Genomic DNA, 136,855 nt, shown 5'->3' with positions numbered 1-136,855 from the left:
GATAACCTAAACGAGGAATGCTTTATTTTAATTTCTCGGAAGTACTATAAAATGTATTTAGGTCATGTATTTCAATTGTAACATCTTGCTGGTGGTGATAATGGCCGGTTTGGCAAAGCTTAAAGACACTGCATTGTCGTCGTTTTTAATGAATGAATTAATCTGGTATGGTATCTCTTTTATGACATCTCCTACTTTTTCGTTACTTTCGCTGAGTATTTAAACTGTCTGCAAAATCTAGTCTATCTATGTTGGTCTCATATAATATGTTTTATGGGAGCAAAGCTGCCTACCATTGCATGAAAATTTCGGTTTATATTCTGACTATCTTCATATTTCAATTTCAAAGTCATAAGAAAAATATAGAAATTAGAACGTTGCTTTCTCTATAAGTTATTTACTGAAAGCGTTAAAGCCAGCGTTATCGATAATGATAAAGGATTTTGAAGTTTTCTGGTCAAAATAGACCGTCAGGGATGTAGAGAGAAAATTCGTGGTGGTGTGAAAATTATTCGGGTGTGGGATAATAATTATGCCGGGCCCTTATTATCCCCTCTTTTCGTTGAAATATGTAGTTTGCGCCCCAATAAAAATCAGGGCCCGGGAGAATCCCCACTTTTCCACGCCCACACGTAAGTTTTGTAGACCCTTGGTATTTCTTATCTAAAATGAAATAAAGTTATTTGCCTTTTGCTATGTCTCAAACTGACACCAGCGCCGCTTGGTAGTATCGGATAATAGAGTATCAATAGTCCTGGGATCAAGCAGTGTGCTGCAGTATAGACTGACGCGGAATATAGCTTCTTGGGACCAACTTATCTCTCTCTAAGGGTGAGCTGTCTCTCCCCTAGGGTGATATGGGGCTTGGCAGGGGCAAGCCTCACGTCTACCAAAACCGTTAGTGAGTGATGATAGCCACACCCTGCACGAGGTGAGCCTACTATTAGCAAAACCCTATGGATCTAAACTGGCAAGTTAAAAAACACCTCGCTCAATCCAGGGTGTCATCCGAACCGTGCCAATTGGATAGTTTGTAGTCGGGGATAATTGACTGCATTTGAACGGAGCCTCACTGATATCTGGTCGCCTCAGTGGAGATGCTAGATCTTACAGTGCTACGGTGGGCTATGGCACGGCGGACTTCCTAACCCCCATACTCGTAGAAATCAGTGAGAACCAGTAATAAAAAATAAAAAAAACTGCAACCAATAAAACGGGACCCCGTACTTCACACAAACTGGTTAACCAGGCGGAGGCGCATGTCCGAAATACTGAGAGCCAGGTGAGTACACCCAAGAAGGGGGAAGTTTGGACGTCAAGCAGTGGATCCAAGGTCAACATTGGTATACTGCGATAGCAATAACCAACAAACGCCACTGCTCAAAAAGCAGGGACTAGCAAAAGCACGTCTCAGATAAATATATCAGACGTCAGGAAGAAGACAGGTCTCAGTGGCGCAGGTGCTAAATGGTATCTGCGCTACTTGAAGGAAAGCCTGAAACCAAAAGAGGCTCTTAAGAAGGCTCAGGATAGACCTAAGCCATCTTTACCAAAGCCGAGGAAGGACAGCAGGGATAGCAGAGATTAGCCCGCATCCAAACGTGAACCCAAGAGGGAAGAAAACCCCGACAGATCAGGGGTGAAGGCAGGAATCAGTCCGCCATTAGCTATGCTAGTTCGATCAAGGGCATTCGACTAGCCATACTGCCAAAAATGTTTCCTGAGCAAATACTCATTCGTGGGGAGCAGGTTTCCTGCGACCTTGTCATTAGGCAGGTGTGCAAGGAATGCACTGCGAAACTTGTGTTCCCCGGGATACCCCTTCGATTAGGTCATATGTATACTGGTGGACTGCGCGACGGAAGACACTGCAGAATGGCTTTGGACCATAGTTCTTCAATTGCCAGGCTGGGAAGGAGCGGAACTGTCAACAAGTGCTGGGGATAATATACCAGGAGTTTGGTGACAGTTTTTCTCCCAAAAGCCGCAACAATAGAGACGGAAGATCTCATGGGCCTCCTAATCGCTCAGAATGAGGATCTCCATACGCGACAATGGAAAGTCTTCAGAAGAAAGGTGGAGGGAAAGGGTAAACTCCTCACGATCGGGGTAGACGACCGATCTCTTGAGGTAATCAAACGTCGGAGCTGCCATATCGATTATCGATCTGGTAACATGCCTGAGCACGTGCACAAGGAAAAGTCGAGGAAAGGCACCTCGGAGGAGACACCGAATGAAAAGCATGCCGAGGTCCCCGAAGAAGTCTCGAAAGCCATAGAGGCGGAAAGGACTGGATTAGCTAGGGAAGTGGAGCTGTTGCTCAGTGAAGAGCAGAAGTTGGACGATCTAGACCTAGGATTTCTAGGGCACAAGGTGGACAGCGATGGGCAGGAAAGCGCCATGTCGTAGGAGGAGGGCGATACTCCGAGAGTAGAGAAGAGTTCTAAACAATAACGGAATCAATGGCCAGCACTAAGATAGCCCAGATAAACATCCGATGCATCCGCTGTAATTGCAGGAGGAAGTTTGAAAGAGAAGATTGGAATTGTGCTGGCTCGGTAGCCCTGGGTCTACCAGGGGCAGATTCGCGGTCTGCAAGGGGCAAGCATGCAGATAATTTGGGACTCCTCTTGTGAAAAACCAAAAGCTTGCCTAATTCTTAAAAGTAATTTGAAATATATATGTCTTTCAGAATTCCTAACCGGGGAACTTGCGGCTATCTAAGTCTCATTGTAAATGTAACTCCGAAATAAAAAGAATAATAAGAAATCCCAGAATAACGGAATGGGAATCCTATGAAACGCACTTGAGCAACAACATGGTCCACCTTTAAGGAGACAGTGACATCAGGAGCGAACTGGAACTAGAAACAGTGGTGGAAAACCTCAACACAGTCGTCATTGAAGCTTATGAGACCAACTGTCCGGCTAAGACAGTTAAGTCATCAAGGGATGTACCATGGTGGAACAGGAACCTGGCCAGAATGAGAACAGAGGTACGATAGCTCTTCAACCGGGCAAACAAACCGGGGGGTGGCAGACGTGCAAAAATGCATTGACTGCGTATAGCACCGCGATCAGAGAAGCAAAACGCAACAGCTTCAGGGCATTCTGTGAAGGAATCGAACAGATCACAGAAGCAATCAGGCTTTGCAAGCTGTAGCCAAAAACGGGGCCATATCTACTGTCTGTTTGAAGAAGGAAGATGGGACATTTACCGAGAATAAAGAAGACAGGTTACACCTGCTACTCAGAACTCATTTCCCGGAGTTCTACCTCACGGCGGCAGGCGACAACATTCTTCCTGGCACCCCAACAACGTATAAAAGAGGAAGAAAGGAGAACTGAAAACTAGCAAAAGGGGTATGCTCAGAAGCTGGGGGGGGGGGACTTTTAAACTACTGAAATCACCTGGCATTTTCCCTGCACTAATCCAGAGAGGTCTAGGAATCATCTTAGAGTCTCTTCTGAGAGTGGTAAGGGGAAGCATAGTACTGGAATGTATACCAAGGACATGGAGACGAGCAAAAGTGGAATTAGGACTGTGTGCGTTTTTCAATATCGAAGGAGCATTCGACAACCCATTGCACACAGAGATACAATATGTCCTGAGTCGCTAGGGAGTGGGAAAGACTCTGGCTTTCTGGATGGGCAGAATGCAATAAAGTAGGCAAATAGAAGTACCGATAGATACAAATTCTATTATCCTGAATACTACTCAAGGTTGTCCACAGGGCTGTGTACTATCGCCGCTTATGTCCAGTATTGTAGTGAACGAACTCCTGGACGTGCTAACAAATACTAGAATACAGGTCCAGGGTTACGCGGATGACATTCTTTTAATCTGTAGGGGTAAGTATAAAGATACCCTATGTGATAGAATCCAAACAGGACTAAGAGTTACTAGTGCCTGGTGCAGGAAGGTGGACCTGCGGATGAATCCAGCAAAAACCATCATAGTACCATTCACTAGGAGACGTAAGCTCGATCATTTGAGAGCCATAAATTTACATGATATGGAAACGAAAAACAGAGGTCAACTATTTGGGAATTACGCTAGACCAAAAATTACTCTGGAAGACATAAGTCGGAAACACTTGTCGGAAAGCCACAAGGGCTCTGATGACTTGTAGGTCCATAGCAGGAAAAAGTTGGGTTGCAACCCGAAGATACTAATTTGGATATGTACTGCAATAGTAACGCCAACGATTACCTATGGAGCGGTAATCTGGGCAGAAATAACCGAAGTCAGCACACAAGCCAGGGAATTAAAAACACTCCAAAGACTGGCTTGCGCATATATCAGTCGGGCAATGAGGACATGCCCTACGGTATACATAGAGGTCCTTCTGGGATAAACCCCTCTCTATCTGCACATACAGATGCAGGCAAGGAGGGCAATATTCAGGATTGCCAGTAGTTTGAGTGAGGCGGGGAGCTCCATAAATCAGTGGAAGATTGATATTCTTTCTAGGCGGTATCCCGAATTACTGATACCGAGGGACAACATGACAACGAGGTTTCACTTTGATTAGAAGTTTGAAGCACGTTGGTGTAACAAGGCAAACTGGGAGAGCGTGGCTGGGACATACGGCCTAAACCAGCAACTGATTACTTTGCACCCTGACGGATCCCTCACAGCAAAGGGAGCGGGTGCCGATGTCCATGGCCCAATGGAAATGTACTTGGAGCCAATGGATAGGTACACCAGCATATTTCAGGCGGAAATATATGCCATAGGTAGATGTACCTCCTTTAATCTACAAATGAACTACAGGGGGCAGAACATTTCTATTCTCACCGACAGCCAAGCAGCGATCAAGGCATTTAGGTCTAACCAGGTGAACTCTAAACTGATATGGGAATGCCTTTAGTGACTGCATGCGCTCAGCTCGTCTAACAAGGTTTGGATACTCTGGGTTCAAGGCCATGTTGGGTTGGAAGGCAGTAAGGCAGCGGACGAAGTAGCCAAGAACGGAGCAAGGACCCTTTTACACGAGCCAGAACCCTTATATGGACTCGGAAACGGTTTCATGGCTATGACACCAGAAAAATAAGAGGAACGGCTGAGGGAATGTACTTGGCGGGCCTACCAGGTATGGAACACTCCAAGGTGCTTATCGAGGGATACGAACCCAAGCACACAAAAGATTGCTTAAACCTCACCTCTGAATCATAGTGGGAATCCTCACTGGTCACTGTCGGCTAAAGTATTACCTAGGGAAGCTAGGGATATCTATGGACACTGCCTGCCAGTTTTGTGCGGAGTGGGATGAAACCTCTATACACGTCCTGGGATAGTGTCCGGTACTTGTGCAAAGTAGGTCGAAGCATCTGGGAGAACACTTAATACCAGATGCAAAGTTGAAAGATCTGGCAGTAGGGAATATACTAAAGTTCCTGACGGTTATAGGCTTGCTTGAGATATTATGATTAATAGGTACACTATGTACACTATGTACAGTATCCGAATAGCTCAGTGGTTAGAGCACTGGGTTGTCATACGAAAGGCCGCGGTTCAAATCTCGCTGGTGGCAGTGGGAATGTTAGTTAGCTCACTTAAACTAGCTCTCCTTTCTTTTGTCCGTGGCTTTCGTAACCGCTCCATCCTGACCTCTTCTGCTTTCTACGATTCACCATGGATTATTGCGATCAAATGGCACCTTACTTTTCAACGTAAAATATTTTCCGTTGGCATCATTTTCATTAGAGTTTTCATTAAGTTCCTTCTTTCTCCAACGAAGTCCAGACATTGGAAAAATACGTGATATTCGCCTTCCGGGACTCGATTGCGGCCCGGATAACCATGTGAGGTGTTAAATTGAATCCTCTGATTGAATCTCAAATACTCACAATGGCTGATAAAGAACTGCGTATAATTGATCTCCTGATACTTTCTCTCCCAGGGGGGGAGAGCAGCGGAGACAGCACATTCGTGGGGTCCATCATCGGTCTCGTACAGAACGTCCGTCCTCTCATGTAGCCATAGACAATAGAGACCAAATTGGTATGAACCCCAAATCCTGTCTGTCAGTCACACGTACTTTTCGCAGAAAAGACTGTACTGATCTTCACAAATTTAGATAGGAAGGTGGCTGCTGTGAACGCCTATATATGAATGAGTTACTGCACCACAAAAACACTAAATATCAATATCATATTAAAGTGAGTAATCTAACATGCTACATGCATATACATTACGGACTACGTACCAATGAAGTAGTTCTGCACACAAATATATTTACACAAGAAATATACAAAACCATAGCTGAATCGTGGAACTTCTAGTTTGACCAATATTCTGGTTGCTGAAACTCACTTGGAGATTAAGTGACTACAAAATTTGTATAATTGCTCGTGTAGCAAAAATTGAAGTTTAGAATCAAAATGCGGACATAAATACTCTTCGATTAATCGTAAATAGTCAATAGAAAGCAATTCTTCCCTACACGTCACATTTGCGAAATTAAAGCAAGTATTTAACACAAATCCATGAAACAATATGCTAGACGCTGACAGTAAGAAGAATTCCAAAGAAATAATGTGCCAACTTCAGGCACTCTACAAGAATGCGGATTCAGCTGCAACTATTTTCACTTGAAATTGGGCTCCAGGCAAAGATATTCCCTCCTCGAACAATCCCCATTGCAAATATCATCATCATCAACGACGCAACAACCGGCATTCGGTCTATCCCTGCCTCAGTAAGAAACAATTCCAACAATTTAACACCTCTAAAAGCTGTCTGCAGACCTCATCTACCCCATCGCTTCATCTCAGGCAAGGTCTGCCACATCTTTTTTTCAACATAGGTATTATAGACTATCTGGGTTGGATTATTCCCACTTATACGGATTAAGTGACCAGCAAACCGGAACCTATTCACCCGAACTTTATCCACAACCAGATGGTCGTGGAATCGCTTATAAATTTTGTTATAATATAGGCTGCGGAGTCCCACCTTCTTGACAGGGGCCAAGAATTCTTGGGAGAAAGAAGTGGGAAATGGCAAGCTGATTCTTCATGTCATACCAGTCCTGCTGTGAAGTAGGAGCATTCACAGAAATAGCCTTAAACACTATTCGTAAGTCCAACTTGCTTGAAGGAAACTAGAGGAAGCAAAAAAAAGCATTGATTTGGTTGAAGGTAGATTCTGCATCTAGGGCTGTTCTTCCCGGAATATCAATACGAATACGATCTGTATTCTGGTTCTCTTTACGAACAAACTCAACCGCTAGGCCACGTACGAAAAGAAATCCACTGCAGGTAATAATCTTTTATGCACTCCTTTATTACTTATTACTACTAAGTAATTAAAAATAAAGATAACAAGGTGAAGAGTAAATTTTTAACACGCGCCTGTCTGCTGTCAAAACTGGAGGCAGAAGAGACCGATTCGTCTCCATGCGATTCTTTCTGCCCCCAACCAACGGCACATTCTCACCGCTAGCTCTCCACCTCCGTGGCGAGTTCTAAAGGCGTGGAGAGTTCCGTGCGCCATCCTGCTGCGCCACATTGTCAACATAGGTTAGTAGTTATCTTGGACCGCTCTTGATGGTGATCTCGTGAGTAATCCTGTTGATTTTATCTGGCTTGCACCTTATGCCTAGGGACGAATGTAATAGTAGGCAAAGGTCATAGTGGGCAGTATAGGTTAGTGCAGGGTTTGGTGCATAATAAGCGCCTATTTGCTGGCGAAGCTACCTGTATGCTGAGAACACCACCTGCAAGTATATACCTACAGCCCTGCTACCAAACCCTGTATTAGAACTCCACAAAGTATCCGCTAGGAGCTCTCACAAACTGCAAATGAATTAAAATAAAAATTAGAACCTTTTCCTTTAGCTTTACTAAGGTCTTTTATTTTTTTGCAGATACACGTATTTCGGCTACTTTTTTCTTCCTTAGTGCTTAGGTTCGAATGACGAAAGGAGTCTAAAATGGTTTTATTATTTGTTTAAGAACCGAGAGATTCCTAAGTCCGCCACACACTTAAAGGCGGACCGGACCAGCAGGAAAGCAACGTACTTTCTCGGTTGTGGTCCACGGAGCCCTGATCCTTGGGCAAGCAGCCAAGTTGCAAAATATATGACTTGCGTTTTCGTCCGGGGCAGATGCCGGTCCGCCGTTAAGTGGATGGCGGACTTAGGAATCCCTCGATTCTTAAAAAAATTTTAGTTTACCCTCGGCCGGCTTAGACTTAAATTTTACAAGGCAATTTTGTCTTCATTATAATTCATACAAATGTCGTGTTTTTGAGTTAATGTAAGGGAGCAAATGCCAACTTGCAACCATTTCGGCCATGCTACTCCCAGGGTAGAGGTGAGGCAGCGTCTGATGAATTGCCTCCGTCCTCGATGAAACCGCAAGTCATATATTTGTTTATTAAATTTCTTGGGTTATGCATGGGGTAGGTATTATAATCCTCAATCCTCATTCACTCCTTGATTCTCGTGGGTGTTCCGGATATCAAAATTATCCTCATGGCCAATTTGTAATATCCTTTACCTTGGTCACTGTTGAGAAGTTCGTTTCTCGGGTTCCTGAAAATTCTATCAAAAGTCTGTCGCTCCCTCCATAGTGTGTTCTCTGAGCCATGCCCCCACATTTCTTCTTGTCTAACCGATGTATATCCCGGAGTTGGCTATTGGGCGATTGAGTTATTGATTGACCCCAAAAGAGTTTTGAGCTGGACTTTCCTGTTGCTGCAGGCAGCGTTCAGACCAGAAACAGAAATATTACACCTATTAGACAAGACGCAGACGACGAATATCATATAGAAAATGTGGACAGCTTGCTTTGCTTGCGTACATATGTGACGAGAAACTTTAACAAGCATGACGAGCTAAGGAGAATAAAGGCGTAGGAGTAAAGGAGACAACATATCCTATCCAACTACATGTCAATAGCTCCAGCCGTTCCTGAATGAATTGCATGTGACAGACAGACAGACACATTTATATGTATACCAGTTATTTCCAGAATTAAGTGGATGTCTTCATTAACTTTTTTTAGATAAATATTGGAATCTTCAAGGTTTTCAGATTTTTCTATTCCAACTTCTATATTGGGTGTATGTCAACCTAAGTAAAACTGAACTGTGCTATAAATACTTCATATATATATGACGGTTTACCATAGGTGCCCGATGTATGTATCTATTTAAAAGAAAATTCAAATGAGAATTCTCTGTAAGAAAAAAATGAAGACGAAAAAACTTGTGCATCTTGCGGGAGGCCAACATTTGACCTGGTTTACAGCATCGAGTAGAAAAAGGTTTTCCTCTTCACCTTAATTATTCCTAAAAAAATACGTAGCCCGATCTGCTGCTCCAATATCAAAATTCACAGCATATTGATTATTTCCTCAAACTGCAGTAGAAATTTATATAAAAAGTGATATACATGCATACATGTGTATCTTTTTCGCGCGATATAGTACTTCCAACCATTCTGGCAACAAACTATGTTAATGTACGTGTGATTTCCGTGGGAAACTTATTGTGATACATTTTTATTATCTTGGGAAAAATCTATGAATTTTATTGCATGTATTGTATGCATTTTTCACTTGCAGATTTTGCAATGCAAAAGATTAGTTGAAGAAAGATGAAGATGGATTGAATGAAAAATTTATTGCGTATCCATTCATACTCGTAGATAGTTTTCAAGCTTATTCAGGTTTAGTGAAAATTGGAATATCTATTTTGGAAAGGTATTTGAGTGTAACTTTCAAATATATATGCATTTTTAATTAATTCGATCATTGAATTGCATCCCAACCTTCTTGGAAAGCTAGCACTTACTGCCCAAGATTCACCTAAAGTCCCCCTAGTTTTCTTCTCTTGTTCCCGAATCTTAGTGAAAGTATATTTGTTCTGGGTTCAATAGGACTTCATTGCAATTTAGATAATCATGTGAAGTGCGCAATTTCTATCGATATCCAAGTCGAGTAGGAAACTGATCTCTCCATGCTTTCTTTTCATCAACTCCTTAATCGCAGTTTGTATCCCCGGCCATCTCTTTGCCGAACGCTCTCAACGCTTTGCTATCTGCCTCTCGCTTTTCGGATTCTATGTTTGCAATAATAAAGAAAAAGACTTGACCCTATAATATCTTCGTCATCTCTTCTGCCACGATCATCAAGCATCATGTATCATCTGAAACGATCCTGAAGGCAAAGGCTGTTTTTCTACAGACCCTACTCAGTTTACGGACGTAATATACGACATGCAGCCCCTGCTCCGCAACTTTGGACTGCAAACATCAAGATGGAATTCCACTCCCTGGCTTTAAGTAACCTAAAGGAATATCGAAGCTTTTTAAAATTTAGTATCATTCTTAGTCAAACCATACTCGCGCTCTGATTATGATTCTTAATCTAACTTGTATCCTGATAAAGAGAACTGTTTCAGTTTTACCTTTGAGAGCGTCAATTCAGCGCTTCCTAACCAAGCCTTAATAACACTGATTGCTTGGAAATGTAACGTACATCATACCCACCAAGAAAACATACTCTGCTTGGTCTCCCCTGGATACGACATTGTAGTCGCCTAAATGCTACCTTTAAACTCAGAATGGATTTTTCCAACGTAAATTGCTCCTTCAAGTCCCGGTTATGATGGTACAAATTTTAACGGTGAATAAATCACTTATTTGAGGAAAATTAGTCCATGGAATGAAAACTTCTGTCTTTTACCGTTACAGAGTTTTTCGTGAATAGTGTCAAAAACTTGACCTTCCCAGTAAAATCACAATTTTCCACTCCCTCAGTCATTTAATCCCAAATTTGATACCATTTTCGGAAACTACATAAAATTTCTTATAAATGGAGATTTTTTCAATTGCAAAGATGCAATTTTAAAGAAATTTCAAAATCGATTTCTATTCTAAATTGCAATATGCATTATTGTAACGGTACTTTAAGCTTACAAACCTGCAAAATTGATAAAAGTTGACTCATTATGTTAGCGTTCAAATGACATGTAAAAATGATGAGACTAATTATGGAACATTTGGGGATATTACGTATTAAATCCGAGAAAACGTGGTCTTAATATGGAGCAGAGATAGATAGCTTCATTCTGAATGGATGTACGCCACCGCATCGTCTCAGGGAGTAGATGTAGAAAGTACAGGAACTTTGTAGTCTTGCAGATGACTCACTGAGGAAGCTATCACCACAGCTGGGAGTAAGGTATAAAATACAAATCCAAAAATTAGGAGAGGGAGAAATTTGAGTTCCGGTATCGATAGCCAGCGGGAGCCATCTGACTTGGTGACTGGGTCAGTCTTCCGGAATGGACACCATGGCATCGAAACCACTAATCGCGAGGCATTTCGACGTCTAGGTGCTACGATCACTAGGACCATAGCTCCGCCCGCTGCAGCTGTTTAGATTTGAGGTAGGATTTTTAACACTGAATTGTTTGCTTAGACCAGACATTCTCAGACTTTATGCATCTACAGCAACTCCGGGAATTCTATCTCAAATCAATAATGAGATTGCATTTCGACTGTATGCTGATATGTCGCTGCTACCACTACAATAACTTGTGCATTTTGATGAAGTTGCGGCGCGGCAGGATTCGCGGCGTTCCAAATTTATTTCGGATGCTGCGAATACCAGCGGACAGATGACGTCACCGGCGCTCTCCACTCAGTTTAGACCTCGCTACAGGAGTGAAGAGCAGAGTGTCATGACTTGACGGTATCCCTTAGTTCGTTACAATTAAAGGAATTTTGTTGAAAACCCAGGTATCCGAGGAATGCATGAGGACTGGTACGATCATAGTCTTGTACAGTAAGTGTTTTGACCCTATGGTTAGACGAAACAGTTTTTGTAGTTTTTGTAAGCTGTTGGCTGCCAACCACCCTTGGGGAGTTTCATCATCATAGCTGTTGTCGGTTGTGATTTTCGATCCTTGATAGGAGAAATTCTCATCGATTTCAAAGTTGTGGTCTTTATTGTTTTCGTTTGACCTGTGGGATTCGATGTTGTTGGTTTTTTGTTCATTGGCGCTAATGATGCCACCTTGCTTTGTCACCTTGTCTTGCCTTCATTAATGTGTAGCCCAAGATCTCGCGCCGAATGCCGCCTGCTCGATCTAGATGAACGTAGACATTTTAACTTGTTATTCCTATAATGTCAATATCGTCAGCGTAGGGCAGTATTTGGGTGGACTTAAAGAGGATGGTGACTGTGTAATCCACATCTAAATCGTGAATCACCTTCTCCAGGGCCAGGTTAAACAGGACCGTTTTTGATGTTGAATTTTCTCGAGAGTGATGGTGCGGCTTTTATCTTGTCTCGCACATTGGTAAGGGTTAGCCAAGTCAGCGTTGTTAATTTCGTCGGGATACCAAGTTCTCTCATGGCCGTGTACAGTTTTACCCTGGCTATGCTGTCATAGGCGGCTTTGAAGTCGAAGAAGATGGTGCAACTGATGTCCATATTTAAACAGTTTTACCATCGCTTGCCGCAGAGAGAATCTGATCTGCTGCTGATTTGCCTGGAGTGAAGCCTGTTTGGTATCAGCTATTGATGTTCTGGGCATATGGGTCCATTTGGCCTAGCAAGATAGCGGAGAATATCTTATAGATGGTACTCAGCAACGTGATACCTCTATAATTGCTGCACTGTGTGATATCTCCCTTTTTATGTATGAGGCAGATGATGTCTCTTTGCCAGTTGTCAGGCCTTGATTCGCTGTCCCATACCTTGAGCACAAATCGATGAACCACTTGGTTTAATTGCTCGCCTCCATATTTAACCAATTCGGCTGTAATTCCATCGGCTCCTGCGACTTATGACTTTTAAGCCAATGAATTGCACGGAATGTTTCTTCTATACTTGGAGGTGGCAGTATTTATCCGTCGTTTTCAGTGGGCGGGACTTCCAACTCGTCGATGTTCTGGTTGTTCAGTAGTTCATCACAATACTCAATCTATCGCTCCAATATGTCCATTTTGTCGGAAATCAGATTTCCTTCTTTGTCTCGGCAGGATGAACATCAAGGTGTGTAAGGCTTCATCCTGCTGACTTGTTGGTAAAACTTCTTCTCGAGTTCACAGACCTGTTGGTTCTCCCAGGCTTCCGCTTTCCGTCGTTATCATTGGTATCCCTATGTAAGCTATAGATGCCGCCGTATCATCTGAATACGGGGTCAACTCTACTTAACCGTTAAAATCTGCAGGTATTATTTTGATATCATACTTGGGACAGACTTCGAGGGTCTGCTCAACTGGCGTGTAGAAGGTATGCTTTTCCGACACTGCAATCTCCTCTGTGGGGGTATTAACCTTAATGAGGCTCATATTTCTAAATTTCGCCGCAAACGCCGAGTGCATAGCCTTTCGCTTATATTTTCAAAGCCGATAAAAGCGGTTTCATTTTTTGGCTCACGAAGAAACCTACTCCGAACACATGGTTTGTATGGTCGCTATAACATATCGTATAGTATCTCTTCTCCAGGAAACGGGTCCCTATCTCTTGCAACGCTGTTATATCAGCCTTATATTGGGAGAGGGTATCGGTTAGCTGTTGAGCAGCATTCGATGAGGAATTTCGCAAATCCTTATTTCGTTTTCGATGCCGGGTTTGTTATTGTAAAATCTATCCTGTCCGAGGCTCCTTTCTTGACTTCGTAACTTGGGTTTTCCGTGTAGGGTATTAGCCCTACCCAACCTCCAACTCAGAGGACCAGTTGGTACATTTTGTCTTCGTCTGCTGTTTTTCATTAAGAGAGAACTTCCAGCGATTAAAACGTGGCGGTTCAGATAGGGTTTGCTAGTAGAACTATTGGTGTTGGTTCAGCAGGCGTTTCATAGTTTTATGCTCTACGGTAGGTACTAATCCACGTTTTGACCGCCCTTAACTGCTTAGCTAATGAAATCAAATTACCAAAAATGCTAAGTCTAAGAACAACAGTTTGCATCCTTTGCTCAATGTACTATAAATACAAAACAGTAGATCAGAGCCAGTCTAGTCTATCAGTTCCGTCTATCATTCTCTCAGATTAAAGCTAAAGATTAGTCTACTAATCCATTTAAGTTCATTCTAGTTAGTAGTTTGTAGTTTGAAAGTTTCATTCAAATAAAATCAAAACAAAAAGTGTTTTTTTTTTGTTCCATCGAGGAACAACACACAATTTTTTTTTTTTTGAAAATTTACTAAAGGATAAATTTACCTCATGCCATTGAGCCGGTATTTTTCTCTCAGCTTCACACGATACCCTATTTTATATTTCAAATTTTTGTTAATGGCATGTGAAGGACTCAAGTGTCCAAGGTTATCAGCTATTTTCACCTCCCAATCAATTTTGTAATGCTTATACATTTCACATCGAACATTATATAATATTAATTTAATGGAATGAAAAAAATGAAATTTCATGTAAAAACAATTGATCAACAATGTCGTGAAGGCTCAACTCTCATTCATTGTTTTTAATGTCAATAATAATTGGTGACATTTGAAATTAATCATTCTCGGCATGAGTCAATCTCTTCAGTCAACAAGCCGAAGAGAGATATGTGTTATACAAGCATATACCAGAATGTCACGAGAACAGATTCATTAGAAATTCTTATATAATGTTTCCCTAGCATGATCAAAGAGATTTTCCTAATAATTTCATTACGTTTTCTTTTTAAGTCATTCTTTTTGATTTTAAGCGATTTTTTGGACCAAAAAGTCGTTATTTTGTAGCTAACATGAAACTATGAGTTTTCGAGTTTAAGTAAGCATCCGAAGAAGGTAATCTATTCCTGGATCAGAAAAAAAACACCCCTTTCAGACGAAACTTTATTTAAATTATAGATTAACACTTTAATGAAATGTTTTCGCAAAAATAAAATAAAAGGGAAACTCCTAAGTGAAATATAGTTCTTTTCACGTTCAGGTATGTAGCACATAGGGCGCATCAGGTGCCTTTATGTCTCCTTTTTATTTCGTTTACCAATATTAATGTTAGAGTGCTGGCTACCGCCTTTCTCTGTTTCTGATTTTCGGATGACAAAAAAGTGCCAAATTCTGTAATCTTTTAATAGATTAAGTTTTAAATACGCAATTTCTTATCAAGGAACGCTTGCAGCCATTGGCATCCTAATAAAAACATAATCCTAATAAAAACAAAAATATATGATTCTCCCTGGAAGCTTCAGGTATAAAAGGTCTTGTGTATTTTTTATATAAGAATATTTGATTGGGCTTGTGTCCCTTCAGTTCAGTGTTATACTGGCATTCAAACTCTTAGATTGCAATAAATTTACTCAAGATTCACAGCTTTTAGCTATTATAACTTTGTTAGTAAAAGTGCGATTTCTTCAGTATCATAACCTTTGATAATGCATGATGATTCCAGGGTCAAATTAAGGGCTGTTTCCAATCAATTTCTAAAAAATATAGTGAATATACTACTGTCAATATTATTTTCGGAGATATGGAAAGAGGGTATTGCGCAGTCCAGACATCACATTTTAGCACCTTCGTTTTTAGATTTTTTGATTGGGTAATTTCTGAGAATAAGTCCACGAAAAAGATACTTCACTTTCCAGTCGCCCGCACTCCCCCCTTTTGCATCAAATTTTAAAACTGATAACAGCTTTGGGAGAGCTATCCCAAAACCTAAAAGAAAACGGGTAAGTTGACCGTGAAGACTAAAGCTCCATCAAAACGCTCGGTCGACATGTCCTTGCACACCTCTGTGCTCTGTGCTGCCGGGCTCGGGAACTAGGACGATCCTTTGCGCATTTCAATCCCTCACGTGTCATTCAGGTGTCTATACCCATGCATGGGTCCGCACCGGAACTTGCAAATATTGAAAAAAACAAAGGGGATTCGCGTAAGTCTATCAAAATAAACCAAAACGCAAGCTAAACTTTGAAAAATAAAAAAACACGACTGCTTGACTGCACCCTTAGAGCCGTAAATCTCCGGACCCGAATGCCGCGATCGAGGGGGGAGGGGGATCTGCGACGGATCACAGCCTCGATCCCCCGGCTTCCGAAGTCCTCCCCCCCCCTTCCTTGACATCCTTATATTCTCGAGGATATCCGTTTGCTAAAGTTTTGCGGGGTTCAGGAAGAGAAGAAAAGAGGGATGCTCTCAAACTGAGGAGAGTTAATTCGTTATATTAAGTATATTCATGCAAAATCAAAATCAAGTCGAACTAAAAAAACGTCGAACCGCCGCTTATTTCCCTTTTACAATTCAATCTTATGAGTTTTATGAGTTATAGATCGGGAATCACAACTTACTTCCATAGCTAAATGATTTGTGTGATACTTTAATTATCGATCTTTTCAGGTGTCTTTTTCATTTATACTGAAACTTGTTATTTTTGTCCGCGATTTGAACCTATTCTCTCATTTTTTCCGTTTTAAATTCACATGAGTCATGAATTCGTCATACAACACAGACTTGGGAACTGTCAGACATTATACTAATAACCGATTCCGTGCGAAAAACTATTCCTTTTCCCACAAGGACGGAAAATCAACCTTCACCAGTAGTTACTCTTGTGCATATATGTTGATATGCCTTCACCGAGCCACCATTACCATTGAAACTGGATTATTGGGGAGATGTCATTTGACCCTCGCTCTTATTAATTCTCAGTCTGGGCACACAAAAAAAGTACCGTCCACCAGAGATGGCGCTCTTATCTGCTAAACGTCCGCTTCACGCTCCAGGCCGGTAGCAGTGAACCAACAGCACATTTTCCATATTCGAAACTGCAATCCTCACGTTGCTATTGTTCCGCTTTCGTCAGACCGGTTGCTATTGTTCCTTTGTTTTTCGAAGACTGTTCCTCATCTGAACTTTCACAACTTATACAAAAACCAGCTGGAGCCTCTCACCACTGGCTTGCCTCATGTCGTTGCTTGCGGGCACTTTTTGACTCCTTCTCTGTTTACTCGTTTATAGCTGAAAAGAACTTATTCTATAATCTGGAAGGCGGACTGAAAAAAGAACTCCTATACGCACACGATTCTTTGACTACTCGAATACAAAACACTCCGCGCCAGCCTGGCGTATTGCCTAAATCCTTCTCTCAACAACGGACATTAACTTAACACCAGAGTTCAGAAGTTCCTCAGCTGTTCCAAATCGACTTCCCGCCCGTGAAGTTGACAGTTCATCGGCCGTTAAACAGCTGTCCACCATGAACAGGTCCCGATGACGCTACGGTCGGCCTTGAACTTCTAGAGTTCATGTTGACAGCAACCAGGTCGGGCAGATCATTTCCCTCTGTCGAGATCAATTCGCTTGAATGTATTCAATAATGTGCAATATGCGGCGAAATTTAAGGTAATAGCACAAGGAGAGAATTGTTTATATTAAAAGGGGAAGAAATTTAATTTAGAAACATGTATATTTAGGTGTAGGAAAGGACGGAGGGATAGATGGGGCGAATTAAAGGGGTAAAGAAAAACTTTAGGCTAAAGGGATTATTTCACATTGTAGAATTATTTGAGCAAATCAATCCCGACAAAAACGAATGAAATTCCGCTCCCGACGCGAAGCCGCGGCCACAAATCATATCATCACTTCCAAACCGACCATGACAGTAATGATAGCCGGGAAGACGTCATCGCTTGACTTTTTTGAAAAGTTTGTGTGCAAACCCTAAGCGAGGGGTCCGTGGACCAGGAAAGAGGGAGTAAGTTGCTCCCCATTTGTTCCGGTCCAGCATTAAGTTAATGCGGACTTAGGACCCCATCATTCTCAAAATGAATATTATGTATCTTGTTTGACCTTGCATTGAAATGCGTGATCTGGGCTCAGGAGTGAAAATAAGAGGTAGTATCTTGCAGAATCCATCACAATCTTTCCACTGAAAATATTTCACTGTAGTAACTTTACTGTAGAAGACCACAATCTTTTCAGTTGTCATCTCTTTGGAAAGTTGAATTATAAGTCAACGAAATCGCGAACTGTTGAACATGTTTGAGATGAAGGTTCTCCTGAGAATCTTTGGAGCCCTTAAATAAGGACGGCAGATCAAATGTCGGTATAAAAACGAAATCTTTGAGAGAAACCGTCACAGTATAATTGATAAAATCAGCTTGAATAGGCTCTATTGGTAGGTCACTTGATCTCAATTGATGCCCAAGAAGCCTACAAAGGCAATATATATAATGAGGAACAATGACGTATGCCCTGCTCCTGGTGGGTAGACGGCGTAAGCCAGGACGCCAAAGATATGTAAAATGAGTCCTGTCTCCCTTTAAATGTGAATATTTTGACTCCCTACTCGCGCATTTTACGAAATTTAAGTCGAAACTACCATCAGCTTGATTTAATACCCTACATAACTATATTCGGTGGAAAAAAAATGTTGCGTCCCCCCTTTGCATATATGGGGAACCCCCCTTTAAACTGAACGTGAGTTTATCTATGTCATAATTCCCATATGTCTACCAAATTCGTTTGGATCGATCTAGCCGTTTTGGAGGGAAGTGCGTGTGACAGACAGACAGAATTGATTTTAATAAGGTTTTGTTTTACACAGAACCAAAAAAAGGCGACAACTTGACGTGCCATATTTACAAGGGTAGCCTCTTCCTCAGGAAAAGTCATCAGAAAGTACAAGGGCAGTTTTAGGGATGGTCTCCCCAAAATTGTAGATCAGTTCTTCATCTTAGAAACCGTTCGTTGGTTGCCGTGGCCGACGATTCCGTGAGAAGAAGGAATGATCCCACTTACGCGATTTTCAACTAAGACACGATCCACAAAGCGGCCAATGCAACCCACGGGGTCACCAAGCCAGGTAAGCGGTTCATCAACCGAGATACCTGGCTTTTGAATGAGGATGTTCAAATGTGGGTCCGCGAAAAGAAACGCCTCAACCACAAGTTTCTCAATGATAAAGCTCTGGGTAGTTGGCAAATTTGCAAGAATGCCAATCGGGAAGCAAAAAAAGCGATCGCTATCACCCGAACCGTCCATTACAAAGATCTTTAAGATAAACTGGACACTCCGAACGGCGAAACGACTTGTCCATAGCCAACACGAACGCACATATGACATCGAACATTTATGTTGCGTTAATGACAAAAACGGTACCTTGCTTACCGACCGACGAGCCGTGATGTATAGATGGCGAGAATATTTCGAGCCGATTTCAAAAGTATTTTATCATCCTGCACTTGCACAATTATTACCGACATTTTGAGCCACTCTATCTGTCAGCGCAAGAAAAGTGAAGGAAGCAATAAAACGCAGTACTGGAAACGAAGAGTTGGGACCCAACACTATAGCTCAGTGAATCCTTCAATCGGATAATTGAGGAAGGTAGAACACCATCTGACTGTAAAGTACAGTTCCAATATAGAAAAAGAAAGGAAGTCCAGCAGATTGTTCAAATTACTATCCAATCCGGTTCCTGACATGACAATTTTTGAACGCATTCTTGACAACCGTATCCGCGAAACCGTTCAAATAAATGTAAATCAAACCAGGTTTGTCAAGAACTTCGGAATTACTGACGCAATGCACGCTGAGCGGTTATCCATCGAAAAACACTGAGAGAAACATCACCTTCTTTACATTTCATTTCTGTATTTAGAGAAAGCTTTTGATTGTGCGCCACATGAACACAGAAAACCTCGTCCGCTGATATAGATTGACCTGCTACGTTCTCGAAAGTAAAGTTCAAAGTGTGGTGGGTATATCAAAACCGCTTCGTGTTTCTGTTGGTTTTCATCAAGAAAGCACACTCCTCTTTGTTCTTATTATGGACACTGTCACACGGGACATCCAATGTCGAATGCTCTATACACTACTTAATGCAGATGATGTTACCTGGCATCTCAAAGCAAAAATGATTTCGAGCAACTTGCCCAAAAATGGAATGATCACATCATGCAACACGATCTCAAATTGAATCTGAATAAAACTGAATTTCTGCTGATCCTTATGAAGCAGGCACAACCACTGTCAATGGCAGTGACCTGCCTAGAACAGAGCGATTTAAATATCTCGGATCAATGCTATCAGCCAATGGAGAACTGCGTGGTGAATTTGCTTCATGCATTAGTATACCCTGCATGAATTGGCGTTCCACATGTAGTGTTCTTTGTGATCGACGTATCAACGAACATCTCAAATCTAAAATTTAGCGCATTGTCGTCCGTCCTATGTGGTTCTGAGTGTTGGCTGACTATATCCTTTTGCGTATATGAGGACTTACGGAGCAAAAAACCAAGTTTATAGCGCAAATAAGAACAGATTCCTACTAGATAAAATATCAAAGTTGCTGAATACGATTTGGAGAACGTTGATAACTTTATGTATTTGGGAGTAAAACATTGAAGGACGCATAGGGAACACACACACATCAAAATGATGACAAAATTTTCAAATGAATTCAGTCCTTTCAATTGTAATTAAAAGAATTAGATAAAAGAATTATTACAATGAGAAATTCGGACTTCAATTCAGGCTTGTGAAAAATTACTCCAGTCTTTTAAAAGGGAGGTGTGAAAAAACAGAAATAACAGGAAGAAGCAGAGGCAATGGATTCAGAAAGTTAAGACTCGAAACGAATTATAGCAGTACGAAGAAGATTATCACCCTCTTTATAACTATTTAGCTAACTTGACAAATTTTTTTTCAGGGAAAATCTTTGAGTGACAGGAATTTTAGAGGAAAAAGAACAGAAATAACCAGCCAATTCCAGAAATCCTAAAATATTAAGTTACAGTTTCAGTGTCTCCTTGAAAATTTTCCCTAAAAATATAATTCTTGTATTGGAACCAGTATAGTAGTGATGGATATATTAGTATAATAGAACAGAAACAGTAACATTTGTTTAGATTAACCTTTATTTACAAAACAATTTTCCCTCCTAATTTCAGTTCAAATGTTTGGTTTTATACAGTGTTTGTCCCAATTTATTTATAATACAACGAATCATGAATAATTTTATGAAAACTCTTATAACATATTATTAATTTTTAAAAAATAGAATTCTCTAGTTATAGTCAACGTAATTACTTTACACTCTTACTGATAAATTGAATTGGTAACGGAACAAAAATATGTATATTTTTAGTTTATTGGAAAATCGTTGCGCGCAAACATTTCCTTATGAATTATAATTTAGTTTATAATTTATTTATTTTTTTGTGGATTTTATATTTCTGTACATGCTGAAACATTATTAATATGTAGGAGTTTATGTTAGAATAATTAAGGAAAATAAATACATTTTTTATATAAATTATGAAATTATCATTAGACGTAAAATACAATTTCACAGAAATGTATTTTCTTTTCTTAATGCTCTTTGTTGTAGCTTTAGTATTGCTTCCATTCGCTTTATTTGTTGCATTTCGTTGAAAATTTTATGGTTATGCTCATAGATCTTCCCTTTTTCTTTCATCTTCTCAGGACATATCACAAGTTTTTGTTTTCGACTCTGAAATGAAATAAGAATTTTGGTATTTTAAAATGTGGTATGAAGTCCTTCTTGTGGGTTGTGTGGCTATGTACAAATTTGTTCTCAATAGATGTGTCCTTTTGTAAGAATCAAAGTTTAGCTTTCGTTAAATGTTAGAGAATAAGTTAAGAAGTTGTAAAAAGTTGTTGAAAAAACCGACTCATATTCAGTTTAATATGAAACAAAAATTCGAGAACTGAAAAGAAAGGTCCTAGTAGTAAGGATAGAATAAACATCAGCTATTGAGAAAAGTAAAAGAAAAACAAATCTTTCTCACAAAGTTAATAGTTAAAGAAAATGAACTGCTACAACGGTGGTCTTGAATCGGAAAGGCCTAAATAAATTTTAATGCTATAAAATACATGCTTCAGTAACACACAAAAGAAATGTAAACGGAAAACTCAAACGATCTAAGAGAATCTATCTACTCTTATATACAGTAAGTATCTGAAAATGAAAATTTTCTCTTTTTCCGCTCAAATGAAGTGATTTGTGAAAACGGTCGGATGCCAATTATAATACAATAGAAAAAGGCTAAGTTCGAATATTTGATAGAACAGTGGAAACTGAAATCTTTGTTATTTTTAATACGTAGTCTATCATGCAATAATCATTCTCGTGTTTTACCCACTACAGCAATATCTATACATGACTAGCTGCATCCTGAAACAACTTAATACGTTTTATGTTTACGAATGTGTAGAAGGATGTGACTTTTTTCAAATGAGTGCAATGTTACAAACTAAACTAACATGACAATATTCAATTACGAAGTTGAGTTGAGGACATATGATATCCAATCCACGGTGTACGGCACCCGGTGATAGATACCCGGCTGACCTCGGGTGGCACATGAGTATCCTGCCGAAACAACACCTGTTCGAAATACAATAAAGTATATTTAGCTTCCCTCTTTATTCGTTCACAACGGTCGAGTTTAGTATGACATACCTATCAAATACCAACGTCCATTCTTCTCGTGCATTAATGGTCCTCCAGAGTCACCTTGACACGAATCCTTACCACCATTCCTGTATCCTGCACACAACATTTCGGGATATATGACGACATTTATTCCATTGGATCGATGCCATCGTTCGCATACCCTGGAAATTGAAAAATGTGTATTTCAAGGTTATTGAATTGGACTATATGTGCGCAAGTGTTAATTTAACAAAATCAATAAAGTAAAAAGTTTGATTTTGTCAATTATATTCAAATATCTTGTCCTTGGTGCTTTTTTCCTTTGTTTCGTAGATATTATCAATTTTGATACTGTTCAACTCGACGATGGATATGTTCTTATTCAAAACGATAATTGAATATATAATAAAGTAGTTCCTTTTAAGATTTCACGGGAAACAAAAGCTTATTTAAATTGGTTTACTGTCTGTCCGTTCGTTCATCGTTCAATGCGGAATCATATTCGAGCAAAATTCAGTAGAAACGTTGAAACGATGAACTCCCAAAAATGCAATAAATGGCACTGGTCTTAAATGGAAGTGGGCGTAGGTTCCTTTTACTGAATATACCCATTTGTGTTACCAAATGAGTATTTCGACGCTGGTCTTAGTTTCGACGTTGGTGATAGAAAGGGGTGGGCAGGCGGAGTATGAGTTTAAATTGGGACACTTATTTTAAGAATTTATTCTTAGAAACTAATCAATCGAAAAATCAGAAAGAGAATCACAATTGTAAAGTAAATCTAGTCACTCGTCTAGGTCTGTTTCCGCAAGAGCACAATACTGGAAAGTTTAATGGAAATCCTGTTGTTGTTAACAAAATTATTGTAAGTCAAAGCTGACTTACTCCCGCATATTCACTGCGGTCTAAAATATCGAATTCCAGTATCGTATCAGAACGCTGGCAAATTAATATTTAACATGCTGCATTTCTTGCAAATGTACCATTCTAATATTCTTTTTTCGTTATGTAGTATAGAAGTCACATGTTCAACCAATGCGTACCATTGAAAAATTTCTCATTTCCGGTTTTCATTTGTTTTGTGAAAAATAATAGCGGCATGGGCTCTCTCTCTCGCCTGGCATTTTACTTAGCACACCATGTGAACATTTTGCCGAATGTGAAAGTTTTAAGTGTTTTGTTTTTATTAAAAGTTAGAAAAACATAATTTTAAGTGAAAAAACATACAAAATAATGAAAACGGTACGCAAGAAAAGTTCCACGAAGGATGAAAGGCGAATAATATGGAACATCTACACATTGTGCCAATTTAAGACGTTGTGGGCTAAGAAACACCACAGAAAGCGAATACTCTCTAATTCTTCGACTATCATTGTACGACCCTTGCGCTACTTTCACGGAAATAAGAGTCGCAATGCAAGAAGTTATGGTGTAAATATTTTTGGCAGAACTATCAGACAGCGACTTTTGAAGAACAGCCTCGGAGGATGTCGAGGACTGTAAAAACCAAAAGTTACACATGGCAACCGAAATAAACGGTTAGCTTTTGTTAGGAGCCATATTGATTCTCCTCTTTCCTTTCGGGATTCAGTTATTTGCAATGACAAACCAAAGTTCAACTTATGCGGTCCTGATGGTGGGTGACGTCCTCCTAATAAGGGAGTTGTATCTTAAGTACATCAAGAAGTCGGTGAAATTTGATGACGTTAGTTTTATGATATGGAGTTGTTTCAGTAAACATAGAACCGGGCTTATTGTCAACATCAAGGGGAAACTTAAAGGTTTAGCCTACCGGAATTCGCCGGCAGATCAAATTCTATCATTCCTGAAAAACCTCGCGTTGTCAGCTTATTCAAAGGCAACTTTCCAGCAAGACAACACACCATATCATAAGTCACGATTCGTACAGCAAAAATTCATGGATGAGTTTAAATCCAACAGAAAATTTATGGGCGATAATTAAACGGGGAGTTATGACATTAAATTCAACTACTGTCTAACAATTTTGGGCCGTTATCGAGTAGGTTAAGAATGAATGCGAAAAATGTGTGGTCTCTATATAATGACGATGTTTTGTGTTAATTTGACAAAAAAGATATCCCACCAAATATCATGTAAATAAACAACTTACATTTTCATTTATTTCCATGATTTTTTAAAATTTATTTAAAATTTTTCTCTTTTTCTTTCAGGTGTGTTGATAGCTTGATGCAGTTTTTTCTGCCTTTGCTTTTATAAAGAATATTTCCAAGAATATATTTTCCAAAATGAAGTTAGAATATCGAAAGAAATTTTTTTCAAATTTTCAATAAAATCAATAAATATTGTTTTGTATGTTTTTGACTTGTTGCAATAATTTTAATATTTTTCCGATAATACTGAGTCTTGCCAGTATTCGATAATTAACTACCAATTACAGTTGGACTTTCTGAACAATTTTCAAGGCTACACTAAACTGAAACTATTTTCAGTTGGGTTAGCATACGGTAACTAAAATGAATTATACTGATCCCATTTTTAAGGTTTTGTGTAAACACAAAACCTTATTAAAATCGGTTTACTGTCTGTTTGTCTGTCTGTCTGTCCGTCACACGCATTTTTCTCGGAGACGCTTATAACGATTGACACCAAATTTGGTAGAAAGGTGGGAACTGTGAACACTCACGCATACAGTGAATTACATCCTTTTACGTCGAATTTAAGGGGGGGTCCCCATACATGCAAAAGGGGGGTGTAAATTTTTTTTTCCTCAAATATAGTCATGTGGGGTATCAAATTAAAGGTCTCGATTAGTACTTTTCAAAGCCGATCTTAGTTTTGACATTCGTTGAAAGAGTGGGGAGCGCGGGGGGTTGAAAGTGATCACGTCTTTAAGAGGGCCATTCTCAGAAACTACCAAACCGAAAAATCTGAAAAACATCAAGACGCTGCCACTATATGGTGCCTGGGCTCCGAAATACCTTCCATGCCTATATCTGTTTAAATAAAGTTAATAATAGTATATTACTACAATTTTTTGTAATTGGTTAGAAACCCCCCTTAGGTTCATCCTAGTACCATGCAATTTTGCAGTGATATAGGCTATAATATGGAGCATGATTTTGTTGCTTCTTTGAAAATTGAAGACTATGAATATCAATATCACCCGAAAGTGGATACTCTCACATAATATATGGATATATTACGTACTACATACTAAGAAATACACAAAACCTTTCGTACCTGAAGCGTCCAGCTTCCGATTTCCCGACTTGTTTTTAAATGTACACAGTGTTGGCTCCGAATCCTGCAGGAATATTCTCTTTTTTTCTCCATATGCTTTGCCAAACCAAATTTATATAATTGCTGATGTAGAAGTCGGGAAACCAGCATTTGGATGGTTCAGATATTCAAGGCTTTTTGCTTTTTTAAGATTTGGATAAAACAAATCCTTATTAAGACAGGTTTGCTGTCTGTCTATCACACGTATTTTCCTTCGAAATGGTTTTACCGATTGACACCGAATTTGGTGGGACGATGAGAACTGGTGGGACGATGAGAAGAGCATACCAACCGAATTTCGTGTCAATTGCTGCAACCATTTCTGAATGAACTAGAACATAGACACAGACAGATAGATAATGGTGCCCAGACAGTGACTATCGTTTGGCCCATTATGTGGAATGAATAAGTTGCTCGCAATTGGTAGAACTAGGACTGGACCGGTTGCTATCAGGAAGCCCTTTTGCTATTGGCATTAAGTGCCGAGAATATGGTTGCATGGCTGGATTTCTCACAAGTAATAATAATACACCCGATCCATGCAACTCCGCCGAAGCCGGTCCCAAGCCCGGTTGTGAAAGGAGGAGGGATGGATAGCTTCAGTCTGAATGGCTGTACGCCACCGCAGCGTCTCAGGGGCTAGGTGAGGAAAGTGCAGGAACTTTGCAGTCTTGCAGATTACTCGCTAAGGAAGCTATCTACACACCTGGCAGCTAGGGATAAAATGCACTACCAAAAATGAGAAGAAGGAGAAATTTAAGGTCCGGTACGGATAACCGGCGGGAGTCGTCTGACTTGGTGACTGGGTCGGGCTCTCGTAATGGACAGCACGGCGTCGAAACCGCTAGTCGTGGGGCGGTTCGACGTCTAGGCGCCACGACGACCAGGAGCACAGCTCCGCCTGCTGCAGCTGTTTCGCCACAACCTGTGGCGACCACTTCAGCAGGTTCGCGTAGGAAGCGGATGAAATGGACTGAAGAAATGAACCTCTTCATCATCCGCTCCTACTACGAAATAACGGCGGGGGCGGGTACAACATCTTACCGCCCCTTGTTGCACCAGAGATTCGTCGAGCGTTTCCCGCAATTCGCGCACGTGACTGTGCAGCGAGTCGCAGACCAGTACCGCTTTATTACTCGCAGCGACACAATCCCGGCCACCATCAGGGAACGTGTTCGACTTGAAGTCATCGGGGAAACTGGTGACCGAGAGTCGATGGGGGCAGAGGCGGCGGCATCAACAACATCACGCCGCACTGCAGGCAACAGGTTCAGTACTCGCCGAAGCACTCTTCTCCACCGTCCAGCTGAGGTTTCCGCTGAGGTTCGGGACGAATTCCAAAGAGCGTGTATAGAATTCTCGGATATGGATCCTTTGCATAGACCAGGCATTCCCAGGCTCTATGCATCTCCAGCAACTCCGGGAATTCTATCTTAAATCAATGATGAGATTGCATTTCGACTGTGTGCTGATATGTCGCTGCTGCAACTACAATCACTTGTATATTGTGGTGCAGTTGCGGCTATCAGATTGCACGGTCAGAAGATTCGCTTTCGTGTTATTGGTTTGAGTGACAAAAGAGATCCACCATGGAAAATTCGTCTGGAACGTCGGCGGGACTCACTAAGGCAGGACATTGCTAGACTGATTCAGATCAGCACTGGCAATGCCAGCCGACGGGTGAGAAACAAAGTGCAGAGGGTTTACCGGAACTATGCCATCCCCTGTGAGACACCCGTTGTTGAAATTCTGGACACACTAAAACAGAAACTTTCTGTCATATGCAGTCGGTTACGGCGGTATGGCGAAAGTTATTCCAGACGTGTCCAGAATGCAACATACGCGAGGAACCAGCGGAGCTTTTTCAGATCTCTCAACGAATCCCAACAGAGCGCCCAGACAATACAGTTCTCGGTGACGGAAGCGAAAGAGTATTGGGGTGGACTTTGGGGGTTACCTACCCAGCATGCTGAGCATGCTGAGTGGATCACCGCCGAAGGCACCCGCCATGTCAATACACCTGGCATGAATTTCGCGGATGTTACCGAAGAGGAAGTTCGACGAGCCATAAACAGCTCGAAGAACTGGAGGGGCCCAGGTCTGGATCGGGTGCAGAATTTCTGGTATAAGAAATTTACCAGCGTACACAGTCGGTTGGCACGCAGTATAAATGAGGTCATGAGTCGGCCGGAGGAATTTCCACCTTTCCTCACTGCGGGGATTACCTACCTTATCCCTAAGAAGGACACGGTGCAGGACCCCGCAGACACAAGACCGATCACTTGCTTACCAACCCTCTACAAATTCATCACGTCCATTATTATCAGTCCGTACATCTGAGGGTGCTAATACCTCAGAGCCCATCCGTATACGGAGGGGCATCTTCCAGGGGGATTCATTGAGTCCTCTTTGGTTTTGTATGGTACTGAACCCCCTTTCATGGCTACTGAATGATACTAGACGTCATGGTTTTGCAATAAAATATGGCCTACGTGCTAAGTGCGAACTGACACACTTGATGTACCTAGATGACATCAAGCTGTATGCTGGTACTGACAACCATCTTAGAAGTCTGTTGAGAATAATAGACATGTTCAGCCGTGATATTCGGATGGAGTTTGGATTAGACAAATGTCGAATCCAAGCCATTCGCAAAGGTCATCACGAGCCGCATGCCGGACATAGCATTGGTGACCTCCACATCGAAGCTATGACCGAGACAGACTTCTACAAGTACCTAGGAATTCTGCAAGGAACCCATGCTCGAGTTGGTGATCTGAAGGAAGCTCTGCTGTCCGAATTCCTGCGACGTGTAAAGCTGGTGCTGAAATCGCATCTCTCGGGGAAGAATAAAATAAGCGCGTTGAATGTATTCGCTATCCCTTCACTGGCTTATGCATTCGGAATATTGCCGTGGACGAAGACCGACCTGGAAAACGTCCAGCGGCGGATACGGACAACTATGTCCAAATTCCGAATGCATCACCCAAAGTCTGCCGTGGAGCGGATGAACCTGCCTCGTGACATCGGAGGTAGGGGCGTGGTTGACGTGGCGGCACAACATCATCGCCAAGTCGACTCGCTGCGCCCTTATTTTTACAGCAAAGAGCAGGCGAGTCCCTTGCATGCGGCTGTCTGTAAGGTAGACTGTGGACTGACTCCACTTAACTTGAAGGATCGATCTTTCAATCCTCTGAGTGGGATGAAGTCGGACCAAGAGCGGATCGAGGAATGGAAGTCGAAGGCAATGCACGGTAAACACGTGAATTGTCTTTGGCAGCCATTTGTCGATTTGCATCTGTCGAACAGATGGCTGTGTGCGGGGGAGCTCTTTGCTGAGACGGAGGGGTTCATGTGTGCCATTCAGGATGGCGTGGTCGCCACCCGAGCTTATAAAAAGCTCATCATGAAAGAACGGGTGGAGAACGACCAGTGCAGAATGTGTGGTTCGGCGTTAGAGACGTTGGACCATCTCATTTCTGGCTGTACTGTTATGGCACCGGTGCAGTACATCACCAGGCATAATGCTGTATGTAAGGTTATCCATCAAAACCTTGCATACAAGCATGGGCTGATCACGGGGACATGTCCGGTTTACCGATACGAGCCGCAAGCAGTACTTGATAGTTCTGCTTACAGCATGTATTGGGACCGGCAAGTTCTGACTGATCGCCATACCGCACACAACAAGCCTGACGTACTGTTAGTTGACAAGACAGGTCGCTCCGCGTATATTATTGATCTTGCTATCCCCCATAATAGCAACATTGAACGGAAATACGTGGAGAAGAAGGTGAACTATGAGCCACTGGCTCGTGAAATCAAAGAAATTTGGCGTCTCGAGCGGGTGGTTGTAGTTCCCATAATATTGTCAGCTACAGGTATTGTACCTAAATCCCTCACGGCTTCCCTTGATGTCCTGGGACTTTCGCACAGTCTGGTTCAAACCATGCAGAAGTACACCATTCTGCATACGTGCTCGATGTTGCGGGGAGTACTGGACGGATTCTCCCACTGACCTACCACCGGCCACCACCACCAGTGCCCCTTTAGTTTTTAAGTAGGTAGGATCGTCCGAGCCTAAATGCTTGGCACTTAGTGCTAGTATTAGGTAAAATCCGGCATCTGCCGAGATTGTGATAACTCGGATAATAATAATCGTTGGCGCAACAATCCGTATTGGATCTAGGCCTTGAAGTGTGTTAGAGCACTTCATTCAAGACCGTAACGGTACACTAGGAGGCAATGTGGTCAGCATTGCGCTCGCCCGAGATTATTACCCTGATTTGACTCAGGTACTCATTCACAGGTGAGTCGACTGGTATCCGACGTCAAATCACGATACAAATTCCACTGTCACCAGTGAGATTTGAACCGCGACCTTCCGCACGACAGCCTTGTGCTCTAACCACTCAGCTATCCGGACACCGGATCCATGCAAGTGAAGCCTAAAAAGTGAACACATGGTAAGGGGTTACGAGGAGGACGCTGATTGTATTGTGCGAAGTAACTGTCTTGGGCAAGATGTAGATACACGCTATTTAAAATTGACTTGCGAACTAGAAGAACTTCTAAGCGAATGAAGTCGCTGACGAACTTCTGAATTAGTCTACCCAGGAACTGGATGTGGATGTAGTCAATATGAGCAAGCCATATAGGAGGAGTGGGATACCAGTCGATTCAGCTGTGAATGAGTGCCTGAGTCAAATTAGGGTAATAATCTCGGGCGACCGCAATGCTGACCACATTGCCTCGTACAAGGTACTGTAATCCTGTAGTCTACCGTTACGGTCTTGCTCTAACACACGTCAAGGCCCTGATCCAATTGGATTGTTGCGCCAGCGATTATTATTATTATATAGGAGGAGAAATAGCACGGTATAAGCCATCGAAAACTGTGTGTAACTTAGATATTTGGAAGATACCCGTAGACATAACTCCTATCGGAAAACTTCTTAGCACAAAAATTGCGAACTCTCGGTCGCGTTCGAGAGAAGAATCCTTCGAAGAATTTTTGGCACCCTACATGAGGATGGACGATTCCGTAGCCTACATAACGACGAAATCTATGAGCAATACCATGACCGTCAAGTTGTGGATAAATTCCGGCTCAATTGGTTACGGTGGGCGGGTCACTTAATCCATATGGATGAGGATGAATCCACCCGGAAAGTATATGAGGGCAATATCTATGGTAGAAAAAGAAGACGAGGCAGACCCTGCCTAAGATGGAGCGATGGCGTATGCCAGAACACCAGACAGCTTTTATGGATATCGAATTTTGGACGTCGGCGCAAAACCGGGATGTCTGGAGTTCCTTATTAAGGCAAGCCTAGACCGGATACCGGTTGATGATGATGATCTTAACTACGCGAGCGGCAAATAGGTAGAGCTGGTAAAAGAAGCCGGTGTATATTAACCAGTATATTGCTACTACATATAAGAGCGCAAAGATTAGAAGTTTGTAGTAACCGTGACTTCGTGACGGGAGCAGAATGTCATTCGTCTCTTTCTGAATTAATTTGCTCAAATAATGCATTTCATAATAAGCAATCACCCAAATGTTCGCCGCAGATTAAATATTATTGAATGCATTCGGGCGAATGAATCTTGACAGAGGGGAATGATTTGCCGCATCCGTAGGCGCACGCGCATGTTGCTGCAAAGTGAACTCAAGAGAGTTCAAGGCGAGAGTAGCGGCATGAGGAGCGGTTCTCGGAAGGAACAGCTGAACGGTGGCGAGAAAGATCAGCTGCACTGACGGAGGTCGAGATGAAAGAGTGTTTTTGGACGATGAGAGAAAGGAGAGAGAAGGGCAAATCATTCGGGCCTTGGAAGAAAGCGGAGTTGGAGGAGGAAACAAAGACGGGAGCAGCGCGCAGTGGGAATTAGTACGATTTCTCGAGTGCTACTCTCGAGTGAAATACTTCCACCAACTGTGAAAAAATTCGCGGTAAATATTGATTTGATTTTGGCTACTTGTCGCCAAATCCGCCAGTGTCACTTTCCCGCAGTGCCTAACTTTCTAAGAATTAGCGTGAGCCCGTCGCGTTAGCGGATAACTGTATCTTGGAGTTGATAGTGCGCAGTCCTGTGGCCAGTTAAAAGGTGCTGTCGGCGGTTACATAATTCCAGAAATAAATATTCCGAGCCCAGCCACCTTAAAAAAACACCAGTTACCCGCGATTCAGAAAGTTCGTGGGTCGATTTACGGTCGTTGCGGTTTTTCTTGAATTCTTCGAAAGTGGATGCGGTTTTCAGAGGTGATAAAAAGGGAAGTTGCTCAACGACATAACATCTCCTGAAAATCCTTTTTTCCTGGATGTCTTCCGTGAAACAAAGTGGGCGATTCGAACAAAAAACGATTGCTAAAGCTTTTTTTTTTTGGAAGTTATTATTCTCGCTCAGAAGTCGGTGTTAATTGAAATCCCAAACCGTCGATTGGTACTAATTCTGCTTTTCGGACAATAAATACAAAGCTAATGAAAGTCATTCGTTATTGTTTTTAATGGATTTATTCATATTTTATGCCTTCGGAGCTACTCATAGTCTTGACTTCTTTCATTATGGAAAATTGTTCAAAGACTTCATTCGTGGTTATTACAAATATTCTGAACCGGTGTGTATCAATTGGGACAGACGTTCTAAATTCCTAAAGAAAGGACTATCCTCGTCGTCTCTCCAGTCTTTCAATTATGGATATTGTCGTTGCTCGAAAATTAATTTCAGATCCATATTAAGTTGATATGAAGACCTTTGTTATTCCGATGATATCACAATGCAAACCGAAAGTGTCGTTTTCCCAACCGCGAACTCAAAAAGAATTTTTTTTTGTTATTGAAAAAGGAAAACTGAGTATTTAGATTGTAAATTTTTGCAATTTCTATAGTAATGTTGGAAAAATTTTCTTTTAGCCTCTAACCAAAATCAGCAACATCAAATCCACAGGACACGCCGAGCTCGAAGGGATTCAATTGTGTTGATTTGAGAACTTCCTCCCTCTCTCTTCCTTCTTGATCTCGCAAAACCTTTATTAGGGACATCCTCTGAAATAATGGCCTGAGGATGTCAAGGAAGGGAGGGAACCTCAGGGGCCGCGCCTCAATCACGATCTGAGGCAGAAGAAACTATGATCGGGATTGTGATCCGTCGTGGATCCTCCCTCTTGATCGCGGCACTCCGGTCCGGAGACTTACGGCTCTACGCGCGCGGTCGAGCCGTTTTTTTTTCAATGTTAGCTCGCGTTCTGGTTTTTATTTGTTAGGCCGCCGCGAATTCCTTCGTTTATTGTCTTTTTAAATCCGGTGCGGACCCACGCATCAGAAAAGGCACATTAATTTTGTAATAATGGCACGTGAGGGATCAAAGCACTCAAAGGACCCCCCACATTCCCGAGCCTGGCTAGCACAGAGGCCCCACTTTCATGGAGCGTCAATCTTTGCGGGCAGACCTTCGCGGTTAATTTCGTCAACTTTTCAGGTTTCTGGAATAGCTCTGCCCTCTAGGTCGTTTTCGGCCACTTAGGATGATCGTCTGATCCTCCTATTTCCTTATGCTCATTACAAGTTTCAGGAGCTATAGGTAACGAGCTGGGTATAGCCGTCAGGATAAAGAGAACAAAGTGAGGATGAATCATTAACGAGGGAATAGCACAGCTTTTAATCGACTGAGAAACTATTGTGTCTCTATTTGAAATAATAAAAAACTTGTTCTCCTATTCGCTAGCGTTAATTTTTGTTTTGCAAATACCGATATTTCGGGAACCACTTGTTCCCTTCATCAGTGCTAACAAGTGTGCGGGCGAACCTTCCCGGTCAATTTCGCCATCTTTTTAGGTTTTTGGCTTAGCTTTCCCCTCTTGGTCGTCTCCGGCCACTTAGGATGGACGTTTGACCACCGCAATCACATTAAGTCATTACAATGTTAGGGGTAATTCAAATTTATATAATTTGCTAATTAAATATGATTATGCTCAGTTTCAGCCAACTATCTAGTAGATAGAATGCCTAGCCCCCTGCATAGTAACTACAGATATATTAGCGTCCATAAATTAAAAACAGATCCAAAGTTATGAAGAACTGTTAATGTTTAAATATCAGCTTTTTACTTACCTATTTTCTACAACGGGGACGTCAACCGCCTGCAGTGTTTTTGGGCGTAATCTCGATCCCGGATTTAAGGCCCCCCAACCAGCAGCCCATCCAAATTTACCTAGGAAGTCTTCATTTTTTTCGGGAAGACAGATTGGAGCTTAAATCATGAAATAAATTGACCGATTAATAGCGAGAAAAACAGTTAATTACAAATGAGTGGAAATTAAAAAATACCAATATGTGGCATGAAGTGGACTGGTCGCTCCAAAGTTAACACTGAAATATCAAATCGATCTGCTTGTGGTGTGAATTTGAAAAAGGGATGAACATCGATTCGTCGCACTCCGAACGTATATGCTGGCAGCGGTTCAACCGCGGAGTTAATCACATAATCACCCAGAGTTACATGCACCTGTCGCGGGTTAGCCCGTGCCACACAATGTCCGGCCGTAACGACATGGCGCCTTGACACTAGTGATCCGCCACATCTGAAAGTTGCATAGAAACATGTTATTTTATCGCATTATTTGTTAGTGGTTACTTAAATGTGCCATAATTCAACATTAAATAGTGGAAACTGCCAAATTAAACATATATGAGCTCGCATTCACTTTAAACTTAATAGAAATTTCATAAGAAAGCTGTCGCAATCCATCACAAGTATCGATGAAAAGTAGCCAACGTGCCGTATGGGTTACCTGCAAAATACCGACCCCTACTTTGACAGGTTCGATTAAATTAAAAAAGCTAATTATTTTCTCCCAACTAAGATATATTCAAACGAAAGTTCAACAAAACGAACGAGAAGGTATCGAACTTAAAAACTTGGTGCTTGCATCGACTCATCCCTAAGTGGAAGCAGGCGAATGTTTATGACAAAACTGCGGTAATGATTAATCAACTTGGAGCCACCTCTGGCGTTCGATACAATAAAAATGTCACTTTCACGTTTCAAACTTATCTATGTACTTCCCCGGCTGAACAAATGATGAATTTACGGTGTAAGTCGCAGCCACGGGTGAGCGTCGTAGCATGAAGTAACTATTATTTGGTAGTAAAAGTTATTACTGAGGAAAACGTTCTTTATTAAATATGAAAAGTTCATTAAATTATTACAGTAATGGATGGAGCTAATACCTGTATGCCTCATGATCTTGAAGTGTAAAATTACTTTCCACTGTTACACTTGAGCCATGAATGGTTTATGGGTATAATATATTATTATACATACATATGTGCTATTATTTGGAGTTTATTTCAAGATAACGAATGTAGTTAGGTTTTATTGCCACTTTCTTCTTCGCCGCAGGGACTATCAATAGGAAGCATTCATAAACTTACATACGTGTATATTCTTTTGCAATTGTAGGTCGCATTGGATAGTCGGCCTGTCCTTTCACTAGCAGTTTTAAAAATGGTCTATTATCACTAAACATCATCGTCTTAGGTATACGAAGGCAATAACCTAATGAGATCTATGAAGGGTTCGCCACCTACTTCCCTCAAGTAATAAAGCACTTTTAGCGTGGATGGAGTCCCTCTTGTAAACTCGTATGCATCTACTGAAGGGAACCAGATAGCAGCAGCTTTTACTGAAAGGTTTTTTCGAGTAGTTAACACTTACACTAGTTGACTACATATCTAAAGCTTGCAGATTTTACGCGTAAAAAATTAGTTCTTCTAGAATCTGGCATTGCAACGGGCAGGGTATTAGTCAACATAAAATAACGTCATAAACATTTCTCGACAGTGGGGTCGACATCCCCCTATACGAGAAACTCATCTTATCAAGAAATATGATTTTATAACACCCAACTACAGATTCTACTATACTCTGCACCCAGGTAGCAAAGTGCTGAGGTCGAGATGGTTGCGCATCAACTTTTCGATCTCATTGCCCCGGGTTCGAATCCCGGTCGTCTAGGATGTTTGTGTTTGTATTCGTGTCCCGCTGCTCTAGGCTTATCACTTACCCAGCATTAAGTGTTATAATAATGAAGCTGAAGCACAGTCTCATTGGAACCTAAGACTTCACAAAGGAATGACCAGTAGAAAGTTCCGGGATTCTGGCTAAAAATCGCATACAGCACTATGTATGTCATGGACTATATGCGAACTACATCCATATCTGCACTTACAAACAAATGTGTCCTTGAAATCAAATCTCGAACTCGTATTTCTTCGAACTATATTTCTTCACGGAATATTTGCTGCTCCTAAAGTCTAAAGTCTTAAAGTCGAACTTTAAATTCTCCAAAGTGTTCGAGAGGAAGCAACGAGCTTATAGGAATGAATTGAGAACTGAGGCGCGACCGAATTCGTGAAAAATCTAGCAGCAGCTGGAGAAAGCCTCAAAAAGCAATTAAAAAGAGGAAACGTTATGAGCTAGAATCATTCCCTCTGGAGGACGGAAAAAAATTCAATTGGTTGATGCTCTCAGGCGACAACTAGCCGGGAAATAACCACATATGGTTCAATTTTTGTTCAAAACTTTTCAACCCAACCCATTTGTAACGGAGGGAAAACTGCCACTCTGGATTTCTGCGGATGCACTTTTAACGATTGCTTTCAAAATTCACTAAGTCGCAAGACCTTATCACCTTAAAAAAACTCTTGATGTCGACCTTGTTACAGGTGAAGTGACTCAAGAACTGCCACCATCCAACTGACAGACTTATTGAATAGTGCCTTGATCGTTGCATCCTATAAACCGATAAGCCTCTTCCCTAGCTATCAAAGCGAAACTGCTACTATTCAAGCGACAACTTCGATGAAAATGAATTATTCCTTCTAACCAATTCGAATTCAGGAGAGAACTCGGAATTGTTGCGCAAATTTATCGGTTAACCTCAAATAAACTGAACCTTGAGAAACAAAAAGTACTACTCGCTCATACTGTTTGACGTTGAATAAAAGACCATCTAAGCAAAGCCGCGAAAATCGACCGCGGTTATGATACTCAGCCCGCATGATCATTTTGGCTATCCAAAACGCATGTGCTCGTTGCAAGTGGCGGTCTATATTAGTTATCCTGGGTACAAATTGCGTTTATAGCTTGCCGGATAGAAATGACATCAATCAAGAGGGGGGGGGGGGGCATCCCGCCTAGGCTTAATACACACTTGACTTCGTCTTTTAGTTTCGGTATACACACATTTTACCTTTGAAGAAGGTGTTCATTTGCCCCATTCAAATTCAACCGGGTGAAGTAGAGTTTTCTCCCCTCTCCTCCATCTGCCTCCGCATTCCTGTCATTGTCCTGAAGCATACACAGCACGCGTGGTAGCCTTCTAGAAGTCTCTGAAAATACGAGCTTATAGCAGATGACTTTCCTTATCATTTGTGGATATCGATTCTGTCGTTTCAAATTAATTCATTCTTTCTCATTGTCAGGAAGACGAGGTGATTACATTTGAACTATTGGAGAAACTACATAGACTGCCGCTGCATTTTTTTCGTTCCCATTCCATTATTTTTGTCAACTTTTCTAATTTCAAGCAAGGCAAGTTGTTTTCTTGCGATTCCCTTTCATTGATCTTTTCTATCTTATATTTGGTGACGAGGGTAACTCATCATATTCTTCTTTCTCTTCGACAGGCAGATATTCAGTTGTCCTATATTGTTACTGTCACTTCATGAAAGTTAGAACACCACCATTGGTTGGACAAATCTTCAGAAAAAGTCTTACCCAACAAGAGACAGAATCGTTTGAACTCAACAGCCTCCGTGAGAAATGAAGCAGCACGGAAACCCTCAAAAAATCTTGCGCAGGATATTGAAGCCGGCTTTGTTTTCGGTTGTAACTATTATTCTCAGTACTCAGGTACATCAAAATGAGGGTCGACAATATTGCCGCCACCAAGGTATCAAATTCTTTCCCGCACGTCAACGACTTTTCAAACTGAACATTAAACCTCCCATGACAATGAATTTCGTCCAGGATACTCCCGGAACGCTGCTTCAACATGGGCGCCGATGACAGGAATGCTTGGAAAAGCGAAGTACTTGCTGCTCAGCTGTGGCGCTGTCAATATCTTTAAGCTACAGTGCATAAAGTTGTTGAACTCCAAAAATGAAATGGAGAGAAGTTATCACCCTCCCCGCCACCTTACCAATCCGATTTGGACTCACCTTTTTGGCTATTGAGCCACTTCGATATCCCTGATTAACACAGATGGCATCACGATAGAGATATATAACCAGGCCGCATTCAACCCTAGCCTCAAAGGGGCATTTCTCCTTTCCACTGGAAGGTGGTGAGGCTTGCTGAATAGCAAAGAGAAAAAAGACCCTGAACCGACGTATGGATATCCATCATTCTGTATCCTTGATGTGACTGAAAAGTACCCGGAGTAGACTCGCTGAACCGATAGTGATGCAGTAGGCGAATGCTCCAAAGGCCTAATTAGGGCGATCAGACCCGAGTCTGCACGGGAACTCATCTAAAGTGACAAATTGGTCAAGAAACCTTACCATACCCCTGGTACCATGAGAACCGGGATACCCGCTGGACTCTCATACTTCGGGTGAACTCCGGTTGTATTTGAGTTCAGCTCGGTTGTTTGCGGTTGGCCCCCCTAGTGGGAGTTTCATGGTGGTTGTGCTCAAGCGAGAGGAGACCTTCGGACCTAGGCGTGGTGTTGCGTTTCAACACGGGTGCCGTACTCCTTAGTTCGCTAGAGATTTAGGTAATTATTGAATCCACCAGTATGAATGCTAAGCCATGCACTTAGTATAGACTGGTACCGTTGTTGCTTGTCTGAGCGGGGCTCTGACTGCGGTCACAAAATCAATCCGTGTCTGAAGAGGACCGTAGGATTAAGTCTCCACGACAGGTACCTACGTAAAACACTCATGGGGTTAACTGCCCTCCTTGGTAAGGAATATAAAGACGTTTACAACCGCAACTCTCTTGGGAAAACCAGCCAAGTGGAAGATGGACTGCGCGGCTCATCGGCAACTTAAGATTGTAGGTGAAGTTAAAGCAAGTTAAGATTGACTATAATTCTGGATAACACTGACAGATGGTGGCGTATTTTGCGTTACTTTGAAACGAATGGCGGAAACAACACGATGAAACAGCTTTCAACATCACAACACCATATTCAACGAATGTTTAGTCAGCATCAGGAAATTGAGAATGTTAACCAAAAAGGGGTTCTGTCGAAATCCACAAAGCAGCTGCGAAGAAAACTATCGGGTAGCAACCCCAGCGTAGAACGCCGGAAGATGAACGAGTGGTTTGGTGGCGAGTGTCAATAACCATTGAAAAGGGAAAAACTCTGAATATAAATATTTCCAAGAATGACCAACAGGACCCATTGCCAAATCTGTAGATGAAAATAATACAACTATTAAATCAACACGGGATAAAAGTTTTTTTCTAATGAGCAGTAGTTTTTTTACTCTTCCCGTAAAAGTTACGTAAGTTTTAATCAGGGTTGCGGTCAAGACATACCTGTTTTGAAACTGAGTTGTTGCGTCGAATCTTTGCGATTTTCAGAGCTCATTGTAATTTTATTATTTTTTATTTTTAAAGAAATGAATAAGTACGACCAGTGCAAGCAAGCCGTCTCTAATGAATATCCAACAAACAGTTATCAAATTCATTTTATGATAAATTATATGTTTCAAAATATTCCTTGTAATTCCTTGTAATATTCCTTGTAATATTCCTTGTAATTACAGACAAATTTATGTGTAGGGTGATGTCACGTTTGGAGATTTGCCACCAACATCAGTTTCTGCCGCTTCAACTTTGGGTACAAAGTAGAAGAGTAATCGATCAAACAATAATAATAATCGTTGGCGCAACCATCCATATTGGATCAGGACCTTGAAGTGTGTTAGAGCACTTCATTCAAAACCATAACGGTATACTACAGGGTAGCATGTAGGAGGCAATGTGGTCAGCATTGCGCTCGCCTGAGATTATTACCCTGATTTGACTCAGGTACTCATTCACAGCTCAGTCAACTGGTATCCGACATCCAGTCACAATAACAAATCCCTCTGCCACCAGTGAGATTTTAACCGCTACCTTCTACTAGGACAGCCCAGCACTCTAACGACACATGGATCAAATAATCTTTTGAATATGCGTAACAAAAGCGGTGTTAACATTGTGTTGGTGAGGGAAACACAGGCTACCGCGGGGGCTTTGCTATCCCAAATAACGAGCTTCGCATAATGCCGTAAAACTTTTGATTTTCCTATGAAAGACTTTGAGCAGTTGAAATGAAAAAAGAAGCACTTCACCACGATTCTCAGTCCTTTACGGGCTGCTCCTCGAGAAACTTTTCAATATTCCAGAGAAACTAGTATGCTGGTCAAATGATAGTGATGATTACTGGGTGACTCTGTAATCTGGTACACGGCTAGTACAAATCCTGTGAAACATCTCCTGTATTTTAACGTTGACAGGCCTGCTATCGAAAAGCTTCTCATGAAAGTATCCCGTAACAACATTAGCAACCTCGCGCTAAAAGAAACGCAACAGCTCGGGAGCGAAGTAAATGATTACGGAAATTACACATTATTTACCAGCGGCAAATATCGCCGATTGGACAAAATTTTTGACGAATTGCCCTCCAATGACACTGATGAATTATTGGGAGAATAAAAGGCTCCTAAAATCGATGTGGAAAAGTTGAAAGACGACACGGCCAAAGTGGCTTACATGTCCAAAATCAATGCACATGTGGACGCACTACAACGCTGGTCCTGAGGAAAGTAGTGTTGAAATGTGGCGGAAAATAGGAATGGTATCCAGAGTGCAGCCAAAAACACTCGCAGGCAGGTAGAACGGAGGAACGGTAACGAATGGTTCAACGAGGCCTACCCAGCTGCGATTAACAAGAAAAACCAAGCCTGCTAGCTACTAATCGAAAGACGAACCTGAGCCAGAGAACACAAGTATCATGAACTAAGATGATACGCTAAGAATCAGCAGATGAGCACAACGAAACGACACCTATTCTTCTCGGTATCGGTAATGTTACCGTTTTTGTCTAAAATCTGGTTGCTCTCTGGTGATCCGCTCCAATATTCTCTTTTGAAGTTTCAAAACTAGCCAAGCGTCATCAACGCTTCGGATGGGGACTGATTTCATATCAAAGTTTGACTATCGAAACCGAACTATGGTAAGAATTCCACCGATATAAGCTGGACTATTATGGACCCCAACGAAGTAAGATAGACAGCACTGCACTCCCTCTTGCCATGATTGGCGATGTGCCTTTGCAGCAGACGCAAACCCAGTCTCGAGTTTTTATCTGACGGCTCTCGCATGGTGTGCTCTCTTGCGCGCCCTTTTGACAGACTTCTGACTGCAAAATTCCGCTCCACGTTAAGGAGCAGCATAACTGTACAACGTTATGCACCAACGGAAGCTTCCCACCTAGTGGAGGCAGTTCAGGAGAGGTTTCTTAAGGGCGACGTTTTGATCGTGGTGGGTGATCAGAATGCCATGATTTCTGGTTCGTGGATTTCTGGATCTACAGTGTTCGAGCACAGAACTTGCGATAGGGTCAAATGGGTTTGAACTGGTCGACACTGTGCGAGCAATCAGATCGATAAGTGCGCGACCAACAGTAGATTAAGGCGTTGTCTTCTGGATGTTCATAACAAGAGGCGCGCTGACATCGCTTCACTTGCGTCCACTACTTCTCGCAGGGTTAAAGAGATACGACCACCCACGTTCAACATCAACCGCTTGTATGATCCAACTGTTGTGGGAGAACTTCAGAAGTGAATACCGCATAACGAAGCAACTTGGTTGTGGTCGCAAATGGCAGGAGGGTATCTGCGTATGACAATTTGAAATAAAGCTAGAATAATCCTCGATAACATTAAAGAACATTTAGAGAGCTTCGTCAACGGAAAGCAGGCTAGTTTTTGTCCCTATCAAACGTTGTCCTTTTTTCTGTATTAAATCACAAATTGAAGTTTCTAAAACGTTTTAATTCAATGCATAGTTGTTACCGCACTTGATGATGTGTTTTTGACAATGTTCTTTCAAGGCGTTTATCAGACTAGGCACAGCAATGCGGTTTACTATTCAATGGCTCGGGAAAATGCGTAAAGTCCAAGAGCGCAAAGTTTAATTGGTTGTCAGATTATTCATTCCTAAATTGGGTAAAGAAATATCTTTCCTGATTAAATTACTATAACTCTTGACCATTGAAATTCCAATAAATCGAATTATCGCCAGTAGATCTTTTGTTTGCTGGAACCACGTCGAGAATTATGAAATGTAGTTTACTCGTAACTACTATAAATCGTCGCGTCATCTTGCAAATCATAACTTGTGTAAGAATTTGTGTTTACTGCAAGTAAGTTCATGCAGATAATAAAATTACGTATGTTTGTTACATCCAAATATTGGATGAATGTAAATCCACTTTCCTCTAACTTTCGACACCATTCTCTATGTACTTTTTATTATGATCTATTAGAGCCTTATTCATGTTTTCTTGCGGTCCCGGCTGCATATAAGCACAAGTGCACATGTAATTGGAGAATTGAAAAATGAGGAAGTTCAGCGATAATTGTGGTAATTATATGGGAAAATTTATACGATATTTGTGCAATAAATAATCATTAACATATCTGTTTTTATTGGCATCTTCATTTTATAGTTTGTATAGGAGAAATAAGATTGGAATGTCAAGAAGTGGGAAAAGATGAATTCAAACCGTTTATAAACTCATGTAAAACATTTGGCGAGCATGTTATAGTTATGATAGAATGGTTAAGAATGTGACCTCCTTTCTCGATAAATATTACTCACCTCGACGAACCAATTCGGATATATGCTTGCCACGGAAAAGATCCGAATCCAGCGTCATCTCCTCCGACAATACGTCTTTGGGCGGTTTGCTTGTGCAAAGAAATTCCACAGCCTGGAAAAATAGGCAGGAGCGTACAGTTAGTTATAAATAATACAAAATGTTTGTATGGAAGACTATTCTATATCAAGCTTTAATCTACAATTTATTCACTTTAAATTAGGCAATTGAGGGTAATATAAGCGCAACTCCCCTTCACAAAGCCAGAACTTCAAACAGATCTTCCAATCCACACCAAACTTAGAGTATTAATGGATATTATTGCAACAACAACAAATCACATGCAAAAACATCATAAAATTTATTAATTAAAATGAAAGATACAAAGTAATATCATAAATATTTGAAAATAATTTGGAATCAAGCTTGGAACTGCATGCAATTTCAATTATTAAAGAATTTCAAAATTCTACTTTAATTTCTAACAACCAGATGAATAAAAGATGCCAATCGTTTAGTTTTCTGTCCATGTTTCGTAACTGTAACTTTTTGTCATTTTGTGGAAATTAATTCAATTTTTATATGATATTTATTTATGGTATTGGTTAAACTTTTAAATTTCAAAATTAGTTCACCAATTTACGATTTTCTTACCGAAATGTATCTCTTTCAATTTATTCAAAATGACTCGACAAAAAGGGTAAACGGATGGCGTCTTTGCCACCCCAAACTATGAGCGGAAAATTCTAGATAATATAGCAATTGTGATGTCACATGTATCCCTGCGTCATATCAGTTTTGAAGCCGTTTATTACAAGTACATTTCAATTTTCAATGGGAAACATTCTTTCTAGTGTAATTTATATTATTAAACAAATGAACTCGTAACAGATTCTAAGAATTTATTGCGTTTGGCTTCAAAACGGATGTGGCGGGCTGTTTGTCACTCACTAGGGTCGTTTATTACTGGTCCGTAGTCTTTATTTGGAAGATCTGTTAAGTCAATGGCATTGGTGAAGTCAGATGTGCCAAGGTTTGCTGATTTTGCTGTACGATGACAGCATCCTCGCAAAAGTCCACCACAGGTTCCGTGAAGGAGACCATTCGACATCCAACATATAAGGAAGAACTCACAGGTTCCACCTTGATGCTGACACTGTATATCACTCGTCACTTGGTCGCCTGTTTATTACAAAAGTTCAAAACCTTTCAATTGTTTGAAATTAATAGTAAAATTTTAGATAAATTGATCAGAAATGAAAAATGCAACTGCCAAAACAATAATTGGCATTTTGAAGTACCGAAGTCAGCTATTGAAAGTACAGTATATCCCAGTACAATATAATTATTTTAATGGATCTTTCATCTACATAGGGAACGAACATTTATTTCGATTTAGGTTTGCTTAGCCGTTTGCAGCTATTATGCATGCATGAACTATTTATACTTTGCTGCTTTCCGTACCGCTACATCTTTATTATTATAATGATTTTCAACCTTTTCTCAGCCAATCATAGTCTAATTTCGAATCATTTGTGATCATCCATTCTAGTGTTGTTCAACGCTACCTTCTTTTCGAAGTGGATACCCTGTGATAAGGCTTGAATTCATATTTTGGCATGTATTCAATGCGGTTTCCATAGCGAAGGACGTAACTCAATTCAAATATCACTACAACAAACTCAACAAGCGGAAATCTTGTTGAAAAATGGGATAGTACGTTTCGCCCCGTTGGAAGTAACCTCCGAAATACTCGCCTACCCAAGGATAGAGATGATTGCTCTCAACTAGTATTATAATATTCACTCTATAGGACATGAAACTGTACTAGATTGGATTTCCGCTTACAATCGAGATTGATAATTTTCCATCATCAACCAACCAAGGAAGAAATGATACCTTGATAATTGAATTTCAAGGATGAAAAATGCCATATTTAAAATATAAGGCTATATCTGTTCAAACAAAATGGTAAAATGTAACAATTTCTAATCGAACCTAAACCTTTGATTAATTTATTAATTTGTACTGTTGGAGGGTTCTTGGGTGAGGTCCCCAGTAACTTCTCAAAATTAATATTATTATATTTGAAACAATATCGGCATAGGGTGTGTTTTATGGGGATTTTCAGAGAATGAAGCCTACTACAGTTTGGCTCCCTATTTTTTAACCTTCATTTCCGCACTTTGAAACAATCGTTATAAGTGGGACCTATTTCTTAATAAGCCAAACTTTTCATACCCTGCATAGTTATAAGTCGGAAAGACATTTACACCCTCCTGTGGGTGTGTGGAGAGCCTGCTGGAAGAATATTTGGGTACATGATAGTTCGATTTATATATATCTTGTCTCAACTCAACTCGATATTCATAAAAGCTGTCTAATGTCCTGGCCTAGGTTATCGCTTCTTGCCCTTATAGACCTTCTGGGCTGAATCATCCTCACTCATATGGATTAAGTGACTTGCACACCACATTTTATCCACAACTAGACACTCATGGTATCGTTTATAACTTTTATCGTTATAGAAGCTATGGAAACGTCCATCTTCATGTAGGGGGCCAACAATTCTTCAGGGGATTCTTCTATTGAACGCAGCCAAGAATTTGTACTTTTTCTTTTTAAGAAGAAGGAAAACATAAAGACAGTAAGAGCTTGGACCCTAAGGTGAGGTGTTTCATCGTCACAGCTGTTATCATTTCCTACATAAGAGAAATTATCAACAGTGTCAAATTTATTAGCACCCATTTTTATTGTTCTCGTTTGACTAGAGCCATTTGAGGCTGTTGGTTCTTTCGCTTTTAGAGATAATTCGTTTCGCCTTCATTAATATACAGCCCCCTGCTCGATCTGAATGAAGGCACTTTGCACATCTCGGGGCGTCTTTTCGATAATGTCAATATCGTTAGCATAGGCCAGTAGTTGGGTGGACTTGAAGAGGAAGGTGCATCCCGCATTAATATCTACATAACGGATCATTTCCTCCTGGTCCAGGTTAAAGAGGACGCATGCTAGCGCGTCCACTTGTCTTAGACCGTTGTTGATGTTGAGTGTTCTCTAGAGTGATCCTGCTGATTTGATTTGGCCTTGCCCATTGGTCAGGGTCAGCCTAGTCAGTCTTATCAATTTTGTCGAGATACCGATTCCTCTCATGGCCGCGTACAATTTTACCCTTGGCTAGGCGATGACGAGGATGACCTACTATAACTTTACTAATAATAGTAGGACTTCCACCAAACTTTAAAGTCTGATGCTTCGTATTCAATCCTGTCGGAAGCGGTATTACGATGCTGAAAGGTGTGCTAGAAAGGTATTAAACAGTACTTTTATATGATCATACTTAGGTTCAACCAAAAACGAAAAAGGCTAGGCAAAGAAAATGAAGATAACCGACTTCAAAAAAAATATTGACACAAAAGAAAAAATTAAGTGATTTTAATTGAAAACCAATCAAATTCGAACTTATATTTTAATGTTATGTACGCAATTACAACTGGAAGACAATGCATCGAATTGGAGGGATATTGGATCACATCAAACCGCGTCGTGTATTGACTTGAACCTATCGGGGTATAACCATTCTCGTATCGAGAAGAAAGTGTACTTGAAGTTGTTCTCCTATTGGAAGATCCCTATACCTAGGGTAGCATTTGCGTAAAAGAAGTTGGACCCGTATTAAAATCGGGAATTAATCATCACTTCTGTCAGATACTTGAAAGTAACGATAGATGCAGAGCTGAATTTTAACCAGGATGTAGAGTATACTTGTGAAAAAGCACTCACCGCGGGTATGGCTCTAACAAGAATGATGCCGAATGTAGGAGTCCGCGGCGTACTTGCTTATAACCATCTCAATGTACGCACTCCCAGTTTGGGAAACAATGCTACATATTTTAGGTAACGCATACAAACTAAGTCTACAGAAGCACAGCGCTAAGGGTTTGTTCTGCTTTCAAAACGGTCTCAGATGATGTGGCGTTCATCATCTCAAGTATGGTGCCGATTGACATCTTGACAGACAAGATGATGAACATATATGACGTCAGGTCCATCTTCCCGCCGAAAGAAAGTTCCATAAATAGATGGCAACAGCAATGGGAATAGGCAGAAAAGAATAGTTGGACTTACAGATTGATCGTTGGCGCAAATCAATTATATCATCCAGTTTCTCACGGGTCACGAACGATACCATCAATACCTTTACGAATTCTTCCAATGTCTTCCAATGTCTAAGGAGAAACTTAGAGGAAACTCTAAGTGCTATTACCGGAAAATATTGTCCGGAGAATGTTAGCATGTCAGGGGGTCTGGGATGCGATCGACTCCATGATCGTAGGAATTCAGGTAAACTGTGAAAAGCAGAAGTTGGGAAGGCACAGTTACGAATACAGCGGATGGAAGAAAGGAGACCTAGATAAAGTGAGCTAATTCTCAGTCTTTTGAAAATTTCCACCTGCTTGAAAACAAAAAAAAAACCGAAAAGATTAAACCGCTGGAAGGATGCGAGCAGGGAGTAAATGATGAAAAACATAAATACGCGAAGCATCTTCGTTTCAGGTGCAATTTTTTTTATCCTCGATAATGCAAGGCAAAAGCACTAGGGATCTTTTAGCAGTGTGGGGTCATTACTTTACAGCTTTTAATATTGACGTTAAATTTACTCTAATGTTTCAAGGTAGAAACATCATATCCGACCACCTTGATATATTATTGATTGCTATTAGGCATTAGATTTAGCTGGAAGTAAAATTATTACAAATCTAGAAGAATCCAAAGGGAAGAAAAGAGTTGCAGTTACTCCCGTTTTACCGCTTTTCGGTATTTCGCATCCCTTTCAGGTAAATTCATTGTCAAAATGTCCATCGGGACTACTCCCGCAATAAAGCACTCAAGCCGCTGCACATTTTTAGCCCCATTAAATCGTAAGTTATGTTGTCTATTGTCTATTCTTAGAACTGAACGCAGTTTTGGCATTCAACGTTACCCATAGCATTTATTGGAGGACACCGAGTCTTGAAGCAAATTCAACGTTTTTTAAAATTGTCCTTACAAAAAACGGTGACCTTTGAATTCTCGGAATTTTAAAACCTATTTAGGTATTATTCAATTGTAGTACATAAAAATCGAACATCAAAAATGGTGATTGTTCTTTTCTGTTCTCGTTTTCCCTATAAAATGCACGGCCCGACAACATACATACTCATGCTGCGTACTAGCGAACTTCTTTTGCTTAGTGGATTGTCTCGGGAAATGGCGAAGAATTTATGTATGCATTGTAGTGACCGCGGCTGCGCGACGGGAGCGGAATTTCATTCGGCTCTTTCTTAATTAATTTGCTTAAACAATGCATTTAATAGTGTGCAATTGCCTTAAAGTTCGCCGCAGATTGCACATTATTCAATGTATTCAAGCGAATTGATCTTGACAGGAGGGGAATGATTTGCCGCATCCGCAGGCGCATGCGCATGTTGCCGCAACATTGCCTAGCGAGTGAGAAAGGCTATGTAGCGGGAATAGAAGCGGTGCACGAAGAGAGAACGAGGAGAATGTTACTTGGTGAGGGAAACGGTGCACAGAAAAATAACTGGGAGTTTTGGATTTGGCGTTGAAGGAGGTGGACAAGTGGAGGGAGCAACAAGAAGACAAAAAGATTTGGAGAAGTTGGAGAAAAAGAAAGAGAGTAGGTAGACAAGTTGAAGGAGCAAGGAGGTGACAAGATTGGGAGAAGTCGGAGAAAAAGAAAACGAGGAAGTGGAAAGATTGGAGGAGCAACGGAGGAAGAGCACGAAGGGAGTCTTTTCGTTTGGAGTGGAGGAGACGAAGCGAAAAAGAAAGTGAAGTTTAGTAGAGTGCTTGTTTCGATAAAAATATTTTGAAAGTTAAGTGGATTATAAACAGAAGGGGCAAATAAGAAAGTGAGTGATAGAAACCTGGATTTATGCCTAATTTGTAATTGAATTAAGGCGAAAGTAGAAAACGAATAGAATTAATATTCCAGTGAATTTTACTCTTTTATTAATGCTCTAACGGGAAATGTGTGTCATATAAATTAGAACAAATCTAAAATTATGCAAGCACTTTACACAAGAATAAAAAATTCAGTGCGTTAGATATTGATGATGTCCTGTGACATAAATAGCGATCAGATTTTTATGCATTCAATATTTCGTGTATATCATCACTGTTGACGTAAAAGGACACAGAGCATGCACAACGGCCAAAGCTGCTACTTGCATGACCTACGCTAAGTGCTATTGATACATGCATGTACATTGTTTAGTCATATTCTTGATAAAATTTTGGTTTTTTTTTAGACTTGTACACCAGCCGCCAACCGAGCTCGGCGTGACGACTAGAGTGAGTAATTGTTTGAATTTCCTTTTTTTTTATTTTACTTTCTTTTTATTTTTTATTTATTTTTTTTATTTGTTTTAGTATTTTCTTTTTTTTTTATTTCTTCTGAATTTGAACCACTGTTTATTTTTATTTTTACTTGAGGTGTTTATAATAAATCTTACGGAATTGTATAAATAATGTTGGAATAATCGGAAGTAGTTTGAGGACTCCCTCCCCTTAGTTCCTCCTTACTCCCGCGGAATTCTTACAAAAGGGACATCCTCTAAAAGAATAACTGGCCGGAGGATGTCGAGGAAGGGTGGGAACCTCACCGGCCGCGCCTCGTTCAAGATCTAAGGCGGAGGGGACGGCAATCGGGAAGGTGATCCGTCGTAGATTTTCCAATACTTGATCGCGGCACTCGGGTCCGGAGACAAACGGCTCCACGCGCGCGGTCGAGCCGTTTTTTTTTTATTTTCCAATTTAGCTCGCGTTCTGGTTTTATTCGATAGGCCGTCGCGAATTCTTACGTAAAATTCGATTTTAAAATCCGGTGCGGACCCACGCACCGGTAAAGACACGTTATTTTTAGTAATGAAGCGTGAGGGATCAAAGCGCTCAAAGGACCCCCCCACATTCCCGAGCCTGGCTAGCACAGAGGCGTGCAAGAACGTGTCGACCGAGAGCTTTGATAGAGCTGCAATCTTCGTGGGCGGACCTTCACGGTCAAATTTTGCCAAATTGTTTAGTTTTTTTGGGATAGCTCTGCCCTCTAGGTCGTTATCGGCCACTCAAGGGATCTACTGGATCTCCTTACTCTACTAGAATCTTTACAAATGGCGCCCAACGTGGGGCACAACATTTCCTGGATTCAGGCATAATTTATTATTTACAGGTTTCCTGAATCATGTGGAAGATAGCCTATTCCGGCTCACAACTTCGTTTGGTGGTGTCGGATAGAGAATCAATAGATTCTCAATATTGTTCCCGGCTAGGCTCCACGTACACTTGTCTTCAGATTTCTAGTTTTAGGTTTCACGCCTTTTTCCCCGGAAGCAAGTGTTCCTAAGCCTCAATTTCCTTTCCCACCTTGTAACGTAGAGTTTCCTCCCCTATCCTTGGTAGAATACCAAAAGAGCTAGTCGTTTGTTGTGTTTGTCTTGAGACTTAACGTCTCGTAGGTGATTGCCTCCCAGAAGCCTCTGGATCTACGGGCCTTTGCGGCTATAAGCTGAAAGGTATTGCCGTCCGAGCTTCTGAGGAGTGTCCTTCCCTACCTTTATGTGAAACGGCTATCTCTTCGATTCAGATTTGAAGAAAATTAAATATTCTTTCTTCTTTGTAGGGATGAAGTGACGGGTGAGATGGATCCTTGATGGAATACGGAGGTAGTCGGCTATATGCTGTGCCATTCCGTCCTCAATGATTCATCTTCACTTTGTTCTCTGACTCCAGACGAGGAAGATTGAATTCTCGCGTTCCCTTTTTGCTTGTTCTTTTATTTAATATTCTGCGACGGGGAGCAACTCGATTGTTGTCTCTTCTTGGAAAACACTGTGTGTGGAAGTTCTGCACACAGATGAGAAAATTTATGAGGTTGGGATGGCATTTTGGTCATCCGAGAGTTCTGCGGGAGTTGAATATGGAGTTGAAAATTTGAGAGAGGGAGGAGTCCTCAAAGTACATTTTACTGCATTTTTGGTACTACTTGGCTGTTGTTTTCCTTTCTTCTATTTTGCTGGGATTTTTTTTTTTTTTTTTTCGGGTTGTCTGTCAGTTAAATTCGGTTTTTTTTTTGTCATTATTCATTTTCTTTTTTTTTTATTTTCTCTTCGCCTCCAAAATGTCCGAGAACGAGGGTGACCCGGTGCCGAGTGGCGATGAACGAGGGGCAGGGGCCTGGGCGTCGACCCATAATCGAGGGGTGCGATCAAAGCAGCGATGGATTTCGGCCACCTGCGAAGATTCTGCTTATCCGGCGACAGATAACACCCAACAGGGAACTTCTAGCACAGCGACTCAAGTTAGAGGACCGTATGATGTGACACCGGAATCACCGTCGGTGTCATATCTAGAAGCTAGATTAATGTCGCGATTAAGCATGTTTGTGAAGGAGGTGCTGGACGAGGAACAGCGTTCTTCCACGCTTAAACATCCTCCGAGAGTGGATCGCCCCCCGGCACCTGTTTCTCTTTCATCGCCATTACCCCCGTTAACTCTCCCTTCTAATTCATCAGGACGACTACGCAGCATGATGTCCCCAGACAAAATTACTCACATCATAAACTCGTGGGGTCTAAAATATGACGGCTCTGAGGGATCGCTGCCAATAGAGAAGTTCCTTTTCAGAGTCGAATCTTTGACTCATTCGACTCTGCAGGGGAACTTTTCTCTTCTCTTGGAGTTCGCCTACACCTTGTTCTCTGGGGAAGCGGCTGACTGGTATTGGGAGTATCGACAAGGCAACCCTGACGCGCAATGGACGGATCTGCGGGACGCTCTCCGAGATCGATTCCGAGATCGTTTGCCGGACATTGATCTTTGGGAGCGAATTCGGAGCCGGACTCAAAAAGATCGGGAACCTTTCCATGAATTCTATAAGGATGTCCGACGTTGGGTGTCCCGACTTCAACAACCGCCTAAAGAAGCTGAGTTAGTGGAGACTCTACGGCGCAATCTCCGGCCGGAAATCATGCGGGCTATTTTCCCCATTCACCTAGCGACAATTCGTGAATTGCGTGAATGGGTTGAAAAGTTCGAGAATGAGCAAGACCGCTTGGCCGTACGCCAATTAGCTAAATTTTCGGGTCCGAAGCGACATTTGTCGGAAGTGGACGCTACCGAACCTTTTGGCGTACGCAGCAGCTTGAATCGTCATGACATGCCCGAAGCAGAGGTCGAAGCGTTACAGCCCAGGGGTTGTTGGAATTGTGGGGAGTTAGGACACCAATGGCAGGATTGTATGGGGGAGTTGCGTCGATTTTGCTACGGTTGCGGAACTCCTAATATCATGAAGCCACAATGTCCTCGTTGTTCAGTGCAAAAAAACTGGACAAATCGCTCCCTCGGGGAAGGGAGTCGCAAACCTCAGATGCCACGACAACACTAGTCTCCTCGACTCTCGGTCCACCTACCGTGTTGAAGCGGTCCGATAACTTAAACATGACCTACCCGGATTTGACCCCACCACCAATTGTTTCAAGGAAACCGATGCTTTCGGTTCTGAGGCCGTTGCACGTAAGACTGCAACAATATCAAGCGGCCAGAGAACGGATCTTCGGAGTAGCAGAGATGGCGACGAAAAAACCGAAGCGCTCAACTCTTCGCTTACGCCAATATTGGATGCGAATAATGCGCAACCGCCGTCTTTACTACTCTGCCATTCTCACGAGTCGGCCCAATAATGATATTCGCCCTTATGCGAATGTCACAGTCTTGGGTGAGCGTGTTTCAGGACTGATTGATACCGGAGCCACTGTAAGTTGCTTAGCTTCGGATTTCGCCCGGAAAATTATTAACGACGGTCGGTACAAGTGGGAGAGATTACGCATCGATCTCAGGACAGCTGACGGGACTAGCCACTCGACAGTAGGCAGAGTGTCAGCTGACATCACGTTTCGTGATCGGACGGAATCGATGTCGTTCCTCCTTATCCCGTCGTTAACGCAAAATCTTTACCTTGGAGCTGATTTTGTGCGCAAGTTCGATCTCGCACAGGACTTATTTGTACCTTCCATTTGTTCTATCGAAAATGTTGAGAACGTCAATCAACACCAGTTGACGACACACCAGCGAGCAAGGCTCGATGCTGTCATTGGCAGTTTTCCATCTTTCGAGTCGGAGGGCTTAGGACGTACAAGTCTCACGACACACGTCATCGATGTCGGCGGTAACAAACCGATTAAACAGAGACACTTCTCAGTCTCTCCCGCCATCGAAAAGCTCCTCTACGAAGAGATTGATAGGATGCTGGCTTTGGGAGTCATCGAAGAATCGCAAAGCGCCTGGTCTTCACCAGTTACCCTTGTGGTGAAACCTGGTAAAGTGCGACTTTGCCTTGATGCACGTAAAGTGAATAGTGTAACAGTGAAGGACGCTTATCCTTTACCTCTCATCGAGGGGATTTTCAGTCGTCTCCCGAAGGCTAGATTCATTACGAGTTTAGATCTGAAGGATGCGTTCTGGCAAATTCCTCTGGATGAGGCGTCCAAGGATAAGACTGCCTTCACCGTCCCAGGTCGGCCACTCTATCAGTTTGTGACCATGCCGTTTGGGCTCTGCAATGCACCTCAAACCATGCAACGACTGATGGATAAGGTCATCCCTGCTCACTTACGTCATCAAGTCTTTGTATATTTAGATGACTTGCTACTTATTACAGAGACCTTCGATCAGCACCTGCTGCTCTTAAGCGAAGTGGCTCTCTGTATGAGACGCGCTGGCTTGACGTTGAACATCCGGAAGAGCAAGTTTGTCATGAAGGAAGTTCGATACTTGGGGCACATCATCGGTAACGGGACGATTTGTACCGATCCCGACAAGGTACACGCCATCAAAGATTTTCCGCGGCCGAAAACCGTCAGGCAACTGCGGCGGTTTCTTGGGATGTGTGGGTGGTATCAGCGATTTGTGCCAAATTACGCTTCGCTGACTGCACCGTTGACAGACATGCTTCAGAAGAAGCGTCAGTTTTGCTGGTCTGAGGAAGCTATCTCGGCCTTCGACGCTCTAAAAACGAGTCTCTCCTCGGCTCCAGTTCTGCACAGTCCCGACTTCTCCAAGCCTTTCGCCATACATTGTGACGCAAGTCAACATGGCATAGGAGCGGTGCTGATGCAGAAGACAGAGGAGGGACATGAAGTTCCTATAGCGTATATGTCGAAGAAGCTTACACAGGCTCAGCGAAACTACACGGTCACTGAGCAGGAATGTCTGGCAGCGGTGGAGGCAGTGCGCAAATTCCGAGCGTATGTTGAAGGCACAACATTCGAAGTGGTAACTGACCACGCTTCGCTCAAATGGCTGATGAACCAGTCCGACCTTCACGGCAGACTGGCCAGATGGGCATTGAAGCTTCAAGGATTCTCGTTCATCATTAAACACAGAAAGGGATCACAACATCTGGTCCCGGATTCTCTATCTCGCATGTATTCACCAGCGGAGGTGGATGCTTTGGAGAGAAGTGGGAACAACGCAGACGTGGATTTTAATTCACCACATTTTCGGTCTGCGAACTATTTGCAATTAATAGAGCGTATTAGGGAGAATTCCAACAAACTCCCTGATCTGCAGGTATGCGATGGATTGGTATACAAACGAACCAATCATGCTTCAGGAGATGAGATGCAGGAACAACAGGCTTGGAAGCTTTGGATTCCGGAGGAGCTGACGATGGAGGTGATCACCCGTGCCCATGATCATCCTTTGAGTGCACATGGGGGGGTTGGTAAAACCTTGGGTAGACTGCGGTTGTGGTTTTATTGGCCTAAAATGGTTTCACAGGTCAAGGACTATATCCGCAATTGTGAAACGTGCAAGACGTCAAAAGCTCCCAACCAAACGCTCCAACCTCTAATGGGAAAAGCGCTCATCTCCGATCGGGTATTTCAACGTTTGTATATCGATTTGATCGGCCCATACCCCAGATCTCGCGCCGGAAATATCGGAGCAATAGTCGTTCTCGATTCTCTCTCAAAGTTTTCATTTGTGGAGCCGATTAAACGGTTTACCGCAAACGTGCTGACCGAATACTTGGAGCAGAGAATCTTTCATGTGTTTGGAATCCCTGAGTCGATCACATCTGACAATGGGGTACAGTTCAAATCCGTGGCTTTCAACGATCTTCTGAACCAGTATGGCATTCAACACATTTACACCGCTTTATACTCCCCGCAGGCAAACGCCTCGGAGCGAGTAAATCGCTCACTGTTGGCTGCTATACGCGCTTATATCGGTCCTGATCAAAGAGATTGGGATAACAAGTTGTCATCCATCAACTGTGCCTTGCGTTCAGCGAAACACGTCTCGATAGGGACATCACCCTATCACGTCGTTTTTGGGCAAAGCATGGTCACCCATGGGAGTACCTACGCCCTTTTACGACGCCTGAACGCCTTACCTGATGCGACCTTGGAGATCTGTTCTCAGGATAAACTTGCTATTCTGAGAGCAGAGGTTCAAGGGCGAATCCTCCAGGCAAGAGAGACACAGGAAAGGGGTTACAACTTGCGATCCCGAGCTCGTGAATTTCAGGTCGGAGATATCGTGTATAAGCGGCTCTTCAACTTAAGCAGTGCAGCAAAACGATATAATGCCAAATTGGATCGGAAGTTCGTGAAGGCGAAGGTCATCGGTCGAGTCGGAACGGTTCAATACGAGCTGGAGGACATGGAGGGTCGTAACCTGGGCATCGCTCACGCGAAGGACCTCAAGGCCTAATGTGGGTTTGGATCTCGGTCTACCTTTCCTCGTAACCGCCAACACCCAGCCGCTATCAGCAGTGAGGCCCTCACTGGTCTTCAGCTTTCTTTCCTCGAGCGGGTCTCGAAAACCCAGCTGCCCTGTAGTGACCGCGGCTGCGCGACGGGAGCGGAATTTCATTCGGCTCTTTCTTAATTAATTTGCTTAAACAATGCATTTAATAGTGTGCAATTGCCTTAAAGTTCGCCGCAGATTGCACATTATTCAATGTATTCAAGCGAATTGATCTTGACAGGAGGGGAATGATTTGCCGCATCCGCAGGCGCATGCGCATGTTGCCGCAACATTGCCTAGCGAGTGAGAAAGGCTATGTAGCGGGAATAGAAGCGGTGCACGAAGAGAGAACGAGGAGAATGTTACTTGGTGAGGGAAACGGTGCACAGAAAAATAACTGGGAGTTTTGGATTTGGCGTTGAAGGAGGTGGACAAGTGGAGGGAGCAACAAGAAGACAAAAAGATTTGGAGAAGTTGGAGAAAAAGAAAGAGAGTAGGTAGACAAGTTGAAGGAGCAAGGAGGTGACAAGATTGGGAGAAGTCGGAGAAAAAGAAAACGAGGAAGTGGAAAGATTGGAGGAGCAACGGAGGAAGAGCACGAAGGGAGTCTTTTCGTTTGGAGTGGAGGAGACGAAGCGAAAAAGAAAGTGAAGTTTAGTAGAGTGCTTGTTTCGATAAAAATATTTTGAAAGTTAAGTGGATTATAAACAGAAGGGGCAAATAAGAAAGTGAGTGATAGAAACCTGGATTTATGCCTAATTTGTAATTGAATTAAGGCGAAAGTAGAAAACGAATAGAATTAATATTCCAGTGAATTTTACTCTTTTATTAATGCTCTAACGGGAAATGTGTGTCATATAAATTAGAACAAATCTAAAATTATGCAAGCACTTTACACAAGAATAAAAAATTCAGTGCGTTAGATATTGATGATGTCCTGTGACATAAATAGCGATCAGATTTTTATGCATTCAATATTTCGTGTATATCATCACTGTTGACGTAAAAGGACACAGAGCATGCACAACGGCCAAAGCTGCTACTTGCATGACCTACGCTAAGTGCTATTGATACATGCATGTACATTGTTTAGTCATATTCTTGATAAAATTTTGGTTTTTTTTTAGACTTGTACACCAGCCGCCAACCGAGCTCGGCGTGACGACTAGAGTGAGTAATTGTTTGAATTTCCTTTTTTTTTATTTTACTTTCTTTTTATTTTTTATTTATTTTTTTTATTTGTTTTAGTATTTTCTTTTTTTTTTATTTCTTCTGAATTTGAACCACTGTTTATTTTTATTTTTACTTGAGGTGTTTATAATAAATCTTACGGAATTGTATAAATAATGTTGGAATAATCGGAAGTAGTTTGAGGACTCCCTCCCCTTAGTTCCTCCTTACTCCCGCGGAATTCTTACAAAAGGGACATCCTCTAAAAGAATAACTGGCCGGAGGATGTCGAGGAAGGGTGGGAACCTCACCGGCCGCGCCTCGTTCAAGATCTAAGGCGGAGGGGACGGCAATCGGGAAGGTGATCCGTCGTAGATTTTCCAATACTTGATCGCGGCACTCGGGTCCGGAGACAAACGGCTCCACGCGCGCGGTCGAGCCGTTTTTTTTTTTATTTTCCAATTTAGCTCGCGTTCTGGTTTTATTCGATAGGCCGTCGCGAATTCTTACGTAAAATTCGATTTTAAAATCCGGTGCGGACCCACGCACCGGTAAAGACACGTTATTTTTAGTAATGAAGCGTGAGGGATCAAAGCGCTCAAAGGACCCCCCCACATTCCCGAGCCTGGCTAGCACAGAGGCGTGCAAGAACGTGTCGACCGAGAGCTTTGATAGAGCTGCAATCTTCGTGGGCGGACCTTCACGGTCAAATTTTGCCAAATTGTTTAGTTTTTTTGGGATAGCTCTGCCCTCTAGGTCGTTATCGGCCACTCAAGGGATCTACTGGATCTCCTTACTCTACTAGAATCATTACAGCATGTAGATATTCCTGCGGAACGGCTGAACAAAGGCAGGGCTCCAGAAAAATACTGTTGGCGCTTCCTGTTTGTCCTTTGACAATTGATTGGGAGAGAGAAAAACATTTTTGAGGAGCTATGTTTCTCGCAGATTAACAGGAGAGACTGCTTATTTAAATTCTTCAGTTTTTCAAGTTCTAATATTCCAAATTTTTCATAATTATCGAAAAAGATCATTTCTGGGGAAGTTGAACAGGGAAGTAGTTAGAGAACAACAGGGGAGAAGATCTATCTTTTGCATTGTTGTCATTTTGTGATTTAATCGAAATTCGAATGAAAGTAAGAGAAAATTGGATAAAAATTTTGACGAAGTAATGAGAAGTTAACTGCCCGTAGCCCCTAGTAACTAACCTTCAATTCATAGCATTTAGCAATGACATTGTCACAAAAAATAAAATAATCTATGTAGAATTCTCAAAAAAAAAAATATCAAAAAAGTATCCAATTGCCCATAGTAATAAAAAAGCATAATCTTTAGGATTGGCAATTTATTTCGGGACGAATTATTACAGAGAAGCGATGGATATAACGGCAATCATAATGACTTATCCTCTGCAAATGTAAATCGTGATATGAACTAACCTTTAGAGCTGCGAAGAAAGTAACCAAAATTTTTTTTTATTGTCACAATTTCGACAGATGTCGGATTTTATCTAATACTAGCAATAAATGCCAAGCATTTAGGCTTAGACGATTCTACCTACTTAAGATATACAGGGGCTCTAGTGATGGTCGCTGATAATAGGTTAATGGGAGAATCCACCAGGGACCCCCCGCAACATCAACATGTTTGCAGAATGAATTAAGCCAGACTAAATGAAAGTCTCATGACATCAAGGGAAGCCATGAAGGATTTGGGTACGCTACCCGCAGCTAACAATATTAAGGGAAATGCAACCACTTTCTCGAAACGGAAAATTCTCTTGATTCCCCCGAACCAATGGCTCCTTCTCCACACATTTCCGTTCAATGTTGCTATTATGGCAGCATCACATCTTGTCAACTAACAGCACGTCAGACTTGTTGTGTAGTATGGGGCGATTTTTTAGAATTTTTTTGTTCCAATACAAGCTGTAAGCACAACTATCGACCACCACCTGGCTTATATCGGTAAACTGGATATATTTCCGTGATCAGCACATGCAAGATTTGAATCACTTTTCATACAGCGTTATGTCTTCTCGTGCATTGCACAGACGCTATAATTGTCCAACGTCTCTAACGGTGAGCCACACACTCTGCGCTCTTCGTTCTCCACTCGCTATTTCACTATGAACTTTTTATAGGCTCTGGTGGCGACCAAGCCGTCCTGAATGGCACGCATAAATCCCTCCGTCTTTGTAAAGAGCTTCCCACACGCTGCCATCTTTCGACAAATGCAAATCGGCAAATGGCTACCAAATGCAATACACATGTTTACCGGGTGTTGCATTCGACTTCCATTTATCTATTCCCTCCTGGTCTGACTTGACCCCACTCAGAGGATTGAAAGATTGATCCTTCAATTTGATCCGCAATTCGCCAGCGCTATGGTGTAAAAATAAGCACATGGCGAGTCGCTTTGGCGATGACATTGTGCTGGAACGTCAACCACGTCCCTGCCTCTGATATCACCAGGCAGGTTCTCCACGGCCGAATTTGAGTGATACGTTTAGAATGTGGACATAGTAGTCCGTATCCGTCGCTGGATATTTTCCAGAATGGTTTTGGTCCACGGCAGTATTCCGAATGCATAAGCCAGTGAAGGGATAGCGAACACATTTAACGCACTTATTTTATTTTTTCCCGGAGATGCGATTTCAGTATATACTTCACACGTCCCAGAAATTCGGACAGCATAACATCCCTCAGATCACCAGCTCGAACATGGGTTCCTTGCAGATTTCCTAGGTATTTTTATGTATTGGTCATAGCTTGGATGTGGAGGTCACCACTTCGCACTGGGCCGGCATATTTGGTTGCAAAATCATGCCCTCTAGCATTATTTAGCAGCCATGAAACCTCCTTTCATGGTTACTAAATTATGCACAGTGCCATACAAAACAAAAGAAGACTCAGTGAAGCCACTCCCTCGTGTTCGTGATGTATTGAAACTCATAGATGAACGCACTGACAAAGTACCACCCTTCCATGATTGTCGCCAAAAACTTTATATACGGTACAGACGTGGGACATCGATTAGCCAGGTGTGTGGGATGCTGTCAAATTCCTTTGGCTTTTGGTTGCCTGTCCTACAACTACGGAGTCGATATTGAACTGCTCTTTGCAACCCCTTGACCCTACTCGACAGTCTTTCTGCTCCTCGGACAGAATGCTGCGTGTCTCGAGATGTGCTTTTATTTTTTATAATATTTTTCCATTTCAAATTTTATTTTTCTCTTATCCCTTTTCAAGGTTGGAAGCATACCTTATTAGAATCGATTCAACGTCTGTCTGACTGTCATTCTGTCTGTTTGTCTGTCACACGCGATTTATTCGGAAACGGCGAAGGGGGGGGGGGGTGGTGTTCCCTATACACGCAAAAGGGAGATGTAACATTTTTTCACAGAATATGGTCATGACCAAATATCAAATGATTGATACTTTTCGGAACTGATATTATTTCTGATATCGGAAAAAGGGAAAAGGGAGTCATGGCCCGAAAGGTGTGACAGGTCTTGTTCTCAAAATCTATACAACCAAAATTTGAAAAATTTCGCAATGGTGCACCTATTAAAAATATACCCCAACCGATGTTCAAATAACGTCAATAATAGTATATTACTATATTTTAGGAATTTACCCGAGTGTGGTAATATAATGCAGAATTTTCGAAAGTATGAAAGAAATGCATTATTGATAAAGTTATGGACGTGTATGACGTCTTCATTATAAAAAGTGAATTCATGTGAAGGGCGGATATATCAAGGGATATTTTGAATTTTTAACTGTGTACGAATGGAAAAACACACATAGGAAATTTCTCACACAAGTTTAACACAAAACCTTTATACCCGCAGCCTTCAGCTTTCGGTATCCCAACTTGTTTTATTTCCCACTCCTCCCTAACTTCCGTAGTATTCAAATTAAAAACAAGGTGGTTACTTCATATATATGGCCTAAGGATGATAGAGAAGGGGAACCTCAAAGACCGCTTCTCTTGAAAACCTTAGGCAGGAAAGAGATTGACTGAGGAATTGGGTTTCGAATTTTTCGGCTGACCACCGAGCCGGTACTTTTTATTTTTCTACTTTCAACTTCGGGTCAGTTTTGATTTGAATTTCATGCGATATACCTTTTTGTATTTTAGGTTCTGGTGCGCTCTCGAGCATCGGATTAAGGACACCCGTAAACTTTGATGCAGACGTGAGAGGCACTGAAATGAAGCTCGCACAGCTTACACTTTTAACTGGACACTTCAGTGGAACTACATCGTTTGTGGGTAGATCTTCACAGCCAATATCTCCATTTATTTAGGTCTTGAAGATAGTTTTGCCCCCTAGTTGACCTTCGCCGGGTTGTCTTTTGGCAACAAACAATTTATTAAGTCATGAAACTGGCCTCTAATAGATGTGACATGAGAGAGAACACTGCCCCGGAGATGAGCAGGTTCTAGCAAGCAACGTGCAAAAAAGTATTATTATTATAATTTTATGTTGATGAAACTTTCTAGATATAATTTAATTATATTTATTAATGTGGCATGGAGGGGCGATTGAATCTTCAAGTCCCTGCCTTCGCAATATAGTGAACAATAGTGAAGTTGCATTTTTGCTTACGATACGTAAATACAGTTGAGATATCCACTGGCACAATTGACACGCATTCTGTAACCATTGCATCAAAATTGGCAGTTGCTTTGGAATCTCCGAGTTCTCGAAAATAAGTCCATACTTATAATTAACGTACGAAACCTAAATTCCGCGCTATCATTTTCCAAATTATTTCATGCTGATTTTGCGAATTTGCTGCCTCGGACAGTTACATGATTGCATCAGGAATCTTACAATTGTCTTCCGTATTTGTTGTACACGTTCTTCTCGTAATGAGATTAGCTAAACAAGTATTATGTTCACCAGAAATGCCACCTTAATTCCAGATTGAATAACGCGTTACAGAAACCTAAAGTATAATAACTTCATATAATAGGAGCCAAAGTGCTAATAACAATTCAACTTTCGACATTTGGAGTCGTTAAATTGTTTACTTTTTAGGAAGTACAGCTCACTTTGGTGTTGAAATTGGTCTTTTTGAAAACATTATCTAACAATAGCTTCAAATGGATACCTTCCTATTGTAATGGAACCGTAAGTGAATACGTATCATTTCACTTTCAAGTTGGCGCATAGAAAGCTATTAGCGGTTTATTCATCGCTTTTGGAGAAGTTTAATGCGCATGTGCACATACACACACAAATTAAACATTATACTTCAAATCCCTGCACATTGCGAGAGTAAGTTTATAGATTATGCAAACCCTAGAAGGGCATGTCACAGAGAAACCACTATGACCATGTATCATTCTACTAATGGATTATCTCGTTCTATGTTTATTGGCAGTTCAAAAACATGTTTGACAAACAATAATTATGACAAACAAATTCAAAGTAAAAAGTTCAAAATTATGTCAATTTATAAGAAATACACCAACATCCTACATTTTCTGTTGAAATAAGCCTAAAAAGTAACAACGAATTCTTGCCTCATCCCACTCTCAAGCGGAAACAATTTTGAGATATTATTGCGGATAACCTTTAGTGGATTTGCTTCCGTGAAAAGTGAAAAAATAATCGAGAGTAGAAAACAAATAGTTAAGCAATGGAGCACTCGAAAAATTTGTGTATGTGGACCGCACACTTTCCACTTGGGCAATTTTCATATACCCAAAAATTCAAATTTCTCAAATTGCAACATGGACGCCATACGAGTACTATTTATGCATTTGGATGTGATAGATAAGAATAGTTACAATTCAGTTGCTTGTATGGAGGTAACATCGTGGCTTTCGTCTTTCTTCTTGTACATTTTGTTAGTCTAGAGTGCTTAACACTTGGACTTGACTATGGCATAGAAAACAAAGCAGTAAATGGTACATCATTTGCTGTGCTATACACGGTTCCATTTTAGTTGCTAATCCATTGATTTTTGAGTTTTAATCTTACAGCTCAATAAGCTGTATGATCCAATGGAAATTGAGAAAAAGACACGTACCCAAATATTCTTTATAAAAAATCAGCCGAACATCTTTTGTTTGTGAGTTGTTTAGCCTTTGATTTAAATCAGACTCGCCACTTTTCTCAGTCAGAACCTTAGTTCAGATAGAACCGAAAGCATCTCAACTTGTCGCGTAGTGTACCAAATCATCGCTGTTTCGACTCCAATGTTCAGGCTAATCTTGTTAGTGAAATCTCGTTAACAAAAAATATCTAACCGTACCACTTTTCGGGCGAACCCATGTTAACTAGGGACGTCCTTATTTCGGATGGTATAATAACGTCTTATGTAACTGATCCAATGCAATATCTCCGTTTCCATTACCGTCCTTATAAGCCTTCCAACACTCGGAACAGTTAAAGTCGAAGGGCAAACGACATTGCGGTTAGTTTGTGATTGGAGATAGTCGTTGATATTTCGGTCACAAAGGACCCACCGTAATCTTCAGCGGGCTAGTGACACTGACAATGGTAATGCCTGTTTCACTCTTAACCAGCTTTGCTTTGAGACGCTAGGAAAATATCATCGACATGAAACAGTTTATAGGGCAAGCTTGGCTCATAATTCGATGCAAACCCCCGATGAGAGGTAGTGGGAAATTTGTAGAAGTGAAAATTCTATAGAGTCCGAATAAAAGATTAACTTAGTATGGACTCTATTTCTGTCAACATACTATCAAGTATTAAAGTTACTATCTTTGCTGACTGAATATACATATATATGCCCAATAATAAGCTTTACTGTACTTAGATTTCGCTAAAGGATTCATCCTTGGAAATTCTTCTCAAGTTTTGGGATTATTTTAGTAAGAAGAATTAATTGGATATTATACTTGTCATATTTGGAACAACTTTGGAGGATATTTGTGAATAATTAAAGCCAAAAATAACAGTTACCCCAATCATGTGTCAGAGCAAGGGTATCTGGCGAGGGTATGAGCCAAAGCACCAGCCCGGGGATAGTCCTCTTTGTACTGGAAAAGGTGTTAATGGGACCCCAAGCCAATCTTAGTGGCTGGATTAGTTGTAGTCGATATTTTCCCGGAATACTGCTGGGACCGAGATCTGGATTCAATAAAAAATACGTAGGATGAACGGTAGGAGAAGAGGTGATGATACCAGGCATGTCATCGGAGGATGAGGTGCTGACATCCACTCAAGAGACAGTGGCCGTCGAGGATTGTACAGTCGCTGCCAGCCGAAGCACCGCTATACATAGTACCAGCCATAGTACCCCGAAACCGTCGCCGTCCAGGGCCCCTTCAAAAGCAAGAGCTGTCAAGAATATCGATCACCAGAAAGTGGATAAGACGCGAAGATCTACTGAAGTCCTGCCCAAGAGCCAGTACCAGAAGGCCAGATTCAGCAAGATTCCGAAGAATAAGGAGACCGGTACTCGCGACGAGCGGGAGGAAAAGGCTTTGTTAAATATCAGGCGATTATTGAAGAATATAACAGCAAACGTCTATGTGACCAGCAAAAAGCGAAGCCCATCCCGTCCAAAAGCAATCGATTTAAAGCAACTTGCGCATGCAAGAACCAGCCGCTGGCCGACGATCCATGAACTGCGAAACCTTTCAGCGAATTAGCCTAGAGTCACTTAATTTTGGCGCTGGCGGATGGAAATACTGTTAGTGGCAAACTAGTACTGACGGTATGGGCCAACATTGAGGACAGGCAGTCATCTCCTGGACGCCAAAGGTGAACACATCGGATTCATCCCCTGCTTCAATTCCTCTCAGATGGTCCGTGGGTTCCACGTTACAACACGCGAGGATTAACTCTCCAGGGGCTTTCTCCGTCCATGCGTCGCTAAGATCAGAGACGCCTGGAAGGGCGTAAGTCTCAAAGTTATCCCATACGGCGAGAAGACCGGTCGCTGCCAACTGGTTGCGAAAGATTTGCAAGGATAAGTATAGGTTTGTCCAACCCTTGTGCTTTCAAAAACCCCGGATTTTCCGTGGTAAAGGCTATCAAGGAAGAGGAACCAGGCGAACAGCCGTGTAAACGGAGAGCGCCTGTCGACCCTGCCAACGAACTGTTGAAAAAAGTGAAGATCGACCATCCGACGGATGTTGACAAACCTCCTCCGCAAGCAGATCATGCTGAGGGTCGCGCAGATAAATCCGAAACTATAAGAGATCTGGTTTGGAGGCGACCGAACCATCAAAAGGCTCGAAAGCCAATATTATATTTTATTGCACAGAACAAGAGACTCTGATCGTAACAGCCCTAGTGCATATATACTCGCCAGGAAGAGTTTGTACGCTTTTGTGTGTTCGAACTCAATCTTATTTAAACTGGAGCAGGCGGAACCGAACCGACTGACGACAAATCAGCACCACCAGAAGAACTACAACAATTGATCTTCACCATTGCAGCAAAGCAGCAAGCGGCGCTAATGCAAGTAGTAGGCTGTAGAACAGCTCAGAAATCAACGAAACAGGTGAGTCATTTTTTGACTTTGTTTTAAACACAAATAAATAACAGTTTCAGTCTAGATTTGCCGCAGAGATCTCCAACCCTTTCAAAGACCCCAGTAGGATCGACTGGAAGAAGTTGGGTCAAGTTATCAACAACAAACTGGTAAAATATGCACGGCAGAAGGTTTAGGGTCGGAGATCTGGAAACTGGATTTGAAACCGCCTTTAAGGTCTCGCGCCCTGTTAAATACAGCAGGAAGACATTATTGCCGTGGTGAAATTAGAATCTCTCAAGGAAGGAATCTGGCCAGGGAAATCTTCCACATTTGCTACAGGCACAACAATTGGCAACCATACAAGAATTACCTGAAGAAGGCCATTAAGACTCCCATGAGACGGTCCTGCTTAAACTATTGTCTGAACATTAAAAGCACCAGAGAATCTGCGAGGCTCAGTAAGATTCTGTTCAAGAAACATGGGAGCCTATCTTTCCTTAGTATTTGGAAGACTACTGGACTGAATCTTCTGGTAAAATCTTGGAGCTCCAGTTTCAGACGCACTTACCCACCAGCGCGGCGGACTGCGAATCAGAGCCTTGCTTGGAAGGTATGCAGCCGTTCAGTCGTATAAGACTATGAAATCGATAATAACCGATAATAAAGTCGGCTGAGCTATAAATAGCTTCCCCGCCAAGATGGCATAATGCCTGCGATGCTATAAAAAAACAGCAAGAAAGGGAAACGTTGCTTGTGGTTTTCATACCGAAAGCGGGCAGGCGCGTCCATGAATCCGTGAAGGGCTTTCGGCAAATCAGCCTCTGAGGTGGCGCTATTTCTCCGATGCTCTGGCTAATAGTGATGGACGAAGTTTTACAGATATTGGTCAGGAGCGGAGTGAAGGTTGTGGTGTATGCCGACGACTTGGCGATATATGAATGTTTCCCTCCATTATGAGTGATATCATGGAAGAAGCACTGAGATGTCGTCTGCAAGATGTAGACTCGACATAAATCCAACCAAAACGGAACTGATGCTATTTACCACTAAGACAAGGGCACCCGAATTCCACCTCCTTAAGCTAAATGAACAAACATTGGTTCTTTCCTCCAATGACAAGTATCTGAGTGTAATCATGGATCCAAAGCAAAATTGGGGATAGAACATAGAACTGAGGGCTAAGAAAGCCTGTATAGCCTTCCATGCCCGTAAGAGGAGCTTTGGAAGCAAATAGGACCTCTAGTCGAGAATGGTTCTTTGGATGTACGAAAAAAAACGTACGTCCCATCCTAATAAACGGTTATATTTTATAGTGGTAGACGCTGAGCGAAAAGTACAATAGAATGAGGCTTAATAGAATTCAAAAAATCGCACGTGCAGGTGCTCCCGGGGCTTTATCCGGCAGATGCTCTCAATGTGTGTCTACACCTCGTCCCACTAAACCTCCCCATTAAGTACAGTGTAGCGTGCAGTGCTACCAGACTGCAAAAGTCCAGATGTGTGACAGCGAAGCCCTAGGCCCATGGTTACATCCTGGAAAAAGTATCTCAGGAGCTCTAGGCATTTCGCGCAGACTATACCATACGCAAGTCAAACTTTACTGCGGACTTTTCAGTCAGGACAGAGTGGAAGACCGGCGGCGTGTTGCAAGGCTACGACACAATATTTTTCCCCGAGAGATCAAAGATAGTCTGTGGAGTCGGTGCGCGAATTTTCTCGAGTTGTACGGGTCTCCCAGGATTTGCCTATATATTCCAAGCAGAAGTACAGGCCAGTAGATGGTTGCCACATGATCTAATCCCCAAGCGCAACATAGTCATTCTGATTGACAGGCAATCGGTCATTAAGGCTTTGTACTCAGCGTCGATATCCTCCAGACTGGTAGAGCAGCGTAGCAATGCGCGGAGGTCTGGGTTGCACGCTCAGGTCACCCTCATCCGGGTTTCAGGAACATAGACGGGAACGAGCGGGTTGATGGACTGGCTAGGCCTTGTTATTGGTAGTCCTTCGTTTCGCACAGTCTGTGTTCCGCTGGTGACTGTCAAGGGTGGAATCTACATGAACTATTTAGCAGCTGCAGACCTCTAATGGCAGAGGCTCACCCTCTGTGCCAAGTCAAGGAGAATTTGGGCCGCATATAACAAAATTCAATAGCGAGAGCTCTTGTGCCAGATTCGTGCAAATACATACAAGATTACGGCGGTTTGCTCTGACACTGGTCTATAGGAGACCATCCCGCGAGGCACGGCATACGCTGCAATTCGCGTTGCCGAAACCGCGAAGAAGCGGAGAAACTCGCAGGCACCCTCTTTGAGATTTGCCAGCTCTACCTGGAACCAGCCTACGGACACAGATTAAGGATTCTTGAAGGAACTTAGAGTGACCTTTAGCTTCAGGGTGGAAGAGCTACATTCCATTGTGAATGGTACACGCTGCCTCTAAAAATCCAAGCCGATTGGACTCTACCCCTTGATCTTACCACAGCAGTCATTATCTTTGGAGTTTGTGGCATCAAAACGATACATCACAGCGCTGATTGGGATTCTGGGAGTGTTCAATGATACTAGCCTCTAATTTTTCAGTTAGAATTTTGACTGCTATGTTTAGTCCACAAACCTTCCATTTCTTCAAAAAAGTCATGGAAATTCAATTGGTGCTCCTTGGCTTCAATTTACACCATTTTAGCGAATTCACTCGGGCCGGTAAATGCCCAAGTATTCTACACTATATTTGGATAATATTGATGGCAAAAACGAGATGATCCCCCCCACTCCGTCGTGATTCATATGACATAAAAAGCTTCACAAAATGCGCGAGTCACTTAATCCGTATAGTTAAGGATGATCCAGCCCGCTGACGAGCCTCTCATGACTTTTGATCGCTAGGCCTAATACAAATGTTGCTGAAATAGAAACGGCTATCATTGGGAGCAAACAAAGAGAAATTTATCTCATTTAATAAACCATCCGAAGTTTAGCTAGTATTTTTTCAGCTCTTTTATTATTCGACTCGCTTTCAAAATCAATATGACCGCTGTAAACTTAATTAAACATTTATAAGAGTTATTTTATCGAATGCATAACTGTTATTATGTAGTAAAAAAAATTGAATTTTAATCGCTTTCTCTGGAGGGAGTGCCAATTTTATGTGTGGAAAACCCCGATGAAACTCATAGGATCAACCCCTCCCACCCCCCTTACAGTTACAGCGTTTCAAAATGGGAAGGAAGGGAGAAGCGAGAATCATTTCTTTCCAAGAATGTCTCAAAACTGCGGAGTTCGACCTCTTAAACAACTATGGCTCTTCAAAGGCGGTTCCCCTCTCCAGATTCCCTTATAATAAAAGTAATAATTGCCTTGTCAATAAGCATAAACCTCAATTTTTAAGGGAGGGAGAAAGTTAGAAAGATGGGCCTCCCTCTTCTTCATACTATCTGCATCCTTTTCCACTCCAGGTGAATGATTGAAAATTTGCATTTCACAATCATGATATCAAAGACTCTTTTTGAGGTATGCCGTAACGTTAATCTTATGGCCTAGAAAGGAGAAGACCTACCACTTTACCCTCTTAACATCCACAACCCCTTTTCGGATGGAATTGAGAATTTAAATTTTTACTTTTTGGGTACCTAATAATATTCATTAGTTTTCTAGCAGAAGGATATTTTCCAGAATAAGTTTAAGTGGGCTACATTGCCGCCGTATTACAAAGTTAATGTTCAGATTCTGGGAATATGTCCCCTAACAACTAACATTGACCTTAGAATTGAATTTATATCTACTTTGAAAGCCAAAAGTAATAAACACAAACTAATCAACATACAATAATTGCCTAGACCAAGTTGAATGCTTTTCAATGTTGATTAACCAATGCACGGCAAATTGATCTAAAAATTTTCAAACCACATCTTTGAAAGAAAAGTTCAACGGACTGAGAAGAATTTCACCTCTTTCATTATTACAAGAAACGGGTTATCAAATGACCATAAAACATACAATCTGCACTTAAAATGTATGCATCTGTGAAAGTAACTGTGCGCGAACTGCCTTCAAATGGTCAACATTCAAATACCTGCCGAAGGTGAGTGGAAAAAACTGTAGCAAGCGGCCTTAACATTGCATCTGCGAAGCGTGCATTCGAGATGCAGGGCCCACTCTATCCATCCCACGTTAACAAATGCAGTTCAACGTTATTTTCGTTTTGCAATTAATTAACCCCGTGGTCCGGATAAAGTTGCGATACAGATACTATTGCATGCGAAGAGTAGAAACAAAGTCACAAGAATGAGGCGGCATTAAATTAGGGGAAAACAAGAAAATTCAATTATCATCGAACATTCTCCGGGAAAATTGCCGAGTCATTTTGTGCTGAAACAAATTGTTATTATACCCTTTTATGGACACAAACTTGCATATGGTTAACTTTCTTCTTCCTTCCGCTAACAAGACATTTGCGTTTGTAATAAAATTTCATTACGGACATCTTTAAGCTATTCGTCGATTTGTTTCCATTTTGCAGATGCTACCACACGGCGAGATTGTGGATAGGATGGGTTTCTTTGAGATTTGCAACTTTGTTGGAGGAAGTAGGAAGCGAACATAATTAACTGTTTGCTCTTCGTGGGCACATACTTGTAGACATGTAGTTGGCCTATCTTCCATCAATTTATTACTAGAAATTTAACATGAATTTTGTCCATTTTCCATATTATGTGAACGAAGCAGTTTCAACATTGATCTTGTAATAATTTTCGTGAAGAACTGACTCAAAACGGCAGGACCTTACCACCTGGAAAAACCTGAGTATGGTGGGAGATGCTTATAAAAAATATGATGTTTTTGGAAGGAACTTAACTCTTTGGTCTGAAAAAAATCTTCAAAAACTTCCACGACAGCCTTGAGTCTGTTCAGTTCCCTGAATTAGATTCAGTTCCCTGAATTAGATACTTTTCTACGGTATACCTAATTATGAAAGGTATAGCATGGCATGCTTATTGAGTAATATTAGTGTTCACCAATTGTAGGTGAGTCTCTCCGTCGTGGTCAAAATTTACCATATTGACAAGTAGTTGTGAGGAAATGTGTCTCTAGAAAGTCTGTCTCTAGCTTTTAAAATAAAAATAAATAAATTCTAGCATATCAAGTAGAATTGTTGTCATGTAGATCCTTTGATGCTAGTTTGTAATGGGAAGTTCTATTTCTGACTAAAATGAAATAAAATAACCGAACTATCTAAATGTGCTCGTCAAAAATGTGTATTGCACAATCTACAGTAAATCCAACGAACAAAACTCAAACCTCACTTACCTTTCTCTTTAAAAGTTGAGGTCGTGTCTTCATTAATGTCCTGCAAACTGAATTCATTTCTAACATCTTGAATTGCTGCCAAGTCGTTTAGTCCAAAATTCTGATCCCTATAATTAAGAAGATTATTATTATTATTATACTCCATCCATTATTTTTGTATATTTTGGTTTTTATTTTACTAAGCAAAATATTGGTAGTATTCTATTACGGACACATGTTGGAACCGAATTGGAAACCGCCGTACCAAAAAATTTCGCAAAGGGTTATTATGTTGAAGGAGGCCATCCCGTATGAAGGACGTTTTTTTCGCTTTTTTAAGGTTTTGTGTAGAACAAAACCTTATTAAAATCGATTCAATGTCTGTCTGTCTCTCCGTCTATATATCACACGCACTTTTCTTCAAATCGGCTAAACCGATCCGAACGAAATGTGGTGGAAAGATGGGAGCTATGAAATCTCACGCGAACAGCGAGTGGCATAAATTTAGGTGGAGTTTAAAGGGGGCTCCCCATACATGCAAAGGGGGATTCAAAAATGTTTTTCACCGGATATAGTTGTGTAGCAAGCTGGGCTGGGCTGTCGTAGCGGAAGGTCGCGGTTCAAATCTCGCTGGGGGCAGAGGAATTCGTTATCGTGATTGGATGTCGGACACCAGTCGACTCAGCTGTGAATGAATACCTGAGTCAAATCAGGGTAATAATCTCGGGCGAGCGCAATGCTGACCACATTGCCTCCCACAGTATACTGTGGTGTACCGTTACGGTCTTGAATGAAGTGCTCTAACACACTTCAAGGCCTTGATCCAATATGAATTGTTGCGCCAACGATTATTATTATTATTATTATAGTTGTGTAGGGTATCAAATGAAAGGTCCCGATTTGTACTTTCTGAAACTGACATTAGTTTTGGCATAAATTGCAAAGTGCGTGAGTAAGGAGTCAAAATATACGCACTTGAAGTGAGACAGGACTCATTTTCGGAAACTACCCAACCTAAAAATCTGAAAAAAATGAGGGTGGTGCGACTAGATGAAATCTAGGCCTCAAAATATGTCCCATTCCATTATCTGTTCAAATAAACTTACTAATAGTATATTACTACTTTTTAGAAATTTACTGAAAAACCCCCCTCAAATTCATCCTAGGACTTCCGAATTTTGTACCAGCATAGCGCACAATATTTCGTATATGTGTGCTAAATTCCATGGAAATCAGGCAACTAACGCCAAAGTTATAGCAGTTCAAACTTAGCAATTTCGCGCGAGTTTACTGCTTCCAAAGCCATGCAAATCAGATGCTGACGTCATAATTACCCGGAATAATTGACATTCGCGTGGAATATTAAAGTCGCATTTATGAAGAATCTATTTATCTGCAGCCCTTTTTAAGGTTTTGTGTAAAACAATTATGTGAAATCTAATCTTCGAGAGATGTCCCATTCCGGTATCTGCTCAAATAAATTTACTAATAGTATATTATCAACTTTTAGAAAGTGACTAAAAAACTCCCCTTAAGCTCATCTTAGGTGTACAAAATTTTGCACTGCCATAGATGACAGTCTCGTGCATACACATGCCAAGCTCCATGAAAATCCAACTATTAGTGTCAAAGTTATAGAAGTTGAAACTTATCAATTTCGTGCTAATTAACAGCATCCTAAGCCATACAAATAAGATGTTGACGTCATAATTAACAAGAATAATTGAAATTCGACTGAAATATTAAAATTCCATTCAAGAAGAATCTAATTCTCCCTAGCCCTTTTTAAGGTTTTGTGTACCGTCTGTCTGTCTGTCTATCTGTCTGTCTGTCCGTCTGTCTGTCTGTCTGTCCGTCACACGCATTTTTCTCAGAGACGGTTATAGCGATTGACACCAAATTTTGTAGAAAGGTGGGAACTGTAAACGCTCACACATACAGTGAGTTACATCCTTTTACGTTAAATTTAAGGGGGGGTCCCCATACATGCAAAAGGGGGGTGTAAAATTTTTTTCCATCAAATATAGTCATGTGGGGTATCAAATTAAAGGTCTTGATTAGTACTTTTCGAAGCCGGTCTTAGGTTTGACATTTCTTGGAAACGTGGGGAGTGCGGGGGGTTGAAAGTGATCATTTCTTTAAGCGGGCTATTCTCAGAAACTACCAAACCGAAAAATCTGAAAAAAATCAGGGGGCTGCCACTATATGGTGCCTTGGCTCGAAATACCTTTCATACCGATATCTGTTCAAAGAAAGTTAATAATACTATATTATTATAATTTTTTGAAATTGGCTGGAAACCCCCCTTAAATTCATCCTAGCGGCACGAAATTATGCAGTGATGTAGGCTATAATGTAGAACATGATCATACCAGGTTTGATGGAAATCGTACTATTACTAACAAATTTATAATACGTCGAAGTTGTTGCTTCTTTGAAAATTGAAGACTATCAATGTCAATATCACCCGAAAGTGGACATATGCATATATTACGTGCTACGTACTAAGAAATACACAAAACCTTTCGTACCTGAAGCGTCGAGCTTCCGGTTTCCCGGCTTGTTTATATTTGATGTTGGTTAAATTGTTGGCATTTGCTAATAATATTAAACTCAGGGTATGAGGCGTATGAGGTTGACCATTATCAACACAGGGCTTTCCATCAAATGATTTATTTAAACCGCTTTCTAGAAAATAGAGGGCAATGGAATTTTTAGCTATCGTGCACTCGTCGCTCCTCACATCTTTTTCTTTTTCTTTAGCCATCAGTTCACAAGCGGGGTCGGCCTGTGGTGATCGGTTTCGTCATTTTATTTTATCAAATGCCTGATCTGGATGTAATCTTGAGACCTTTAAATCCCCATCCAGCATATCAAGCCACCATTGTTTTGGCCGGCTTTTTAGTTGCTTACCATTGCTTTCGATGTTCTGACCAATACTGGTTGTTGAATTCTCGTTAGTGTGAAGTACATGACCACACCATCGAAAACGCCTCTCTTGCAGTTTTTCCACGATTGGTGCAAACCCGTTCGATAGGGGATATTCTCATTTCAGACGTCAAAACGTGTCACGCCACCAGTGCAATGCAACATCTTCGTCCCCATTACCGCAAGACGCCGTTCATTGACCTTTATACTCGGCCAATACTCAGAACTATAGAGAGCGGCAAGCGAACGATATTGCAGTAAATTTTAGATTTGGGACGTGCACTGATACGTCGATCACAAAGAACACCAGTTGGGGAATGCCACTTCATCCAGGTTGCGTCAATGTGTGAAATAATTTCATTACGCAGTTCTCCATTGGCTGATGGGATTGACTCGACATATTTAAATCGCTGAGTTCTGGCAATGGCAGTAACCTGCCCCTCAAGATATTTAAATCGCTGAGTTTTGGCAATGTCGGTAACCTGCCTTTCGAAATATTTAAATCGCTCAGTTTTGGTAATGGCAGTAACCTGCCCAGAACTGAACGATTTCAATATCTCGGGTCAATGCTATAAGCCAATGGAGAACTACGTTATGCTCCTCACATAGGGAAAACACAAAACCTTTTATACCTGAAGCGCCAAGCTTCCGGTTTCCCGACTTGTTTAAAGTTTTTTGTGAAGAACTGGATAAAGATACAAATACGAATTTTTTACCATAGATTTACTAATATCTTGAGCATGCGCAATAATTTTTTCAGTCCGATAGCATAGCTCATTATTGAAATACAGAGCAATTTATACACCCATCTCCAAAAAAAGGTATTTTTCTGCTGCCACGCTAGAGGGCGCTGCGATCATCTTAAAGGAAAAAAAAGTAAACGGCATTTCAACGTGCAGACTTAACCACAGTCCACAAACTAGAATTATTAAAAAATATTAAAAACTAAATTGTTGGTGCCGTGTTAAACTTTTTTTGTGAATTTTGGTGTTTTTTCACGGCCTTTTCAATGAATAAAAAAAACTACTGAATGAATCGCAATTATCCTAGTTTGCGGACCGTAGAAATATGTTCTAACTAAGTCATGAAAATTTCAAAGAATTTCGTTGGATAGATTTTGAGCTATGGTGGCAGCCGATTATCAATATGCGGTTTCGAGAAAAAGTAAAATGTGATTTTTAGCCATAAAATCTTAACTGATCATTAATCTGCTATACCCAGTTCATAAACATTAGGTTTCTTCAAAAAACACATGCACAGCCTTGGCTTCATTTCTTGTCCTTTTACATGTTTAACACTATGATTTCCGAACGACTCCGAGTATCAAAAAATCACTTTGCCCATATATTCTACACTACATCTAGATATAACTGGTGCCAAAAAATACGATTCCGCCTATCCGACACACGGGATGACCCCCTTAAGTTACCTGAAAATTGATAAATTACGTTGGTTTCCGAGTATTTTAGAAAACATTAACTAAAGTTACCAGTTTAACTAATCCGACCTTTATCCACAAAATATAGTTAAGCATTTTAAACAAAAGAATAGAATAGAAGGATTCATTCATTCATTCATTCAAACTAACTGATTTATGATAATATTTTGTTTCGATTTGCAACTTTCTGAATTTCTTACTTGCTTGATTTGGAATGGGATGGGTGAGTTCCAGATATTCGCATGGAACTGCAACTTTTAATTACCTTTCTTTTATACCTACTCCCAAAAAGTGATCTACTCCCAAGAAGTTAGCAAATTGGTAGAGGGTTAGGAAGAGCAGTCACTCGGTAGAGGAGTCAGTCTACTCACAGCTCTCAGGTTCTGCACACCACAATGAGAAGCAAGATCGATATTGGATTTAAATAAACAAATCAAATATATAAACACGGCTTTCATTCAATTTCTGCTACCAACCTCACCTGGTAATCCCCAAAGTTGTGACCCCGAGTTCAAAAGAAGAACTTTCCAATGATTACCTGTAGGACGGTAATCTGGGCAGACAGAATTGAGCTCAGCACAACTACCAGGGAGTTACACAAACTTCCAAGATTGCTTGCGTGTGTATTGGTTGGCCAATGAGAACATGCCCATCAATATCCGCAGAGGTCCTTCTAGGATTGAATCCTCTCCATCTGTACATACAGATGCAGGCAAGGAGGGCGATCTTTGGAATGTCCAGGATTAACAGTGAGACGGAGAACTGTCAAAATTCAAGGAAAATTGATATTCTTTTCAGGTCGCATTCCGAATTACTGATACCAATGGACAAAGTGACAACGAGATTTCACTTCGATCAGAAATCGAGCGGAACACTTTTTGTCAGCTGAAATAGGCTCTCTTAGCTGCCAACTATCGAGCGCGGATTTTGTCGTCATATCTTTCCACCTTAGATAGGAGAAATCATCAACGGTTTCCAAGTTCCAAGTTCAGTTTAGTTTAGTCCCGGATGTTCACCACAAATGCAAAGGGAGCGCTTATTAACACTCTGCAGCCATTCCATATAGAAACTGTGCAAGACGAGTTATTGATAAAAATCTCTAAGGAAACAACAAAGGCTCGTCATGATAACACTATTAAGCCAAATGTTTCAAACATGCCATAAAAACCCAGTCTGGTCTGGACAGGTACATTTTGGCTTCCAAATGTAAGAGAAGCCCACCGTCGACCGCTGGGAAAAATACAGCCAAGCTAGCGAAATATGACAAAAACGACAGCCCAAATCAAAATACGTTTGCACTGCTTAGTGTAAATAAAAAAAAAGTTGATAAAACCACTCCTATATTGAAGCTGCTGCCAATATACCTGACGCAAAAAACTACAGTAAACTTGTCGATAATCTCACAAGATTAATTGGCAAACGCACGTACCAAATAGTCCCACTCATCAATGGGACAATCCGCGAAGCAAAGGTCAACAATCAGCAAACAAGGTGCAAAGTATTACACATATCAATTGGGAAACTCCAAGGGCAAAATTACTTCATTGATGAATCATCGCAGAAGAACCGCGTGAAAAACCTTGCCGGGTGCTGTGCCAGAATTGTCAAAAATTTGGTCACACAAAAACATATTGCAATCTGCCCAGTGTTTGTGTCATTTGCGGAGATCTGCCCGGTACAGCTAATTTTAAACAAGTCGGAATACCGGAAGCTCGCGCTTCGGGTATAAAGGTTTTGTGTTCATCTTATGTGAGAAACTTCAACGCACATTTTTCTGTCCGTATATAGCTACAAAGCCAACATAATCCTTCATATTTTTCCAAGCTACGAGACATACGTACATATTACAGCCATAGATATCACGCTCACCCTAAACAAACAAACTGTTTATTACCGAATACTGTACACATATATGCACGTACATAAATGAAGCGTACCCATATTTCCGATTTACTTCTTATATCTATCTGAATTAGGCACCTCCCGCAAAGTTCATTAGCACGCATATATCATATACCTACATACACACACGTCTGGCTGACAAATAACTAAAAAACTAAAACAAAATAATTCTCTGCGACCCAATTCATAAGAACTCATTTCGTTGTGGTATTGACGAATTGATATATGATGATGACGTCATGCAGGTTGTAGAGTGCACGAAATTCACAAAAAATTGTAAAGTTTCACCCCCTATAACTTTGTTAATAATTGTTGGATTTTCTTCAAACTTGACCAAACTGTGCATTATGTTCTTCATTACACGCATGCCAAATTTTGTACTTCTGGGATGAACATAAGGGGGGGTGCCGGGTAAATTTCTAAAATGTGGAAATATACTATTATTAACTTTATTTGTGCAGATATCGGAACCGGATATATTTTGAGGCCTAGATTTCGTAGAGAGGCACCACTGTGATTTTTTTCAGATTTTTCGGTTGGATAGGTTCTGAGAACGAGACCTGTTACACTTTTTGTGGGTCATATTTTGAACCCTCACTCCCCTATGTTTCATCTAATATCAAATATTAAACCAGATTCGAAAAGTACTAATTGAGACCTTTCATTTGATACCCCACATGGCTATATTCTGTGAAAAAAAATTTTGCAGCCTCCTTTCACCTGTATGTGGAGCCCCCCTTAAACTTAATACAAAATGGCGCCAGTTGCTGCATGTAAAGGGATCACCAGATTACATACTCTCACCAATTTTCGTGACAATCGGTCAAGTCGTTTCCGAATAAATCGGGTGTGACAGACAGACAGACAGACAGACAAACAGACAGACAGACAGACAGACAGACAGACAGACAGACAGACGGACAGACGGACAGACAGACACCGTCTCGATTCTAATAAGGTTTTGTTTCACACAAAACCTTAAAAAAATAAGGAGAGTACTAATGCTAAAAACAGTAGCAATTGTGGTGGACTACACACGGGTAACTACAGAGATTGCCCAGTCTACGATGAAATCAAGCAAAAATCGCAACTGAAACAAAGAATTGAAAGCAACAACAAGTACTACCCCCACCAGCACACCTGCATTTTAAGTATCTCGAAACATACCTCAACAAGGCGAAGCTATGCTAGCGTTTTGAAATTCGCACTACAAGGCGTATGTATTTTCTACAAGTGCCCCAACCCACAATATGGAAGAGCTTCTCCTTACACTGACTCAAACGATGAACCAGCTTATGGCTTTGATTCTAAACATGAGGCGAGAAATTATGTGTAATCAGACCCAGATCTTACAGGTCCTTCTCAAAAACAAATTTACTGGCTCAAAATATGTCACTGGAATGAAAACGGCGTCATAAATACGACACTTCCTGTTTGAAAAATCGATCGACATAAAGCTCATATCCGAAACGAATCTAACTCACAAAAGCAATTTCCAAATTGATGGATATTGTTTCGGCGACACTAAGCATCCGGTATCCACATTGAGCATTAACGTCTACGAGATGCAAAAACTACCTCCAAGCGTCAACCAATCCATTGTCCTTCTAAGATTAGACTGACCTCCCAGGGATTCGAAGATTTTTTTAACATACTCGGGGACAAATTTCTTGCCCCTGTGAATTCTAATGCTTTTAGGAGATCCGGACTGATCTCTCCCAGGGGAAGATTGTTGTGGGACCTGCTAGCCCGAGACACTAGACCTGACTTCGTCTCATCTGAGCAGCCCACTTATTGGTCAGCAGATCGACGTAAACTCTCAGCGCTGATTGACTTTGGCGTTACTAAAAATGTGATACGAGAGTTGATACCGAGCGAGCCATGCTATGAGCTGTTTTCAGATCACCTGCCCATTATGACACTTGCGAGCGTACCACCTATAACAAATAAGTAGGAAATAAATAACCAAATCAACGAGCTGGTTAAATTTCCGTAAGTATACAAGAACTCATCTGGAGATCAACACTACCTTCAAATCTAGAGGTGAAACAGACAAAGACTTGTTGAATTCAACGAAACAATGACCGTCACCGCACAACTCTCTTCCCTACTACCATGTATGTCCAATCTTATAAAAAATAGGACACCGCATAGCATACTTCAGTTGGTTCAAGTAAAGTGGAAGTTGAGAAAACAATTGCAGGTTCACAGATCTGCAGACCTAAAAAAATAATTCGCCAGAGGAAGTAGATATCTCCAGCGAGCCCTTAACGATCAACGGGAACAGGAATTACAAAGTTACGTACGAGATTTACCGCCTACTGTGGAAACCTACAAGAAAATTAAAGAAATTTGCTCACTGCGAATTGCCACATAGATCAGCAAACAGCAGCTGGGCAAGAAGTGCTGCCGAAAAGGGGGTGGGCAACACTTGTAAAAGTAATTTCTCTCCCACTTTCCGGAGATGCAGTCAAGGCTTCCAAAAATATTCATGCCTACACCAAAGGGAAGTTTCTCATTTGAAGTCAAACAAGTTGCACAAGTCTTTAGAGAACAAGTGGACTAAAAGAAAGCTGCAGGATATGATCTAATTACAAGAAAAATTTTGAAGGAACTTCCAGATATCGCAATCACTCACGTACACATCATACAGGCCTATAAGTCTGCTATCCCTCCTCTCCGTTTACTTTTTTTGTCAAGAAAGGACCCCCAGCCGATCACCACGTAAGAGTTTAGATGTGGTTTGTTATTAAAGCTGTAGGTGTCCGTTCAGCACCGCTTTCGCCTAGGGACCTATACTACCCTTTGGCAATCGGATTCATCAAAATTTTATGATAATATGGGCAGAAACGCACAATGAGAAATTGAAAAATAAGTCGAAAACAGGAAGCTTGACGACTCAGGTGTGAAAAGTTTCGTGTATTTTTTGTGTAAGTATATTTGAGTTCAGAACTATTCCACTCATATGTAGCCCGTAATGTATGTATATGTATTTGGCATGTCAGATTAATCATCTTAGTGTGATATTGACATTTAGTCTTTTCGGTTGCTGTAGATTTACACGAAAGAGGCAATTTTAACCTTTGTTAGTAATAATACGATTTTAACCAAATTTTGGAATATCATCCCTTATACCATAATTTATATTACAGCAAATTTGCAATGACTTTAGGATAAACTTAAGGAGGTTTCTAGTCAGTTTATTAACTCACTTGGAGTACATATCACCGAGGGTATTTTGAGGCTTGGACACGTATAGAGGCAGGTTCGCCATTTAAGTAGTTTCTGAGAATAGGTCCGCCCGCACTCCCCGCCTTTCCAACGAATTTCAATTTGCAAAAGTTTTGCAAAATACCAACCGAAATCTTTCCTTTGACATCTCACATGATTATATTCGGTGAAAAAAAATCTACATGCCCTTTTGAATGTAGAGCCATCTTTAAAACGCAGAAACACAGTTCCCATCATCTCACCAAATTTCGTGTCAATCGGTATAGCCGCTTCTGAGAAAAGTGTAGTGTAGAATATATGGACAAAGTGATTTTTTGATATTCGGAGTCGTTCGAAAATTGTAGTGTTAAAGACGTAATGAGTCACATGCCAGATTTATGTCGATCGCCTTAATAAAGCGCGTATTTATCGGTCCGAATGACTTTCGAATGACTTCGCTAAATGGACAAGAATTGAAACCAAGGCTGTACTTGTGTTTCTTCGAGAAACCTAAGGTTTATGGGCTAGGTATAGCAGATTTATAAGTACAACGAAATTCTTTGAAATTTTCACGACTCATTTGTATGGTCCGCAAACTAGGATAATTGCGATTCATTCAGTATTTTTTTTTATTCATTAAAGAAACCTTAAAAAAACACCCAAAATTCCCAAAAAAAAAGTTTAACATCGTCCCAAAAATTTAGCTGTTAATATTTTTTAATAATCCCAGTTTGTGGACTGTAGTTAAGTCTGCACGTTAAAAAGCCGTTTACTTTTTTGTTCTTTAAAATGACCACAGCGCCCTCTAGCGCGATAGCAGAAAAACACTTTTTTTTGGAGAGAGGTGTATAAAGTGCTTTGTATTTCAATAATGACCTATGCTATCGGGCTGGAAAGAACTCGTCATCCTTTGAGGCGATTGACGAATCAATCGCATTTTTCACTTCAACGTAAGAAGTGAAATGCTGATCGGCCAGGCTTTGGTCCATTGGTAGGAAAAGGTGGTAATCAGATAGAGCAATGTCAGAAAAGTACGGCGAGTAGGGTAGAACTTTACATTTCACCGTTTCTAAGTACATTTCAACGGTCGCGGCATATAGGACCAGCATTGCCATACAACAAAATCAAACTGAGGCCGTTTTTCTCTCATTTCCTGACTCAAATGCGTCACTTGAGTTCAATATCGTTCGCTTGTAATGGTTTGACTCGGTTTTAGCAGCTTGTAATAAACTACACCAAGCTGGTCTCATCAAATACAAAACATAACCATAGTGCAGTGAATGCTGTAGAAATCGCTTCCGTCGTTGCCTTGGAAGTAGCCGTTCGACGTCCCTCGGGTTCAACTCGAATACAATTTCCTTGCATTCCCAGGGTCCCAGGTAGATACTAGATAGCTACCACACTCCCCCTTGCTCCTCAAGAAGCGAAATCAGTGCGAGTCCGCACGATTTCAAATTGCTCTGCCCTGGACGATGAGGGAGATATAACGAAAACCGGATCAGCTGTGTTTGGCATGCCGCCCGGACTTCCCAATGTGGTGGTGAGATTGACACGTTTTTAAGGTTTTGTGTAAACACGAAACCTTATTAAAATCGGTTTACTGTCTGTCTGTCCGTTTGTCTGTTTTTTTTAAGGAGGTGTAAATTTTTTTTTACCCACTAAAAATTTTCCGGTGATAGCACTTCACCTAGAATTTCCTCTAGGTTCCTCCTTTCTTCCACGAACCTAGGACACTGGAAACACGTGCGCTGGGTCCTCTGGGACCCCGTCGCAGTTTGGACAATTAGGCAAGGTGTCCAATTTAAATCTGTACAGTTATTGACGGTATACTGGTGAGAAACTGGGTGAGATTATAATTGATCTCCAAGTCCAACGACCCCTTTCTGACTGGTCTCATCGCTGTTGCCATCTGCTTATGGATCTCTCCCTTTCGGCTTTTTTCACCTGCGATAAGGGGAGATGCACCTAGTGTTATAAATGTTCATAATTTCGATTGCCAGGATGTCAATCGGCATCATTCCCGAGATGACGAATGCTACATCGTCTCAGACGGTCCTGAAAGCAGAACACAGCCTTAGGGATGTTCTTCTGTAAACCGCACTCAGTTTATGTGTATTGCCTAAAACCTAGAGTGCTTTTCCCCAAACTGGGACTGCATACAGCATGATAGAGCTCACCACCCTGGCTATGAGCAGCCTGCAAGTATGCCGCGGGCCTCCTATGTTCGGCATCATTCTTGCCAGAGCAATACTCGTGGTGGATGCTCTTTTACAAGTATGTTCTATATGCTGCTTAAAATTAAGTCCTCTGTCTATCATCACCCCCAAGTATCTGATGGCCGGCTTGGAAGTGATGATATGATTCCCGATTATAATGCAGGCGTAATTTCTTTTGCGACGCTTAGTAATGAGGACCACTTCCGTCTTTTCCTCCGCGAGGGCCAGTCCAGCACTCCCTAACCAAGCCTTTACAACACTGATTGCTTCGCTTGAGTACAACTCAGCATCATCGGGATGCTTTGCGACCACAACCAGTGGAACCGGAAGGTTGAGTACATCATTACCCATGATTTTCCACAGTAGTGGGCCCAGTACAGAGCCCTGTGGGACACCCGCGGAGACAACGTACTATTTGAGTCCATCATCTGTATCATACTATAGTATCCGCTCTTTCAAGTAGCTACCGATAATAGCGGCGAGGTAGGTGAGAACACCAATCGTCACCAGAGACTTTCGTATAAGGTTCCAATTGGCCGAGTTAAATGCATTCCTCACATCCAGGGTCACCACCACGCAATATTTGTTGGTACAACCCCTTTCGTGAATTGCATTTTCGGCCAAGCCAATAACCATTTTGATGGCATCAATGGTTGATCTGGCATTACGGAACCCATACTGCCTATCTGAAAGACCCCTTGACTCTCGACCACTGGAAGTAATCTATTATAAATGACCCTCTCCAACATTTTCCCCATAGTATCTGGAAGACATATGGGTCTATATGAGGACGGTTCCCCTGGAGGTTTGCCAGCCATAGGCAACATCACCAGCTTCTGCCGCTTCCATGGGGCAAGAAAGATACCTTCCGACATGCACGTTTCGAACAGCTCCGCGAACATATCCGGTCTACATTTGACGGCAAGTTTGAGGGCCTTATTGGGTATGCCGTCAAGAGCCGGGGCTTTACTGTCGCCTATTCGACTGCAGATATTCATCAGCTCGTCCCTGGTGACTGGTGGAATCGGCGTCATATTCAGGGGGCGCTGGAAGGTGTCAGTACCTCCGTCTTGCTGGGGAAATAACCCTTGAATTATTTTCAACAAGAGTATAGGACACGTGATCTGCGGAGACGATCGGCGTCTGAATCGTCCTGTTACGATTTTATAGGCGCTACCCCATGGATTTATGTTCGCTTCCGAATAGAGCTCCTTAAAACATTCCCTCTTACACCGCTGAATGACGAGCTTGAGGTTCTTACGAGCTTCCCTCTAGGTACGCTCCTTTTGCCCATGATCGATCCTACCTATTGCCTTCTGAGCCGTTCGTCTAGCTTTGTGGCAAATCGATCGAAGGCTGGCAAGTTCACTATTCCACCAATAATTGGGTCTTCTAGTGAAGAATGAGCACCTCCTATGCCTCGACGCGTCACATGCTTTAGAGATGCTCTATGTGACATGGAGAGCTTTATCCGTGGAGGTGCCTGCTTTGCTAAGCAAGTCTAGCCACACCTCCATGAATATCTGCTCATCCATGGCTTTGGCAGACCATACTGGTGTTTTTTCCGATTTCGGCTTCCGGGGTGCAGGTATCCTGCCTTGTGGTTCCGTCCTTGGTTCAAAGATGATTGCCTGGTAGTCACTGTACGTGAAGTCACTAACTTACCAGGACATGTCACGTGCTAACTCAGGGCTGACAAAAAGTCAGGTCTACGTCTGTCTGTCCGTGCGTCACACGCATTTTTCTCGGAGACGGTTACAGCGATTGACACCAAATTTGGTAGAAATCTGGAAACTGTGAACGCTCACGCAGTGAGTTACATACTTCTACGTCGAATTTACATGCAAAAGGGGGGTGTAATTTTTTTTCATCAAATATAGTCATGTGGGGTATCAAATTAAAGGTCTCGGTTAGTACTTTTCGAAGCCGGTCTTAGTTTTGACATTTGTTGGAAAGGTGGGGAGTGCGGGGGGTTGAAAATATATCATTCCTGATCATCTTAATCATTCCTTTAAGGGGGCCTTCTCAGAAAATACCCAACCGACAAATCTGAAAGAAATCAAGAGGCTGCCACTATATGGTGCCTGGGCTCCGAAATACCTTCCATGCTGATATCTGCACAAATAAAGTTAATAATAGTATATTACTATAATTTTTAGTAACTGGTTGCAAGATCCCCCTTAAGTTCATGCTAACAATATAGGGTATAATATTGAGTATAATCTCACCAAGTTTGGTGGAAATCGGGACTAACAAAGTTATAATATATCAAAATTGTCGCTTCTTTGCAAATTTAAGACTATGAATGTCAATATCATCCGAAAGGGGATATTCTCACATAATATATGCATATATTTGTTAATAATACACACACACAAAAGCTTTCCTACCTAAAGCATCCAGCTTCCGGTTTCCCGACTTGTTGTCTATATATAATTGAATACGTTAAACTACTTGCGGCTATATGGGTGAGCACGCATTAGTACCATGGCTGACATATTCTTTTCATCTCTGGCTTACCAATACGATTTGACGAAGGTTATGGTTGGTCCCTCTTTGGCGCCGATCATGTGTACGGATAAGTTTCCGCAACACATTTGCAAGTCGGGGCATTTTAGTGTGGGTAGTGCCTACTAGATATACTGTGCCCAGGACTCTGAGGCACTTGGAAATGGCTGGCTGAGTACCAGGCAATGATTCCGCCGACTCGCATGAGTCTTCGTCAAGTGAAGTCATCAACTCGTCACCTTCAAACAACTGTTCCCTTCCACCGCCATGCCTGTCTTCAACGTTAAAATCACAACTCTTGAAGTGTTCAAACCACTCACGGCACGTTCTTTCACTTACAGCTACCTTGTCATACGTATGCGGAAGAATTTAATTAGCCGCAACCGCAAATTTCTTTGAATTAAACGCGTAAAGTAAAACTTCTCGCAAATGACGAGAATTTGTATCCGAACGAAAAAAACAGATTCCAATTTCCTTTTTGTCAATGATTCACAATTCCGCCGAAGAAGGCAGCAAGTGGCTGCCGAAATACGTATTCGGAGAATAAACCAAAATTGGTGTCAAAAAGGAAATTAGAATCTGTTTATTTGATCGGACATGAATTTTATCAACGGAAACGAAACGCGCCGGGGGCAACACGTAGTACTAACGATAATTTGGTTCGTAACCGATTAAAAATATATGAAGCAAGTACAAAATTACTTGTTTCGAAATAGTGCTTTCGTCAGATATATAAAGTTGCCAAATGATACTTAGACCCGATAGTTCTATTCACCATGCATCTCTAACGCCATGTGTCGAAAAAGTGCAAAAGCAAAGTTGTACATCACTATTTTTAAATCCCGTTCACAAACGGGGCAGGTTCGTCGTGATCGGTAGCGCCATTTTATTCTTATCAAAGGCATGATCTGGATGTAGTCGTGAGGCCTTCAAATCAGCATCCAGCGTATCGGCCCGGTCTTTTGGCCGTTTACCAGCCACTTCGATGTTCGGACCAATCCCGGCAACTGAATTGTCGTTAGCGCGAATCATGTGACCATACTATGGAAGACGCCTCTCTCGCAATTTTTCCATGATCGGTGCTACTCCATATCGATCGCGGATATCTTCAATTTGGATGTGATCACCGCGTGTCACACCACTAGCCAAACGCAACATTTTCGTCTTTCCTAACGGCCCAGCACTCACAACCATAGAGGGCGACAGGATCGCGATAACTTTTAGATTTGAGACGATCGTTGACACGTCGATCACAAGGACCTGTAATTGTTTACCGCCATTTCATAACGCAGTTCTCCATTGGCTGATAGCATTGACATATATTTAAATCGCTCAATTCTGGCCAGCTCACTGCCGCTGACAGTGATTTTGCCTGTTTCATGAATTTTACTTAGCCTTGATTAGGTTTCTGAGATTATCTCACACTAAAAGTCGCCTAAAGTTTTAGAGGGAACAAGTCGTTCTGAAAATATGGGTATATGCCAATAAAATAAATGATACCACCCAAAGTGGTTTTTGTGTTATGATCGTCGAGGGAGAATTGGCAGGACAGAAACGTCATGATCGTTTCAATTAGCAATTAGCACAGGAGATAAACTAGAAAGAAACATCGATATATATCCTGACGGATACCCTTTGAACTATGGAGAAAAATGAGCAGTTAACATGCTGGGTCCTTGAAATAAATTTGCATCTAGCTCGTGGTTTGTAGTATGTGTGCATTAGTATATCAGAATATTTACTTTAGTGACTGTTTGTAGTTTTATGACGTCCTAATAAGCAACGGAATTGCATGAAACAATCGAGGCCTTTCACAGCTATTTCGCCAAAAGTCATACCTACGCCTCCCCCTCTCTAAGGCTTCGTTTTGCACAAATCACTAATACAGAAAAGACCAGCAACATCACAGAGCTCTCAATTCAGCCGCAAATAATGAACAACCATAATTATTAAACATATTATGAATCGAAGGAGTTAAATGTCGTTGCGTTGCGTTCATCCATGAACTACCCGTTAGTCAAAAAATGCTGTAAATTAGTCAGGAAACATCCTTATCGGAGTGACCTTCGAAGAAATTGAAGTCACCAGGAACGGTTCCCAACCCGTTTGAGAAAACAAGAGGAAAGAATTATTATAGTCTGGTTGGTTATGAAAGAGTTAGACGTCCCAGGAAGTAGATGGGATAAACTTCACTCAGACAAACGGTATTTATAGTCAAGCAAGGAGATCGGTGCTCTATTGGGCTTATAGTAAAACGCGACTAAAGAGGATAGATATTTTAGGGCTAGCAATTTCCTTATACTCCGGAAGCGCCTACGTCTCCGACGATCATATCTAGGTTCCCAGAAAAAACTAACTTGCTCTAACTTAAGTGAGCATTCTAGTGATACATCAATTAATTTTGGCAGGCTTGTGGGATTCTGGCGAGCACTTCTGGTTGCCTCAGGAAATCCCCTTGGAAACATGAATTCGGCTTTCAAAAGGGGCGCCCTCATGTTCTAGGAACTTATATGAGACAAAAAATTTATTACGCACCGACTGGTAATTCCAATGTAGGGCGGAAGGAGGCTTCCTATACGCAACATGCTCCTCGAGCACAATACTTCCCATACTGTTATTTGGTTCTTAACTAGTCTGCAATTAACTAAACATATGCGCTCAAAAAGCAAATCTGGTCGTGGGCTGGAACTTAGAAGCAGATCAATGAGATACTAAACTGGAAGGTTTTATTGCCGCTACGAGTAGGGGCCAAGGAAATACGATAACGCAGTATACCTTAGATAGCAGTATACCTTAGTAGCGTAAAGAGCACGACGACAGAAAGACAATTCATTACTGCGGTAGTCTGGCAGGCAGAAACTGACACAAATAATAACGATTTTGCTGGTCCTAGGAAGGATATCAATTGGCAACTCCCCATTCACAATACTGAATAGCTTAAGAATAGAGGAAACATTTCACCACAGATTTCTGGCGAAATTTCCAAATCTTGCCCCTCTAAACAAAAGTGAAATCATCTCGGCCATCAATGCTACTCCTGCAGTCTTTGCAAAGCTGCTACATCAATTCACCTGCAACACCTGAAAATCGGAGGTCTCTGCGAGAGAATGAAAGAAGAAAAGTTATCTAAAGACTCCGATTGAATTGAATATGACTTCCATCGCAAAGATAATAGCTACAATTATCCTAGAAAGCATCAAAGAACACCTCAAAATTTGATTGATATACAGCAAGCTTGGTTCCGCTCTCGATCCTCCTACACTGACCACATCAACACCCTGCGGAACATTTTGGATCAGTGTTGGAAGTTTAAATCTTTGTCCCAAGAAGAACAGGAACATGTATCAAAAGAATTTTCAGGAGGAGGAGGTGGTTATCAGAAATTTACGTTGGACAAACCATTTACTACGATTTGTTTCTGATCAATCAGGTCAAAAAGTTAATGGAAAATCCAATATTGACTCTAAGATTACTTTATAATAATAATCGTTGGCGCAACAATCCATATTGGATCAGGGCCTTAAAGTGTATTAGAGCACTTCATTCAAGACTGTAACGGTATACTAGAGGATTGCGGTACCCTGTAGGAGGTAATGTGGACAGCATTGCGCTCGCCCAAGATTATTAACCTGATCTGACTCAGGTACTCATTCGCAGCTGAGTCGACTGGTATCCGACGTCAAATCACGGTGCAGATTCTACTGCCATTAGTGAAATTCGAACCGCGACCTTCCGTACGACAGCCTTGTGCTCTAACCACTCAGCTATTCGGACACTAAGATTGCTTTGGTGGGGGCGATATTGACTTTGAAGAATGATCATGTATTTTAGACAAAATGGTGGAACGTTTTATCTGATAATATTGTGAGTCTTAAGTGGATTCCGGTACTAGCTTTGATGCACTCGATTAGAGTTTTGAGCTGAGTTTTGTTAATATCGTATATAAGTCTGAGCGCCAAGGGTTCAACGCACATGCCTGCAAGTGCTGTTCGCTGAAATGCGTTTCACCTTCCGTCAAGATTTCCCGAAACGACCCCCCTTCTAACATTTTACCACGGTGCAGCACATAATATTTTGCGAATCATATGGCGCTCTGATAATAGCTACCGGACTGCCTCTCTCGAATAGAACACACCAGATACACTACCTGTTCAAGCCATCGAAATCGAAAAAGAGCGGATGAAGCGAAGATTTAAATTCCGCACACTGTTCCAAAACGATCCGTAGGGTGTTGATGTGATCAATACAGGAGGATCCGGGGTGGAAATAATCCTCCTCTCTATCGATCAAGCTTTCAAAGTGTTCTTTAACGCATTCCAGGATTATTTTAGCTATTATCTTTGCAACGGCAGGAAGCACGTAGATACCCCTCTAATTGTCACACAACGGGAGCCCTTCTTTGGAACTTTAACGATCATCCCCTTCTTTCACTCTCTGAGAAAGACTCCGGATTACCAAGATTTCCGTACGAGTAGAAGTAGCGGATTTGCAGTAACTGCATATGCAGCGATGAATAACTATTATTGCGTTTGAATGCATTGAAGGCCGAGTTGTTTTTTTTCTGTTTGGAGGAGCAGCCCGTATCCGTATGTTGCGGGGCTAGCTATTTCATCCAGAAGAGGAGGAACTTCACGCCATGTGATACGACTGAAAACCATTCCACTTCCTCGGTTTCTCATCATCGTGGATGAGGAGATGACCGTTAACGTCCTTCACAGGACCATCGAAAGATTTTGGGTGATATGCAAGTTCCCTCGTACATACATCCAGGGGTAATTCCTGAATCTATTACCGATTGCCGAAGTCGCCCATCCGATTGCTCGGCCGCCAAAATTGTGTTTCCCCCTCCTGAATTGTGTGTAATTGCTCGTAGAAAGCATCCTTCTCCACTATATCGGAAATCTCTGTTGGTGTGATCCCATCTAACGTGGACCGGAATATTGTAATCAGAAATTTTTCAGAATCTGACTCTCAGGTTAGAGAGTACCCCATATGGCAGCCATCAAAAAGACCCCCACACCGATTTAGCGTCTGATAACACTCGGTTTTCCAAAGTGTAAAGGCACATAGTGTGAAAGGAGGGAGAAGAGTTCTCTCCAGAGTCCCACCATCTTACTTTGTTTAGGCCTAGAATGTTCAGCTTATATCGATGGAATTCCCGCTGGAGTTATCCCGCTGGAGTTGGGGCAAAAATAATCGAACATTGATTGATTGGGATTACATATGGTGATAGAAATGATAAGTGAGTATCAGGACAGCTGTAGAGTCGGACTTTGCATCTCAAATTAAATAAATTTCTAGATTGACCTGATACACGTAAGCTTTAAGCAAATATACGATAAAATAGATCGTATTACACCATGTATACTTTTACTTTACCTTGGAATTCCATCACTACTCGGAATGATGAAAAAGGGAATAGATGATACCTATTCGCAAGTCTGAATTCAAGGAGAACCGACTTAGAGGTTTGACACAGCCTCAGTTGAAAAGTAGCAGATATCCTCGAGTCTCAAAAGGGTTCATATACCTGCATACCTACCTATTGTAAGCAATTAATTGAGTCTATTCAAGTAACGGGGTAAACGCGAATTACATGGAACGGATAATAAGTGATACATAAAAAACATTCAGCGGAGTCAAGAGTGAAAAGAAATCGGTTTGAAAGTGAATAAAACGAAATACTTGACTAAATAGAATAAAGTGTATCAATATTCACATTGAAACACAGGATGACACACGAGAGATGGGCAGTTTTGAACTGCGTTGTAATGAAATCGTGGTGGGGATATTTCTTCTCCACACAAGACACCAGTACGGTTGCAATGGAGCAAGGAGACTTGCAACGTCGTTCAAGTTTCATTAAAACTGGTAAGTTTGTTACAGCTACACAGCGATTGTTTCGTTTACAATTCAATGTCAGTCGACATGTCCCAGTCGTAACACTATCCTTAAATGCGTGAAATACTTCAGATCAACAGGTAATATCATGAATAAGAAGCAGACTGGCTCATGAGCGTCCTCTTCACTGTCTAAAAGTCACAGTTGTGTGTGCTGTTGGCTCTTTCAACATCATTGGGCCTTGTTTTTTCAAAGAAACTGGGGCTACAGTCATTGTAATTCAGCCCGATACATTCATATGGCTGAAATGTTCTTGAAACCAGAAGATGAAAAATCTGTTTGAAAGATGTTTGGTTCCAACAGGATGGCACTACATCCCACACCGCTCGTGATTCAATGGCAGTTCTTCGACGCATGTTTCGTGAACGGCTTATCACACTATTTGACGATGTTCCTTGGCCTCCCAGATCACTTGACTTATCAGTGTGTGACTTTTTTCTCTGGAGCTGGTCAAGAGCCGTTTCTATATCCACAAACCGCGAGCGAAGTGAGTTAAAAAATGCAGTCGTTCTAGGAATTACCATACCAACATCCCTGCAGAGGTGTTGGTAGTGACGATGTTATTTTTCATAAATAACTCTCAGTTACACTAAAATGGCAAGTAATGAGTTTTGATTTAATGTCAATAAACATACATTCATTTAGAAATTGGTTGAGCATTCTTTATTTAAAAACCGTCCATCTCCCGAGTGGGTGATGTAACCTGGAGATCAAGGACCACTTCGGGTCGTTTTTAACTTTGGATAAAAACTAAAAGTCATTTTCATTGAAATCTAGATTCAATCTAAATCAAGCATAAAAAGAAAAACTTACCGAAACGTGACACTATCACTGGCATATGTCCCACTTGAAGACGGCGCACTCGGTATATTGTCATTCGTTGGGAAAACAACCCTCGGCGTTCGCGACTTGAAAGGGTAAAATCTTTTCGGCGGTCCTGGATAATCACTATATTCAACAAATACATTCGGAGGAGTAAATTGTCGAGCACTTCTGAAACCACTTCCACCATTGAAAACTAATCCTCGGTTTTGCCTAGGAATGGCCGTAATAGGTCCATTAATATCACCAAATTTTGTTACATCATCATGAAAACCCTTCACTAAAGCCGTATGGTGTGGATTTGTATTTGCATTTGGGCCAGGAAACTCTATCGGATGGCTTGCGGCGGGAAGTGCTGGTCCAGGTCCCGATCCGACCGATGGATCTGCTTCGAAAGTTATTTGCCGTCCATATCGAGGTTCATGTTCCGGAGGGAAGGTGTGAGCGAATTCTTCACTATACGGTACCTGGTAGTTCCCACTCTCCGCAAACGACACTGTATCCTCTCGGTAACCTTGTGGCTGAAACGAGCTTTGGTAATTTTCACTCTGGGCGGGAAATTTGAATCCCGATCTTCTGCCATTGAGTTCATCATTTACTGTTTCTGCATTATCAGTTCTATCCTGCAAATTCTCATAAGAGGCAATTCCTTCCCCTGTCAACTCCACATTTGAAGGGGGTTTTATATTTCCTAAAGTTCTGTTTATATCCAATGCAGCAGTGGAAGTTTCTTTAATAAATGGTATGTACACGTAGCTCCTCTGCTGATATGGTTGACTCGTAGTACTCACAGTGGGTTCAGTTCGGTTGATATCACTATATTGAATTGAGGCTGTGTCATCCTGTCTCCTTCTAAAGTTTCGTGCTACTCGAAATGCCCCAAAACTGTTGGAGAAGCTACCGTCGTTCGGATCCTGTCGCTTTTCTAAAAATCTTATATTATCAACATTAGAAAAAATTTGGTGTGGAGGATAAAGATTTCTGGAAACTCGATCGTTCCACGAACGGTATCCTTGTAAGGAAATCTTTTGATACGGGTCCGTTTGCAGTGTTGATAGTTGCACCGTGTTTGTCTTTGCAGGAGTGTCAATTGCATTCGCTAGCAAAATTCCAGCAATAATCGTAAGTGCTCGCCATTTGTTGGGTCCTAACATTTTACATAGATGCAAAGCTTAGGATATTTTCGTTAAAATTTAAATTTAGATTGAAGAAAGAAGACAGTTTCAGTGAGAGTAGTTATGTTCGAAAGGTTAAAGCAGTAAATCCAAAATTTAGCTTCGGTGCGTCATTCGTGTTACGTTTCAAAGGTGGACCCGCAGGAGACGAATATATTCATCTTATTTATATCACAATCGGCGTGGGCAACACTTCTTTGCCAACCATTTCCTATCACTCCAAACCCTGGGGGCATTAATCTTTGCGGCCTTCAGAAAGACCTTCGCTTTTGTATTGCCTTCTTCTCGGAGAAATTTTCACTTTTATCTGGCTTTATGGAGATTGCAAGAGCGTTTTATTTTCTTTCCAGATGCATGAACTGATCGCTGGTTTGTTGCGAGCCGGTCACTGAAATCGGATACTGGCCGGTGCCTGGTGCCTGTCGATGACGTCGTAGTTTGTCTCCGCAATTTCACTTTTCTCGTCGTTATTCACTGCTCAGTCCAAATCATAGTAATAATGTTGTTGGCGTAAGTAAGGTATGCCTGCAATCAACAAAGAGAGAAAAACTCTTGAAAACAATGTTAAAAAGAAGCAACCAATGCTTTGGACAATTCTGCTTGAAAAATAATAACGAAACCATTATCTCCGATGTGCCGGAGAAGATAATGGACGTGATGGATAATGCTAATCGAAGGCATGCCGCAAGCGCGGCCGTTGCCATCTACCACAATGAGTGTAATGGATATTACACTATCCGAGCAGATAAATTGGTAATCGAAAAACTGCTGAAGATGCGCCTGGGCTCACCGAGTGCGCAATGGCTGCCTCTTACGGCTACAAGAAAGTATTACGACGGCACTAAACAGTAACTTTTCGTGAGGAAGCCAATTAGTAATCGGCAGCATCATCGCAGTCTTCTTGAATGGTTTCACTTTCATTTATGATCAATCGATAATGGTTTGTTTTGTTTGTATTTCCAGTGTTCACTTTCATTTTCAACTCAGGTAAGTGTAAGCAGCCGCTCGACGATGTCGTAACAAAGGTGTGAATTTATTTTTTCCTCGAGTCGCCGCAGATTTATTTAAACATTCCGGATATAAGAAGTTGCGCAATCTATTTGTGGCGTTATTTTCGGATATACTCTTCACTTTTGATACGAGGTAGGAGTACCTCGGAGCTGTTAGACCGCTTTTAATGAGGAATGGATATTCAAAAATTACTTTAATTTTTGATTTATGCATTTCTTTGTTAGATAATGAACTCTCGATGGAAAATTAATGAAGCCACGATTTGATCATAAGTACATGTTTTCCGAGTTATTTGGTGGTAGCGTAGTCTGTTTCAATACTACACAGAATGCAACTTGAACACGAGAGCGAAGTAACTATAGTTTGAATACTCAAAAAATTTATAAGGTTCTGAATAAGCAAATCCAAAATAGTATACACCCTTAGTAGTATGACTGGTCATTACAGCTAAGTAAATTATCAAACTAATTCACCGAAATAGAATCAACAATCGACTCGTAAAGAGTTCATACATATTTAGCGTTGTGATATCCGAAATAAGTATCTGCCTTGAGAAAGCATCAAGATGAGCAACAAACCGCCAGTGAGTTCTCGGAGCTATTGACAGCTCTCTGCCAACGTCGAGAGGTGATGGTGTAAAAGCAAGCCCCTTCCGGACCCTTGTCGGACAGTGTGTACTGAAGCGGTATTAGTAAACCGCGCCGCCTCGAGCGAGCGCTGATCATTTTATGAGGGCACTGCCACAGAACCAGTTATGGTGGTGATTGCGGGAATGATCGCTATTGCCGCTTGCTAAGGAACCAAAAGCCATCTACAGATACACCCAACCTCTAAATGGGCACAACGGTTTTCAGTCTTCCCTGCACAAGATTGAAAAGACGATCTCCTGAATGGGTTTTCTACAATGATGTGGTATGAGACGCCAATGACACCTATTTCTCTTGTGAAGAATAGGAAGGATTTCGTCAGCAAGACACAGGGGAGCTCTCTACGAACAACGTTTTCAGAGAGAAGTTACGGAGTGCCGACAGATGGAATCGTGTTGCGCATTACTTTCGGGCTTTTCTTGTTGCGAAAAAAATTGGGTATAGCCTGTAAAAGAACCGGATGGCAAGGGGTTTCTTGAACTAATAACTCCCGTCCTCTTCAATCCCCATGGTCAAAGGAATTCCCTGACTTTAAGGCTCCGCAAGCCGGGAGAGCGGGAGGCTAATCCAAAATAATGAGTTAAATGGTTCCAGGAGAGTTTTCTAATGTTTTTAGTTAGTAGTCTTACACTTTTCTTCAAATTTTATTATCATAGTATCGATTCAAGACCTCGGCAAAAGAATGTCAACGGAGATTTATAGCCACGTCGACGTGTAATCGTGATGTCGACGTAAGAATCAAACACCAGTAATCAGAAAATGGAAATGGTGGTGAACAGGTCAGCCATTGCGCTCAGCATTTTGCGTTGCCATAATATAAAATAATAGAAATGTGGAAGAGAAGTACTTCTCGGGAAGTCAGTTACCAAAAAAGACGATTAACAAGTTCAGTAAATCTAAAAAACGTCCTTCACAATTGAATTGGTTTACTTGTGCAGAGCTTAATTTTGATATCACTGGCACTCGAGCATTTTTCGCGACCCGCGAATATCATGGGCATTCGTTATATTCATTCAGTCATTCGTATCCTGAAGAGAATGGGAATTATGAAGTGGAGAAGGTGATTTGACACTACCAAACACTTTTCTCCGCCATGGTATCTGCAAAGAATCGAGGATCCGTGGAAGTTATCAAAAGATCGCCCCAAGTTTTTCTAATTGCGAGGTTAGAGTGAGGAGAAAGAGAAATAAGGAATAATGAATGTTTGGGCCTGCCCCTACCTAAATGCTGCTTTGCATAAGCGTGTACGATTAATTAGTTTAGAAATGCGCACGAAGTTCTTGACTCTTCTGCTCGTCGACATTAATACACCAAAACATCACTCGCCAGTCGATCACCTACGTTATCCGCAACAGGATTAATATACAAAAACTTAAATATAAGCGAAACTACACAGAAAAATGATTTAGAATTTTAGCAGGAAGAAACTGTATAATTTCGGTCAAAGGTAATCTGAGCAGTAAAAAAGATGATAACACCAAGGTAGGGTAAAAAGTTCCCCGATTTCAATTGAAATTGAAAAGGTACATCAAGGTATTCGTCTTACTTCTCCCCCATTTTGGTCACAGGATCGAGCAGTTTTTCACATAAAACGAAACCTCAATAAGAAAAGTTTCCTATCTGTCTGTTTGCACACATTTATTTTTCCGGAAAGGAGATATATGTATGGATTGAAATTAAATTTGGTAGAACACACAGAAACTATGAAATGTCATGTCCCGATCAACACTTACTCAAATGGGTCTCAGTTTTGATATTGTTTGCCAAATGGTGGAGTGCCCCACCTATACGTGAAGAGGTAGCCTATGGTGGTTCCCTGCTACACTACGGGTGATCAAAATATGACCACAGGAGCTTAGAATTAGTACTTACCAAATGGTCCCGCCAACTGAAGACGACGGACAAATACTACCACTACCAAGTATAGGAGAAACAGTCAATTCATAGGCTTAAAAATCATAAGTCGCCAGGAGCCGATGGAATTACACCCGAATTGGTTAAATATGGAGGTGACCAATTACATCGACTAGTTCATTAACTTGCGCTCAAGGTATGGGACAGCGAATCAATGCCTGATGGCTGGCAAAGAGGCATTATCTGTCCCACACATAAAAAGGGAGATATCACACAGTGCAGCAATTATAAAGGTATCACGTTACTGAGTACCATCTATAAGATATTCTGCGCTATCTTGCTAGGCCGAATAGCCCCATACGCCCAGAACATCATTGGTCCATACCATACCAAAGAGGCTTCACTCCAGGCAAATCAGAAAAAGATCAGATTTTCTCTCTGCGGCAAACGATGGAAAAACTGTTGGAATATGGACATTAGTTGCACCATCTTTTCATCGACTTAAAAGCCGCCTATGAAACATAGCCAGGGTAAAACTCTACACAGCCATGAGAGAATTCGGTATCCCGACGAAACTGATCAGACTATCTAGGCTGATCCTGACCACTGTGTGAGGTCAGATCAACAACGGTCTACGACAAGGGGATGCCCCATCATGCGTCCTCTTTAACCTGGCCCTCGAGAAAGTGATCCGTGATGCTGAGGTAAATGCAAGAGGTACGATCCTCGTTAAGTTCACCCAACTATTGGCCTATGCTGACGATATCGACATCATGGGAAGAACCACCCGAGACGTATAAACTGCCTTCATCTAGATCGAGCAGGCGGTGCGAGATCTTGGGCTGCACATCAATGAAGGCAAAACAAAGTATATGGTGGCAACGTCAAAACCCACCAATCAAGGACATCAAACTGAGTCAAACGGTAAGAATAAGGATAGGAGAATACAACTCCTATCTAGGCTCGAAAATCACAACCGATAACAGCTACGATGATGAAATCCGCGCACGGTTGTTGTCAGCCAACAGAGCTTATTTCAGCTTACAAAAACTGTTTCGCTTCGCTTACTGTACAAGACAATGACCTTGTCAGTGCTCATGTATTCCTCGGAGACTTGGGTTCTTAGCAAAAAGAATTGCGAACTCTTGGCCGCGTTCGATAGAAGAATCCTCCGAAGAATTTTTGGCCCCCCACATGAGGATGGACGATTCCGTAGCCTACATAACGACGAATTCTATGAGCGATACCATGACCGTCAGGTTGTAGATAAAATCCGGCTCAATAGGTTACGGTGGGCGGGTCATGAGGATGATCCATCCTGGAAAGTCTATATGGTAAAAAAAGAAGACGAGGCAGACCCTGCCTAAGATGGAATGATGACGTAGGTCAGGACGCCAGACAGGGATACCGAATTGTTGGACGTTGGCGCAAAACCGGGATGTCTAGAGTTCCTTATTAAGGGAGGCCTAGACCGGATACCGTTTGCTTCGCCGTTGATGATGATGATGAAGTGGATAGTCGAGAGACACTTCGCACCGCATTCGCTTGTAAAGTGTTTAGTTTATGAATCGATTCTCCCTTGAGTAATCATAATCATAATGATAGCCGAGACATCAATTCCTGGAACAAATCTCCCTTTCAACTAGGACCAGAGCCATATGCACGTACATGTATAGTGTTTCTGGATGATATAAATTAGTACTTCCAAATGTATAGTCTCTACCTATTTTCTCATTGTTGATTTCCTGTTTTTGAAATTTTCTAATGGCAATAGGTAATTAAAACGTAATCCTCAATTGTAATTGTTAACTGGAGACAAAGTTGCAAAATTATGCATCACTGGTTTCAGAACCAGCACATAATTTAAATCTATTTCTCAGTCTGCTATCAAAGACTTCCACGTCTATTAACCCACATTACTAGAGTAGTAAAAATAGTAAAGGTCACCATTAAGGCAATGATTGAATTATAACATCATGAAAATTAGAGCAACGACTTATTCACCAATATTTCAAAACTTTCACAAAACATCGATAGCGTCAAGTTTTCAAAGCCAAACACTCTGTATATTAGATGTTTCCCAGCGACCTTTCACGTGTATCTAACGTAGTAAACATAAATTATTCAAGTGTGATGCTCATCTTATGAACAATTTTGCTCGCGGATGCAATTAGGCAATCTGACCGTGGATGGATATAACAACATTTCCCATGACTCATGGTTCATAATTCCATTCCGACTACTCCATACAACAAAGTCCACCAAGGATGTTCCACTTGTCAGGCTAATTATCGAGCGGTCACATCCTTTCGCAATATGCCAAAATGTTATGTAACCCTGTTCCGCTGAAGCATTGCATAAAGTGACGCTGATAGCCCGGTGATGCTTTGAAAACAGGTAAGCGAAATTTTGTATCTTCCGATGATTGGCTTGGGGAATTCTCTCGTACTGTGCAATTACAGCTTTATGTGGAACACAAATCCTGGTAGACTTTAGTTTGTGCGAATAGTGGGAAGGTCATTATGCATAAGCGGCAATGTTAGTAGTCTCAGTGATTATGTTTATGAAATGAAATATGAATAACATCATTTTACCTTTTATCACAGCCAACTGAGCTTGGGAGACGAAATTCCGTGAAGAGTTACACTTTGTCTGTAAAGGAGAAAATGGCTTTATTAATTCTAAATGTCATTGTGGAATTATTATGATAGGCAATGTATATAAATAATAATTACTAACATTAATTAAGAAAGATTATTTGTTAGATATTCCGACCCCTGAGATTTCAGAGTAACTAATTTTAGAATTTGTTTAGAAAATTGGGGGGTCCTAAGTCCGCCATCCACTTTAACACCAGTTTTGGTCAAGCACCTAAGTTGCAAAATTGTGTGACTTGCGGTTCGGTCCAAGCAGAGACAACTCATTAGACGCTGAGCAGCGTGACCGAAGTAACTACAATATGGTATTTTCTCCCTTATATAAATTCAAAAACACAACAAGTGTATGAAATCAAATAATATCTAGTTTAGCTTCGGCCGACTTGCGGCTGAAGGCCACGCGGCGTTTTGTCCTGCTTTTAATTCACAAACATGTCGTGTTTTCGAACTTATATAGGGTACCACCTTGTAGCCACTTCGGTCAGGCTATTACCAAAGCAGAGGTATGGCGGCCTGAAGCTAACAGCATGGAAAAAATATATGTAAGCCTTACGGAAGCCACACTGATTTCGCTCACTTCAAAGCTTTTTGCACTCCAATAAAATTGTTAATAGGTAAGTCCAATCAGTCATTTCCAAGGCCGCATTGGCATGCGGAAGCTTCAAACTTGTCTAGTCCCACATCCACAACGCCGCCCAGTTCTCTTCTACCTTCGCCAAGCGTGCAGGCTTCCCGCTGGGTCGCCTCAATTATCGTGTGACTTATTACTTTTCTTCTCCGGGTATAATTTCTCTTCTCCTTCTTTTTCTATCAGCCACTTAGTACATGCTCCCCGGATCTTCTGCAATACCACTCCTTACCCTTTTCTTAGTTGGGTACTCCATTAGTTGCCTTGACGCCATTTTTCTTCCTTATAGTTCCTTTTAACAAAAAGAACCAAAGCTGTTACTTTCCTAGCCTGTCGAAAGAGGCTCTTATTACTTATACTGAAGAGAATTAACGTCCTATTTCTAAACTCTCGACAAGAAATACACATTATATCCTCGGTTTTCTCCAGTTCATTTAACTTCGTTGAACAAATTTTTGTTCAATCTTGCCTAGCCCAACATTTCTTTTGATAATTAAATATCTTATTCCGATTCCCAGTCTACTGATGCAGCACATCGTACCATTCTGGGTTCACTATTATTTAAATTCTTCGCCAACGACCTTCCCTCTCTCATCACTGTCATGTAGACTGTGTGTCCGGTCAATCGAATTTATGCTTCATAAATGAACACCATTCGATGTGCTACTCCTTCAAATCCACTCCCACTCTATTTTCCTACTCTCCTCGTGGCTACCCTCTATCATGTCGACATTGTCTGGATGTCTATACCCGCCCTGTCAGGCTTTATAATGCGTAGTTCGTCTCATTTTGACTCTGTCCAACCCCCGTTCAAGGCATCATTGAGTATTACTCCGTAATCTGGTCCCCTGACCAAAACTGTGATTGTCTTTAGCTCGAAAAAGCTCAACGCAATTTCACGGTTTCGCACGGTTTCTATGATCCTGTGACCTTAATGTAGTGTTGGCTGCTACATTATTTTATTGTTTAAGGACCACATTGCGGTTAAGCAACTGAATAGCAAAATCTAAAGTTATTGGAAATATTTTCCCTTTTGTGACAAGTTTGTAGCTTATTCAGCAGAACTATTAACCATTAAACATTTTCGCATCGTAAGAACAAAGTAAGACTAGGTAAATTTGATTGGGATGTTTACTAATTTGATAATCCTTTTACATATTCCTATGGTAGCTTGACTTCGTTGTTAGACCCTTTTACGTATACTACTTCGATGTTGAGTTTTGAAACTCTTATATGGACCAGTCCTTTCGTTTCTCCCACATATCTCTTGCCACAATCTCGGCAGATATTTTCCAAAATCTGCTTTTTTTTGTTTTCTTTGTAATGGTCTTAATTAATTGGATTCCCGATTTATACACATATATTTTATTTCTGGAATATATTTCATAGATTTTACTGTTACCCATTTGAAATCTGGTTCTGTTTTTCAGTAGCATGAGGAACTGTGATCATCGATTTTGACCTTGCTTTTTAATAACGTCTCTCTGAATACAACTTTTTGCTTTTCTAAGAGTTAGTTTGCTTCTTTTTATCTTCACTGTGATGATCCTGCGTTTCCCCCGTTGTACCCCGTCATTTTGTGGTTAAAGTCGTGATTGAATCTATATGGAATGGTTCGCTGTGTGCTTGTTGCCTTCCTGTAGATATCCTATTAAAATCTTTTGCCTTGATATCTCGTCATCACCAATGACACAAAAGTCTTGACTATCAGTTTGATATATAGGAATAGCAATTCTTTTTTTTTTTCGGCTTCAATAAAAATTCCTACATACTGTGTGGAGTTTTCCGTTAATCTTATATTCTGCTTTATGATTACAAATTCATCCACGAACCTTGTCCAAAATTTGAGAGGTTGTAATGGTATAATGGATTGACACGAGCTTCTCAGTTGGCTGAAGTAGATCTGGAGGGCAAAGATGTCCCAAAAACCTAAAAAGTTGACGAAATTGATCATAAATGTCTGTCCGCAAATACTGAAGTTGCAGTGAAGTGTCCCATCGAGGAGCGCTTGCACGGCTCAATCCTATATATCATTACAAATGGCGCCCTTTGTTTCGTCGAACTTTGATTACAGGCTATTTTTCCGAGACAAGTGTTTGTAGTGACCGCGGTTGCGTGACAGGAGCGGAATCTCATTCGGCTCTTTCTTAATTAATTTGCTGAAACAATGCATTTAATAGTGTCCAATTGCCTTAATGTTCGCTGCAGATTGCACATTATTGAATGCATTCGAGCGAATTGATCTTGACAAGAGGCGAATGATTTGCCGCATCCGCAGGCGCATGTTGCCGCAACATTGCCTAGCGAGTGAGAAAGGCTATGTAGCGGGAATAGAAGCGGTGCACGAACAAAGAACGCGGAGAGGGGTGCTGGGTCTTTGTTGTAGGACAGGAGGAAAGAAGGAGCTGTTGTTGTTTGGAATCGAGGAAGAGGAAGAGAATTCAATTTTTATAGAAGGAGAAATAAAGGAAGAGGAGAGAAAGTCTTCTAGAACAAAAAAGAAATCATTAATCCGAAGGTGTGAAGATTTTCGCGAGCAAAATAAAAGAATTCGACCAAGAAAACTAACACCACATCGTGCTAAACCCTAACTCAAGTGTATTTTAAACGAAGATTCCAAGAATAAGTTCAAATCGTTGACAAATCGTTCAATCGTTAACAAATGATAAATGCACAGTGATTTAAAGCAAAAAGGAGAAAAACAATTGAAAAGACAGATAATTGAAATATCAAATGAATGAAGTTAATATTTAGCTGCAGAAATAAAGTGTCGGAATTCCCACGCTATGTATAAACAAAACAAACACATAAAACGTGAAGTACGAAATTATAGAGAGAAAGTGAATTAATGTTAGTTTTTTTCTAAGGACTATATATTTTTTTTTATTATTAATATTATTGAATTGTAAAAAGGAAATAAGTACCAGAATCCGAGCTCGGAGTGACATCTGGGTAAGTCATTGTTTGTTTATTTTCTTTTCTATCTTCTTTTTTTTTCTTTAAACTTTACATTTTGTTTATTTTTATTTTCATTTTTTCTTTAAATTTTACATTTTGTTTATTTTTATTTTCATTTTTTCTTTAAATTTTACATTTTGTTTATTTTTATTTTCATTTTTTTTGTGTAATAATTTTTGTAATAATTAATGAATGCTTGAATAACGAACAATGGTGATTGACTAATCCTATCGTAGTTTGAGGACTTCCTCCCTTTCGTTCCTCCTTACTCCCGCGGAATTTCTATTAAGGGACAACCTCAAAATGAATAACTGGCCGGAGGATGTCGAGGAAGGGTGGGAACCTCAGAGGCCGCGCCTCATACAAGATCTGAGGCGGAAGAGACAGCAATTGAGACGGTGATCCGTCGTAGATCTTCCCTTCCTTGATCGCGGCACTCGGGTCCGGAGACTTACGGCTCCACGTGCGCGGTCGTTTTTTTTTTCTTCTTTCTTTTTTTCTTTCCTCTTTTAATTTCCAACGTTAGCTCGCGTTCTGTTTGTCCATCGATAGGCCGTCGCGAAATTCGTTGTAAAGTCGAATTTAAAATCCGGTGCGGACCCACGCATCGGAAAAGACACGTTGGTTTTTAGTAATGAAGCGTGAGGGATCAAAGCGCTCAAAGGACCCCCCACATTCCCGAGCCTGACTAGCACAGAGGCGTGTAAGAACGTGTCGACCGAGCACTTTGATAGAGCTTCAATCTTTGTGGGCGGACCTACACGGTCAATTTAGCCAATTTGTTTAGATTTATGGGATAGCTCTGCCCTCTAGGTCGTTATCGGCCACTCAGGATGATCGACCTGATCTCCTATTTCAAATCTTATCATTACATGTTATTAAACCTCATTTTCCCATCCGACGTTCTTGGAAGTATACCTTGAGAGCTTGTCCTTTATTGCGTTTGCCTTGGGTGATTGTCTTCTGGAAGTCTCTTTATCTATGGGCTTTCGAGATAATACGCTAAAAAGCTTTCACGTATGAGATTCTGAGGAATGTTTTTCCTATCTGTGAAAAGTGTATGAAACGGCAAAATCTTCGATCAATTGTTTGAAAAATTTAATATTTATTTTTTTTTTGTCGGGTTGAAGCGATGGGTGAGATGAAACCTCGATGGAACACAAACGCAGTCGACGTAAGCTTTGCCATTTTGTCCTCAATGTTTCATTTCCACTTTGTTCTCGGATTGCAAACGAGGAAGACTGAATTGTCGGATATTACTTTTGTTTGATTTTTTTAACTAATAGTCTGGAACGAGGATAAACTCGGTCAATGTTTCTGCATTTGACAATCGACAATGTGCGGGAGTTCCCTACTGGATTTAAATAAATGAAGCAAAAGTCGTATTTTCGCTTTCTGGAAGGACCGATTTTCCTTGAGGTGCAGAGCCTTCAGTATTTGGAATCAATGGCTGTCAAGTGACGCGAGTAGATTCCATAGTTCACAATCGCAAGCGAGGCTCAAACTACGTCCACGAAATAGCTATCAAAAATGGAGGCCCACCTAGCCAACTTGTCAACTTGCTCATTCCTGTGTGCTCTTGTGACCCCTCAAAATCTTTAGCGCGTGTCGGCACGGTCTCGCCAACCTGTTGGATGTCATCACTATGTATGAAATATTATCGGAGGCTTGGCGTCTTTCAGAATGACTTTGTTACGCTTAGGCTTGAATCATACCCCAACATGCTACCATGGTCAGTGTATAGTAGTCTCATCGATCGAATCCGTTTAGTCATTTTGAGATCGAACTTTGGCTGCGGTACTCTGTATAAGAAGTTATCTAATAGTTAGCATCAGAATGACGGAGTGACAGAATCAAGGTCAATCTAATATAAGGTTGGATAGGCTGTGAGACAAGATGGTCTTATTAGCAACTTATTAGTAAGGTTTATAAGGCCAATTCTGCAGTTCTGATGTAGCGGGGATTATATTTTTCCTGAATTTTTTCCATGAATGTCTTGTAGTAATCATGGTAAATATCTTATTGAGGTTGAAATTCTTGGCTCCGTACCTTTTCGAACGTAATGAGCTGCTTCAAGAACATTCACTCATCTTCTTTGCAAAGTCAAGACCAATTGAGTTTAGAGTTTTCAATGAGAACCAAGTCCATAAAGTCGTTTAATGTGGTCATCTCATGTGAAAGCCGTTTACGAATTTTTACCATATATTTATTAATATCTTGAGCATGCGTCATAATTTTTCCAGTCGGAAAGCATAGTTCAGTATTGAAATACGGAGCACCTTATACACCCATCTCCAAAAAGAGCTGTTTTTCTGCTGCCTCGCTAGAGGGCGCTGTAATCCTTTTAAAGAAACGGCATTTTAAGGCCCAGACTTAACCACAGACCGCAAGGTAGGATTATCAAAAAATATTGAAAGCTAAATTTTTGGTGACTTATTAAACTTTTTTTTTGTAAATTTTGGTATTTTTTAAGCTTTTGTGTCAAACAAAATCTTATTAGAATCGAGACGGTGTCTGGCTGTCTGTCTATCTTTCTGTGTGTCAAACCCGATTTATTAGGAAACAGCTAAATTGTCACGAAAATTGGTGAGAGTGTGTAATCTGATGTTTCCTTTACATGCAGTAGGTGATGCCATCTTGTGTTAAATTTAAGGGGGGGCTCCCCATACATGTAAATGGAAGGTGCAAATTTTTTTTCACAGAATGTAGCCATGTGGGGTATCAAATGAAAGGTCTCAATTAGTACTTTTCGAAACTGATTCAATATTTGACGTTGGGTGAAAATATGAGCTCCAAAAAGTGTAACAGGTCTCGTTCTCAGAACCTATCCAACCGAAAAATCTGAAAAAAAATCACAGTGGTGCATCTCCACGAAATCTAGGCGTCAAAATATATCCAGTTCCGATATCTACACCAATAAAGTTAATAATAGTATATTTCCACATTTTAGAAATTTACCCGGCACCCCCCTTATGTTCATCCCAGAAGCACAAGATTCAGCATAAGTGTAATGAAGAACATGGTGCACAATTCGGTTAAGTTTGAAGAAAATCCAATTATTATTAACAAAGTTATAGGGGGTGAAACTTTACAATTTTTTGTGAATTTCGTGCACTCTACAACCTGCATGACGTCATCATCACATATCAATTCGTCAATACCACAACGAAGTAAGTTCGTATGAATTGGGTGGAAAAGGATTATTTTGTTTTAGTTTTTTAGTCATTATGAATATCAATTATTCCAACGAGATATGTGTGTATGTAGGTATATAACACATGCGTGTTAATGGACTTTGCGGGTAGTGCCTAATTCAGATAGATATAAGAAGTAAATCGGAAATATGGGTACGATTAATTTATATTCGTACATGTACATATATGTGCAGTATTCGGAAATATGTAGTTTGTTTGTTTAGGGTGAGCATAATATCTACGGCTGTAATATGTACGTATGTCTCGTAGGAAAAATATGAAGGAGTATGTTGGATTTGTAGCTATATATGCGGATAGAAAAATGTGCGTCAAAATTTCTTAGATAAGATGAACACAAAACCTTTATACCCGAAGCGCGAGCTTCCGGTATTCCCACTTGTGCACGTCATAAACTCGCAGCTCGGAAAAAAGGGCAAAGTCAAACACAAACGTCCATAACCACCAAGTTTCAAACCCCGGGCAGCATGATTGAGAGGCTGGTGATCTACCAAGCAAACCATTGCGCCGTTATAAGGTTTCCTAGCTTATTCTTAGTATACCTGGAAACAATGTTAGCCACTTCATTCAAAGATATTATTTCAATAATTTTATTCAAAGAAATTCTAGCCATTTGATCAGAGTGTTTGACACTATAAATTCAGCATATTTTCCGAATTTCAATGTGCCAATCCGCAAATTCTCTTCAAATATTACCTCCACCATTCGAGGTTCATAAATTCAAAACTGCTAAAAATAAACTTGATTCGAGGTCAATTTTCATATTTCCATGTAACAATATCGAAAATAATTTTCGACGTGCCGGTCTACTTAGATGTGTAGGCAAAGCAATTGGGTTCAAACTGATACAAGAGAAATTGCAAAATCTGTAAAAACGAAAATACTCTTACTATTGGATAACCCCGAGTCGCGTTTGCACATTCCAACAATTAATTTTGCTAGAGCGGATGTAGTAATTTTACTGTCTTTCCGCCTACTAGTCATAAGCCTCAACATCTCCAGTACGGGTGATATGGTCCATTTCAAACATGCATAAATGCAGCAATATCGGTTTACGATATACCAGGGGAAAGTTTCAGAAGCGCTACGGAAAAGGTATAGTATGAGCTCGTACAATATCAGGTTTTAGTTCAAAGTGAGTGAGATTTCTTCAGTTAATAGAAGCCTTTTAAGAGATATCGAATTTGCACCTATTACTGTGTCAGTAGCAAACCACCATAGGCATCAAGAAATTCGCACGATCTAGAAATTGAAAATTCGATTTTACTATCATTGGTACTTATGAAATCAGGCGCCATCTGTGACCAAAACTCTCTCCGTTAAGATAAGTCATAATAAGTCCTAAAGAGTGATTACATATTTCGACAAAAAAGAACCAAAAAAAAAATATGTTACAATACAATAGCGGACAGTTCAAAGAAAGATCCTTAAAAGCAATGCGAGGACAAATTAGACACCGGGACTTGTGCACTACGAAAGATTTTTTGGTTCCTGATTACATGCAGAAACTTTTTATTTGGACCTGGGTAGGCAAGTTATTCCTGGCAATGTTCTAATGTATTGTTTTCTCCGTTTGGAGTTTCTCTCTTGTTTTAGAGAGACAACTTCCTACTGAAAATGTTCCGGACCGACTGCAGTTTTCTTAACTGTACCGGGATTCACGCCAGTACATTACCTATATTATGTTTTATGCAGGCTTATAGAGGGCTCCAAACATACATTTAAAGGAGAAGTTGCCTTCTAAATTAAAGAATAAGATCATTAGTTTTCTATGTCAGTGCATCATGGCGGTTCATCTCAGACTTTTCGAATGAAAAATTGCTAAAAGCTGGACCTATCTTAGTCAAACAACCGATGCACTGGGTATGGATTAGTTTTCTGTAGAAGAGTCACTAAACTGTATATTCTAGTGGATATCTACTAATGAAACCCACTATTATCGGCTTTTAAAATGTGATCAAACGGCGGTGTTCTCTACGCCGACGGGGTAAGTTTCGAAACATAAGCCTCTTTAACGTTCACGCCCGACGAAGGAAACTGCGAAGTAATTGAGAGAACTCTGGAAACCCTCTCTAGGCGTCGTATCAAAATCAACCAAGTAGGGAACAATCGCGCTAATAATAATAATCGTTGGCGCAACAATCCATATTGGATCGGTACCTTGAAATGCGTTAGAGCACTTCATTCAAGACGGTAACGGTATCCTACAGTACCCTGTAGGAGGCAATGTGCCACCAGTGAGGCTTGAACCACTTGAGCCATCCGGACACTAAGCTCGGGGGTTTTACCAGCAAGTCAGCAAGATGAGGCCTTATACACTTCGAACAATCATCTTGAGACAAAGAGGGAAATTTGACTTCCGGTCGATCCTCTAACTGAATATGAGGCACAAATGCTGACACCACCAAGAATGGAAGAAACGCTTCAAGCAATTCATTAAACTTAGAACCATAATTCTATTAGAACCGATAACATTACAGACGAGTTATTTAAATATGGGTGCTTTCAACCACACCTTACACCCAAGGTTTGACACCGTAAGTCAATGCCTAATGAGTTACGTGTTCATAAACTCTATATTCTCATGTTATTTTAGAGGACACCTCTGTTAGTAACGGGCCCGAGGTGTGAAATTGCCCTGAGCCAGACTAACAAATGTTCAGTTTATAAGTATTCTAGACATTTCTTACAGTTTCAGATTGTAACCTTGCAATTCCTCATACTTCCAACCTGCTGTCTTATAATGTCCTGTCCTCCCAGATTCATTGTAATCTTGCACTTTCTCGATTGAAGTAATTTGTGGAACTTATTCAATACTGAAAAAACCAACCTTAAAGCGTCCGTATCGCTGAGTGGTTAGAGCACAAGGCTAACGTACGGAAGGTCGCGGTTCAAATATCACTGGTGACATTGGTATTTGTGTCCTGATTTGACGTCGCATACCAGTCGACTCAGGGGTGATTGAGCACGTGAGTCAAATCAGGGTAATCATTTCGGGCGAGAGCAATGCTGACCACATTGCCAGTACAGGCTATCCTGTACTGTACCGTTCCGGTCTTGAACTTGAACTCACGTCAAGGCCCTGATCCACATGGATTGTTGCACCGACGATTATTATTATTAATAAATATTCATATGCAGTTGACATAATAATTGGAATTTTAATTTTCATTATTATAACTAAACTTTTTTATTATTAAACTTGACGATGTGTTTTATATATTATTTTCTCCTAATAAGCTAAAACCTTATTATTTGGGAGCAATATATCGTTTTCTTCTTCTCTTTCACCTATAATCTAATGTTGAACTGTATCCGCTTGGCTCATCTTCTCCTTTCTCGCCTTCTCCCCCGGTCTGGGGTCCGGGTGAAAACAAGAGGTCATCAACTTCGTTTGGCATCGACGCCTATGTTCAAGCCAGCTAGTGAGTTTCCGTCAGTGAGAATTACATGACCATCCCATCAAAGACTCATTTCTCCCAATTTTTCCACGAAAGATGTGATTCATATTGATCGGGCAATAGTGAGAAGTATAGAGGAGGACAACGGTGACACGAGAGTAAATTTTGGATTTGATGCGTTCGTTAAAACATCGACCACAAGAGCATAAGTTACGTAACACGACTTCATCCAAGTTATGCTGATTGGTGAAGAGATTTCATAACGCAGTTTACTGTTGGCAGATAACGTCGCTCCGAGTTACTTACTTTACTCAGTTATCGGACGTGGCTGTCCTTAACATTACTAATGCTGGTTTTATTGGCATGGGTGATAAAAAATTACGTTTTATTAAATCGAATCGCAAACCGTGCTGCATCAGGTGAACATTCCATTTTCGTAAAAGTAGCTCAAGATCAGCTTTGTTAAGAGGTGCTAGGAATACAACATCTGCATAGAACAATCTAAGGAGGCTAGACGTTCGATATTCCGTTCAGCAGTATCGATGACAAGACAAGACAAGAGGAGTCGAAAAAGAGTGCTACGGTGGTTTTGATATACCTGGCGTACTTCTAATTTAGTTTTTGAATCACGACAGAGCAATTTAACCCAGCGCACGAATTCCTCTGCCAATTGCTGGTCCTCTGACGTATTCCAGATTATCCAGATATCTTTTCGCACGTAGACTAAACACAAAAGACGCTGTTCGAAATTGTGTGATGGGAAAAAGTGATTCCGCATGTTCGACCTTCTACAGTAAATGCCCGAGCAAAAATCCGCGCATTCGTATTCGGCCACAGGTGGCATTGCACAGCTCTTTATGGCTGGTTACACGGAATGGGGAAACACAAACAAGAAAACCGTCTAGGCACCATCGACGCATACACAACAAATCAATACATGAACCACAATTGCCACGGGCCAGTCACCTATCTCGTCCCTATTCTATGAATACGCAATGACATTCTGTGCTCCCTAGACATTTGATTTGCTCCTTTTGTATTTAGTCTTCTCGGTGCACGATGTCGCGAATGCATTTGACAAGAACCCGCAACTGCTTCTCCTTTCTACATATTGTCTATGAGATGGTGTTCTACTTTCCCCCAATTGTACATTTGAAGAATGTTTACATATACGGTTGAAAATTTCTCCTACCTAGGGTCGAAAATCACAACCGATAACAGCAGCAAGAAAAATTGCGAACTCTTGGCCGCGTTAGAGAGAAGAATCCTTCCAAGAATTTTCGGCCCCCACATAAGAATGGACAATTCCGCAGCCTCTATCACAACGAAATCTATACGCGATACCACGACCTCTGGTTGTGGATAAAATCCAGCTTAAAAGGTTGCGATGGACGGTTCACCTAATCCATATGAGTGAGGATGATCCAGCCTGGGAAGTCTGTAAAGAGAATATCTATGGTAGAAAAAGAAGACGTAGCAGACTGTGCCTCAGATGGAGCAATGGCATAGGTCAGGAGGCCGACAGCTTTTAGGAACATCGAATTGGAAGACCTCGGAACAAAACCGATATGTCCGGAGTTTCTCATTAAGGCAGGCCTAGACCGAGTACCGGTTGTTACGCCGCTCATCATGATATCTTCACTTTCCAGAACTCATGTGTGATGTCGTCTTATCTCCTCAACTTCAATCGTTTAATCTGCTCCTCAACTGCTGCGGCGCAGGCTGTGGATGAGTAGATTTTTCCGTTAAAAAATGCTGTAAGTGTTCATTCTTCTTCTTCATCTGTCCATTGCTGCCCGCCGGTCAATGTCCAATGTACCTCTCTTGTACTGATATAAGAGAAGTGTTCAATATTCTGTGTATGCTGTCTGTCTGTGCGGTCCCGAGCGCCCCATTTATATTAAAGATTTTTGTAGTGAGCTGTGCAACCGCTTTCTTTTAGCGGTGTGGTCATGTCATCAGGGAGTTAATTATGTATTGTAACCATATTCCGTGCGTTATTTGCTACCGGATTCGAGAGTGTCCAACCAAACGACCATCCTGAATGGCCGGAGTCAACCGAAATGGGAGAGCCGCCCAGAAATACTGAGGCTCCACCAAAATGTTCCTTAGACACGTTTCTTGCCTCTTTAGAAGTCAGGATAAAATTACACCAAGGGGGGGGGGGGGCAATTAACTATTTCGATCCCTCACGTGCTGCTTTTAAAATTTCACATGTTATTAAACCGATGGGTGGATCGCATCGGATTCTCAAAAATAGCAAAACAAAACAGATATCAAACCTGACGGAGGATAGCACGCGAACTAAACCTGAACGCGGTGTTTAGGGTTTCCACCCAGCCTTGGTATCCTCATATCATTAAAATAAAGGATCCCCCTTTATTATTAATGTCAGCTTCGCTAGTTAAAAAGGAGGAGGGGAGGAAGGAGTCCTCAAATCAAAAACTTATGTACGTTTCATTGGTATAATCCAAGAAAAATAAAAAGAAAATAAGAAAAAAAATAATCAAATCTAAAGGATGCTTTACTGCCCGAACTCCTGCGACGTGTGATACTGAATCCCTTCACTGGCTTATGTACTGGAAATATAGTATTACCGCAACGAGGACCGATCTGAAAAAGGTCCAACGGTGGGCACGGCCGACTATGTTCAAATTCCGAATGCATCATTCAAACCTGCCATGCGATGATTGGGAGACAGGAGCCTGATTAACGTTGCGGCACAACATCATCGCTAAGTCGATTTTCTACGCGCTTACTTTCACAACAAAGAGTAGGCGAGTCCTTTGCATAAGGTTGTTTGAAAGGCAGATTGTGGGCTGTCTCCACTTAACTTGAAGGATCGATCTTTCAATCCGCTGAGTGGAATTGCGTCTGACCACGATTTATCGAATTGAAAGTTTTGTGCTGGAGATCTTTTTGCTGAGGCGGAGGGATTTATGTGTCTCATTCAGTATGGAGTGTTTCTCACCCGAACTTATGAAAAGTTATCAATGAAAAAGCGAGTGGGGAATGACCAGTGCAGAACGGATGGTTCAGCGTGAAAAACGTTTGACCATCTCATTTGTGGCTGCACTATAGTAGCAATACACATACTGTATAAAAGGCGATTTATCAAAACCTTGCGTACAACCATGTGCTGATCATGTACTCATCATGTACCGATATAAGCTGTCAACTTTTGCAAATTTGAGTTCTAGCGCAGAACGAGGGGGTCCGTGAACCAGAAATCGAGGAAGAAAGTATATTTCTCCTTGCTCTAGTCCGTCATCAAGTCACTAACGCATGACAATCACATATCCTTGAACCTAAAATTTAGCTTCGCACCTGCTGCCTTAGGCCAGAACTTATTAGATGGTCTTCGAAATGAACTTAATTGACACCCATGACGTGTGATGGAATATACAACGGGGTAAGATAACACCTAGTAGCAAGTGTGACACAGGGAAGATGTGAGGTAGCTTCTGGTGAATTGCCTCTGCCTTCCACGAAATTGCAAGTCGTCTCTTTTTGTACTAGAAGAAGTTCGTACACCACTCACACAACCGGTAGAGCATCTTCAACCCCATCGAAATTTCTTAACGTCGCGTGACTGTGAACTGTGCAAGAAGCTCTTGTATTCTCTGCTCCAAAAGTGTCACTTAGTCCACTGTCTAGAGACTTCAAAACATTGCTTCACCGTCTAGTGTGCTGGGCTTCAAGTTGAAGCGAAAAACCAAGAAATCAAAAATTCCCCAAAATAATTGTTTTGAGTGTGTAAAAATAACTAGTGCGACTTTTCCAGTTAAATAATTTATTGAACGTTTCTGCATGAGCCAACGTATTCCTATTGAATCGATTGCCAGATAGCAGCAAGCCTTCGTGATATCATTCTTGCGATCCTTATGAAAACAATAGAATATCCACACATGAGTCATAATTACGCGGAATTTTTCGTTGGTAAGCTCAAGAAAGGAGGAAAGTGCGAATTTATTATCGCTAAAGAGGATTTGTGAGGAGCAATTATATAAAGGTACACTATCTAAATAATTGCAATCATCGACGTATTCAGTAATGTAAATAGAAGATTACGTCAAAGTGATTATCAACAGAACGTGAAGGACGTTACGGAGAGGTTGGATTCCTAATCGTTGCTAATGAGTTGGGTGAGTTCAATTCCGAATGGTTTCCTCCAGGTTTTTGTTTGTCACCGTTGAGGCCAGCAACGGAACATACACTTTCTTATCAATCATAATTCCGATCGCCACCGTGTCAAATGCTAATCGGACCTACGAACATTTCAGCGTCGAATAGTAGACGGCGTCCTGAACCCAAAACCCATTTCGACGCTCGCAAAACTTCTGCGAAATCGCGGCGAAAGAAATTCCCCGCTCCGGGTCCACTTTCACGGAAAGCAGCCTTCCGTCGAAAGCAGCTGCAACAAATACGGAAATCTGTGCTGAAGTATGATTCTCTGCGCCACCATCTTGAATTCCGAGATTCGACGCAATGATGCCGAATTTGACCAAGGTAATGCTGATCCGAATACCTACCATGGAAAGCGCTTTTTTTTTGCCGCCCATATTTGAATTGACTGCTATCAATCCATCAAATTCCTTTTCGAAGAACTTTAAATATTACTATTATCCTATCCTTAAACTTAGTATAAAAGAAAAAAGAAATAATTGTCACGATCGGCTTCAGGTTCATAGTAGGTCATACAATACGCGCGATATTCGTGTGATATTCTCGGTACTATCCGGATAGCTGAGTGGTTAGAGAGCAAGGCTGTCGTACGGAAGGTTGCGGTTCAAATCTGTGACTCAGCTGTGAATCAGTACCTGGGTTAAATCAGGGTAATAATCTCGGGCGAGCGTAATGCTGGCCACATTGCCTCCTACAGTGTTCTGTAGTGTACCGTTACGGTCTTGAATGAAGTGCTCTAACACATTTCAAGGCCCTGATCCAATATGGATTGTTGTGCCAACGATTATTATTATTATTCTCGGTTATAGTAATTCCAATTTATAAACAACGGGGGAATATTATATTTAATCCTCCTATACAATAATAATGATACAAAAAATGCCAAAACTAAGACCGGCTTCGGAAAGTACTAATTGAGACCATACATTTGATACCCCGCATGATTATATTTGGTGAAAAAAAAACTTTACACCCTCCTTTTGCATGTATGGGGACGTAAAGGATGTAACTCACTGTGAGCGTTTACAGTTCCCACCTTCCCACTAAATTTGGTGTCAACCGCTGCAACAGTTTCCGAGAAAAATGCGTGTGACTAACGCCCCCTAGGAAGGCGTCAGTCCTCTTAAGTAAATAGGGTTGCTCCGGCAGGGATGCACGTTTAGGTTGGGGTGAGCACCATGTCAACTGGCGCCCATGAAGAGGAAAGGAAGGCGAGGCCACTTGTCGCATAGATGCCGGAATTGACCCAGAGCTAATTCTTTCCGCACGCATTAGGTTTCCTTTGTGATTGTGTCCCTTCACTTATTAGGCGGTTTGTTAGTTTAGCTCCTTTGCAATTGAAATTTTGGATTTAGCTTTTTGACCATTGAGTTGAGGCAGGTAATAAAAATCTCTGTGTCCTGATAGGGAGGTAATATTTAGAAACCAAGAACCTCGCCCTCATCTCACCGAACTGCTAGCAATATGCAGGAGATAAGACCAGTGTAAGAACGTCCCAAAATATTACACCATATCGTGCTGCTCTTGACGAAATTTTTATGTTCATTATGTTCGATGTTGCCGGAGGTTCTCGGTGGATTTCCTCATAACCAACCATCGTCCACCACCGGTGAAGGTGGAAATATCGTATGTAATTGTACATCGCGACGCCTATTTCAAGCTCTTTTGCTATGTGCTACCCGTAGAATATATTAGAACTTCAACATACGTCCCACAGTTCATGAAGTGTTATTCTTATGCAAACCTAGAGGAGCTTCCTGACAGTTTTTTTTCACTAAGTAGCGTTAAAATGCATACCTCATTCTTTTGGAGTGTTACTTCCTAAAGCCGCGATAAAATCAGCAGGAAAGCCTCGCAGTTCCACCGAACAAAATTATTACATATGTAATATTAATCTTATGTAAGTACTCTCCATTAAACCAAAAGTCTACTTATTGTCAAAAGAATGTGGGGCAGGGTTGTCTACGTGCTAATGGACATTTAGGCACAATTGTCCACGTTGTCGCTCCACTATCTGATTTTAATTAACTTTATATTCACGACAGGCAACTAATTGCCCAAATACATCGCTAATGAAATAGAAGGCAGTTTTTCAATAAATATGGTCATAGACAAGCAAATCACGAAACCGAAGTATTAAGTACATCAAAATATTGAGTAATCAGTAACCAAATGTCCCATCATACGTAACATCAAATATGATTCATTGAATCAGGAAAAAGCTGACTTTCGCTTGCAAAAACGGCAATAGCGACGAATTGAATTACACCCAATCTTTTGCATAACATCCCTATACTCAAAACTGCAATTGCGGAGTGCTCTTCCATCACGCTATTATTCAATTATAACCTTTTGGGAATCATTTGAATTTGATTGAAAAGAAAAAGCCAAAATCCGCAGACTGCTCGTCATCTCCAGTGGAAAAATCCTCAACAAATCCTCCCACAAGGCATCCATTTAAATGTTAACAACAGAAATTATAATGAAAACTGAAAGTTTAACTTGTATTTCAACTATTCAAATTCTGCGAGTTGTTACAAGCCTCCAACAATCTTGCAATTACTTCAACCATGCAGCAAAACATAAACAACGTAGCTAACAACTATCAACGACTGGCAGCCCAACATGCAACAGTATTACAGTCGAGTAAATAAATATAAAGCTTTATTTACTTCCAAAAGCGAAGTGTATAAAGAGAAAGACTTTCTCTAAATATTTAACACTTACGCTGCACAAAAGTGAAAATTATTTTGCATTCATTTACATAGGAAATTTTGGTTACGTAAAAATTTTTACGAATGTTACGCATTGAACATCTTTTTATGGAAAATAATGGACGAAGCAATTTAACGATTTATAGTGTTGAATAACTTATGCACCGAAAAAAGTAGCGGAAGGCTGATGTGAGGTGTGAAGATAAATTTTTAATGGAAATGTTTAGAGGGGCCACTGGAAGCGACAAAAGAAGATTCTTTACGCAAGTTGATTATTCAAGCATGCCTGAATGGAGGACAAAGAGAAAAATTGCGTTTTAAGCTTTTTCTCCTCTGCTTAATAAATATTCGTTTGCATTGGATAAGTTTACCTGAACACCTCCGCCATTTCATCGGATAAAAGTAAAAGTGATATTCGCTCTGCGTAAGTGGAGTCGCTCAGGTGTGCAGTATGGACTGGGTGTCTCGTTTACATGCAAATTTTACAGATTCATAAAACAAAGGACACTACTTACTACTTTGGTGACTCCTGGAGCTACTTGCCTATTTTTTTTTTTAATTAAATATTTGTAACATATTCAAAAATCACAATTTAGAACAATGATCACCTTTCTATAGCAAACGATTCTATATTATTCAAATATTTAACTCTAAATCAATAAAGATGAGAAGATAAGCTTTAAGAAGAAGAAATATGTTCAAAAAGAATGAATGTATGTATGCATCACGCAAGTTTTCCACAATTCAGTCATTACGAGGTAATGCATCCACAATATAAGCATAAAGTGAGAGGAATACTTTTAATTTTAATTTACCATTTTCAAATATCTTCTGCTTGATCACGATACATGTCCAATTTTCGAGAGTCTATTACGTCGTCTGTAATAGCCTTGAAGCCAGGCTGTCAAGATCACTATCAACTGATCGTTTCTATGCACAAATCAATTGATGCAATTTAATAACCTATGCAAGGTGCATTGTAACGGTCGGAAAGCTCAGCAGTCGGTTATTGAACTTGCTGTGTCACTGATGCATGGACGCACGTCTTGCACTTATGTCTGGATTGGCATCAAGAATTCTGGTTGAAATGAATCAATTTGAAATAGAAACTAGTAACTGCCAATATGGGCAAGGTATCAATTCAAGCTGATCAAGTTTGGTAAGTTGGAAAAGTATGAGATGAATGAGCGTTTTCAAGTTTCATTGAAATCGAATGTGCGGAGCATGCAATGATAAATTATGAACAGGTACATGTACATATAAATGGGATAGTGAATGCTGAAACCGTATGGAAAATTTGGACTCTGAATTTTTTAAAAATTAATTTTCACCTCCTGTACTGGAAAATGTGAGTTAATATTATTTATTTATTTGCGAATGATGCAGATAAATTACGCTTTCTAGGAGCTTAATATTCTAGGGGCAGCACAGCTATCCAGAATAAAGTAAGTAGTCCATGCTCCTCCTTTTCATCTGTCAGGACATATTTGTCACCTCCGAAGGTACTTCGAAACGTACAAATTGCCAAGCGGCGCGAGATCTTGGGCTGCACATTAATGAAGGCAAGACGAAATATATGATGGCGACATCAGCACCAAAAACCAAACAACCTATACTATCAAATCCCACTAGTCAAACGAAAACGATAAAGATAGGAGTCTACAACTTTAAGACCGTTGATAATTTCTCCTATCTAGGGTCGAAAATCACAACCGATACAAGCTATAACGATGAAATCCGCGACGGTTGTTGGCAGCTAACAGAGCCTATTTCAGCTTACAAAAACTGTACCGCAATCTCACCATAGGGTCAAAGCTATTACTGTACATGGAGTGATGTCGTATGTCAGGACGACAGACAGCTTCTAGGGATATCGAATTGGTGGACCTCGGCGCAATATCGGGATGTCTGGATGTCTGATTAAAGCAGGCCTAGAGTGGATACCGATTGTTGCACCGTTGATGATGATAACGAAAGTACTTCACAAAAAACGCTGAAAAGCTGATGCTGATGATTTAGGAATATGTTTCGGCACATCTAAATTCACTTGTATCATATATTTGCGAAGTAAGAATGGACGACTACTAATGGGACGTGAAAAGGAGGGTTCACTTCACATTCGATTTATAACAGAACAAATGCAAAATTTTATCTCCTCTAAGGGTTACTGAAATTTGTTATTCCTATCAGCTTCCGATCTGATGTCGTGGTGGTTGAGTGGGTTGAGCGCCTCTTGAGCTTCTTGATATATTGTCCTTGGTTCGAATCCGAGTTATCGGTTAGGTGTCGCCCTTGAAATAGTCTCACTGCTTCAAGTACGCTAGCTTGTATAGTTTTTACTTTGATGATTATGAAATTGAAGTACAGTCTCAACCAAAAAAAAAACAAAAATGGAAGGAAAAATGAGGAATACAATAACTAGGAGCAAACCGTGTAAATGCGGTAAACTGCACAGAGAAGGACGGCAGACATGCTTAGGACCTGATTTAAAGCAGAAGGCAATACTTTACAGCATGTGTTTCGGGCTGCAATTAGAAGTGGTATTATTCTGTTGTCCCAGAAAATAAACTGCTGTAACAGATCCATAATTGAAAGGAAAAGCTGCTTTGGCAATGAGAAGAGCAGCCATTAGGAGTTTCCATGGCACTTAAGCAGCGTAAATATTTTACGGAGAAGTTGAAGGGGATACATCGTCCATACCTATAACCGAATGACAATTAAATATGCCGAATAATATACCTTGATCTAACAACACCTTCGTCAATCAGAGGACAGAGCGGGAAAGTGATTTTAAACTAATCCTGTTTGACGCAGGTATCGTTTTTAGTAGGCAATTTTGTTGTTTCTTCAGTAATTTCATTCTACTGGTTATTTGCATAAAATTCGAAACTATAAACCTATTAAACGATAATACTGTTGGATTAGAATGGTCTCGTGATTAGCATGGCCACTAGTTGTCCTTGGAGAACTTCGTTAAACTCATCCCAAACCATGTTTGCAATCAACCACCAATCAACATAATTATTTGTCATCATTAGCCTTAGATGGTGAAGGCTTACGAGCTGTGCCAAGCCAAGGAAAATTTGGCCCGCTTAAAAGAGAGCTCCTACGCCAGACGCATGCAAATGCATTCAAGATTACGGCGGTTTGCACGAGGTACTGGCCCATAGGGGACCATGCCGCCAGGCTTGGCATACCCTATAATTGCTTGCCCAGATCTAACTAGAGTCAGGCTACGGACACTGGGTAAACCATTCTTTGGGGACCTTAGAGAGATTTCTAACTACAGAGTGGGGGAGATGCTATCCTTCGTGAATGCTACGGGCTCTACCTCCCTGCTCTCATAACAACAATCACGGTCTTAGGAGTTTATGGCATCATCATTAACGGCATAACAGCCGGTATGCGATTAAGGCCTGCCTTAGTAAGGAGCTCCAGACATCGCGGTTTCACACCAAGGTCCACAAATGAATATTCCTAAAAGCGCCGTCCTGGCTTACACTATCGTTCTATTAGAGGCATACCTATTGCCCCTACAGGCTTTCCCGACTGGATCATCCTCATACGGATTAAATGACTCCACCGTAACCTATTGAGCCGGTCTTGATATCTCTCATAAATTTCGTCCCTATATAAACCACGTAATCGTCTATAATCCTGTATAATCCTCCTCCTCCTCTCTCGAACGTTGTTACAAGTTCATAATCTTCCTTGCTAAGAACCAAGCTTCACCCTTCTGCTGGCTGGTTAAACTTATGCGTCTTAAGTAATTGTTTAGGATAAGGGAGGGATCTTAAGTCCACAACCACTTGCTATTGGATCGGACCAAATTGAGAGCAACTTACTCAGACTCAAACTATTAGCGGTTTCTATTGGATATAATTCGCACCCTTTGCGTGCTTTTCCAAATATATAAAGGAGCGTTTTCCATCTGGTGCCACTCACGGTCACGCTGAACCCAGGGCAGAGGTGAGGCAGCGTCTGACGAGTTGCTCTGCTCTGGATGAAACCGTTTGTCCTAGATTTTTTTTTATGTATCTTGTTCAATTATTCAATTCACGGTTTTCCGGGCGTTCTTTTTCTGTCTGGAAAGTCGGTCTCCGTTTGATGGAGTTTGTGTTGGATCTCTCCGCGTGCCGGAATTCTTTAAGGTTGTGACATGGATCACTTATGTGTTCTGATATTCATCAAGACTAAAAGATGTTCAATTAAGGCGTGGTCAATTTGTTTGAAAGGGGTCCCGTCTGGAAATATTTGTTTGTAGACCACTTTCCACGCAAACCGGGTACTTCCAACGACTATTTCATTTAACACCGGCAGTTACATGATACGCAATCCATTGATGTTGGTGATTTTATGTATCCTATGGGAGCCCACGTACCGATTGAATACGGGCACTGTCCCTACTTGGCTGTGGAAATTTCCAAGTATGATTTTGATATCATACCTGTAACAAGCTATTCTTGTCCATCTATGGAGTCTGCAGGGGCTATTTCGAAATTTGCCTCGGAAACGCAAATCACATAGCTGTTTGCTTACACGACTATTATGTATGTCGTTTTGTCCGGCTTGTTTTTTCGCTTACCATATGTTTTCAGAATTGAAAATGTGAGGTTCCATTTTTTTACTAATATCTAATATATATTTTAATAAATCTAGACCGAGCGCATAGTTCACTGGATCGCCGCTATAGTATATGTATACGGAATTAAGGCTCTTCTCCAGGAAATCAGTGCTTGTTCAGCGCATCTCTTGTAACGCTGTGACAACAACCTTATATTAGGATAGCGTATCAGCTAGCTGCTTGGCACCTCCTGTTCTGTACAAGGAATGCATGTTGCATGAGGAATTACGCAATTTCGAATGCTCGTTTTCTTTGCCAGTCTTTGTGCAGCCCATCCAATCCAAGGCTCCTTTTGTGGCTTCGTAACAATCGTTTTAATGTAGGGTTGGCCACCATTCCCGGCCTTCAACCTGGAGCGTAAATTGCTGCAGCTTGTCTCGGTTTTTATGCGTGTTAAACTCGGCTTCATCGTTCTCCATCTGCAGTTTTCATTAAGAATTAACTCCCAGTGATTACCACGCGGAGATGCAATAAAATGCAGCATAATTGGCTGCAAATTTCAATTCTTATTGTAGCAGTGGGAATACCTTAACATACAAGGATTTCAATACCTATCTAAGTCAAGTGTAGAACCATCTTGGCCCAAAGCAAATGCATTTTTAGTAAAATATCATCATTGCAGACATTTAAGGCAAATACCAGAGTTTCTATGAAATATGCATGTTTGCATTTCTGCGGATTCAATTATAGCTTAAACAACAGCTTCTCCGAGCTATCTGATACCTAATATTTTTCGAAACTATATACTGAATGTATTTGATAACCTTGGAGCGTTCAAAATTTTATTTCTTGGTAAGAATTATACTGTCAAACAGGTAAGGATAGGATAGGAAACTAGAGTTGCACAGTCGGAAACCACATCTCAAAGGACTAATCCTTACTCTATCACACATATCCAGCAGCTTTATGACATTGAGGATGAAAACCTTTTTCTCTCTATCCTTCAACATTTCATTGCATTACCTCGACCATATAAGGAAAATTAAAGAGTTACAACAATTTAGTGGCCAAAATAACCCCAACAAGGGTTCAGATAAGCAAGACAACATGATACGGATAATGCCAATCGCCAAAGAAGTTAAGTTGTAAACATTTAGTACGCAAGCTTTTCCATTTGCCAATCACACCCAAGCCTCTGAGTTGCTGAACAGCTGGAAATTCTTATCAGTAAAGAAACTTTATTCATGCAAGGTAACTCCCATCATACTCGCCCTTCATAACAATGTTACTTTTTGTTAAACAGAGAAGTAATTGTAGTCCACTGTCATATCCAATGTCTTCCACCTCCAAATAGGAAGGATCATTTTGTTTCTAACCCATATGACAAATCCAAATTTCCACTAATCTCTCATCAGTATAATTTCTTTTTATCGAGTTATGGAAGCAGTATGGAAGTGAATGTTACTAGAATGAGAATGGCTTTGCTTCTTCAAATAAACGAAGGTTTGTCGTGAAATTGTTTAACGCAGAAAACCTTGTTGCTGGTAGTATCTCTTTTCGGTAATTACTAAATATTGCTATTATGAAAAGCCATCTGTGAATATCCGTAACCTCCATAGAAGAGGAAGCGATATAAAACTGGTTGCTAGATTGCTTCCCACAACCTCATTTGAGTCATTTATCTGGTCACGCTTTCACAAGGATATATTAGAGGATATTACTAGCTATCCGGGTTTTCAGGTGGTATTTAACTTTTCTCTATTAGAACATAAGATATTAAGGCTATAGAAGTCACATATTAACACGATATTGTCAATTTAAGAGGGCTTGAATATCCCAATTGTTCCATATATCTGGACTGTTCGGTACGGAGAGTATTTGAGTAGTGTAAATCAAGTGGTAAAAGAATCAAATGGCACCAAGCTTCACTGGACGACACCGTGATCAAGGTCATGGTCGAGCACAAATACTCTGACAAGTATACAGTAAATAAAAGCAACAGCTCTGCTACCAAATCCTAAGTTCACTTGGTGACGACCAGAGGAAGGTGGCGACGGATTCACGTACTTCACGAAGTAAGGGTTCGAACTTTTTGGTCGTCCTAAGTTTTTTAATAAAAAAAAAACAGATTGATTAATTCCGCAGTGCTTACAATCTGATTGAAAGCACTGAGCAAGAGAGTTACTAGCCCCCGAAATATCAATATATGCGATAAAATATGCTAAGGTTGTCCCTAATTAAAAATAAACCTGCTTTTCTTATTCACAACCAGATCAACCCTAAAGGTTTGAAATAGTGTGAGTTACTGACGAAGTCTTTCCGGAAAAGTGATATGCTCCCGGATATCATAATACTACCTAAGGAGGCTTCCTCAGAAGATGGACCAATCACTTGGATATGGAGGCGAAGTTAGCGACTATGAACCCCATACTGTTCCTAACTGTGGTAGAGAGTGAGGAAGTGGAAAATTGCACGTTCATCATAGACAAAATTTATCAACATTTACTACATCAGTGGATATGTTCTTCCAGTCAGCACCCAATGGGTAAACCTTCAGCAAAGTTAATCGTGTTCCGAGCAAACCAATGGCTGCTCTCAACTGCTCGAACAAATATATGACAAACTGGTAGTGTACAATTGGAAATGACCCTCTGCTCACCTTTCGTGAGTGCTGAAAAATATTGACAAAAAATATTTAAAAACAACGAAACAACATCATTAAGGAATGTCGAAGTGGCAAAACAAGTGCTGGAAAAAGTTCGAATATTGATTTTTGTCGAGCTTACGATGGTCACCTTTACAGAGTAATGGTACGGGTGAAAACTCTAACAAAACCGATTCAGTTGGTAAAAATCAAAAAGAACTCAAAAAAGCTAACAAGGTTATGGTCCCCAAATCGTGCCCTTTAAATAAAAGTCCGATTATATTGGTAGGAAGATAACTTTGGTGAACAGCAGTGGTAGATCGCTCGTAAAATCGATTCAATTGATATAATCAAAGTGGTGTCCCGAGAGTTGAGGTCAACTGCAAATAAAACTGCAAGTAAAACTCGGCGGCAACAAGTCAAAAACTAAAAAAAAAATACCTTCTTGAGAGAACATCGAAATAGGCGAATGCAATTTTCAGCTAGGGGATCATGTTATTCATTGGCTTAAAACATTTATAGAAGAAAATAGTCGGTTAAAAAAAAACTTTTCGCAAGACCGAAAGAACGTCAGGAGAGGGAGGAAGGGGAAGGATTCTCCAAGCTTTTGAATTTGACTAAAAATAATGCCCACTTTGTGATCATATAATAAGTGATGCCAAACAAGGCATGGAATGATATCCTTTAATCTTTCCAAAACCAAAAAAAAAACAACAAGTCGGGAAACTAGAAGATGGACGCTCCAGGTATGAAAAGTTTTGTGTATTTCTTTTATAAAAACATTTGAGTGGACATTTGTCCCATTGGAACCTAGCACGTAATATATGCATATATTATGTGTGAATATCCACTTTCGCGTGATACTGACGTTCAGTCTTGAATTTGCACAGAAGCGACAAATTTGACTTATTTTAACTTTGCTAGTAATAGTTCGATTTCCCCCAAACTTGATATTGTCATGCTTTTTGCTATACTAGAAATGATGGTAATATTCTATTATTAACTTCATTTAAACAGGTATCAGTATGCAGGGTTTTTCAGAGTATAAACACCATATAGTGCTAGCTTTTTGGTTTTTTTTTCCTGATTTTGCTGGTGGGTAGTTTCTGAGAATGGGTCTGTGAAAGGAATGATCAATTTCGACCCCTCATAATCTCTACCTTTCCAACAAACGTTAAAACTAAGACTAGCATCCGAAAGTACTAACTGAGACCTTTTATTTCATATCCCACATGACTATATTTGGTGAAAAAAATGTACATCCAGATATGCAGGTGCAGGTATGGGGTCCCCTGAAATTAGACGTAAAATTATGCAACTTATTGTAGGCATGAGCGTTCACAGTTCCCATCTTTCCACAAAATTTGGTATGAATCGTTATAAATGTTTCCGAGAAAAATGCGTGTGACAGGCAGACAGACAGACAGTAAACCGATTTTAATAAGGTTTTGTTTTACAGAAAACCCTAAAATTGAGCAACTCGAAGATCACATGGCGGCTGCTTCACTTTTCTGACAGTTAGTAGACCATTTAACGTATAATGAATTTGCGTTTAAAAACCTACTGATGAATCCCTTCTTCCGGAAAGTTTTTAAAAAAGGCCATACATTTGAAATCAAGCAACGAGGAGCATCCATGCGCCTTGGTATAAACTAATGTCAATGAACAGCTCCCCTACTCAAAAATTGAAAACTATCCCAAGAGATCCCATTTCAGTATAATTGAATACTATCAAATTGGGGCATCCTACTATGTAAAAGCTTTGCTGGAACAGTTTTAAGTTCTAAGGACCATTCCTAGCGCTCTGTAGCTTTCTTAGGAAACTAACTTGAGGAAAGCAATGTTGAACTCTTCCTATTTTTTGAATTGTGAACCCTCATTCAGTTAATATCAGGCAGAAGTGGGTCCCTCAGTTTTGGTTTCCTGACATTTTTCCTTCTACAAAATTCGCAGGCTTTTAGAAAAATATGTACCAGGATTTCCTTCATGACAGAGGCAACTCATCTGATACTGCATCACCTCTGTCGTACACGTTCAATGAATTCGAAAGATCGATCGCAGCACTTAATTTACAGACTCGTAGCCTTAAGTGTACATTCTACCAGTTCATAGCTATATGGAGAAATTGGCTAGATCAAGCCCCCTGGATTGAAAAAAATTTTTAGAAAGAAAAACTCGTCTTGACCGAAATTAAGCGGAAAAGGCCCGTACACTACGATTGCCCTTGAATCTTTTCCATTGCAGATATATTAGGATAGTTATTATCACACAGATAATGTTTTTTGAAGAAAAAAAAATAGTACCAACGACCTCATTCGCGAAAAAAGTATGTTAAAGGAGTCAGTCATTTCTCTTTTAGCAACCCTTAAATTTATCTTATACTGAAACAGAGAAGGAATAAAAAATTGCATAAAAAAATTATTTTAACTAATCTGTGCAAACAACCAGTCAACATAGTTTCCTATAACGATTGCACTAAGATAAATCTGCTGGCCTGCAGCCCAAATACATTTTAGGTTTACTATGCATGTTAATGATGTATTACGCAAGGCGTTAGCGAATGAAATATGCAAAAAAAATGTCACCAATTCAGCGACAGTTATCATTATGTGAATTTTTTTATTTTTTCCCAAACTCGTAGTCTGTCTGCGATAGACGTTGGGAATGATGTCTAATTTCGGTCGATGATTAATTACGATAGGATGATGAATTTACATTAACAAGATAAACATGAGGGAGTGTTTCGTTTACATAATTGGGCACATGAAATACCTTCCATAATCTACTTTTATCTTTTGATCTTGTTTTATTTAAATCAAATGAGGTAATCCAGAGATAAAGGCAATTTAGAGCGGTTTTGTTTTTTATTTAACTAAGCAGATATTTATAAAAATCATTAACGATTCAAATGGAATGGAAAATATGCTAATCAAGTATGGTTACTAAACAACAAGTTTCCGTTTGTTTCAATAATCTGAACGATCCTTATAAAGCGCAGGTTTCAAGAAGCACACAAAGCCGTCAGGAGCATCTTGTCCTACAAATTACAGTATCCATGTTATTAACCCCAGCAATACTTAATTTGACAGTTTCGTGAATAAGACTTCCACATGAGCGAACAATATAAAACGATGATCCGTTTGTCCATCAGGACAATTTTTCTTTCTAAATCAACTGATAATCTTATAATCCAGCTGGTTAGGGATTAGTTTCTCAACCTTGTAATCCGTTAGTCCCGGTTTGGAGCATGTATATTTGCCTTTGCCTTTGTGTTAATCACACCGATGTAACACTGATACTAATCTATAGTACTTGTAGCGTAAGAATAAAGACTTCATTAAAAACCATGGATGGAAGAAGTCATTAGTTAAAGCTAGATCAGTGTCCAAAGGAAGCAAAAATACGATCTACTCATAAACTTAGAAGGTCTATTCTGGCAAAAGTGTTGAAAAGTACAGGTGGTCTAAACAACTACGGGTTATGGGATCTGTTCTATGAACCCATTTTTTGCAATCTTGCCAAATTATTGAAATAACCCTAACTTGATTAGAACAGCATAAGGGGTTTACCAGAAATACCAGAAACCCAAACGGACAGAACTCAATATGAAATATTATCATGAGAACCTCGAAAATAATAACAGAGTTAAGTGAGTGTTGACACCAGATTATTGTTAATTATATTATTAGCTACGATTAGAGATAACGGTTGCAGGCATGTATAAGCGTGCCCTACTCACAATTTTGGGGACTAGTCCATGGAATAAGCATATTCAAAGCAGCATTGAAGGTCATAGTGCATTGTCAATGTCAGGAAATTAAAAAGATCAAATCCTAAATGTGTTCAAAGAAACCGCTTCCACCCCAACTGAATGAACTTTCGCTTAGTCAACTTTTATGAATTCGTTCACTGTCTTCAAGCCGTAATTCATTCAAGGAGAAGGATTGATGGGAGACTGTTAACAAAGCTAGGAATGAAAGGCCTACTTGCTTCTTTACGTAGATAATGATCAATGTGATCCTGGATAAACTTAACAAGTTTCAATGATTGCTTTGTTCTTGTTTCGCTAGATTTTATCTCACTCCATAACATGGTTCACAACTATATCTACATTCAATAAATTTTAAAATATTATATTTCTCGCACTAACAATTAACTCGACATGGCCATGTAGTATGTAATTTAATAAAGTGAAATTCCTACATCTTGGCAGTGTATGGAAAAAAGTAGAAATTATACATTACCGTCTATCTTTAGTCGTTCACAGATATTATTCCAAATACTCCACAGATGAACAAGGTGATAGCCGGAACGATGTAAAGTTGTGTGATGAATTCAATGAAAAAACTCTTCACCACAATAGTATCATTGATGGAAACTCAAGTAACAATGAATCTGATATAATGCAATTAAATTTTTAAGAATCACACCGCTGTAGTTGTTACAATTACATATAATAAAACACGATCACTTTCTCCTGTACTCCGATTTATTTGCACCACGATGAGAGTTTAGCAAAATCAAGATACTCAATACGTTGACTGTAGATTGGATGTCGCGGAATTATATTAATATCATATCGTATTATTCAGTTGGTGATCTTTCCGCCTCGATTCCTTCTGCAATGTACGTAAATAGAGTTCGCGAGGTTTCTTTCCGCAAAAAAAAACTTTCCGTCATCGAAATACTCCAAAAGAGTATTCTGTCGAGATTTGTCGCGACCTCAAAAAACCAAACAGTAAGAAAATCTTTTCTTTGAAATTATCGCGATGAGTTTGTCACAGATTCACAAGATTTTAGCGAAAGAAATGAAAACAACAGTCGGTACCAGCAGCGTACGTACAAAAGCAAAGGTTCGACCTTCTTCAGTAAAAGCTCGAAGAAGTCTGAGGCAACAAAGCGAGCGTGCTCGTTGGAATACGACAATCAAAGAAGCAACACCAAAGGCAAACCATCAACTCCAGTGGTCAAATCCAAGACTTTAACTCCAACTCGATCACGAGTGTTGGGTTGGTGGGTTACAGCATTTCTTCAAAGCTGAATCTTTGGCTTCGAGCGTTACTCAAGATTTCAATTTTCCGCCAGCGAAAGATCAGCCTTACATTCGGTGGTAGGCAATGATGGCTACTTGTCTGCACTAGATCCGCTTGCACTGTGCGTACAACTCCACATGTTGGAGCTAAACTAATTTGATTTTACAAGGTTCGGCTCGAAATGACAACGGATTTAACTGAAGGCATTAATCCAAATATAACTTGAAAGGCATTAAAGCTTTATTTGCTAATCATGGACGACAAGGAAATAATTCCCTGAGTGAGCATAAGTCGAATTAATATTTTGGGCTGATTTATATAATTTTAATGAAATAAATTCCCAAAGTAATAAGCCCGGATGTAGCATGATGATACATACATTTCCCTTTTGTTACATATTTTTGGATCATTCTGCCCCGGGAGTAGACTCAATTTCCTGAACACAACTGAATGTTTCTTGAAAACTAGTACCATAGGTTTCTTAGGATTGATCAAAAGATCGCATTTATTAATATTACTGACTAAAAATTGCAGTATGTCAGGTGCTTTCTGCGTCAAATTCAATGTAAAAATAAGGAGTTCTGAAAAACCTACAGAAAATTATCGTAGATAGGTACTTCGAAAAAACCACAGAGTAGATCAGGATATTATTCTCCTGGTATATCTATCTGGGTTTGTGTTTCAGAGTACACTTAAAATCTTTTCCGGTGTTGTAAGAGGCGACGGAAAGGAATAGAAATTTGTTAGCGAGTAAATTGCAAATTTTGAAACGTTATTGCTATCAAAACATTAACAATCCATCGGATATGGACTGATGTCGAACTGACATGGAGAGTAATCCTCTCCCTCTTATCGCACTGATGGCAATGTACTTTTGTATTCTAGAAAGCCGGGTGGTAACAGATGCGAATCGAATGTCGGGTTGTTTCTGATGGATATCGAAAAGAAAGCTCTCTTGGCCGGGGAGTCGGTTTCTGATAGACTTCTGACTGCAAGATTCCGGTTCAAGTTACGAAGGACTAGAATTGTACAGTTAAATGCATCAACGGCCATAGTGGAGAAGTATGCTTTCTATGAACAATTACACGCAGCTCAGGGGAGGCTTCTTAAAGATGACATTGTGATCGTAATGGGTAATCTGAATGCCAAAATGGGCTCCGGCAATACCTTGCTGGGACTCATATGGGGAAAAATGATCTTAGCTACCGTTACGATAATGGTAGTTGGTTTGTGGATTTCTCCAGCTTCCACCGCCTCGTTATTAATAATAATAATAATAAACGTTGCCGCAACAATCCAATTGGTTCAGGGCCTTGAAGTTTATTAAAGAACACTCATTCAAGACCTTAACGGTACAGTACAGGATTACAATACCCTATAGGAGGCAATGTGACCAGCATTGCGCTCGCCCGAAATTATTACCCTCATTTGACTCAAGTACTCATTCACAGTTGAGTCGACTGGTATCCGACGTCAAATCACGATACAATTTCCACTGCCACCAGTGAGATTTGAAATAGTGGCATATTATTTGAGCACAGAGCCTGCCAGAAGGTCAGTTTGTTTTCAACTGACCGACACCGTACAAGCAATAAAGTCTACCGCTTCCCGATCAGCAGTAGATTTAGAAGTTGTCTCCAGAATCTGCGTAACAAGAGAGGCGTTGGGATCGGCCTCGAAAGAGATTACCATCTGGTATAGCTTACGTTCGCTTGCGTGTTGGGTCCGCCACTTCTCGCAGAGCTGGAAAGCTGTGACACCCCAAATTCAACATCGACTGCTTTTGTAATATAGCTGCCGCTCGACAGTGGGAGAAGTATCTCGCTGAGGCCAGATAACAGAATAACTTCTTTATCTTTAGCTCCTGTCCCCTTCACAAGCTGGGTCGGCTCATCGTAATCGGTTGAGTCATTTTGATCTACCAAAGGTCTGATTTGCATGCAGTCCCGGGGTTTTCAAATCACCACCAAGCGTATTTAGCCACTGTTGCCTCAACCGGGCTTTTAGTCGTTTCTCATCCACTTCGATGTTCAGACCAAAAATTGATAGACCAGTAGCTTACTCCAAACTACAATTTTATTTTATAGTGTATATATATATATTTCGGGAGCAACTTACCCCCTTCATCAGTACAAAGCTACATCTAGCTCCCGAAATATGATCAAAACGTGTCACGCCTTTAGTCCAACTCAGCATCTTCGTCTCCATTACCGCAAGACACGGCTAATTATCTTTTATAGTCGGCGAAGACTGAGAACTGTAGGAGGCGAAAGGGCGGATAACATTGCTGTAAATTTTAGTTTCGAGATGTTCATTGATCCGTTCATCAGTTATGGAACGCCACTTCATCAATGTTACTAACGCGTGAAGCAATTTCATAACGCAGTTTTTCATTGACTGTAACATTAACCCGAAATATTTAAATCAATCAATTCTGGTCAGGTCATTGCCATTGGCAGTAATTGTGCCTGTTTCATGGAGACCGGTCATCAAAAAGTTAGTTTTATTCAAATTTGATCTGAGACCGTGTTGCATGAGGTGCTCATTTCAATTTTGGACAAGTTGTGCGATATAATTTTTGTCATTAAATGTCAGAAAAACATCATCTGCATAAAGCAGTGTATAGGGCGCTGGGTGTCGACAACAAGAACAAAGACGAGCGGTAAGATATACCAACAGACACACGAAACGGTTTTGATACACCCGCTACACTTCGCACTTTACTTTCCGAATCGTGGTAGAGTAATTCTACAGTACAGTAATACAGTTGTCAAGAATGCGTTCAAAAACCTTCACGATGTGCAATAGCAGCCGGACCGGGCGTTTCCATATTGGATCTGTGGTACCTCCTTGCCAGTCGCTTTCCCTTATTCCATTCGTTTTATTGTTTCCACGACTTTAGACGAGCTGACAGTACGTCACGGTGTTTTACGTGGGTACCTGTCTCTTAATCCCATGGTCTTCTTAAGATACGGATTGATTTTATGACCACAATCAGAGCCCCGCCGCAGCAAGCTACGACGGTAACAGTCTATACCGAGTGCATGGCTTAGCATTCATACTGGTGGATGCATGACCTACCTAAATCTCTACCGAGGTAAGGAGTACGGCACCCGTGTAGACAGGCAACACCACCCTGAGACCTGAAGGTCTCTGTTCGCATGAACGCACACCCCCATGAAGGTCCCACTAGGGGGCCAACCGCAAACAACCGAGCCGAACGCACATACAGTAGGAGTTCACCTGAAGTATGTGAATTCAGGGGCTATCTCGATTCTCATGGTGCCCGTATACCCCTGGTAAGGTTTCGTGACTATTGCCACTTCAGATGAGTCTCCGTGCAGACTCGGGTCTGATCGCCCTAATTAGGCCTTTGGAGCATTCATCTACTGCATCACGGCTGTCAAGCCAATGCAATACAGCGTCTCCCGGTGCCACCACTATGTAGGTTGTCGTCTGCCACTTGGTTTTGGTTCGGTCGACAGGGTTGCCGCACCGTCTTCCTCCCCGCCATCTCTGAGCACCAGACGAGATGAATTGCTGCAAATGTCGGCAATGCTTATGAAAGTGGAAGACAATAAAATTCTTTCGTTGAAATCTGTTCGAGATATTCTCGCCGTTTACCTGTCGCGGCTCTTCAGTCGGTGAACAAAATACCATTCTTATCATTAACGCAACAGAAGTGTTCGATATCCTTTCTGGGTTAGTGTCGGCTTTTGACAACTCGATGAAGATCTTTTCTGCCATCCCGAGAGACCACTGTGTTGTAAAGATCTTTGTAATGGATCGCTTGGGTGACAGCAATCGCTTTCTTTGCTGTCCGATTGGCACTCTTATCAATTTTCCAATTGCTCAGCGTTTTATTATCGGACCTACATTTCAAGATCGTCATTCCAAAGCCAAGTATCTCAGTTGATGAATCGTTTACCTGGCTTGGTGACCCCGACGGTTGCATAAGCCGCATTATGGATCATGTCTTTAACCTTGCAGGTCTTGTATCAAAAAGTTGCCATAACGCATCTTTCTCGGCATCCGGTTGACCTCTCTGTGGTGTGCATGCGGTGAAGAAGTGAATAGTGCGATCAGGTGATATAATGGTATGCTTCATCAGCCGGTCATCAAATTGTTCTACTTCTTTAATGGCATCACGCAAATCCTCTGAAATGGCAACGCCAACACCGTATTAAGTGTATGGGTTACCAAAATAGAGAAGTTCATAGCGTTCGCATTCTGTGCCGCAGTTACTGCTGATCTGTTACCTCCAATCCGAATCCGGAAAGTTCCCCAGAGGGAAACAAAGGGCAAAGGGCAAAGAAGGGCACCCATTTTGAGAAGAAAGATAATAGCTATGATTCTGAAGCTAAATAGATGATAATAGCTAAAATGGACCTGGAGCGCAACAATGAACATCAGGGTTCCGCTCCGGTATTTCTTGCACTGACTACATCAACACCATACGGATGAATTTCTAACTGCGCATGGTGTGTAGATCTTCGCCTTACCTGCTCTTCATCCATTTCGAGAAAGCTTTCGACAGTATGAGCAAGGAATATATCTACCGTGCTCTACGCACGTGGAACATTCGGGGCAAACTAGCAGATTTTATTATTTAATGGCAGGTACTGTACCGAGATAAAATCTCAGAGGAGTATGTGGTCAAAGGCGGGGTCCGACAAGCATGAATCTTATCATCTTAGCACTCTCCATGTCTGCATTAATGGGCGGACCATCAAAAGCGGTGATTAGCGTCGTCTATGCCGTTAGCACCAAATTGGAAGTTGCTCGATGCATTAGCAACCCTCCGCTGTCTTATCTAAAATATGGAAATGCAGTTATTCAAACACCAAGATCAAGTGTGCAAGTGTTCCTTCTATGTCGCTTCAAGCCTTCGTCTACACCTGTGACATATCATTTGAGTACGGTGACCTCATACTATTGCAAATGAAAAACTTGGTCTTAGCACAAACCTAGCACCCGTAGACAGTGTCGCAGGGGGTAAGTCACATATTAATGAGCGGCGACAATTGCATTCATTTTCCGAAGATGACCGATGAGTTGATCGTAATTTTTTTTACAGAATATGGTCATATACGGTATCAAATAAAAGGGCGGAATTAGTACTTTCCGAAACTAATATATTTCTGCTTTTAGATGAAACATAGCTTAGTAACGGCCGAAAATGTATGCCCCGAAAAGTGTCAGCGCAAAATCTATGCTAAAAAATACATCCCATTTCGATACCTTCTCAAATAAAGTTAATAATAGTATAATATGTCCGGATAGCTGAGTGATTAGAACACAAGGCTGTTGTATGGAGCGTTGCGGTTCGAATCTCACTGGTGGCAGTGAGATTTGTATCGTAATTTGACGTCGGATACCAGTCGACTCAGCTGTAAATAATCTCGGGCGAGCGCAATGCTGACCACATTGCCTCCTGCGGTGTAGTGTAGTGTACCATTACGGTCTTGAATGAAGTCCTCAATTATTTCGGAGACCACGTGCCGCCTTCCTCAGTGCTAGTACCTAATCTAGCTAGCAGTGTTACTACTACTACTGGGGAACGGGCACGTGGTCTCCAAAACAATTGTATGCGGGGGAAAAAATAAAAATATTTACAGGATAAGGAAAAAAACAGTTCTTTTTTAACTTACATTCAATGCACTTATGGTGGCCTTCCCAGAAAGATCCAATTTCAGCATCACCTACAGCCATTGCGGGTATCCCTTAAATCAATAATCTGATTATGGATTCATTGCAGAATTCGTAGTACTGGAAGGTCGTACCATATTTTGGTTGTGACAGTCACCTACGATATGTCTAGCACACGGCTCGTGATATCTTTGCAGTCCCTTGTGGAAAAGTGAGTGGGTGGAAAGTTCTCCTGGCTATCCGGGTGATTGAGAGGATGGGTGCAGAAGTTCAAAGGATTGAGAGCGTTCGAATGATGGTATCGACTAGAGCCGGGAAATTGATTTGCTGACCCCATTTTGGTTTGCCAGTGCATAGAACAGAAGCTTGTGCCAGGATTTACCTTATGCTTTTGTTTGCAAGGCGCACAAGCAGTGAAACTCTTGGAAATCGTGGGTATCAAGAGACCGGTCGGAAACAGTGGCAATAAAGACCGACGAAGAAAAGAAGAGAATGATTTGGAGCTATTGGCGCGTGGGAAACATTGGTTGGACAAAAATTTCTTGGCGATGGGGGATGGCTGTGCCACACCTGTGCGGATATTCTTGGATTATGCACGGTCAGTATGGAAAACGTTGAAGTGGAAAAAACAGGGTTTGTACTTCTGGAGTAACCTCGTTTTGCATCCATTCGTATGTGACGCTTGTATTCGTCGCGTAGTAACTGGGAATTGCGCCTACGATCTCGACTGATGACGGAGTTGGGGTTCAACTCGAATATCTTAACGCCCGTTGATAGAAGTCAGAATATCAACCACATTGATGCGTCGATGTTTTGGGCATTCATCTGGACCATGAACTTTGGCACTTGTTTTTTTTTTTTTTTTTTTTTTTTGTTTTTAAGAGGTAGAAATCTTCAAAAGACTAACCCCAAAGTTTACTAAAACTATATTTCGCCACGGTACGACTGAAATTTCTCCATCCAGCAGCTTTATTTCGTTATTTTCTGTGATCATAGTCTTAGTACTTATTCTTTGATGACGTCACTGACCAACTGTACGTTCAAGACCCAATCCAGATCCTCATTACAAATGAACCAGGGAGCCTCTACTATGCTTCTTAGCACTTTATTTTGGAACGTTTCTTGTGACCTTCAGGTTTGATTCTTTGGCACAGCCCTAGAACTGGATGCCGTCCGTCCATATGGGCCTTATGATCTGCTTATAAATTGGTAATTTTGTTGTTTTGGTGTTTCGAAGGTCAGCTGAGAACTCCTCCCCAACAGCCACTACATTTGTCTATATCTGGCATTTAGCACGTCCTTCTTACTAAGGATATGTCTTTTCCAGCTGAGCTTAGTATCGAGTGTCGTACCTAAATAAATAGCAGTTGTTTGCTTCACGACGCTGGCGTTTTTTGCATTTCAGTAGCTCCTTGTTTTTAATTTATTCAAGCCAAACAATGGTATACTGAATGGTTTTAATAATTAAGTATTGATATCCTTCGGAAAACGTTGAGACAGATGTGTCCAGCGGAATATGCATCGTTTTTGTGCAGCCTGTGACGCAGGGCTTAACACTAATGACGCTGAACGCTGCTTTCCTCTTCATTTCAGCGACTTCTTTAGAGGAGAAAGAAAACTCAAGACTTCGGAGGATGAGATTGGTAGTTTTTAGGAGGGAACGATTTAAGTGGAAAAGTTTTTATTGTTCTTTGGCGTAGAGTAGTCCCGGCGGTTTTAGTTATGATCTGATGAGAATTAACTGACCTTACAATTAGGTGATTCCTGGGAAGGGCTCGGAAAAAATGTTGGTCAATTTGTAGTGCAACCCTTCGACTTACTTCCTTGCTTTTAGTCGCTGATGATTGTGTTACTGAAGATTACGTCGTTGCCGGACTTAGCTTGGTGTGGGGAGGTAGCGCTGTTGATTTGAAGCCTCTGCCCAGGGTAGCTGCTCCATCATTTCATAAAATTGTGGTTGGCTTGTCTACATCGGTTGAGAGTTGGTTCGGCGCAATTTCGAGGCAACTCGGACCTGTTGTCTGTTACAACGATTGATTCCAATTATTCGTATTCGGTCTCGAATAATTCGAGACTCCCCAATGGCACGGCAAATGAACTACCACACCACGCATTATTTTGATTCAAGTTGGATGATCCACTCTATTACCCTGAATGTGGTAGCATAGTTGATGAACTTGCCCTTGCTATATTGCACTGTATGCAATTTGATCCATAGAAGGGAAGATTAGAAGATGTTCCTTTAGGGCATCTTCTAACCTTCCCTTCTATGGATCCATGCCATTAATTATTTTTTTTTACTTAATTTTCTTTTTGTTTTGCACAAAACTTTGCAAAATGAAAGTATACTCGGGTTCCATCGTTGAAGCAATTAGTCTTCTCTCTTTTCGGAATATTGCCGCAGTTGAACATAAGCAACAATTGCGACCATGTGGTATGTTCTAACCAAGTGCTAGCCTAGCGCGCTTGTGGTACAATGTACTGTTAAAAACAAGGTTCACGCTTTCAAACTGCATGCAGACCATTTACTTATAAGTATGAACGCATATTCAAGGTGTCCAAACACGCACGAATTTGGATGCTTCCTGGCAAGATGACTTACTTGATTAGAAAAAAATATGAAATTATCTCTTCACTGTACCTGGTAACATATGTATGTACTTCAAGTTGCTAATCACTAATGAAGACGCGTATAATTTTTATAACTAGAAGTGAGCTCTGGTGACCATCTACCTACGTCGCCCGAAATGAATGTCTCCAATTAAAAAGGTGTTGTTTCCACTGTGGATATCTATTTCACGGATTCTGGCACAACTCATAGAAAAACTGTTGAAGATCAACTCCTCACTTGTTTAGTAATTAAAAGAAAGGTATAATCAGGCAAAGAGGTACACATGATAAACTATTTTAGGCCTTGTCCCATTTTTTGTGACTATTTTAATCCGTTTTTCTGAACGCAGTTTGTATAACGACTTTTTATGTTCACGGATTTTACTCTCCTCTCGATGATCATGTTTACATAACGAACTAACTAAGCGAGTGCTGTTTTTCGTCTTCATATTAGTCATGCGGAAGATTCGGGGAAATTGCTGAAAGTAAAAGGTGATGGGTACCCATCCGCTTGTAATGACCTTCAGTAAATATAATATGGTTGGATGTGATGTGTTTTGTCTAATACGCTTTCTTTAATTTAGTTGTTGCTTATTTTTTTCAAAGAGTTTTTATGGGCATAGTAAAAGCTGTGTTTGAAAAATAATGAATATGGTTTTCGGAAGCAGCCTCTTTGTTGTATCTTTGGTATCCACGATGTACGGATGTAACTGATATCATGTTATATAATTGATCTTAAGT

The 136,855-nt window shown here is 41.0% G+C and overlaps 1 protein-coding gene across 3 annotated transcripts; it reads right to left on the bottom strand.

Annotated features, from left to right (window-relative positions):
- Nucleotides 1-20,812: 20,812 nt before the first annotated feature.
- LOC119646134 lies at nt 20,813-127,763 on the bottom strand. Of its 3 annotated transcripts, none has more exons than XM_038046485.1 (11): nt 127,067-127,763; nt 98,454-98,511; nt 91,164-92,872; nt 70,269-70,375; nt 43,466-43,696; nt 42,517-42,628; nt 33,960-34,213; nt 33,744-33,882; nt 22,399-22,553; nt 22,200-22,323; nt 20,813-21,426 (listed from the first exon to the last, which is right to left on the bottom strand). In XM_038046485.1, the coding sequence occupies exons 3-10, from the start codon at nt 92,324-92,326 to the stop codon at nt 22,214-22,216; spliced, it is 2,271 nt and encodes a 756-aa protein (XP_037902413.1). In that variant the 5' UTR covers nt 92,327-92,872; nt 98,454-98,511; nt 127,067-127,763; the 3' UTR covers nt 20,813-21,426; nt 22,200-22,213. The 3 variants fall into 3 exon arrangements, with proteins under 3 accessions (XP_037902413.1, XP_037902412.1, XP_037902414.1); XM_038046484.1 differs by having other exon boundaries at nt 22,218-22,323; XM_038046486.1 differs by lacking the exon at nt 43,466-43,696 and having other exon boundaries at nt 22,218-22,323; nt 127,067-127,761.
- Between the last annotated feature and the right edge of the window lie 9,092 nt (nt 127,764-136,855).

The sequence above is a fragment of the Hermetia illucens genome, chromosome 1, assembly GCF_905115235.1.
Source record: "Hermetia illucens chromosome 1, iHerIll2.2.curated.20191125, whole genome shotgun sequence".
In the NCBI taxonomy this organism is placed as follows: domain Eukaryota; kingdom Metazoa; phylum Arthropoda; class Insecta; order Diptera; family Stratiomyidae; genus Hermetia; species Hermetia illucens.
This window is presented reverse-complemented; position numbering and strand designations above follow the sequence as displayed.

Bases quoted from the DNA above. Each gene is read 5' to 3' on its own strand.
- LOC119646134 (XM_038046484.1), bottom strand. From the start codon at position 92,326: ATGTTAGGACCCAACAAATGGCGAGCACTTACGATTATTGCTGGAATT. The intron at 43,697-70,268 runs GTAAGTGAGGTT...TGTAATAAACAG, and splicing joins CTCAACTTTTAAAGAGAAAG to GCGACCAAGTGACGAGTGAT. The intron at 22,554-33,743 runs GTAAGTAAAAAG...TTCAATTTCCAG, and splicing joins GTCCCCGTTGTAGAAAATAG to GGTATGCGAACGATGGCATC.